At 51.1% G+C, this 142504-nt stretch overlaps 2 protein-coding genes across 6 annotated transcripts; both read left to right on the forward strand.

Moving 5' to 3' along the window:
* Positions 1–781: 781 nt before the first annotated feature.
* On the forward strand, positions 782–82767 carry TBL1X (transducin beta like 1 X-linked). Of its 5 annotated transcripts, XM_075538524.1 has the most exons (18): positions 782–1139; positions 30676–30755; positions 57363–57439; positions 58841–58948; positions 60323–60430; positions 64716–64861; positions 65256–65496; positions 66624–66756; positions 67441–67582; positions 69045–69108; positions 69190–69287; positions 71619–71679; positions 73896–74017; positions 76746–76820; positions 77387–77514; positions 77744–77909; positions 79009–79110; positions 79871–82767. In XM_075538524.1, the coding sequence occupies exons 4-18, from the start codon at positions 58858–58860 to the stop codon at positions 79895–79897; spliced, it is 1704 nt and encodes a 567-aa protein (XP_075394639.1). In that variant the 5' UTR covers positions 782–1139; positions 30676–30755; positions 57363–57439; positions 58841–58857; the 3' UTR covers positions 79898–82767. The 5 variants fall into 5 exon arrangements, with proteins under 5 accessions (XP_075394639.1, XP_075394641.1, XP_075394640.1 ...); XM_075538526.1 differs by lacking the exon at positions 58841–58948; XM_075538525.1 differs by lacking the exon at positions 30676–30755.
* A 10601-nt stretch (positions 82768–93368) lies between these two features.
* LOC142433148 (PRAME family member 12-like) lies at positions 93369–94781 on the forward strand. Its single transcript, XM_075538279.1, has one exon. The coding sequence runs from the start codon at positions 93369–93371 to the stop codon at positions 94779–94781; it is 1413 nt and encodes a 470-aa protein (XP_075394394.1).
* Positions 94782–142504: the final 47723 nt, after the last annotated feature.

Genomic DNA, 142504 nt, shown 5'->3' on the forward strand with positions numbered 1-142504 from the left:
CCCACTGCATACCAGAGGACATGCAAACGACTTCAGAACGCCCACCTGGGTAGACACAGGGGGGTGCACTGCCACCAGCTAAGCAGTAGGGTGTGCCGGGGAAGGGTGAGGAGACAAGGAAGGGAAGGGCGCTAGGCACACAGGCGCACCAGGACTGGGCCTAAGCAGCCATTGCCACAGCCCACACTCTGCACTTGCCCTGGAACCTGCTGACTGGGTGGAAGTCCGCTGCCCCGGTTCCCGGCTCCCACCCGCTGTGCCCCAGTTGCTCCCCAAGCATTCTGGGGTATTTTGCAAAAGACCGCCCCGTGAGTCCTCCCTTTTGGGGAAGGGTCAGGCACAATTTGGGTGTCCAGGAGCCGCAGGTTGCAGAGGGTTCTCCTGGGAGCACTGTGGGTGGGGGAGGGGACCCTCCAGCTTTGGCTGGCCCCTTACCCCTCTTTTGCGGGCAGCAGAGACTGGTGGGGCTGGGGACCGTTTTGCTGTAGGCCTGGACTTCCCTCCTTGGCCACGAGGCTCGCACTGGCCTCCGGAGAGGCCAGAGTTCGCCACCCAGGCCAAGCAGGGGAGGCCGTGGGGGAGGCCGTGGGGGAGGGGCCGAGCAGGGACGCAGGTCCCCAGCACCGTGGGGGGAGGGGATGGGCCAAGACTTGTCCCTGCACCATGGGGGTGGGGCTGTGAAGGGACGCGACCGTGGGGGGAGGAGCTTGGTCAGGTCCAGGTCCTCCCCAGAGGCCCTGGGGGAGGGGCTGAGCGGATGGGGGGTGGTGGCCCGCCCTACGGTGGGGGAGGGGCCGGGCCCCCTGTGGTGCCATCAGGACTGGGCGGGCCAGCTGGGGCGTAGGTCATCCCCCAACCCCTCACCCCGGCGGTAGGGCACTGGCGGCGGTGGGCGCTCGCGGGTCCCAGGAGGTCCCCGCCGCCTGCCCGCCCTTCGTCCCCCCGCCCCCCTCGCTCGCTAGCTCTGAGGCCTGAGCCCCCGCCCGCGCCCGCGCCGCAGCAGCGCCTCCGGCCGCCATTCCGCACCCAAACTTTCCTGCGCCGCGCTCCCGGGACTCGCGGCCGGACGGCTCGGTCCTCCTCGGCCGTGCGGGCTGGCGCGAGGACGGCCGCCAGGACAGAGCGGCGCGGCAGCGGAGGTGAGTGTCGGTTCCCAGGCCGGGGGCACAAACTTGAGTGCCAGGCAGCTTCTCGGGAGCTGGCTGGAGGCTGTGCTGGCAGTGGCGACCTCTAGGTTCTTGCGCACCTCGGAGAGGGAGCCTTTGTTTTGGGGAGGGCGGCGGCCCTCAAGTTTGGGGATGCGCCTGCCCCTCCCGCCGCCCCTTTGTCTTCTGGTCCCGGGGCGCAAAGACGCCTAGGGGAGGAGGTCTGGAGAAGGGCGCGCAGGGCGAAGGCTGGGCTCCTGGGGGTGCGGAGGGGGCCCCCGCTGCGCTCATGTTGGGAGGCGCAGAAACTGTCATCCTGGTCGGCCCCTTCTTCCCCCTGCGCCAGGGGACCGAGCTGGTGGGCACCTGGCTCCCTGGCGGGGACGCAGACTCGGCCCGGACCTGTTGCTGCTGCCTGCCCACGCGTGGGTCCTGGGGCCGGGCTCAGTCAGATAGGGATGCAGCGTGGGTGACAACTTTGAGGTTGGGGCTTGCAAGCCGCCCTCACGTGTGTCGGCGGCCAGGCCACACATGCCCCAGAATCGTCGGATTCACAAAGTTCTGTCCTGGGTGCTTCCGTCCGAGTTGGCGAGGTGGTTGAGCTACGTCCACCACCACCACCACCACCACCTCCCCCAGCCCCGAAAGAACTCTCCCCACCCCCAAAGTGCTTTGGAAAGGGCTCTGCTCTCAGCTCGGCCACGTGTGGCCTGACCTGACTCCAGAGGCGTGGTCTCCGCATCGCAGGCCCTCACCCTCACTCCGAGGGGGAGGGGGGCGCCCTCCCCTGCTCGCGGTCCAGAGCGGTGGGGTCTGTTCCAGAAAAGTCCCCAAGTGGTCGCGCTGAGAAGAACTGCAGTTGAGGCAGCAGGAGTGGGGATGGGGGAGAGCTTGTTTTAGACTCAGTCTTCCTGTCACACGTGCAGTTGGGTAAAAGGTGAGTCCCTTCCTATGTCCCGCTCGTTGTTATGGCCCCTCCGGGATCGCATCTGAGGCAGGCTGGCTCTCTCAGTGTCTCTGTCACACACACACCTGTGGGACAGGCATGGTCTGGGGTTGGTGTTTCTGGTCCCCCTGGGAGCCTAGAGTAGTCAGCTTGGCTGGGGCGTGTGTGGGGAGGGGCCCAAACCCACTAGACTGCCATGAAGTCCATGGAGTGCCTTGGTGGCCCTACTGGATGGGGGACAACCGCCCCCGTGGGCTTCCAAGACTGTAACTCTTATTGGGATTAGAAAGCTTTGTCTTCCTCCAGCTTCCTCCCTTCCGGTGAAGAGAGATGTTGAAGGTGACTGATCTTACTGACCACGTGAAAGTTTCCAAACTCCCCACCCCCACGGATCATCGCTCTAAAGCTGATTCTGTGCACCAGCGCCTGGATCAGGAGGTGTTCTCCAAGCAGACCTAGCTCTCTGTGGGACCGAGCAGCTGACCGAAGACCACATTGAGCTGGTCCCAGGAGTCAGGCAGGGACACCAAGGGCAGGCGTGACCACGTGCCCTCTCTCTACTGCCCTGGCCTTGACGCGTCCAGGAATGATGACCAGGGTGGGCACCTCTTTCAAAAACCTGAGGACACCCACATCATCTTCCTGGCTGAGTCAGGTGCTACCGAGGGTGAACATGCCAGAAACAGGTGCCTCACAAGAAAGGTGTGGCCACCAAGAAGCTACAGGGGCGCTGTGTGTGGGTGTGGGTGTGGGTGTCTCAGAGTGGGAACCTGCAAAAGGCAACTTCAGGTGTCCTTTGTAGCTGTGGCTGCTAGTATACTGCACGTGGAGTTAAAACTCTGTACCATCTTTAGTTTCCTTATCTGTAAAAGGCTCTTAAACTCCCGTTTGGTTGGGCAGAAATAGGCTCAGTGACCAACTCACCAAGTGCCTTTTGTGTGGTGGTAGACTGGTTTCATGGCACCTCCTGGGTGGTAATGTTTATTGGAAGCTGGCGGCTGGCCTTTCTCCCTGCGGGGTGGATTCAAACCGATGACCTTGCAGCTAGCAGCCAGGTGGTACCAACCATGTGTGTGGCTGGGTGGAGCAACTCGGCCTGGCCAGTGCTCAGGGGCCAGCTCCCACGATGCTGTGGCTTTCTGGGGGGCCTGCCCTGTGTCTCTGATGCTAAGGGGGCCAGAAAATTGGAGCTCACAGAGGAGTGAGTGAGTTTGGGTACCAGAAGGGAGGGGTGGTGTGTAAGGTTTTAGAAAAATGTAAAGGCGCCTGTAAGCTTCACTTGTTATTGTACGAGTAGAATAATCGATTCTTGAAGGCCACATGCCAAGGGATTCACAGACCCTGACACCCTGGCGGTAGGTGGCTGCATATTGGGCTGCAATCTCTGAGTTAGCAGTTCGAAACCACCAGCCACTTCTTGGGAGACAGATGAGGCTTACTGGTGCTCCCATAAACAACTACAGCCTTGAAGACCGACAAGGACCATTCCACTCTGCCTATTACGGTTGCCAGGAGCTGGCATTGACTTGATAGCAGTGAGTTTCTGGGTCCATACCCTGTATCACTGGTTCAAACCCACCAGCCCTTCCTGGCTAGAAAGATGAGGCTGTTTGCTCCAGGAGAGACAGACAATCTGGGAAACCCCATCTGGGGTGACTCGTGGTGGGTGTAGCTTGCTGTGGTGTGCTGCTTTGTAAACCAGTCCCACTCACTTGTCCTAGCTCATAGAGACCCTGTGGTGCTTCCTACACCCCTTTTGTTTGTGCTGACCTTTACAGTAGCAGACTGACTAGGGGGATTGAACTGCTGCACTTTTGATTCCCAACTGAACGTTGTGACCACTGTGCCAGCAGGGCGGTGTCCCGCCCCAGAGGCCAGGGCCAGAGGACTTGGAGGCCCAGAGATGCACTGTTGCTATTCGCCGGGGTGCAGCAGGCCTGCCTCAGGGGGAGGGGAGAAGCCCACGGATGGTGACCTGTGCCTGGATGTGCCAGGCCCGTGGTTGGTCCGTGAAGCAGGTGAGGGTTTTTAACAATTGTTTTTGTCAGTTCTGTTTCATGGTTCAGAACACCCCCTGTAGGAATGGACATCCGGAGGGTTTGTGCTGCTGGTTGGGTACGGATGGCCAGCCTTTCCTCCTTGCTCGGCTCCATCTGTTTGGCCTCACAGTACAGTACCTCTGCAGCTGCCTTGGACCCATGGTGACAGCAGTAGCGTGTGCGCAAGGTGTTGAGTGGGCCTTGCACACCCTGACCTCCAGCGGTGTGGCAAGTGCGTGTCCTCCGCCTGCCACTACACCCCCACCGTGGGGCTCAGGCGGTTGCTTATTTGTAGTGCAGACCTAGGACTTGAATTGGAGATTGCCTGACTTCTGAAGAGGTGTGGCGCAGTCAGCTTGGGCAGTTTGCTCTCCTGCTGACCCAGGTGGGCCTTCCCTGCCGGAGATAGAAAGTCTTATCCATCTGTCTCTCTTTTATCTCTCTCTCTCCTTGGAATCCCAGGAGGCCATCTCAACCCCAGTGGTGTGGGCTTGGTCCCTGGGCATTCCCCCTCCCACAAGGCACCCCCTCGACTCTGCTCCCCATGTGTCCACTGACCTTTCAGTGAACAAAAAGGAAGTTGAGCGTTTCCGCCAAGTGAGCTCAGGGTCCAACTTAACCTCATCTGTCCTCCGTAGTGGACGGCACTGAGCAAGGGGTCTCTGGAATCCGGCTGCTGGGCCCTGGCACTGCCATGAAGGGAGCAGAAGGCCAGCAAGAGGAGAGAGGGCCTGCTTTTGACTGAGGGGGGGTGGAGGCGGTGGGGGGAGCGGCTCAGGAGGAGGGGCGGTGGAGGTTTGAAGAACCATTTTCTGGGTTGTTTGGGGCAGGGGTGTGTGTATCAGTCTGCATGCCAGCAGGCAGCCCCTACAGGTAAGTGAGCTTCTGTTAGCTAGTTGCTAGCTGGGGTCCCTGGCAGTGGTGGTTCTTAGACGTGCTTTGAAGTAGGGAAGGGCAGTCTCCCAGATCCAGGGAAGGCCTCTCCTCAGGGAGGACCAGGTGTCACAGCTGCTCACTGCCATCTTTCCCCGTCTGAGAGCATGACACCTTGTGCCTGGGAAGTGCCCATTTGGCCCCTTAGAGGCAGGGCTCTGGGGTAGGGAACCGAGCAGTTATGGGTGTTTCCCAAACCTGGCTTGCTCTGGGTGCCAAACATTGAGGTCGTAAGCATGAAGGTCTGGCTTGCTTTTGTGTTGAACAAAACAAAACTCACTGCCATCAAGTCAGTTCTGGCTCGTAGTGATCCTTAGGACAGGGTGGGACTTGCCCCCGTGGGTGTCCAAGATGGCAACTCTTTACAGGAGTAGAAAGTCTCATCTTTCTCATGTGGAGTAGCTGGTGGTTTTGAACCGCCAACTACCAGGGCTCCCGGTCTTTTCCATGCTGGAAGGCAGATACTCCTACAGACGGAGGCTAAGTTCAGGGCGCCCCACTCCCAGCCCCAAGTTGGTTCTGCCTCTCTGTGTGATCCTAGTGGTGATGGCTGGACATCTTATGGGTCACACCCATCCCCCTCGTCTCCCAGGTCCTTCCGAGTTCTGCCCCTTGTCCCAGCTCACCCCTACCCCCTGCCAGGGCTCCCTGAGGCAGGAAAGGCCTGGAAACAGGCTTCCCATGTAGAAAGAGGGTCCCGAACAGGGGTGCCAGCTTATGGAGGGTGTCTCGGGCCGTGCCTGCCAGGGGGGCCTCAGCTTCCCGTTTGAGAGTCCCACTCCTGAGTGGGAGGCCCTGATGAAATCCCGACCACTGCAGGCCTCTCTCACCCGTCAGAGGGGTGTCGCTGGGGTGTGAGCAGCCTTCCGTGGAGCGTGTAGACCGAGAAGAAAGACCTGGCTGTTTCTTGAAAAGAAGCCCTGGTGGCTGCTGTCCACAGGTTGACAGTTCAAAACCACCCGAACGATGGGGTACACAGTCCCACAGTCCCACTCTTGGAAACTCACAAAGTGGTTCTTCCCTGTGCTGCAGGGTCGCTGCCTGTCAGCATCGACTCCTCCACAGCAGTGAGTTTGGTTTTTCAGTTCCTCTTTTGGAAACCCTGTGGATCACTGTGACCCTATCTGCTGCTGGCCACAGGGGTGATGCGGGACTGGGCAGCAGGTCAGTCTCTGCACAGGGTCACCACAGGTCAGGGCTGACCAAGACATGTCTGAGACCCGCCAAGGAGAACACCACCTGGGGGGTGGGGGTGTGTGTGCCCATGTGTGCTGGTGAAGACTGGGCTTCAGGCAGCTGGGACCATATCCTCACTGCAGTGGTATCCTCATGCCCGGAGTTGCTTACAGATCACTAGTTCAGCAGGGTGAACCCACCAGCCACTCTTTAGGAGAAAGATGAGGCTGTCTGTTCCCATAGAGATGGCAGCCTGAGAGACCCCATGGGCTCTTCTGCCCTATTCTTGGGGTCGCAGTGGAGGAGTGAACCTGCCACTGCCAAGAATGTTGAAAACTCCTTTCAATCCAAAGCAAGACCCAGATCACCATTCTAGAAACACATCTCTATTTTTAAGCTGGAAAGATAAACTTTTTTCCATCACTATTTTTAGTGTGAAGGAAGTAGGTCCTGTTTGGAGATCCCGGCTCCCTCCTCAACGTCTTGCCCCGAGTGCCCTCCCCACATCTTACTCCGAGTACCCTCCCCTCCTGTTGTTTCCACAGGGTCCCGTCCGACCAGAAGCCCCTACAAACGAGACCCCACAAAACCAAGGCACGAGCTGAGCAAGGGCTGGGGTTCATTAAAACATAGCAGTGCTATTGGTTTTGTGGGAGATGTTGCAGTGGAGAATGTCATACTGTCTAGAGTTTCACACCAGAAATGCCAGAACAGAGACAGAACCAAAGCACCCAAGAACAGAGGAGAGGCAGGCGCATGAAGAACAGTCACCCAGTCTGGTGTGGACAGGGGAGCTTGACCGCTCAAGGGACACTGGCTGGTAGTTAGGAGTGCCCTCCTTGGGTCACAGCTGGCCAGTGAGTGGGACAGGGGACACGGGACTGGTTGGTTGCATTTACTGCAGGGCCAACCTGGTGTGTGCACGTGGCAGTCGCTCTCTCTCTGTGTCTCTCTCTCTGGTATTCATGGGCCCCCAGTGGCACGCTGTAGCATTCAGAGGGGCTTGGGGTTTTTTTGAAGGCTGGGCTGGAGTGAGTTGAGGTGAGCACATAGGACACAGTTCTCTGTGGTAGCATGGTGGGGGGGGGGTGCTCCCTTTGCCATCTTGTCCCTTGGTGGCAGATACTGAGGGGCAGAGCAGGAGGGTCTCTGGAAATGGGGAGGGACGGAGAAGGTGCATGTTTACCTGGAGCTGCATCCCTCCCAGGTCAGCCAGTAAGTGGTTTTCTACCAGGGAGGGTTCTGGACACAGGTCTGTTCAGGAGGCACTGCAGGCGGAAGAGAGGTGGGGGCACTGCAGTGGGAGGAGGGGTGGGGACCAAGGAGCTGCTCAGTGTGGGCTTCGGTCCGGTGCCCGTGCTGGCTGCCGCTGCACTGGCACTAACAAAGAGTGCTGCCCTGCAGGCTGCCAGAGGCTCAGAGGCAGGGACCCTGGAGGAGGAAGGTGTCACCTTCCTTCCATGTTGGCTGAGGTCTTCTTGGGATGAGCAAGCCAAAGAAGGCAAAATCCACTATGTTCCGCACCCCCCCTTATAGTTCTTACTGGACATATGTGTGCGGGTCAGAAGCACTGTTAATGAGTGGACATGTGCTCCTGGTCACCCATGGGTGTCAGAGGAGAACAGGGCTCTGCTGGGTTTGTAGTGACATGTTTTAAGGAGAAGCAGATCACCTGGCCTTGCTTCTGAGGCGTCTTAGGGGGTATTTGACCATCCAGGCCTCTGGTGAGCAGCCTGGCGGGGTAGTCCGTGCCTGCTCGAGCTTGGCTTTCCTGCACCAGTTCATCCTGGCCTCCAAACTCTCTGGGACAAGGACGTTTGCAATGTAACACTTTGTCACAGTGTTTCCTCTGCCTTTCCAGAGAGTCCTGGCAAGGGCTGTTTGCGATGTTCAATGTTGCAGAGGGTGGGAAGACAGCTTGGCATCACAGACACCACCCTGTATCCACAGAGCCTGTGTGTCTCTCCATGGGGTAGCTGACAGCACCATCCGTGCTGGGCAGGTCGGGGTCGCTTCCAGGACTTGGGTGCACCTGACCCCCACCGTAATGGTACATGGGCCTGATAAAACTGGGCCTACAAAAATGGGGCCGTCAACATGGGAGACCAGAGGAGAAGCAGTGACGCCTCTGACTGGTGGTGCTTGGGAAGAGTCTGGAGAGGAGCGTGGGCGTGGATGGCAAAGGGAACTGCCTGTCTGGAAGGAAGGTCAACTGGGACGCTCCTTAGAAACGAGGGTGGAGGGGAAGGCTTTGGTGGACTTTGGGGGTGTGGTTGGCCACAGTGGGCGCAAAGATAACGATTGTAAGGATGACGGGGGCCCACCAGGGTGGGGTGACCCTGTACCACATGCACAGAGTGACCCTCTGTGAGCCGGAACCGCTCACCAGCACATGACAGCAGCAGCAGTGACAGCCACACCGGTGAGAGTGTTTCACTGCGGGGACAATGGTGGTAAATAACTGTCGCCTCCCCTCACCCAAGCTTCCAGTCGCTTTCCTCACAGTCAGAATAAACCGTCGGCTTCAGGTTTACAAGTGGGTTGCAAGTTTTATTTAAGGAACCCAAGTTCCCGAAGGTATTTTGAGGGGTCTTGGGATTCTGAGCAGTTCACACGAGAGGTAAGCATTTCCCGTCTGCTTCGAACTCTGGACAGGAAGCTGTCGTCCTCATCAGAATGGACAGTGTCCGCCCCCCACCAGAGTTGACCCTGTGGGCTTTGGATTCTTGACATTTTTCTCAGCGGGGGTGGGGTGGGTGTCGGTGGGTGGGTGGTGCTGGAATGCTTCCTTCCCGTGAGTCTGAACCCTAGAACACAGCCAGAGAGAGAGAGAGAGAGAGAGAGAGAGAGAGAGAGAGAGAGAGAGAGAAACGAGAGAGAGAGAGAGAAACGAGAGAGAGAGAGAAACAAGAGAGAGAGAAACGAGAGAGAGAGAGAGAGAGAGAGAAAAGAGAGAGAGAAAAGAGAGAGAGAGAGAAACAAGAGAGAGAGAAACGAGAGAGAGAAACGAGAGAGAGAGAAACGAGAGAGGGAGAAACAAGAGAGAGAGAGAGAATCAAGAGAGAGAGAGAGAAACAGAGAGAGAGAGAAACGAGAGAGCGCGCGCGAGAGAGACTGATGATTCCTGCCACCAGCCCAGCAAGACACAGAGACTAATGGGAAAGCAGACCCTGCTGCCGTCCCAGCTTCCGCCCAGCCCTCCTCGAGGCCCCACTCTACAAGTGCCCAGAAAACCTACACTTCTTTCCATCCCTGTTGGATGAGGGGAAGCAAAAGCCACCTGCCTCTTCAGAGGAGAACGCGTCTGGGCCGCATCCATGCTGGATGCTGCTTCCTGTTGCATCGAGGCAGTCCAGGCTGCCCAGGGAGGCCTTTTCGATCCTCGAAACCTCGGGGTGATTTGGTCATTGTTGACCCCTTCGCCGGCCAGCACCAGGGCTTCTGTCACCGCCCAGCATTGGTGCTGACTTGGTCAGCTACACCCACTAGTTATCTTTCCGACATTGGCGTCCACTGACACTCCTTACCAAACCACTGATCTAAAACTCTGTTGTTCCCATGAGCCAATGGGGCCCCCCAACCCAGCACTCCAAACCCACTGCCACCCAACACCGTGACCCTGCAGGACAGCACAGAGCTGCCCCTGTGGGTTTCTGAGACTGTCACTCTTTACGGGAGCAGATAGCTTTGTAGATATGCAGATAGATAGATAGATGATAGATAGATAGATAGATAGATAGATAGATAGATAGATAGATAGATAGATAGATACTGCCAACAAGTTGAGGCCAACTAATGGAGACCCTGCAGGACAGGGCACAGAGTTGCCCCTATGGGTTTGCAAGATGGTCCCTCTTGACGGGCCTAGAGGCCCATCTTTCTTGCACAGAGCGGCAGGTGCTTTTGAACTGTTGATCTTCCGGTGTGCAGCCCAATGGGTAACCACTGTACCACCAGTACTCCCAATGGGCCCCTAGTGTCTTAAAATCTGGGGGCCCCAATATGGTCAAACCCAAAGGTGGGAGGATCTGACCCACCCCGGGGCCCCTATGAAGAAAGACATAGAGCTCTCCTTTGGAAAGAGCCTGCCCTCGGAGGAGCCTTGGGCCAGCGTGGCCACCCTGATAGCCAGGTTGCCATAGGGCTCAACTGACTGGGCAGTCAGTCCTCGGTGCTTGTCTGAGCACCCAGGTGCCACGGTTGTGAGGGCGTATCGGGTACGCTTACTGCAAGGTTGGCACTGGAAATACCAGCCAAGATGCCCCAGAGATCGCGGGGTTTTCCACTTCCGCAAAGAGTGACCCATCTTGCAAAAACCCGTAGGGACAGTTCTGGCCTGTCCTTTGGGGTCGCTGTGAGTCGGCATCGACGTGATGGCAGGGAGTCTGGTTTTCTCTGAAGAGTAGCGGGGTGATGTTTAATCCTGCTGCCATGGGGAACTCCATGCAGGGTGGCGGATTGGATTCTGACTCAGGGACCCCCAAGGACATGGTGGAACGGCCTTATGGGGTTCCCAAGGCTGTACATCCTCTGGAGGCAGATTGCTCTGGGTTTCTCTTGTGGATGGGCAGCCGGGGTGGGGTGTGTGTGCAGAGTGCTGAACCGTTGGCTTTTTGGTCAGCATCTTGTAAACCGCTGCTTATTCATACCAGTTGTCCCGAAATTGGGGTTGACAAGGAGGGGGAGTAAGGAATGTTAGTGTCAAGTGTTAATTTCCCAGGTGGTCTGCTAAAGTGCCCTCCCCCCATCTTCCTGGGCAGGTGCATGGTGAGACGGCGTATTAGAAGGAACAAGTACGATGCCCACCCTATCTCTCTGCCCTGAAAACACACAAATGTCTAGTTCTCTGGACCCAGGGTGCTAGTTGAGTAGTGTGGAGGGAGGGCCTCATCACGTCTGTAGGTAGATGGAGGAGGGGGCATTTGCCTGGGGAGCTCTGGATGGCCCCTGGGATGTGGTTCAGGAAAAAGTGTGGGTGCTGGGAATCTGTTCATCCCAGCCACATGAGTGCTCTAGTAGGACCTGTGCTCCACAGGGCTTCCAGTGCTGACTGTGGGCTCAGGTCACCTGGCTTCACTGTCCAGGCACCGGTGGGTGTTGGCTTGCACTGCCAACCTGTTGGTTCACAGCCAAGCTGAGGGTTTAGCAGCCTTTGGAGACCCCTGGTCTGGGCCTCCAGAAAGTGGGTCCAAACACCCACCGCTCTGGAGATGAACCCAAGACTCCCGAGACCCTGCGGGACAGTTGAAGTGTCCCACTGCTGTTTGCAAGGCCGCAATTCTACAGACCTGACTGCCTCACCATTTGGGGGTGGGAGTGGGCAGGGAGTGAAGATGAAAGCCCAGAGTGGGAGGGGGGCGACTCCAGCATCTGGCTGGGAAGGCGGTGTGCGCACGCACACTTATGTGTTTACACATATCTCTGTGTGTGTGCCTGTCTGGAGGTGTGTGCATGCACATGCATGGGTGTTAGTTTATGCATATCAGTGTGTGTACCTGTCGGAATATGGACATGCACACGTGGTAGTTTATGCACACCGTTGTGTGTGTGTGAGACCCTGCCTCAATGTGTGTACATAGGCATGCATATGTTTGTTAGGTGCTCTTGCCTGCGACCAGCACAGAGGCTGGCCATCTCTCTGGGGGTGGGGGGCACTGTTACTGTTGGCAAGCAGCACAGGAGGGACCTGACCCGGGCCACGGCACACAAGCAGACCTTGGACAAAGCTGTGGTTTCCGCTCTCGCTATACTGCTTATACTTCAGCTCAAATGTGCCCTCAGCCCCTCAGTGCCAGCTTGATGGGGAGGCTGGGAATTCCAGAGATTGCCAGCCGGGCTGGCAGTGGTGGGCGGTGGGGGTGGGAGCACACCCAGGGCCCCCGCGGTGGCCTAGGTGGCCCGTTTGTCTGTTTATTGTTACTTCAGGGTCATCTTCCTTCCGTCATGCTGCTTGGTGGGTAAGCCACCGCTGAGTCCCAGAATTGCTGTGGTGGGGTTGTCCTCTCTGAGTGATGGTGGTGGTGACAATCCTGCTAATTATCTTCCGTCATCTGCCCGCCTGAGTTACTGCTGCTGTGACCCAGCGAGGCTCCCACTGATGCTCCTCAGGGTTTCAGCAGCTAACATTTTGCAAGTGCATAGCTGGGCCTTTCTTCCTAGGTGTCTCTGGGTAGGTGGGTAGATGGGGTTCAGATTCACACCCCACCTTGTGGTGAGTCACCCACTCCCAACTCAGCCCTGTAGAACAGACAGGGTGGGACGGCTCCCGAGGTTTTCCAGCCTGTGCTGGACAGGGAGCTGACTGCCCAGCTCTCCCGCTTGAAGCATCTGGGGGACTGGAGTGGGCCCCCTTAGCAGCCCCTCACCTGATCCTCTGTGCCACTAGGGTTTCCTCTGCAGAAGTGCCAATTCACCAAACGAAATTCAGTGCCTTCACAGCGACCCCCTAGGAAAGGGAGAACTACTCCTGTGGGGTTCCCAGACTCACTCTTTGCTGGAGCAGAAAGCCCCATCTTTCTCCCTTATAGTGGGTGCTGGCTTTGAACTGCTGGCAGAGGGGTTAGCAGGTCCCGTCCAGTGCACAACCACTGGGAAGGGTGAAGGCTGAGGTCCGATTCCTCGGGTCTTGAAAGGGCAGTGGCTGTAGTGCTGCAGGAAGCAGGCGGGGCTGAGGCCCGTGGGTCTAGCCTCTGGGAGGTGGTGTCTCTCAGTTCAAAGACCACTGACCTTGGGGAGAGAATGTGACCACACTGGGAGCCCTGGTGAAAGCCTTTGGTGTTATTTCTGTGGCGGAGAGAACGAGTTATTAAACAGTCACCTCCCTTCCCACCAAAGTGACAGCCACACCCGACTCTCTGCAGCTGTTCCATTGTATCTGCGGTTTTCTGACGAGAAGCTTGAAGTTCACCAAATCGTACCACATTGCTCCGTCCTGCCTGAGGTACGCTCTAAGACAGGGGAGGCCAAGTTCCTGGGACCCTGTGCAGCTCCTCCAGCCCACTGATATTTCTCCGCAATGCCTGGCGACGGGTACGACCCATCCCCGCCATGTTCTCAGAAAAGAGGGTCAAGCTCCAGGCTTTGTGAGCTGATTCCTAGTCGGAGCCCCTGGGTCCCAGGGTGGCCGACCTCTTCGTGGTCCTCTCTGACCCAGGTCCTCTGGGGTGTGCCGTGCATGTCCTGAAGCCCTGGTGACGGTCCCTCTGTGGAGGCGTTTGCTTGGAGGTCAGCTCTGGTCACTGCTGCTTATATAGGATTAAACACTTGGCCCGCTCCAATTTCTGCTTGTGTGTTTGTGTATTTCTCGTATGTGGTGGACAAACACACTCCCCCTCCGGGTGGGTTTCTGATGGCCCACATGTGGGTGGCAATGGGGTTTCTGCATTCATGCCGCTGGCCCCATGGCCGGCGGCCCCATGGCCGGGGTGGGGGATGGTGTTTGCTGTTAGCCTCACCCTGTGGCGCCTAGAACACAGTGATTTATGGCGAGGAGGGAGGCTGGGCAGCAGTGTGTGTGTGTGTGTGTGTGTGTGTGTGTGTGTGTACACGTGTCTCGCCACTGTGGCCTTTGGGTTTGTGGGTTTGCTATGTGGGGCTGGTTAGTGGTGGTGGTGTTAGGTGCCATCCACTTGCTTCTGTTTATCTTGACCCTGTGCACACCAGAAGGGCACACAGCCCAGTCCTGCACCGTCCTCACTATGGTTCCTCTGCCCGAGCTGATCGCTGGAGCCACTGTGTCCATCCATCCACTTTCCTTGTTTTCTCTCACTGTCCACTCTTACCAAGCACAGTGTCCTTCTGCATGGACTGGTTTCCCCTGACAACACGTCCAAAGTACGTGAGACCACAAGACGAAGACTTGCCATCCTTGCTGCCAAGTACTCTGGCCGTACTTCTTCCAACTCACTGGTTTCTCCTTTTGGCAGGCATCTGTGTCCCTTGAACGGTCTTCTCCAGCACCACCCTTCAGGTGCATGGCTTAATCTAGGGTCCAACTTCTGCGTTTGGCCCTCAAAGTAACACCCTTGCTTTCCAAGGCGCAGAAGAAGAGGTCTCTCGCGGCAAATGGACCCAGAGCAAGCGACTCTGTGGTCTCGGTGGTTTGTGCTGGTGTTTCATTTACCATAGAACTCGGTGGGGGTGGGGGGAGTGGCAACAGCAGATCCTGCCACGTTGTCGTTAAAGTTGTTAGGTGCAGCAGCAACGGCAGAGTTGGTTCCTACGCACGGTGACCCAACACTGCCCAGGCGTGCGTCCCCCTCACAGTCCTCGCCGCTCCGTGTGAGCTCGGTCTTAACCTGCTGTGATGATGTCCTGCTTCTGCTTCTTGTGCTGTTGGCTTAGAGATGCCAGGAAGGGTGGCCTTGGGGAACGGAGAACCATTTTTCCCAGCGTTTGAGGAGGCTGGTGGCCTGGGTTAGGCGGGCCAGTGGCAGGGCAGGAAGACATTCTGTGGCCCTGGGCTCTGGAGAAAGTCTTTGTTGCTTGCTCACCTTCATGTGATGTGACACTGGTCCCACTTGCTCTGCTGCTTAATCTCCTTTGATATCTCAGAAGAGATTGGTATGAGACACACCCCACTTGTGGTGTATTTGCATAACAGAGACCCCCTCCCATCACAGGTAAAAACTAAACCAATTGTCCCTGTGGAAGTGTTTCAGCTCCCAAGTCCACGTTCATGGAGTCCATTCCAACTCCTGGCAGCCCTATAGGACAGGGGAGCCCTCCCTCCACCCCCGCTGGGTTTCTGAGGCTGTCACTCTTTAGGGGAATAGAAAGCCTTGTTTTTCTCCTCCACCGTGGCTGGTGGTCTCAAACTGCTGGCCTCAAAGCCCAACCATAACCACTTTGCCACCAGCGCTCCTTTGATTTCCATCAGCTTGTTTAGTTCCTTTTATGCTTCTAGATTAGTAGCCTAATTGTGTGGATGTCCCCTGCCTCTCTAACCTTTTGGCCCTCATCCTGCCGCACTCACATCTTAGGAGAGGTGAGGAAGGCGATTACGTCATATCACGATGTGCAAGATGCTCACACTAAACTGGAACCGCCATCCCTGAGGTAATGTTCCTGCAGTGCCTGCCAAGTCCCTGAAGCATGCGTGTGCATGTGTGCATGCGTGTATGTACTGGGGTGGGGCTCGTCTCAACGGCCTCTGGGGCCTCGGTTCTCAGCAGCCCATTGTCAGGCCTTTATTTGGAGGTGGCTCTGTGGGGACTTGAACTTCCTGCCCTGCAGTTCCAAGTCGGGTGCACCAACAGAGTGCAGCTGTGCACTGCCCAGTGCCTGCGCAGGGAAGGATGCAGAGCTGATGGAGAAGACTGGATAGATGGGGGAGTGGGGGTGCGGGCGGGGGCAGTGGGGTGGGGTGGCAGTGACGGGCCATGAGTTATTGGCCAATGCCCTGCATTCTCCTCCTGTTTCATAAGATGACAGCTTTGTTGACGCTAGACCCCTCAGACCACACACTTGGTCCACACGTTTGAAGTGTGCTCTTCCCTGGTGCCGCCAGGGCTGCAGTCTAACCCTACAACGTGTCCATCACCCGGGTCGGAAACCCCCATGCCAAAAACCTTGCCCCCCCGCCCCTGGAAGGCCCCATGCGCCTCTGTGTTCCACCTCTGGATTTGCATGCACAGAGCGTTTCCTGTGAGTCTGTCTGTCAGGGGACTCATCTGTTCATGCCCCTTGCGGTGTCTCCACCCCCGCAGTGTTCCTGCCCCAGGTATCCCTGCTTATTCATCACCGTAAATAAATTAACTAAACCAAGTGGGGTGTCCTGGTGGCCTAGTGGTTACAAATCATGCCAGTGACAAACATTCTGGGGTCCTTGGTCATGCGTGGTTGAATGCTCACCTGAAAACATAAGGGTGGGTGGTTCAAACACCCTCACCCCCGCCCCCCACACGACCACCCCTCTCCCACTGCACAGAGAGAAGACAGCGGCCCTGCTCCCTCAGAGAGGGTAGCCGGAACGTGACAGCCTGGGAGTCGGGTGGGAGGAGGCTTCCCTGGCCTGAAGATGCCCTGCACAGTGGGGGTGGCTGGACACACAACATGGAGTTACAGAAACCCCGCTGCTGTCCTCACTGGCCATTCCATCAGGATTTTCGCTGAATCCTCAAGAGGGTGGGATGCGAGGAGGCCTTGCGTAGAGAAATGGCTAATGTGCCTGGCTGTTACTCCAGAGGTGGGAGGTTCCGTCCACCCACAGTTTCCGTCCACGAAAGGCCTGGTGATCGCTTATTAAGAAGCCACCCTTGGCAATGGGGGGCTGGAAATAGGTGGTATGTGTGTGTGTGTGTTGTGTGTGTGATGTGTAAGGATGATGGTCAGGTCCCAGGGGCTGGTCCCTGTCAAAGAATGGGTCCTCAGGTGACCCATGCAGGTGACCATTTTGCCCCAACAGCACCTCTGGAGGAAACCAGGAAACAGTGATATTGAGCCAGCCCTAGACATTGGCCCTGAGTGGAGATGGCCACTCCTAGCGACGTGCAACCCAGGATGGTGCTGCCCCTGCGGGTTTCCCGGATGGCCATTCTTCAGAGGGGCAGAAAGCCTCTTGTTTCTTCCTCAGACTGGCTGGTGGCTTCAAACCGCCGACCAGTCAGCAGCCAACTCTGCACCCAGGACGCCACCAAGGTGCCTGCCTGCATGTCCGACTCGACTTAGGACCGAGTCGATCCTGAGTCATTGCTGAAGAGGGCCTCCAACAAGTTCCAAAGACGGTGGCAACTCGATCACAGACTCTGCCTCTGAGGCTTCTACGCTGGGGACTACACATTGCCGTGGAAACAGGGCCAGGACCGTGTTTGCATCATGCCTCCTCGCCGTGCAACATTGTTTAGAAGATAGCAACAGGTTCACCATAAAACATAGCTGTGCTCCTCTGACCGTGTGGGGAGCATCTGTTGTCAAAACTGCAAAGCCCAAACACAACTCTTTAACCCGTACACAGATTGTCCTGCCGTGCTGATGGGCCCTGGAGCAGCTAGCCCATGGTTGCGTGTGCGTGTGTGTACATGCATGTGTGCAGTAAACAGCAGACATGAAGCTGTCTTTCCACATGAAGATACGGACGGACTAGACCAGCGGTTATCAACCTGTGAGTCGCGACCCCTTTGGGGGTGTCAAACGACCCTTTCACAGGGGCCGCCCGATTCATCATAGTAGCAAAATGACAGTGATGCAGTAGCAACGAAGTAGTTTTATGGTTGGGGGTCACCACCACATGAGGAACTGGATTACAGGGTTGCGGCCTGAGGGAGGTGGAGAACCACTGCTCTAGGCATGATGCAGATGGTGAAGAGTAGCCCAGTGGGATCCTGCGGGGTCGTGCATGCAGCAGTGAGCAAGTTACACCTGAGGCTGGGCCCGCCTACCACCCCTCCTTAAGAACCCAAAACAACAAACTCCTGAGTTCCCAGAAGAGGGTAGACTTGCCCTTGTGAGTTAGAGACCATAACTCTTTCTGGGAGTGGAGAGTCTCACCTTTCTGCCTGGGAGGGGCTGGTGGTTTAGAACCGGTGACCTTGTGGGTCTCAGACCAAATCAGAACCTCCGTGCCACCAGGGCTCTGCCCAGACCTTCCCAGGACAGGGCAGGAGAGTTCAATGCCGGAGACAGACTGGAAGAGCAGACTCCAGTCGTCATATCGCATCAGTTTGTGCGCTCTCCTTCTCTCCGTCTCCTTTCTCTTCTCTGCCTGGTTTGCTTTCGTTTTCCATTGACTGACGGACTGACTGATGCACTGATTGGTGAGCTTCAGGAGTCCCATCTTCTAAGATCAAGCAGCTTCCATGTGCCCATGGCCCTGTGGTTCTTCCCGAAGAGAGACTCTGTCTTCCTGGGCTTTCCTAGGTCAGTGCGCTGCTGTATCGCGCCAGGCTGGAGCGAGTGCCGGCACTGAGCACACTTCTCTGGTCCTCTGGCTGTGGGTCTCGCTGTGCTTGGATTCCTGCCTCTGGGGCTTCCTGCACTCCTTTTCGGCATGGGCACTTTAAAGCAGACTGGGCAGATAGCTTCCTGGAGGTTACACGGATGGGTGTTTGGAGCAATTATTTTGAGTGGGTAGTGGTCAGACTTGCCCCTTTGCCACAGCGAGGGAGGCGGGGAGGGTTGCCGTCTTAGCCTTGAGCCCTGGTAGTGGGTGTTGGGCTTTCAACCTCAGGGTCAGGGGTTCAAACTCACTGGAGAACGATGTGGCTGGGTGCTCCTGGAATGACTGACGGGTGTGCACACCCTGCACGGGGCGACCGTGGACAGGTCCTCCAGAGGGTGAGAGATGTGACCCCTGTCCCATTAGTGCTGGCTGCACACAGTGCCCCCCACCCCCGCGGCTCCCCTCTAAGCAGAGGCGCCGCACTCTCGCCAGCGTGGTGCACTGTGCCTCACACAGGTCTCTTGCCCGCCCCTGCCAGCTGGCTCCTTCCACACATGACGCCGTCCCCTCCGGGGATCGATTGCTAAAATCTGGTGCCCTGTCCAGAAACTGCCACCTGTTCTGGTTACCACCTTCGAGCTAAGGCGCGCTGTGAAAGTTTATTGGATGGTTGTGGGGGAGTGAGGGTGGGGTGGAAGAAATCAGGAGGCCATTTTTTTTACTTAGGCTGCTGCCAGCCACCTTGATCACTAAGGCCCCGTTTTCTTGTGTAGATTTGCCTAACAATGTGCATGTTTTGGTCACATGAGGGGTGTGTGTTGTTGACTTAAGTGCCCTTGGTTCTGCTCTGACATAGAGACCCGGACAGTGGCAACAGAAGGAAACCCCACTCGGTCCTGCTCCGTCCTCACAACTGTCCCCATGCCTGAGCCCACGGCTGCAGCCACTGTGTCCGTCCATCTCTTGGAGGGCCTTTTAACCGCTGACCCTCCACTTTACGAAGCATGATGCCCTTCTTCAGGGACTTGGCTCTCTTGATAGCACCAAGCCTCATCATTCTTGCTTCTCCGGCACCTGGCTGTCCTCCTGAGACAGGCGTGTTTGACCTTGGGCAGTCCATGGCTCCTGCCCTACTCTTGGCCAGCCCTGGCGTTCAGATGCGGGGATTCTCTTACTGTCTTTCTTGTTTAGTGCCGAACTTTCACCTGCATGTAAGGCGATGGAATCCACCTTGGCTGGGGCTAGGTGCACCTTTGTCCTCAGTAACTTACTCCTTGATTTTCAGTGCTGGGTGTAGCAGGTATGAAGGGCCCCAAAGCACAGTGCAGAAATTACCACTTGTTTTAAGATGTATGTTCTTTTCAAAGACCACCAGTCTGAGGGCAAACTGTCGTCACCCAGCCAAGGAGGTGTTTCTAGTTCTCAGGCCCGGGTGCACTCTGCAGACTCTGCTCTCAGGTGGGCCCATTGTGTGGGTGCTGGAGAGGCCAGAGCTAGCTCCTCTGGGGGCCAACCAGAGGGTGTTTTCTAGTCTCAAGGTCTCGGTGAATTTCCCCAAACCTGATTCCCAGCCAGCCAGGACGACTTAGCAGACCTGCCTCCTTCGTGGGGTTTTAGGGCCCTGACTGTCCATGGGAGCAGGCAACTCTAGCTTTCTCCCTCCGAGCAGCTGCTGGGATTGAACTACCAACCTTGGACTTAGTGGCCTGGTGCTTGACCAGAGGCATCACTGCCCTGGTTTTCATGTGGCTGGTGGTGGTACTGTCTTGCTGCTTCGGTGGCCAAGACATTTGGGGCAAAGACACAGGCCAAGGGGTTGAATGGTTTACTGCAGGCATAAGAGCCCCGGCTCTTCTGGCCAGACCCTGCGCAGTCCATTCTGACAGCTTGAAACATGTGTGCCGGGCAGGGGAGGGGTGGGTGTAGGCTGTTTCCCAGTGTCCAGCTTCTCGTCCCCTCAGTCGACAGATACCCTCCTGTTTTCCCTCAACACCCCTTGCGCAGGGAGCTTACCTGTGGGTGCATTCAAGAGGAGCTTGGTGCAGAGGGGTGTGTGACTCGACAGAGCGACCAGCTAGGCTGACAGAGGAGGACCGTGGCTCAGCAGGGCACCCGGAGAACCCTGGATGGATAGAAGGATGGACAGACACACAGACATCTGCGGTCACAGTGAACCAGCTTCTCCCTGAGTGTGTGCGTGCTCTCTGAACCTGCCAAGGAAGTATGCCACTCAGTTTGCAGAGAGGCTGGATGCTGGTGGCTCTTTCCCATTGCTCCCAGGTGCCAGGTCTGTCCCTGTGTCTCTATGGCCTAATGTGCCTAGGGGGTTTCCGCACACCAGTAGGTGCCAGTGGGCATTAACACACAGCACTGAAGGTAGGAACTTTTTGACCTCTATGTTGGTGCTGCTGCTGTGGGTGCGGGTGCGTCCTCCTGGGAGCAGATGGCCACGCCTTGCTCCCTTAACACCATGGTGGGTTTGAGCCTCACTCTGGTGAGTAGCTGGGTGCTTCGCCGCGGCGGCCCTGGGCTGGCCTTTTGACTTGCTGACTTGTAGGTGATTCTTGCTATCTTGGACATTCTCTCTCAAGAGTTACTTTTCTTCTTTTTTTTTTTTTCAACATGGAGTCTGTGACTTTGGAAGTCGGTATAACATGATGATTGACCCACAACACTGCCGTTTTTATCACTCAGGTGCGCAATTCACGGGCATCTGGTGACCGTGTGGTTCCGTCCTGCTGTCTGTTGCCAGCCTGAGTGGTGCCCATCGTCCACGCTGCTCCACAGAGAAGCAGAGCTGCCCGTCTACTCCTGGGAGACCGAGGGGGCTGCTTGTCCTTGCTCAACCGTGGGGCAGCAAAGGTTGGGCAGGCCCTGAGGGCATGCAGTGACAGCAACTGCAAGCACGTGGCCCCGAGGACACGCCACTCTGCTAACCAGAGCAAGATGACTGCGGCGGTGCTTGAGCGAGCTCAGTGCCTGTGAGACAGCCTCGCCAGGCGCTGTGCGACTGCCGTGGTGGTTGGTGGGGGCCATCGAGGCGTCCCTGACCTGTAGACTCCATGCGCAACAGAACAAAATGCCGTGCCACTCTCAGAGCTGCCCCTGAGCCATTGATTGGGTTGCAGTTTTGTGTGGGGTCATGGCTCAATGTGAAGAAGACCAGGACCCCCCACAGCCGGACCCACGAGGCACCGCACAACGCAGGATGAGTGGTTACCATTGGAAGCGGTGTTGTGCACATGCTGTGGTTGCCGGCAGGGAATCGTGTTTACAGTCTACTGCCAAGTGTGTCTGTCGCCAGCGCTCACAGGTGACAGCCCCCAGAGGTAGCTGGAGAGTGGTTACAATGTATCACGAGTCACCAGGCTGGAGATCGGCTGCCGCACCTCTTCCTGGACAACCTTGTTTACCCTCCACCAGGCCAGTTATCTGCTCGGTGTTGGCGTGACTTTGCCGGGTTCGGTGTCCACACCGTGAGCCAAGCTGGAGGGTGGTTTAGAGAAATGTCCTCCTCAGAGTTCACCTCCAACGTCACGTGATTCTTGAGGACTGCGTGGCTCGGAGACCACCATTTCCTCTCCCTAGGGACCCATGGGAGAAGTGCCGCTCCAATGTCACACTCATGGAATTGGGGTTTTATTGGTTTTTGTTTTTAAATGCTCGCATCTGTACGTCTCGGTGCCTGGGAATCGAGCACTGGATTGCAGTCTTGTTTGAGCTGACGTGTATTCCCTGGACATGGGGTTGGACTTGCTGCTCCCTGGAGCCAGTTCTAACGCTGTGAGTGACACTGATTCTACCCCACCCACTCAGTTTGCAGGCATTGGTGGACTCTCGCCTTCTGTCCAGGAGGCCTGGCCATCTTGCTTGTGCTGTACCACGATGCTGGACTGGTCTCAGCAGGGTTTCCAGACTGAGACCAGGAAGAAAGGCCTGACCATCTCCTGACAATCAGCAGGGAGAGTCCTATGGATTAGAGTAGTCCCATCAGTGACGGCTTATGGAACGGCACTGGCTGGCCAGCATGTTGTGCTGTGGGTCTCGGGAATGGGGCCTCACTGGGCACCGGATAGTCCTAGGCCCTGAGCTTACGTGGACTTTTGTTTCTGTCTGTGTGTCTTTGGGGAGCAGCCTATAATGGTTTCCTTGATTTTGAGTGATCGGAGTGCCAGGGGGGCATTTCAGGGAGATTAGAGTCTATTGGCATCTTAGCATGGTGGGATGATGATGCCTGGCTCTCTGGATTCAGACGCTCAGGATTTTGTTAGTGACTGCTCATTTCCGTCTCCCCACTGCCAGTTGAGAAGTAGCAGAGTACACCGTGAGTCCTGCAGTGTCAGTGGCTGGTGGGCAGACCCCTGGCCCGCTCCCCAGGGCTAAACACGGCCAGGTAAAGTCCTTATGGTTCTTTGATAAAAGAAGGGTTCCTGGTGATGGACAGTTCCTGTGTCGCTGAAAGCTACAGGAGGAAAAATTTGAAAATCAGTTCTTGGGCTTGAAAATTAGAGTACATAGAATGTGTGCAAGCTTATGCCACAGCCCCTGGAGACGCTGGGGAACTTGACCTTTTGGTGTTGGGTGTTTTGACACTGACCAAAAGCAAGCCTTGGAAATAGAGGGTGTTGGGGTCTCCTGGGAGAAAGAAGAGGCCATAGGCGTCTGGAAAGAGTTATAGCTCGGGAAGTCCAGGGGCAGCTCTGCCCCATGCAAGTTGGTCCTTGCAAGTTGGGTCGGCAACCCCCCTATGTAGTGCATGTGGTGGGGAGGGAAGTGTTTTCCTCTGCTCTGCCCTGTCCTGTGGGTCCCTGCGAGTAGGGTTGGCACCCCCTCCATGCAGTGCGTGAGGTGTTTTCCCTAAACTTGTGGAGAGGGTCCTCAGGGATGAACCTCTGTTGCATATTGGTGTTCGGGGAAATGTCAGCTCTTGTGAAAGTCTGATTATTGGGTTCCCTTCAGCTCCTTAGATGATCCCTCTTCAGAACATCACCAGTTGCCGTGGAGTCTGTCCCCACTCTTTCTGAAAGCTAGGGCCAGGACACCGTGCGGAGCCAGCAGCACGCTGTCCAGCTCCAGCACGAGGACCCCTGGTCCAAGCAGCCTGCGGCTGCAGGGGGACGTGGGAGTAGCGTGGTGGTGGCCTGGCACTGAGCCACAGCATGAGCGGCATGTGACTGAGAGGGACTTGTTGTACAGGGAGTTGCGCTCTGGGGTCTGCGTAGCCTCAACCACACTCTCTGTAGACTAACGGAAGCCGGGATGGGAGGGCCGTTGGACGGGCCCACCCTGTTCTGCTGTCTATTCCAGCTCAGGGACCCAGCTCAGGGACAGGGTGGCAGGCCCAGTGGTTTTCCAAGGCTGCCAGCCATTCAGAAAGCAGCAGATGGTGGTTTTGAGGGGCTGGCCTGCAGTTAGCAGCCCAGTGCCCCCCTACCCCAACCCCCGGGCTCTGTTGAGGGTCAGGATAAAAGAAGGCCACTCCAATTAGAATGACCCAAGTCTTTGGGAACCTCTCTCCAGACTGCAGCCCCCTTTTCCCTGGCCGATTTTCTTTTACATTATCCAAGGAGGTTAGAATACAGAAAGCAGAAGAAAGAGCAAGTTAAAATACACAGATCAGTAAGCAGTATTGACAGAAGTCAAACAAAAGTCTATTTCGGTACAGTTTCAGGCACCTTGGTTTATGAACCCATTCCTGGATTTCGTCTCTAGCCTTGTCCTCCTTGCAAGGGAGGGAAATGGACACTCCTTACTGATAAGGAGAGAGGGGTAGTTTAAACAGGATTCGCTCCAAGGCCACTTACAGACCTGCATTCCATTGTGATGTTAACACAGATTACCTCTGGCCTAGCCAAGGCTGATTGAAGGGGCCAGAAAATGCCCTCAGGGAAAAGTGTTCTCTAGGCAGTGCTGCTTAAGTTTGGAGCTGTGAGCTCGTCTGTTTCAGCTCCACCAGCCCTTCCGGTGTGGAGTGAAGCTCACCTGCAATAACGTTTGGTGTGAAGTGCGGCCATGGAGAGAGTCTAATGGCTGCTGGTTGGCAGTTTGGCAGAATCAGAAAATGCGCACGGTGGTTACCTTTTCATAGCGCGTGCTTCCTCATTGCAGGTCTCTATGTAGGGAAGGCCGGCTGGGTAGGTGGCTGAGTGCGAGACAGGCGGCGGGGAGTCACGTTTTCCCCCACTGGGGCCGGGCATCCACGTGGACACAGCGCGTGATGATCGGCCCTTCCTGTGTTGGCTGCCTGTGCTGTGCGTGGCACAGTCCCATGGGGTCCACGGTTCACTCCTGCGTGGGTGCGTGGTGGACTGTTTGTGAAGGATGCGTGCATGTATCACACGTCCTTCTACATCAGCACAAGCGGATGAGTGTTGATCTCTGGCAGCTCTGCAGGCAGGAGGGGTTGGCCAGTGATCCCACAACATGTTGCAGAGGAAATCCTGGTCGTGGTCACCCTTTGCCTGGTTTCAGGCTGTACTTGTAAAACCCACCAGCTGCCGGCACAGTCTCCTCACGAGCAGGCGCCAGTGGGCGTGCAGTGGGGGCCAGGAAAAGGTGCTTCTACGAAGATCCTTAGGAAATGCACAGTCCCCTTGCGTATCTGTCTCCTGAGGAGCGGCTGGTGGTTTTGAACCCCCGACCTCAGAGTCAGCAATCCAGTGCATAAACACTACCCCACCAGGGCACCCTCGTGTCATCGGACCCTGCTTTGCTGACATGTGCTGTTGTTTTGTCATCGGCAGTACGGTTGTGCCTCCAGTGAGCCCGGCAGTAGCCTCGTGTTACCGTGTGAGCATTCGTTCATTCCGATGCAGTGCAGCTAGAAGCCATGCCTTCCATCTGTCTGTCCGTCATGCGAGGACACTGCTGCCCCTGTGAGCACAGCTGCAGTTGTCTGCTGCAGGCGGGGCCAGTGTTCACGGCCTGGGACAGGTGAGCTGGGGTTGGGTTAGTCAGACAGCTGCCTCACAGGGATCCCAGGGCTAGAGAGGGATTTTGCACCCAGTGTGCGGAACGGTGAGTGCAAACTCACTGCCTTGCCCCCACAAGGACACTCTCGGTGCTCATAGGACATTCGAGGGGTCAAGAGGAAAGTAATCACTCCCCGAATTCAAAAGCAGTAACAAAAACAAGTGTCTGTGAAGGAGGACGGAGGGAGCTGGTGGATTCCTTAACCGCATCACCAGAAGAGTGAAACTGATCCCAAACTCACTCTGGATGTTGAAGACACTGGCTGCTTCCCTAATTCTCAGCGATGGAATGAAGCCCAGGAAATGGGCCCGCACACTGGGGGGCAGACCTACACGGAGGATGCTTCCGGGTGGTAGACAGAGGCCAGCAGGATTCCCCTGGCGTTGGTATTGTGCAAGATCAGACACTTCAGCAGCCTGCTGCTGGGTGGAACAGGAAGCCAGAAAGAAGTTTTCTGAAGGTTTGGGAGGGGCAGAGTGCTGTGTAGAGGGAGGGTATGGAGTACAGAATGTTCCAGGAGAAACACATATTCCTGGTTGAAAAAAAAACAGTAACATTGTTGGAGAGCTCTGGAAGAATGAACACAGGGGAAAGTGAAACTACAGGGGAAATGAAAATGGAGCGGACTGATGATACCTCCAGGACCCCCCCAGACAACTGCAGGAAACCCCAAGCAACGGCAAACAACAATAGACAACTCCAGGAAACCCCAGACAACTGCAGACAATTTCAGACAATTCCAGGAAACCCCAGACAACTGCAGGACACCCCAGACAACTGCAGGACACCCCAGACAACTGCAGGACACCCCAGACAACTGCAGAAAACCCCAGACAACTGCAGACAATTCCAGACAACTCCAGACAATTCTAGGAAACCCCAGACAACTGCAGGAAACACCAGACAACTGCAGGACACCCCCAGACAACTGCAGGACACCCCAGAAAGCTGCAGACAACTGCAGGAAACCGCAGACAACTGCAGGAAACCCAGACAACTGCAGGACACCCCAGAAAGCTGCAGGCAACTGCAGGAAACCCCAGATAACTGTACACAATTCCAGGAAACCCCAGACCTCTTCAGACAACTCCAGGAAACTCCAGACAAATGCAGGCAATTCCAGGAAACCCCAGACAACTGCAGACAACTCTAGGAAACCACAGAGAACTGCAGACAATTCCAGGAAACCCCAGACAACTGCAGACAATTCCAGGAAACCCCAGACAACTGCAGGACACCCCAGACAACTGCAGGAAACCCCAGAAAACTGCAGACAACTGCAGGAAACCGCAGACAGCTGCAGACAATTCCAGGAAACCCCTGACAACTGCAGACAACTCCAGACAACTGCAGGCAATTCCAGGACACCCCAGAAAACTGCAGGACACCCCAGACAACTGCAGACAACTCCAGACAACTGTAGGCAATTCCAGCACACCCCAGAAAACTGCAGACAACTGCAGGAAACCGCAGACAACTGCAGGAAACCCCAGACAACTGTACACAATTCCAGGAAACACCAGACCTCTTCAGACAACTCCAGGAAACTTCAGACAACTGCAGGCAATTCCAGGAAACCCCAGACAACTGCAGACAACTCTAGGAAACCACAGACAACTGCAGAAAATTCCAAGAAACCCCAGACAACTGCACATAACTCTAGGAAACCCCAGACAACTGCAGACAATTCCAGGAAACCCCAGGCAACTGCAGGAAACCCCAGACAACTGCAGACAACTCCAGGAAATCCCAGCAGTTGTGTGACAAGGCATCTTCGTTGTCATAGTGAACTGCTCTCCTGGCTGAGCCAACTCCCCTGTTGAAATAAGGTGGGGGGGGGCTCAAAACCAGACCCCAACTGCCAACTGTCACTTGGTCCCGGCTCACGGTGACCCCATGTGGAATAACAGGACTGGGCCTTGGGCCATGCTTTCTGGGCTCATCTCTAGGAAGTGATCACCCAGCCTTTCATAGGCACTCCCTTGAGGGTGGTGGTGGTGGTGGTATAGGTATGTCCGGCTGTCCTTCAGGGTGGCTTTTGATGTGAAGTTCATTTGACAAAAGTTCGTGAGGTATTCCCTGAAATGGCTTCATGGGGGCTTGTTTAATAAGCAGACTGTTCCCGCAGAGGACGCGTCACAAGCGAGCACTGACGAGTTCAGAGTAATTTCCTCTTCAGGAAGCGGGTGGGGGCTGCGGGGGTGGTCAGGGGGCAGTTACTTGTCCTTGAGTGTGTGCCAGTCAGGGCGATGTAATGTGTGCAGAGGGGCTCTGCTTCAGGGCCTGGGGCCTCAGGGCTCTGGCCTCTCAGAAGTAGACCGCCAGCCCTGTCTTGTCTTTCCAAGGCTCTCTGGGTGGGCTCAGGTTACCCACCTCTCAGGCTAGTGGTCGAGTACTTAATTATTGATGCCACCTGGGCATTGGGCATGTTGTCTGTCAGAGGCTGTCAAGTAGGTTCCAACCCATTGCTACCCCGTGCGCATCAGACCGAAACCCTGCCGGTCCTGCGCCGTCCTCGCCGTTGTTCCTGTGCCTGAACCCATGCTTGCAGCCACGGTGTCCGTCTATCTTGTCTAGGCTCTGCATTTGTTTCATTGCCGCCCCCTGCTGTATCAAGCATGGTGTTCTTATCTGTGGTGTGGTCTCTGCTGACATGTCCCAAGCACAGGAGGCCTACAGAGACAAATCCAGAGACACATGTGTAAGAGCTCTATATCAAGATCTAGTCCTATATCTAGGAAAAAATCCCAGCTTGGTCCAACGCAAGTCCCTGAGTAATGATAGTAGTCACTTACGCACACCTGCGTGGCTCACCTGCAGCGCAGGGGGTGTGTCTGGGGCCTGGTGTTCTTTGCTGGGGTGGGGACAGGGGCGCTGTGCAGTGCATCTCAGGCCATTACACAGCACCCCTCACCTTCACCGCCTGGATGCCAACCGTGCTCCTGCCTCCATGGGGACAGCCACCCTCATACGTCGGCCCTGCCCAGGGCCCCTTCCTAGGGGAGCGAAGGAGTGGGGTGCAAATTGGCCCCTGCTGTGGGAATCGGGGCAGTGCACCAACATGGCTGTGGGTGTCCAGGGTGTGTGTGGGGGGAGGGGGTGTGGGGGACCGGCATGGGAGGCTGCATCTGTTGCACCCTAAGAGTGTGCCTTGTGGTATGTGGGTGTGGAGTTCCCTGGTCCTGGACCAGGGTCCTGGCTCTGCCAGCAGTGACTTAGCTCCTGGCTCTGGCCCCATCCTCCCTTCATTGCTTGCTGTGGTGCCCAGGCTCCAGGGTGGCTTCCACGTCTCGCTCGCTGGGTGCCTTAGTGCCTCCCTCAGGTCCTGTGTAGTGTGCGTGCACGTGCATGTTTGTGTGCACATCCCCATCGCCACCTCTGGCTGTTCGCGAGCCCAGTGGCTACAGGCCTCCCTGTCCATCCACACATCCCTGGTCCTGGTCCCTTCCTCGGGGCAGCATTGGCATGGGGATCGCATTGACATTGAGGAACCTGGCTCTGCTGGCGTTAGTTGTGTAATTATTTATTTATTATTTGGATGTGGCTCAGACCCATACATAATTCAGTACCCTCATTTCACAGCCCACGAAACAAACTCCGGCCCAGAAAGAGCATTTCATAAATGATTAGGACAACAGAGGCACCCAGGGCTCTGTTTTTTTCTTAATCCCGCGATTTCGCTCGGTTCTTTTTGTACCCACCAAGTGTGTGCACCCACAGGCTGTGGGACTGGGGACTGATGAGGCCCCTGCGCCAGCCCAGTGGGGTGGGTGGGTGGGGGTTGTGTGTTGGGTTTCTCTCAGATGCATATCTCCCCACTCCGTGTGACCTTGGAAGCTGCACAGAGAGAGGGAGGGAGGCAGGAGAGGGGTAGCTGCTTGTTTCTGTAGGGTGCTCCCTCACCCTGGCGCCTCAATTTGGAAAGTGTCTGGGTGCATGTGGGAGGGCAACTGAGACCTCCCCACCTCCTCCAAACCTGCTGTGTTTCTACCTAACCAGCACTCCACCTCACCCTGAGGTCAGCGGTTCAAACCCAGCAGCCGCTCCAAGGGAGGAAGCGGAGACTGTGTGTTCCCGTAAACAGTTACATTCTCGGACATCCACAGGGGCAGTTGTCACTTGCCTTATAGGGTCACTGAGCTCCTGAGGGGAAAGGGCACAGAGTGGGGTGGAGGATTGACAGGTACCTAGGGTCTCCTGTGTACATGAGCAGATCATCAAGTTGTTCTCTGGAGTCATTGGGTGGCCATGAACCAACCTGCCTGATATCGCTGAGCACTTAACCACTGTGCCCCTAGGGACACCAGTCAGGCCAAACTCTTTCCCTAGGGTCCAGATTCCCTCACTACCAGGCACAATGCCACCCTGCATGCCATGGGCCTCCTCCCACCCCCCGCCGTACAGAAGGAAGCCTCAGTGCTGTGGACCATGAGCTCTAAGCAGATGAGGACCGTGAGCTCTGATCAGACATGATCTGTGAGCTCTGATCGGACATAGACTGTGAGTTCTGATCAGACATGATCTGTGAGCTCTAATCAGATGAGGACCGTGAGTTCTGATCAGACATGAACTGTGAGCTCTGATCGGACGTGGACCGTGAGTTCTGATCAGACATGATCTGTGAGATCTGACTGACGAGGCTGCACGTGACTCCGATGTGATATTTCTTAGAGCGTGGGAAGAAATACCAACAGCACTGTGCCAGACTCTTTCCGTGCTGAATGGCAGCCTAATGAGTTGCAGCGGCATTCTCGACAGAGGGGACACATCTTTATTTCTCTCCTTCTTTCATCACCACATTCTCAAAGGAGTCAGATGTAGGACAAAGCTGCCACGTACCACAGGGTTGTAGTTAAGGCACCAGAAACTGACAGAATCAGAGCTGATAGAACCAGCTTGTGCCTGAGTGTGCGTGCGCAAGTGTGCGCGCCTGTGGCATGTACCCCTGCCACTGTGAGTCACAGGTCATTGTGATTGACCATTGTGAAGGTCACCGTGTCAGCTCTGACTAGAGTGCATTGGCATGCACTTACTCACTCACTCCCCGCCATTTGCCCATCACGGTGACCTTATAGGACCGTGTAGAACTGCCCCCTGTGAGTTTTCGAGAGACTCGCTGTCTATGGGGCAGAGAGCCTCCTGTTTCTTTCTTGAAAGACTGACTGTGCTCTGTTGCCTGGTCATTGTTGCCCCTTGGCCCCCTGTAGTTTTTCTAGCTGTTGAACACCCCTGAGTCTGTGTGGGGTCATGGTCCATTGAAGTTAGGAACAGGGTTGGGGAACAGTCTATGTGTGCTTTGCAAGGCACTGAAGGGTGGCTTTCATCACAGATAGCCGCCAGCCTGACTGCCAGGTAATGGAGGCTCAATGAGCTCTGGCTACATTGGGCAGGCCTGGACTGGGCTGTAGAATGTGTTCCTGTTGATGCTTTTGTTTCACTGTTGGGGGTGGGTTAGGGTTAGGGTGCATGCCCCCCTGCAGGATGTTACCGTTGATGCTTTTCGCTCCCTCTGGAGGGCCAGGGCTCAACTGCTGGGCATGTTCCAGTTGATGCTTTTGCCTCACTCTGGGTCTCCTTCATTGACAGGTAACTGAAGGGGCAGCTCTGCAGGCCTCCACGTCAGCGCTGGAAATTACGAGGGCTAGACGCTGCGTACTTTGTTCTGAGTAAGTGACGTCATAACACGTGGGCTTCTTACTGAGTAACGAGTGGCCTGGTAGCCAACCCTCCTCTCTGTGCTTGGATCATGAGCGCGGCGGCAGCTGCGTTGGCTGCGTGGACATGCCTGTGGTGAGGAGGACAAGAGGCACGTGCAGGGAGACACACATGTCCATCTCTGCCGGCTCTCCCTGCACCCTGGGAGCTGCGAGCTCACTCCTTGAAGCAAGGGGAGGTGGCATTCAGACGCCCAGCTGCAGGCGTAAGTCAGTTTTCCGCGCTCGCTCACCAGTAACCCCGAGAACTCTGCTTTTCCTCAGAAAAGGGATGTATTGTAAAAACCCATTAGCCAGTAATCTGAGGGCCATCTTGGCCAGGGGCCTGGAGCCCTGCAGTTGTGTGGTTGCTGGTTGTGGTCGCTGTGCTGTGGTTTTTGATCTGCTGTAGGGTCCCATTGTTTTGTTTGTTCTGAGAAGGGATTTGGGACTTGAAGGATGATGCCCTGAGGCTGACGTGTGAGTTGGCCACAATGTTCCCGGTATTGTCGGCATGGAGGCACAGTGCAGAGCTGTGGAGGGCCTGCGCCTGTGCCCTGAGCATGATGGGGGGTGCATGGGGAGGGGAGGCTTGCTGCCTATGTTCTTGCTGTGGGAGTTCCTCGGCTGGGTTTTGGTGGCCTGATCACAGGACACAGAGAGGAAGAGGTGGGTTCCCCACTGGGGTTTCCAAGAGTGACACCAGGAGGATAGGAAACAAGAACAGATTTGCTCGTTTCTCCCACGAAGGCAAGCACAGGTGAATCTGCCCCCGGTGGTGACCTGCTTGAATGATTGCAGGTTCCAGTCTCCCTGAAGAGCCTAGGGAGACAGGCCCCAGCACCAATTTGGGAAACTCAGTCAGTTTGACTGACAGCCTTGCCGTCCTGATTGAGCCAGGCAGCTCAGTGTTTACCTTCTGCTCCCTCCCTGCTAACTGCCTAGAAGTGACGTCAGCTTTCTTCCGGGCTCGTCTCACTGCCAGAGCTGTAGGACAGGGTAGAACAGCCTCATGGGTCTCAGACATGGGTAACTCGGTAGGTGGGAGTAGAAAGCCTTGCCTTTCTCCCTCGGAGTGGCTAGCGGTTTTGAACTGCTGATGCTGTAGTTGGCAGCCGAATGTGTAGCCTTTATGCCACCAGGGCTGTAGAAGCCCCCAGCATATGTGTGTGTGTGTGTTTGGGGGGGAGGAGGGGTTGATTTGAGGCTACCTCTTTTTTGTGTTGGGCGTGGCATGTATGCGTATTTCTGAGGGCTGCTTTTTAAAAATAAAAAAGAGAAAAATTAGCAAAACAAAAACAAGAAACCAAGAGAAAAAAAAGAACAACCACAGAATTCCAGATCTGTCAAGGGTGTCTCTCCTTTTTCTAAATCGTGTTATCAGTATGTCATTCACCTGTCATGCAGGGTCCTCATACAGTCATGTGCGGACATTATCTCCACATTCAGTTCCAGAACATTCCCTTCTTTCTCTTCCTCATTGGTGTTAGCTCCCCATATCCCGCCATTCCTGCTTGCCCCTCCAAACCAAGCCAGGCCAAGCCCAGCTCGCCGCCACAAAGTTAGTGCCCCCTCACAGCAGCCCTGTTGGACAGGGTAGCCCTACCCTGTGGGTTTCTCAGCCCCTCACTCTTTACAGGACTGGAAAGCCTCAGCTCTCTCCCAGGGAGGGGAGCGGCAGGTGGTTTTGACCCGTGGACCTTGCAGATCACAACCACACATGTGACCACTCTGCCACCATGATCACCACTCTGGTTGTTGTCTCTCCAGATTTTGCTCCCCTCCCCTGGACTTCACACAAGGTGTCCCCCTACTCTGCTGTGGACCAGAATGCCCCTTCCCTCCATACATGGCCCACCGGTTATCTTTGGCCACTGCCGTCGCAGGCTCAAAGGATGCCTGCGGGTGTGAGGGTGGTGCCGGCCGATTGGTCTGCATTCCATGCTGCTGTGAGTCAGGGCCCGTGCTGTGGGCGTGGGGTGCATCAGGAGAGCCTGGAGCTGCGTGGGGTGCCAGACCCAGGAGGACAGAACTCTGTGGGCCCCACATAGGCGAGGGCAGCTAATGTGCACAGGCTGCAGCATGCTGGTCAAGGTGGTTGGCGGGAAGGGCAGCGGTACCTGGGTGGAAGCGCCGAGTTTCTGTGCTGCTGGGAGACAGTCTGCAGAGGGAGGGACCGGTGGACGGTGGGGCCGCTTGGTAGCCGTCACTGGTGTCCTGATATGTATTCATGATAACTCTCATTGGCAGATGTGTTGTACGGTGTTACACACACGCCCACTGAGGCATTCCAGACTCCATGCCTCTGTCTGTGGATATGGGGGCCGCAGGTGCTGAGGGCTGTCCACTGAGGGCCCTCCTCTGTGGACCATCCACTGAGGGCCATCCATCCACTGAGGGCTATCCATCCACTGTGGACTGTCTATTGAGGACCGTCCACTGATGGCAGTCCATCCACCGAGGGCTGTCCACTGTGGACCGTCCATCCATGCAGACCATACACAGAAGGTCATATGTCCACTGTTTACCATCCACTGAGGACAGCGACTCTGCATGGCCCCCGCCGAAGAATGGTCCTGGTGACCTACTGTGTGATCGATCAGTTTGCTCGGCGCCTTCCTCCCTCCCTTCCACTCTGCACCTGGAACTCATCCCTGCTCTCCTGGCACCGCCCACAACACACACCACACCCACAATGTGTGGGGGTTCCACAGCAGCGCTCTCCAGCGCCTGTGGGCCATGCTCCTTGTCTGGACCAGCTTCGGGCAGTGGACTCCTCTCTAGCCATGAAGGTGCCAATCCTGCAGCAGCTCAGAGCTGCTCAACAGTCCCCCTGAGGCAGGTGGTACAAATGTAGCCCTGGCCCATCGCAGGACCTACACCAGCCCAGGTGCTGGCCCTGGCCTGGTCCGCTGGGTTTCGTTGGGCCAGCAGCTGTGCAGGTACAAAACACGATCTTTGGTCCTCTCTCATGCTGGTTCAGCGCATGTCTGCGTTGGAGCTGAAGCATCGCTGCACCTGTGCTCACCGCAAGGCCCACGGTTTCAAGCCCACCAGCTGCTCTGCTGGAGAAAGCAGAGGCCGTTGGCTCCCATAAAGACGGACTGTCTCAGAAGGTCCGATAATAGGAGGCTTGTGAGTTGGAATTGACGGGGTGGCAGGGGGGTTGTTACCCTTGATACAACTCTGAATTTGGAAGAAGACGGGGAGTCAGGCTTGTCTCTTGTCTTCTTACTTTGTGGTTTTCCACACAAGCTTTATTAGGAAATACATTTTGGACTCTACGTGGGCAGTAGGTGGGCTTCCTTAGGCACCAGGTTTGGTTAACCTTCTCCTACACAATGTCTTGTACATTGAAAAGGAGGCTTACTTGTGCTGTTCTTCAAAAACTGTCCCCTGAGGAAAGATGACCGCTGGAACGTGCTGGCTCCCTGCTTAAACCAAGCTTTATTTACTGTGGTGGATGCCGGTTGGCTGAGTTTGACCCCTGGCTTTATGTCGGGTCGGCTGAGTTTGATCCCTGGCTTCCTGAGTGAGGACAGAGCTGTCCACAGGGGTGCTTGCCTCTCAGTAGGTTACCAGGTGTTTCTGTTTGAGAGCTGAACTCCCCCACCCAAACTTTCTGTTAGCAGTCGAGTGCTAAACTGTTGGACTATTAGAATGCCCGCTCTCCCCGATTAGGATCTGGTGCCTAGCAACCCCATGTAGGGTGCCCAAGGCTGTCAAGACGGGACCAGATCTTCTCTTTCTCTGGCGGAGAGGCTGGTGGGTTTGAACCGCTGGCCTTGCAGTTAGTAGTGCAGTGCTCATGAGACACCATCATCAGGGCTCCTTCTCGGCGTCCCTAGGCCAAAGCAAACCAAACTCGCCGCCCATGAGTCCAGCCAAACTCAAAGTGATCTGATACGGGGTTCCAGGGTTTCCTATATCTCGATGGGGGCAGGCAGCCTCCTCTTTCTTCCTCTGGGCAGCTGGTGGGTTCAAACTGCTGTCCAATGCTTCTTCAGGGACGTCTTTTAAAGTATATATGGTAGCGTGACTCATCTATGGTGCTGTGGCTACAACAGTGGGCCCAAGCATAGGGACAGCTGTGAGGCTGGTACTGGAGTAGGCGGTGTTTCCTTGTGTGGTGCGTGGGGCCGCGATGGCTCAGAACTCACAACCACACAGCTTGTTTGTTATTAGCATGTGCCTGTGTCTGCCTACCCGGCAACTAAGGAGATCTTTCACAAGCTCAACCCAGGACGTGGGCCACGGAACGTCTCCTCCTCCACAAGAAGTAACCCCAGACGGCCTAGATGGTGAGGCCGCACCCCACCCTTAACTGGGTGACAAGATTATTCTAACACAGGGGTGAGCTCAGTTCTAGATCTGACAAGGGCGAGTAAAGGTCATGGTCCTGGGAGTCCCCCCAGAGCAGTCTCTGTAGATGTTAATAAGCCTGGTCTCTTGTGTGGCTGGGTGTTCTGTTCCACATCTCTCTCCCACCCTGCCCAGGACCCTCTGGGGTGGTCCCTTTCAGAGCCGTGGGGGGTGGCAGCTGGGCACCATCTAGTTCTTCTGGTCTCAGGGCTATGGAGACTTGTTTGTGTGTCCCATCAGTCTGTTGGACGGCTTTCCATTTTCCCCATCTTCCCCACGTTCCCTTACTCCAGACAGGGAGCCACCCACAGCTGCCGCCCCTTCAGTGGCCCCTCATGTCTGCGTCTGCATTTACCATGGGCGTCCACGTCCACTGTCTTTTGTTCACCTCGGGATGTCCACCTGCAGACGCCACTTGGTGTCTGCTCACTTACCATTGTCAAGTGCTCCTCTCTGTCATCCCATCCCTGGGCGGGAAGGGAGGGGTTGTGCCCAGGGTCAGGGGCCTGGGAGTCGGCACTGCAGCCGAGCAGCCCCATGCCTGCCTGGCTTCATGGCCCAGAAGTTGGCCCAGGTTTGCTGTCTGAACTGGTGAGAAATCCTCATTGGCCTGAACTCTGGGAAACAGAAACTGCGGAACGACCTCTGGGTTTCCACAAGCCTGTTCATCTCATCCTTGGTATTTATTTAAGAAAAACGAAAGGCTCATCAAGAGACAACACCCAAGTGCACCCTGGTTCCTTAAGGCCTGGCGTATATTTTTAAACTTTAATAAACAATGTCTTAAGTGTATTTATTTAAATATGTGAAACTAGGCCATCTTCTCAGTTGAACATGTCCTGCCTAGAACATCTGACATATTTGGCCTGGGGCTGAGGCTGGGGTGGGGGCTGAGGGTGGGTGGTGGGGAGACCCATGTTCCTCTCCCATTGATTGGAGGTTGCCGATTCAGCTGGGTTAGGATCCCTGCACCTGCCTGGTGGTTCTGGAATGTGTGTGCTCCTCACTTCAGGTCATGGGTCGTTCCCTTGTGGTCACCACTCGATGTTCATGTGTTCGTTGGCCAGGAACCCAACACAGACTTATTTCTATTTGCAGGATGATGTTGAAATCCCCGCCGGGAACGGGTCTGCAGGTTACCACACACATTGTCCAGGTCCGCTGTCAGCGGGGCTCAGCTCACTGGCAGCGGGCTCATGTCTGGCTTTCTGTCTGAGCGTATTTTAAGACCCTGGCCGTGCTCTCCTTCGTCATGGAGAGGAGGGGACCCATGACAATGTGCGTGGCAGCCGGTGCCCTGGACAATGTGGGTAGTAACCTGCACACTGGACAGTGTGTGTGTGAGCTACAATCTACATTGGCATATTGGCATTTGTTCTGGCTGCTCCCCCCTCTCCCTGGTCATCCCTGCAAGCCCCTCCTCCCTTGCAGCCTGGCCCTTTGTGCAACCCTCTTTGAGGTCTCCACTCCCCCCCCCCCAGTCTCAGCTACGAGGCTGTCAGCAGGGCCCCTGAGCTTCCCACCCAGGGCGACAGTGAAGACATCTGGCCAACAGCACCGAGGGGCCGGGTTCCTGGTGCTGGGGTTTAAAATGTACACACAGCCAAGTACAGAACCGCCCCAGAGGGGCAGTGGTGGGCCCCTTCCTTGTGGTCTCTGCCCGGCAACACCTGCCCCTTGTCTGTCACCTGTTTGTCCAGCCGCGGGGCTCTGTGGGAGGTGCAGAGGACATGGTGTGGTGGGCCAGAGATGTCCCTTCAGAGTGGGGATAGGCAACTTGGGGGTCCTGACCATCCTACATGGGGCCTAGGGACAGCACACAGGGGGTCCTCAGGGGGCAGGTGGGGCGGGCTTGGCCTCCGTTGTTCAGGGCATGGAGGAGTTCAGGTGCCCAGCAGTGGACGCCCTGCGGCCCTGTGTGTCCTGCTCCTGTGCTGCATGGGGCTGGCTGTCACTGCCCTTTCCCAGGGCCAGGGGACCAGTTGCCAGACCATTCTTCGACAGTGCCTCTGGGCGGACCCAGACTGCTCACCTTGCGGACAGCACCTGTGCTTTTCATGCACAGGCCTGCACAAGCAGGGACTCTTCAACTGAGGCCGCAAACAGGCTTTTGCTCTGTCCTGTTCACGGCCACCCTGCGTGCATGCCGGCTGGGCCCACTCACCGGCTTCTCAATGACTGCCAGGCTTTCTCCTGAGCTGTCTCTGCTGAACCCGAACCTTCCACCTTTCAGGTATTGTTAGAGGAGCAAAGGGGCCCTGGTGATGTGCTAGTTATACGCTGGGCTGCTTACTGCAAGGTCAACAGTTCAAAACCACCAGCCGTTCTGCGGGAGAAAACAGGTCTCTCTACTCCTGTCAAGAGTTACAGTCTGGGAGCTTCCCAGGACAATTCTGCCCTTCCTATAGGGTTTCCATGAACCTATGGGGCTGCTATGCGCCTGTGGGGTTGCTGTGAGCCTGTGGCCTTGCTATGAGTTGGCATCAACTGGGTGGCGAGTTTGGATAAGTTTTCTGGTGAGGGTCCGACCAGGATCCAGAGAGGACAGTGACAAGCCGTAGTTCTCCTGAGGCCGCAGGCAGCATCTGGGGGTGGATGTTGTCACGGGGCCCACAGCTGCCATGGGTGACTTCAGAGCCTCACAGCCAGGGAATGGCTGCACTTGACATGTAAATACTTCTTTGCTCAAAGGTTTCCCCTGTTCCCCCTTTTCCCTTTGGAGGGTGCCTGTAACAAGCAGTTTCCTTTCTCAGTGGATCCGGGGGGATTGCCCCATCCACCCGCCTGCCCACAGAACGTGGGTGCCTCAGAGGTGTGCTTGGCCACGGCTCGCCCATCTCTAGGATGAAATGGAACCCTTAACCAGGGCTTCACGCGGAGATACTGTGGCAGCAAGCCCATAGGACGGCTTAAGAAGCAAAAGCCCTTCATGAAGGTGAAGGCACTCAGCATTGGGCTGCTAGCCGCACGGTCGGCAGTTCAAGCCCACCAGGAAAACAATGAGGCGTTCTCCTCTAGTGAAGACATGTAGCCTCAGGAACCCATCGGGGCTGGTCTGCTCTGTGCGACAAGGGGTGCTCAGGGCCAGAATCAGCTGGGTTGTGGTTTGTTGTTGTTGTTTTTTTTTACATTTTATTAGGGGCTCATACAACTCTTATCACAGTCCATACATATACATACATCAATTGTATAAAGCACATGTGTACAGTCTTTGCCCTAATCATTTTCTTTTTTTTCTCCTCTTTTCTTTTTTTACATTTTACTAGGGACTCATACAACTCTTATCACAATCCATACATACACATACATCAATTGTATAAAGCACATCCATACATTCCCTGCCCCAATCATTCTCAAAGCCTTTGCTCTCCACTTAAGCCCTTTGCATCAGGTCCTCTCCCCCCCCCTCCCCGCTCCCCCCTCCCTCATGTGCCCTTGGTAATTTATACATTGTTACTTTGTCTTATCTTGCCCTATCCGGAGTCTCCCTCCCCGCCTTCTCTGCCGTCCCTCTCCCAGGGAGGAGGTCACATGTGGATCCTTGTAATCAGTTCCCCCTTTCCAACCCACTCACCCTCCACTCTCCCAGCATCGTCCCTCACACCCTTGGTCCTGAAGGTATCATCCACCCTGGATTCCCTGTACCTCCAGCCCTCATATGTACCAGTGTACAACCTCTGCCCTATCCAGCCCTGCAAGGTAGAATTCGGATCATGGTAGTTGGGGGAGGAAGCATCCAGGATCTGGGGGAAAGCTGTGTTCTTCATGGGTACTACCTCGCACCCTAATTGACCCATCTCCTCTCCTAAACACCTCTATGAGGAGATCTCCATTGGCCGACACTTGGGCCTTGGGTCTCCACTCTGCACTTCCCCCTTCATCCAATATGGTATATATATATATACACACACACACATACATACATACATACACACATATATATACATATACACATATATCTTTTTTTTTTGCATGATGCCTTATACCTGGTCCCTCTGGCACCTCGTGATCGCACTGCCTGGTGTGCTTCTTCCATGTGGGCTTTGTTGCTTCTGAGCTAGATGGCCGCTTGTTCACCTTCAAGCCTTTAAGCCCAGGCACTATCTCTTTGGATAGCTGGGCACCATCAGCTTTCTTCACCACATTTGCTTATGCACCCATTTGTCTTCAGCGATCCTATCATGGAGGTGTGCAGCCAATGATATGATTTTTTGTTCTTTGTTTTTTAAGGCAAACCACCACATGTGAGCTGAGGTTGTGGATCTGTTTGGGTCTGAGGTGCACATTGCTACCAGCCTGGCTTTAAAGTTGTGCCAGTTTCTTCAGTGTGGCCCTGGCAGCCGATGCTGCATGCCAAGGGAGGGGTTGAATTGAGCTCTGCTCTGTGACCCATTGAGAAGCCCTGCCTAGGACCCTGCAGTGTCAGAAGCCTTTTCCCGGGTTCAGGCTACGTGATTTCATTTCAAACTGGTATCCCGAGAGCTGAAAGTCACATGCACAGGAACTGTGCATGCGCTCTCTGCTGCGTCATTGTTGCGCTCTGAATGACATTGGACACAAAAGCATGCAGCACTTGTTTACATGGTAACAAAACAGGCTGCTATGCAGCGGACACTGAGTGTCGCAGACCCATAGGTGGTGGCTTCTGCATCAGGGCAAACTTGGCCAGCATCCTCAACAGAGCACACTGGGGTACTGAACTGCGCCATGCGTGTGTGGGCACGCTCCGTTCTTGAGTCTTCCCTGTGTTCGGTGAGACAAATGACCCACAGGGTGCTCGGGTGAGACTCGGCGATGGCCAGAAGGGTGGTGGTGTGAGTCTGTCCAGAGGTGCTTTGTTTGAAGGTTCAAAGGCCCGGCAGAGGACTTCATGTGAGAAACGGCGTGGCATATGATTCTGCCCTGGTACCGACAGGTCCCCAGGAGCTGGGCCCACTTCCATAGGGAGCTTTCCTTTTTCTTAGGGTGCTTATGCTCTGAAGAAGGTTCAGAACCACTGCCAGGAGTCAATGCCAGCTCATAGCGACCCTACAGGACAGTGTAGAACTGCCTTTGTGGGTTTCCAAGACTGTGACTCTTGATTGGGAGTAGAAAGCTTCAGCATTCTCCCAATGAGCAGCTGGTGGTTTTGAACTGCTGATCTTGTGGTTAGCAGCCCACCAGTTCACCACTATGCCGCCAGCACCCTTTGGTACAGTCAGTTAGATTACATTTATAATTAATTGATTACTTCTAGATCACCATAGAAAAGAAAGAAAAACTCGCTGCCTCTGAGTTGTGGCCTGCTCAGAGAGGCTCTGTGGAGGGTAGAAGCAGCCCTGTGAGTTTCCTGTTGACTGGGATCCACAAGGTCAGTGGTTTGAAGCCACCAGCTGCTCTTCGGGAGAGAGGCATGGCCTGTAACACTTTCCTGGAACAGAGGCCTTGCCTCTCTCCCGAAGAGCAGCTGGTGGCTTCAAACCACTGACCTTGTGGGTGGGTCCCAGTCAACTGAGTCACCACTATGCCTCCAGGGATCCTCATAGAAAACAAAGGGCCCTTGAAATCTGCCTATTGCTCCCCAATACCTTGGCTCTGGGGTGGGGATGGGAAAAGGGTGTTTTGCTCACAGGGGCCATGCAGCAGCGTCCAAAGACATTTTCAGTCATCACATTTGGGAGGTAGGGTGTATGCCTGTCATCCGTGTGGACAGACCACAGAGCAGCTGTAAATGCAACAGTGCACAGGGCAGCCCCCAGTATGAGAACGGTGCACCCACACCTGAATAATATGTGTGTGTATGTGTGGGATTTGTGTGTGTGTGTGCGCGCGCGCGCGTGCGCATGTGTTGAGGTGGGGGGGCACCCTTTCAGTGCCAGTTGCACTTCCTGTTTTGTAATAAGCAGAAATGTCCACAGGCTGTGTGAGAACCATGCCCCTATGTTCAGTGAGACAGACAACCCACAGGGTGCTCGGGTGCTTGGGTGAGACTTGGTGACGGCCAAAAGGGTGGAGGGGTGAGTCCACCCAGAGGTGCTTTGTTAGAATGTCCAGAGGCTCAGAAGCGGACTCTGTGACCCCTTCCCATCTGGCCCACTGCATTCTGGCCTGCTCACTGGAAGTGCAAGCACTCTGTGTTGGTGTCCTGAGCTTTCTGGAAGTACACCGGAAGGGCAAGTGTTGGCCCAGCCCCCGTGCACCGCTGGTCTGTATACTGCCAGGAAGTGCCTGTGTTGGCTGGTGGTGGGCCCTGGATATGTACTGGTTGGACACCTGTGGTCAGGAGGGTGTGCACTGGACGTGTATGCAGGCTGGCCAGCGAGGCCAGTTGGATGCTGAGCTGTTTCAGCCATAGTTCGTTTTGCAGACCACTCCACTCCCAGATGTTCCACATCTGAGCCCTCTGAAGGCCCGTGTGCCTTAGAAGCCTGGCAAAGGTGAACACCCGGTTTGGGTCCGTCCTGAACGCTTCCGAAAATGTCGGCATAAGAACAGTGCTATGACAGCCAAAGACACACCTTTCTCCTTAAACTGTGTTTGAGCGCATCTTTGCTTGTAGGGCCCATTTTGTAAAGGAGGTGGGTGTTTGCTTCCCGCACCATCAATTTCATCTCTGATAGTTGAAGCGCCTAATCGGCGCTCTCCTCCCTGGGATTTGCCTTCACCCTGCTCCTGGTTCTAAAACCTGATTACCTGAAATGGCCACCCAGAGGAGAGACTTCATGGCCCACCCAGCATGCCTTTTCTTCCAGTGCATGGGGGGGGGGTGTCTTTCTACTGAGACGTAAGTGGACGGTCACGTGAAGATAGAGGCAGAGGGAGTCATGGTGTGACCACAAGCCCAGGAGTGCCCTGCAGCCAGAGGAGACAGGAAATATGGTCCTCCAGGGGCCTCAGCCCCCAGAGCCCTCAGAAAGTGCACGGGCCTGCAGACCCCCCCCCCCAGCTGGCTGTGGGGGAGCCTCTGGCTTAGGCCCCCTCCCCAGTGTGTCCTGCTCTGTTGGGCAGAGAGAAGGAATGGTGTGCCCTCAGGTTGTCGCCAGCCACCTAAAGATCTCTTCGTGGAGAGCCATCCACATTCCCCTAAGAAGCAGGAAACCTTTCCTGTCATCTGCACGTCCCCCTATGGTGGTGCTGGTTTTGCGGACAGTTTGCTGCTGGTTTTGCTACACTCTTGAGCAGGCCCCAGACGGGACGCAGAATCAGACGGACACTCTGGAAGGCCTCGGCTCTTCCAAGCAGGGGGGTTCAGCAGTGGCCGGTGTGAGGACGTGTTGGCGGGGCTGTGTGAAACCGTGACCCTGAGATGCCCGCCTACCTGGCGCAGGCCTCTAGTGGTAAACAGGAGGTCACCTGAGGGCCATCCCTCAGAGTCTGGCCCCTGGGGACAGGCGGGGCCCCTGGAGCAGCCAGAGCTTCCGGGAGTGAGGCTTCTTTTTGTAATGAGAGCCCGGAAGCAGATCCACCGGCATCAGCATCATTGGAGCCCTCGGGCTGAGTCTGTTTGTCTGGGGAGTCAGTTTGTCAGATGCATAAGCAGGCGGCCTTCTTGGGAGGAAATACCTAGATGCAGCCCTTGAGGTAACAAACTGCGTTCAAACCCCCATGGGGAGGGGAGTCAGGGGGGGATCCTTCTGGGTTAGCGTGCTTTTCTGAGGGGTTGCAGACTGTGTAACGTCCTCACGCCTCTTTATATCAAGAACTTGCTAGAGGGCTTGAGACGTCTCTCGAAACTACCTTATACCCCTCTGTTTCATTGAAAACACCTCTCCCATTTGATCCAGGAGCGTGTAGCTGAGGAGAGCATGTCGTTCTTTGGGGAGGGGGGTGCGGGGAGGGACTGGGGGTGTGGGTGGGGAGCAGTCAGCCTGATTTCTAAGGCTGCACCAATCAGGGAGGGACGTGACTGGCACAGCAGATTTCCAAAACAAGCCAACCCTTCTGTGAAGGCGACTGTGGAATGCCTGCGCCTGTGCCACCTCATTGGTCGTTTCTTGTGCGGTGTATGGATTGTTGTAAGCGCTGTAATAGCCCCCACTAAAATGACTTTTAAAAAAAGTTAGGATCAGGTGTGGGCGCTGTGGATTGCTCTTGAGGGCTCATCTACCCCAAATGCTAGCCTCCTGCTGGCCTTGACTTGTAGACACAGCATAGCTCTGTTTCTGTGGCCACCTGCCCTCCAGTGACCCCTTCCTTCTGTGCCTGTCAAGTCTGTCTCTCTGTTTATCTTCAGTCCGTTTGGACTGGGCCACATGCTCCCCAACCTTGCTCCAGGTCATGACGTAAACTATGCCTTCGAGGGCCCCTTTTTCCAGGACTGAAGTCTGCCCTGGACGACAGAGGCCCACCGCATGGCCAGTTCCACAGGAGGAGTTTGTGGAACTCCAGAGTTATGAAGCATTAGAATGAACCTCCCTGCCCTCGAGTTGATTCATAGCGACCCTGGAGGATGGGGTAGAACCACCCTATGAGGGTCTGGGGCTGCAACTCTTTCCAGGAGTAGAAAGCCTGCTCTTTCTTCCTCAGAGCAGCTGGTGGTTTTGAACGTCTGACCTTGCTGTCTGCTGCCTGGTGCTTCACCCCCACACCACCAGGCCTTGTAACTGAGAGCTGAGCCGTTCCTTGCTTTCAGCTAGTTTGACATCGACTGGTAAGTCCCACAGGCTGGAGTAGACTGGGCCGGTTGCCCTTTTGGGTTCTGCTGACCAGTTCAGGAGGCCCAGGCCTGCATGAGGTGAAGGGGCACACAGTGGGGCTTCAGGAGCCTATGGGCAGCCAGCATCAGGCCCTGGACGGGGGACCCACCTTGGGTAGGTCAGGGAGTCCGTTAAGATCCATGTAATTTTAGAAGCTGCAAATATCACCCATCAATATTTAATGTTCTGTTTATAGACTTTCAGCCTCTTAAAAATGCAAGGCTCGTCTGGGAGGAGGCTGGCCAGTAAAGTCCTAAACCCAAAGCAAACCCACTCACCTGGACCCTGTGGGACAGGGTAGAACTGCTCTGTGGCTCTGTATGGGAGGAGAAAGCCCAGTCTGTCTCACAGGACGGCTGGTGGATTCAAACTGCTGACCTAGAAGGGAGCAGCCAGCATGTAGCCAGTGGGCCACTGGGGCTCTTGGATGGAAATCGCTTCCCCTCCATACCCCAGGGAGTTGGGGCAAACCCGCCAACCTCCCTAGCGCTCCCCAGGTGACGCATCAGCAGCACTTACCTCAAGGCCTCCTCGCACTGCACCGTGCTCTCCTGATAATGGAAACTGTGCGGGTAACCTTTGTATCACAAACTCGGTGTAAAGAGAAAATAGATACCTGCGAGCCATGGGAAGTCCCCACCTGCGCCTGGGCTCCCCTTGTGCATGTGTGTGAATTTCAGCTTACCAGGCTGTGTGGTGGTGGTGGTGTGTGTGCTGTTGTGTGCCAAGGAGAGCACTTCAGCCTTCTGGGGGACCCTGTGTGACAGAGAGCCACCCCTCCCTGCGGTCTCCTGGCCAGCACCCTTGCCCAAGAGGATAGAGGGTTGCCAGGTCTTTGTACCTGGAGTCCCAGCACTGCCCTGTGGTGGGCAGCACAGCACAAGCCACGGGCCTGCAGACACTGGGGTGGGTGCCCGTGGCTCACCCCCTCAGGTACCTAGGCCTAGTATTTACACAGTGGACTGCCAACCACTAGGCTAGCAGTCAAAAACCACCAGCTGCTCTGCGGACAGAAGACAAGGCCTTCTCCTCCCAGGACGAGTGACAGTCCCGGGAAACCCACAGGGGCAGTTCTACCCTCTGCACAGGGTCACGATGAGGCAGAATTGACTCGATGGCAGGGAGCAGGTATTGTTTCTCTCTCTCTCTCTCTCTCTCTCTCTCTCTCTCTCTCTCTCTCTCTCTCTCCCCCCTTGCTGGATGGCAGGGAGCTGGTGTTTCTCTCTCTCTCTCTCTCTCTCGATGGCAGGGAGCTGGTGTTTCTCTCTCTCTCTCTCTCTCACACACACACACCTTGCTGGATAGCAATGAGCTGGTGTTTTTCACACATACACACACACATATACACACCTTGCTGGATAGCAGGGAGCTGGTGCGGTTTCACGCGCACACACCCCCGCCTTATAGTAGTAGGCAGCTTCCCACGTGGCTGTGCAGGGTAGGCGTTTGATAAGGTGGCACCAGTTGTGGAAAAAATGTTTATGCATCTTACCCATCAAGTGCACATAAGGAAATATATTTCAGACGCAGTGTCAGCGGTGTAAATTGCTTCCAGTTTGGGCTGTAGGATGGGCTGCTAAGAATAGACTTGTGGGTCTCTGGAGACTGATTACCAACCTGCTTTCCTGACGGTGTGTACCATCTGTATGGGGGCTGCAGGAGGTACATTCTCTCTAACAGCTTGGAGACGTTCCGTGGTGAACAGAGCCCACAGAGCAACCGTTGGGTTGTGTCTTCCACCATTTGTCTTTCAGTTTAAAGGGCTGTAGCTCAGGGCAGGAGCCCTGGTGGCATTGAGGTGAGGTATTGGCTGCGATCTGCAAGGTTGGCAGTTCTAAACCACCACCAGTTCTGAGGGAGAAGCATGGACTTTCTACTCCCGTAAAGAGTTACAGTCTCTGCAATTGGACATACCCTCATAGAAGGGTCATAAGAAAGGGACAAATCAGCCAGGGTGCAGTATAGCATTGATGGAACACACAACATTCCTCCAGTTCCCCCCCATCCCCCGCTCCCACTATCATGACCCCAGTTCTACCTTATAAATCTGGTTAGACCAGAGCACGTACACTGGTTCAGATATGAGTTCTTGACACATGGAATCCAGGACAGGTAAACCCTCAGGAACAGTAATGGGAAGAGTGCTACCAGGAAGGTAGGGGGAGGGTGGGGGCGAAAGAGGGAGAAAGGGGGAACTGGTTACAATGATCAACATATAATCACCACCACCCCTCCCCCAGGAGACAAACAACAGAAACGTGGGTGAAGGGAGACAGCAGGTGTCAGATATGAAAATAATAATAATTTATAATTTATTAGGGGTCCACAGGAAGGAGGGAAAAAAGAGGAGCCATTACAAGGGATCAAGTAGAAAGACAATGTTTTGGAAATGATGGCCACCAACATATGTACAAGTGTGCTTGACACAATTGATGTCTATGGATTGTCTTGGAAACTGAGAAGGGCAGTTCTACACTGTGCAGGAAGGGGGGACTGGGCTCAGAACTCTTTGGAGGTTTTCCCACCCCACAGAAAGGGTGAGGGGCTCCCGGGGTTTGCCTAACAGCAGTATCCGAGCTATACTTTAAACTGTCCCTCCCTGCCCCTGTGCTCTGAGAGGCCTCTGGAGAGGGCCAGCTTGGACCTGCTTACTCAGCCACCACCTTGCTCAGCAGTGCAGATTCTGAGAGGACTGCAGTTGAATCACTTCGAACCTTCTGCCAGTAAGGTGCATCTCTTGGGTCTAAGAAGGGGCATGAAGGCCAGAACCTGCCACGCGCGACCCGGTGAGCCGGCTGTAGGGACGTGGCGTGACTCTGAGCAACATGAGCCAGGCACAGGAGGATCCAGGTCATAGCAACCACTCCACTGGGTTGGAACAAGTGTGAATCCTCTGGGGGGCTGGCACTCCCTTTTCCATACGAGATCCCTGCTTATCACGCCTGGACTGGCCCCTGCCTCCTGCCTGCATATCAGATGCTGTCCTTCTGGGCTCACTCAGCTGCCTGTGCCCAGGAGCCTGCATCCCTCCAGGCCTGCCAGTGTCTAGGAGCCCTGGGACACAGTGGGTATGTGTTGGGCTACAAAGTCAGCAGTTCGAAACCACCACAGGCTCCAAGAGAGAACAGTGAGGCTATTGGTTCCCATAGACACAGCCTTGGAAACCCACAAGAGCAGTCCTACTCTGCCCTGGCGGGTCACTGTGAGTCGGAATGGACTTGATGGCAGTGAGTTTGGCCCATTGTCTGGCTGGACGTGGTGTGTAAGCATGGCAGCAGGTCCAGGTGGAAAGGACGCCCTAAAGTGGCCTTCCTCTCTGCGGTTCTTCCACGTTCCATCTGTGAGAATGAAGGCACAAAGTGATTCCAGGGCACCAGCGCTGGGCAGGGCAGTGGGAGGGTTGACAGTTTGATCATTGTCATGGCTGTCATTGTGTCTCCCAAAGACATGTCAGCTTGGCTGGGTCATGGACTCCCATAGTCTGACAGTTCCGCCCTGGTGTCATATGACAATTCTGATATGCCACTTGGCAGTTCTGACATGATGTCCACTGGCCGCTCTGATGTGATGCCACTTGGCAGTTCCAGTGTGATGCCATTGAGCAGTTCTGGTATGATATCATGTGGCAGTTCTTGCATAGTGGCAGTTGGCCCTGATGTCATTGGGCATTTTGGTAACGGTATCTTGAACCTCACTTTGTGGTTTGCTGTGCTGTAATGGGAATCAGGTGAGCTGCCCCCTCACTCAGGTGGCAACCTTGTTCTGAAGTGAGGGGAGTTTCTCCGGGCTGCTGCCTGCAGCACCTTTTTCTCTTTCATGCTGAGAGCGTGCCCCCAGCCTGAGAACAAGGGGGATCGCTGTGAGTGCTGTGCACACGTCTCAGGCTGGGCTCGGCCCTTTCCAGAGAAAAATAAAAGAAGCAATAGGACACTGTATGTATCTCCATGCCTCTGCTTGTGGGAGAACTCGGTACAAATGCGGATGTGTCCATCAGAGCGTGTGTGACGTGCTTCTCCCCCAGACGAAAACCCCTGATGTCGATTTGATGTTGGCTCACAGCGACCCTGGAGGGCAGGGTACAACTGCCCCCGTGGGTTTCCCAGACTATCCCTCTGTACAGCTGTAGGAAACGTTCTATCTCTCTCTCTCTCTCTCTCTCTCTCTCTCTCTCTCTCTCTCTCTCTCTCTCTCTCTCTCTCTCTCTCAGAGACTGTTGGTTTCTAACTGCTGGTCTTTAGGGTGTGTTATGTCATAGAATGCAGTAATAATAATGAAGTGTTGTATATGCAAACTTTAAAATGTTGTTATTCTAGCCCCTTTGAATTTCTTTATATCCTTTTGAATCATGTCTTTCGGAAGCTAAATTTCTTTTAAATTCCAGTTATTCCCCCCCCCCATTTGCTTTTGAGCACCCTGCAAAGCACGGCTTCCTGCTGTGTGCTGCCACATGGCTGACAGGGAAACACTCACCTCCGAGGGTGCCCTTGCTTGGAGAACAGTGCGTGCCAGAAAGAAGAGGATTCTTGGTGGGGATGGCACACAGGATGCTTTCCCCACGTGGGGTGTGGTGGGGGCACTCTTCCTTGCAGTTGTGGGGAAGGCTGAGTGCAGGCTTGGAGAGAATTGGGTTCGAGGGTGAGCAGCTCCTGATGGTGTTTTAATCATGTGTCCTACTCAGTGAAGAAAACCAAGACTATGTTGCCCGAAAGCGTTGGCTGTTGGGTGTGTATGCAAATGCGGGGCTTTCCCCGCCATCCAGTGGGATTTTGTCTCCCTGAGTGAGTTTGAGAAGCTGTCCTGCTTCTCTCCCTCGGTGTGGGTCTGCACGCACCTGTGAGCCTGTGGTTTGGGGAGAGCCAGGGTGCAGGCGATAGTGTTACAATGTGGCAGTATGGCCCAGGGCTGGTTTGTAGAAGAAGCAGGTAGCCTGCCCTTTCTTCCTACATACCAACAGTAAAACAATGTCTTGGCCTGCTTCAGAAGTGCCCCACCCCCCTGCCCCCCGCCACCAAGTTCAACAGGCCAAGGTCCACACCCAGCCTCAGCAGTCCTGTCCCTCCCGTAGGTCTTCCCTGGGGCACCTCGTCCCATGGCTGCAGACAGGCCTCATCTGTGCTTGTGATTTCCCAGCGAAGGCTGACCGGACGTCATTAGATCCCCAAGCAGCCCAGCTTGGCTAGGATGCAGTGTGATGAATTCAGTGCTGGAAACCGGAGGGGAACAGGGGAAGAAGCCCAGCGTGTACTTAGCTGGCACTGGTGGTGGATTGGAAGCCGGAGGACCTGGGCAGCGAGGGGAGCTTATAGGATTCTGAAGGTGGACGTGCTGAAATGCGCTCACTGCAATGGTGCTGGGGTTACTTTGTTGGCAGCTGCAACCAGGACCCGCAGGCACTTATGCTGGGTCAGACCACCCAGGTGCAGAGTCAGGTGTCTGCAGGCAGGGCCATACTTTCTCCAGACGGACAGACAGACGGATGCTCTGCAGGAGGCGCCTTCCCAGGCTTGGGGCAGCTTCTGCTGCTTCAGGAATTCCTGGGCTTGGAGTAGCGTTGCTTCGCTCTCTGCTGTCCTCACCGTGTGGCTGCCTTCCCTGTGTCTCTGTAGCCAGACTTCCTTCTTCTCTGGGGCCGTGGCCACTTTCCCTCTGAGTCTTGGCTTGTCTCCCTCGAAATCCTTCACTAAGATTAACGCGTTCCAGGACGTGAGTGTTGGGCACATATTTTTTTGGTGGGGGGTGGAGAGCCTTGGGAAATGCTAGCTGTGGTCATTACATAATCTGTTGTCAACTCGATACTCTTGAGAGTGAAGGGGTGGAGCATAACCTGTCAGTCAGGTGGCAGCTTGATGACCTCGTGTGGAGGTGCAACAGAGATAAATAGCTCACTGGAGGTGGGACCCACACTCCCTGCGAGACACATTTGCCCTGCGCCAGAGGAGCCACATGGAGACCCCTGCCAGCGCTCAGATGCTTCCAATACCACTGGATCCACAAGACTTTCCACCCACTGGCCTGGGATCTTCCGACAATCTGTGTCATTGCATGTGTTTAGTGAGGCTGAAGAGGAATTTATAGATTGCTATCGGACATATGGGCTAATAGCAGACTTAAGGACTTGATCTGGATTGGGCTGGGGTGTTTTCTTAATGTACAGTTAACCTTGTATATAAGGCTCTGTCTTACACACGTGAGTCTCCCTGGATTTGCTTCTGTAGTCAATTTCCTACCAGTGTGAATATGCACGTAATTTGGGGGGCACTGCCAGAGCCGGAACAGCAGGAAAGCGTACATCCCAGTAAGAACTCTGACAGCAGAACAGGCAAAGTTCCCAAGGGCACAGGGTTTTCAGCCTCGGCACGGCTGGATTCTCTGCCAGCTCCTTCCTTGTGTCTGGGACATCCTGCCCATCCCGCCCATGCCCGTTCTCTGGCTTCTCGATAATGGTAAGATACCCTCACTGTTGTAACAGCACAGCGTGTCCCCTGCCTCTCGGGGGCCGAATTCCCTATCCGGCTCCTCTGGAATGGAGAGGTTCAGCACGCATAGGTTGGTCAGGGCTGTCCCTGTCGCCTTTGGACGTGGGAGTCGGGCGACATCCCAACCCTGGCGAGGACGGACAGACAGACAGACAGACAGGTGCCCGAGAAGACGCGGACGCAGCACGTTGTTCTGGGGAGTCAGAGCAGCTGGACTTCTTCCTGCAGACCTGAGCAGGACACGCCGTCCCCTGAGTGGGAGGCGAGAAACGACAGGGTGTGTAACAGTGGGGTCAGCGTTCGAGGCTTAAATTCCCTCCTCTCGGGGGTGGCTCAGTTCACACAGAGCTGCGCTCAGAGGGAAAGGGAAGATGGCTCGCTGCACTGTGAAGTTTCACCGGCACGCCGTGTCGGCGATGCTGTGGAAAGCGTGTGTGTTTCAGAATTAGGTCCCCGCTCGCCGTCCTTTCCTAACTGTCTGCAGATGGTGATTTCCCCTAAGTGCTGACTGCGGACCCAAGCAAGACAAAACCCTTGTACAACGTCAGTCTTCCTTTCTCCATTTGCCGTGGTGTTACCTCTAGGTCCGGTTGTGAGCGTTGTGGTCTTCGTTGCCTTGAGCCGTGACCCAGGCTGAAGGCTGCGATCCTTGACCGGTACCAGCAAGTGCTCCCCGTCCTCCTCATGCCCAGCCAGCAAGGAAGGTTGTGTCAGGTGCACATTGCAGGGTGTTTGCGAGCCTCCTTCGGTGCTGAGGCTGCATTCTTGGCCACCCCAGTTCCCTGACGATGTGCCCGGCACGCAGATGGACTAAGTATGGTGAGGAGATGCGAGCTTGGCCCACGCTGCCCCAGATTTGAAACCATGCAGCAAGGAGCCACACAGCGGGCAGTTCCGGCACAGGCAAGGCGACACAAGCAGACATCTTTCTGCCATTCCCTGCTTTCAGCCAAGACCCCTCTGACATCCACAAAGACATCCCTTGTTCCACGTCCTCTTGTGAACCCGGCTTGAATATTTTGTCAGCTTTGTGACATTTTTTCCCCAATGTAATCTTTAGAAAAATTTCATTTGCATATGATATTACTTTGTGTCTCCAAGTTGAATCAACTGTCCTTGGAATGGGCACAGATGTGGATCGCTGTCTGTCGGCTGGCCGAGGAACTGTCTTCCTAAGTTCTTGGCATAGAGTTCTTTTTGGTGGCTCTCCATATTTCATCGCTTTGCCCCAAAAATGCAGCCTGAGGCTTGATTTTCACCGCCCCCCCCAAACGTGTCTTTCCTACACACTTCATTCTCACACCTACTTTCTCTTGCTAGCGGGCGGTGGTGGAGGGGTGGTCTTCTCTCAGCACTTTTACGCTATTCCTTTGGTCAGTCCTGGGCCATCTCCATCCGTAAGGCATTCGACCTGGTGTCCGTTTCACACAGCAGAGGAACAGCAGTGCTCTGTGCTCCAGTAGAGGGCGACGGCTTGGACTCTAGCCCAGTGGTTCTCAACCTTCCTCATGCCGCGGCCCTTTAATACAGTTCCTCCTGTTGTGGTGACCCCCACCAAACCATAATTTTTTTTCATTGCTACCTCATAACTGTCATTTTGCCATTCTTATGAATTGGGCAATCCCTGTGAAAGGGTCGGGGGTCGAACGACCTACAGGTTGAGAACCGTGGCGTTTAGCCAGTCAGTCTGTGGGAACTACAGCCCATCTGATAGCACGGAGATTGGCAGCCCTGCAAACACATGCTCCGCAGCAGCAGGGCTCCCTTCTACCTGCAGGGGTGCTGTGAGCTGGAACCATGCGGAGCAGCCTTTCTCCGTGGCGCACACGGAGGGGTCACCCTAGGCTGGGGTCAGCGCACACCTGTGACAGGGACAGCTGGCTGTGGCAGCCGCCTTGGTGAAGTCCGGAGAGAGCTGTGGGAGACGACGCATGTGTGCCTGCCCTAGCTGGGGAAGCGAGGGGCCTTTCCTCCGCAGCGCTGCAGGGTGAGTTCCAGTCTCCAGAGGCCTTTCCTTCTCTGTTGTCAGTGCTGCCGAGTCGGCATTGAGAACTGCTGGGCCTGCGCCGTCGTACACCCGGCTGTATTGGGCCTGGTTCTGTTTCGTCCATACACCCCTGCTGTGTTGGGTCCAATCCCGCTCCGTCTGTATACCCCCGTTGTTGGGTCCCGTTGTTGCAGCCCCTCTATGGGTGCATCTTAGGGAAGCTGTTCTTGCTCAGACGATGGGGAACACGTACTCCTGTGGTGGGGGCAGAACTCAGGAACATTGGCATGGCGGGTAGGTCATTTCACCAGGGTTTGTAAACCCCACTCAGGAATATGCAGCTTTTCATTCCACCTGATGAGTCAGGATCTAGTTAGGTAGCTGTGACCACACATGCCGTGCACCATGGTCTCACAGGAGACACGTGGATTTAACCTGGGAGGGACCAGGGACCATGACTGGGTGGCAGCAAGCTTCTGGAGCTCTGCCAGAGGTCCTGTCCCCTTGTTCTTATTTCTCTGAAATAAGAGCTGGCTCTCAGTGTGGAATCCACTCCATCTTTAAAGGATTGCTGACCAACCAGGCCCATGCTGTGCAGGGGTTAAGGATTTGAACTGCTGTCTCATTGGCCATCGATCAGGGAGGGCCATCTGGGTACAGCAGGATGAAACCCTGCCCCACCCTGCCCATGATAGATGATAGGTCCAGATCCGAAGTGCTCCATCAGGTCTTGTCTCACCTGATTCGGGCATGGCTAGGCCTTTCTTCCTGGTCTCTGAGTCTGAAATCTCTGCTAGAGGGTTGCATGTCCCATTAACCTTCCAGCCTCCACTGACAGGTGGGGTCCACTGGCCGATGAGAGGACCGTGCTCTTGCACATGAACAAAGAGGGCCCTGCCCCAAGTCACGGTGCACCAGTTGCACCCTTTTGGTTGGGTGACAACATTCAGTTCAGCGTCCCTGGCACTGCAGGCTGTCTTCAAACACACCTGAGGAAACGCAGGTGTGTGCCCTGTGCGGGGTGTCACCGCCGACGCGTTTTTATTCAGCCTGCTGAGCGGAAGGTCGGCCTGGACGCAGGCGCGCCTCGCTGTACATGACGTGCCTAAGTCAACCATTAACCAGAAACCTCGAGTCACTACTTACTTGCCAAGTGTCAGCATTTTGAGAGGGAGGGATAGAGATGAAAGCCTGGCTTTGGTGAAAAGCACTTTGCAGTGCACACAAGTGCTTTGGGAAGATGTACAATTTCTTGTCCCCCCCCCTTCTTTATCACCAGTAGTTCTGTTCTGGTTCTAATAGTGGGGCCCAAGCACTGGCCAGTTATTGGCTCGGGCTGTCCGAGTCTGATATCTGTTCATGGTGCTTGCAGAAGGTGTCCTGGTGCCCAGTGCTTCTGCGCTGGGCTGTGATCTTCAAGGTCAGCAGTTTGAAACCACCAGCTGCTCCGGGGAACAAAGCTAGGACTTACTTTATGCTCTTGTGAAGAGGGACCATCTTGGACCCCCATAGGGCACTTCTCCCTGTCCCGTAGGGTCGCTGACAGTTGGTATTGCCCAATGGCACCTAGTTCAGTTTTGGCTTTTGGTTATCAGCAGTACATGGATGCTCTGTCTAGCATGCTTTTGTCCATCCAGCATGGTCTTACCCTTTCTCGGAATTTTCAGTGCAACATGCACGCGTGCACACACGCACGGCATACACAACCTACCACTCGGCGCGCAGAGAAAAGGCATTGCTGCCTTTCAGGGCTGTAGTCTGTGACTTTCCACTGTGTAAGAGCAGAAACTCGGGCATGGGTTTTGAGGTTTCTGCTCAAACTGCATTCAACACAGCTGTCTGCATGTAACACAGCTCTCTGTATGTATGTAACATAGCTGCTTGTATGTACTGTCCGTATGTATGTAACAGAGCTCTCTGGATATAACAGCTGTCTACATGTTACAGAGCTGTCTGCATGTAACAGAGCTCTCTGTATGTAACAGAGCTGTCTGTATGTAATAGAGCTGTCTGTGTGTATGTAACCGAGCTATCTGTAACAGACCTGTCTGCATGTAACAGAGCTGTCAGTATGTAATAGAGCTGTCTGTGTGTATGTAACAGAACTGTCTGTAACAGACCTGTCTACATGTAACAGAGCTGTCTGCATGTAACTGAACTCTCTGTATGCAACACAGCTATCTGCATGTAACAGAGCTGTCTGTCTGTATGTACCAGAGCTGTCTCCATGTAACAGAGCTGTCTGTATGTATGTAAAAGAGCTGTCTGTCTGTATGTAATAGAGCTGTCTGTGTGTATGTAACAGACCTGTGCATGTAACAGAGCTGTCTGTCTGTCTATAACAGAGCTGTCTCAGTGTGTGTAACAGAGCTGCCTTTCTGTAACGGAGCTGTCTGCGTGTTCAATCTACACAGAGTTATTACACATGTGACTGCTGTCACTGGCAGACCATTGGTTCGGGGATTACTGTTCATATGGGACATCTGTGCAAAGTCTGACACTGGATGATGGTATTTACCAATGTCATCTTAAGGCTGTCCCCACCCCCACCCCTTGTAGTAATTTACTGCCTAATCCCCAGAACAGCAACTGGCTTTGAGTGTGGAGTGTTTCCCGAGTCCTTTTCCTCTGCAGAGGTTGTGTTTCTGCTTTAGAAATGATGTGCTTTCTCATTGATCAGGACTCACAATCTCCCCCGCCCTTCAGTTCTGTCAGCAGAGCTGTGGGTGAGCTTTGGTTCCATCCCAGTACTATTCTCTCTTCTCTATCCCTGTGGGTTTTTAAAAAATCCATTCTACAGTGAAACGCAGGGGCTTGGCTCTGGAAACCCGTTTATTCTCCTTTTCCAGCAGCCCCATGAGAATATGAGCTGGGGTCTTCTCTGCACACCTCATTGGGTTCACACATGCTCACACATGGGGAGACCTCCCACCACCTCGCGTCTGGCCTGTGAGTCACAGTCTGCCAACTGAGGAAGGCTCAGGGAGGCACTGGGGAGAGGGGAGGGGGCCTTTTTTGTTTCTGTTTGTAGTTGAGAGTGCATGGCGCAGGCCCTCTGGGAAGTGTGGGGTTCAGTGGAATGGAAGGTAAATGTTGCACACCAACTGCTGCTGGTGTCCCAGTGGTTACACATTGGTCCGCAGTTCAAAACCACCAGCTGCTCCTCAGGAGAAAGATGAGGCTTTGGGCTCCTGTAAAGAGTCACAGTCTCAGAACCCCACAGGGTGGGCAGTTCCACCCTGTCCTGGGGGGTCGCTCTGTGTTGGCATGAACTAGATGGCAGTGAGTTTGGTTTATGGGGGAGAACAAGCAGATCAACCTCAGCCAGAGTGCTTCTTGGAGGCAAGCCTGCCTAAGCTTCCTCTCACACATTCTGGGCATGTCATCAGGAGAGACAGACCCGTCCTTGGATGTGTGAATCTGGGTAGACTAGAGAAACAAATCCAGAGACACTCATCTGTGTATAAGAAAGAGCTTTATAGACAAGAGTAAATGAATATTGAGAAAACAGCCCAGTCCAGATCAAGTTCATAAGTCCAACATTAGCCCATATGCCCAGTACCAGTCCATAACCCCCTCGTTAGACTCACGAAACACATGCAATGATGCCAAGTGCAGGAAAATCACAGGTGGGAAGTCTTGTGGATCCAGTGGCATTGTAAGCATCACAGTGCTGGCACATGGCTCCTTCAGCTCCAGGGCTCTGGCTGCCATCAGCTTGTCTCCGTGTGGCTTGTCAACAAGAATATCTCGCAGGGATTGAGTGTGTGTCCCGCCTCCAGCGGGCTATTTATTTCCTTAGAGCCTCCAAATGAGGTCATGAAGCTGCAACCTGATTGACAGGCTAAACTCCACTCCTTCCCTCTTACTACTCAAATTGACACCAGATGATGTCACCACCACATTGGAGAAGGACTTTGTGCTTGGTAAAGTAGCTGGGCAGCGGGAGAGAGGAAGGCCCTCAGGGAGATGGATAGACACCGTGCCTACAGGCAGGGGCTCAGATATAACGATCGTTTGGGTGGCGCTCAGTGCCCCTTAGCAACAAGAAAACAACAACCCCAAAACATCGCTCATATACAAGGGTGTCTTAGTGTGTTTTTACCATTTGAAAAACAACTTTTAATCATCTAAACCTAGACCCTTCCAGAAGCAGTGCAAACAGAGCCCCAGTGAAGCGGGGGATGTGAGGGCGTGCCTGTTGCTGCTGCTCCTGCTTCTGCTGCTGCTGCTGCTGCCTCTGCTGCCGGGTACCGTTGAGCCAGTTCCGACTCCCAGGGGAACACTGCACACAGTGCAGTACTGCTGATTGGAACAATGAGCTGTGTTAGGCTGGTTTTTGGGGGAAGTGCCCGAGCCAGAAAGACTGGACAGCTGCTGTCAGTGTTTAGGAGCAAGGTGACAAATGGGTCCCTGTCATTGTGGATGCTGTGGCTTTGGGAACCTTGGCTCACACAGTGGGACAGCGTCTGGGAGCTCCGCACAGGAGGTCACTCGTCAGCAGAGGATCTGTGCTGACAGATGTGCTGTCATTTTGGCTGACATGTTTTGTTCCATCCCGCGGATGGCAGTGGCCTGGGTGCCCCAGCATATACCCACTTCCTCCCCTGCTCCCCCTTTCCTCCACCTTCCTCCCTCACCATTTGACCTTTGCCCTCAGGCCAGCGCTGCCCCATGGTCTGAGACTGCCTGGCAGATGGTAGGTTTGGCTGCATGTCTTGGAAGTGGTTTGGGGTATCCTCGCTCGAGAGAGCAGTAAACCCTGAGCTCCTGTCAATTTCACCTGTTTGGAGGCGGTTCCTTTCAGAGTTCCCACGTCTGTCCATCCATCCATCCACTGTGAGGCCCGGCCAGCTGTTTCCACTTCCCTTCTCTCTACTCCGCACACCAAGCCACCCTCACCCTGATGCCTACTGGGGCGGGGGCAGGAAGCAGGGAGGCGGTGATGGGGGCGGGGCCTGGGCTGAGAGAGACATAAGGCCCTCCAACTCAACGGGGGGGCGTGTGCCCAAGACAAAGAACAGGAGGGTGAGAGGGGAAGACCTCACCGAAACACACCCGTCTCCCTGTTTCTCACCAGGACGCTGCTCTGCGCCTGCGGGATCCCGTGCTGGAGAATTCTCGGGGCCCAGGAGTACCCATGACGTCCCCGTAAAGGTAAGGCCTCACCTGGAGTCCCCTTGCATAGCACACCTTCGTCCGACCAGACCCCCAGCGCTTTTGCAGGAAGCTCACCGGCTGTCTCAGGAAGAGGCTACAGCTCGCACCCCTGGCTGAATGGAGATGCAGTGGATGGGCTAGCGCAGCCCTGGTGGCCTGGTGGTTATGCATTGGACTGCCAACCACAGGGTCGGCAGTTCCAAACACCAGTCGCTCTGCAGGAGAAAGACAGGGCAGGGCTTTCCACTCCCATAGGGAATGACAGTCTTGGAAACCCACGGGGGCAGTTCTACCCTGTTCTGTGGGGTTGCTGCGAGTCGGCATCAACTCGACGGCAGTGAGAGAGGGCAGGTGTGGAGATCCCGGTGCTGAGGAGGGGAACCTGGCCGTCTTCTCCCGTGAACGGTGACAGCCTGGCAGCCCCATGGGGCAGTTGGACACTGCCCTGCAGAGTCACCGTGAGTCGAAATCAGCTCCACGGTGGCAGGTTGGGTTCCTTCCTGGTGGCTGTGCCCTCACCTCTGAATTAGGAGACTGGCTTTTACCAGCCTCTGAAGGATCGGGACCCTGGACACCCTGTTGGTCGCCTCTCTGGGCCTCACCGAAAAGCAAAATCCGCAGTCTCAGTGTCTCTACAGGCCAGGCTGGCGCTGCCCTGGTGATTTTTCTAGACTATGGCCCTTCCTGGGAGCAGAGAGCCCTGTCTTTCTCCCTCAGGGTGCCTAGAGGTTTTGAACTGCTGGCCTTACCATGAACAGCTAGTGTATGTCCACTGCAGCATTGGGCTCCCAGTCCTTTCTAGGAGACGCCATACTCACCTGGGAAGCTGACTCTACTTGAGATCCCGAGTGTAGCTTTTGCCTGGCTCCCATCCCTTAACTCAAGGAGCCTGCTGGCTCGGTGGTTCAGCGTGGAGCTGCTAACTGGACACCAGGTGTCTGAGCCCAGCAGATGCAAGGAGAGGCCATTTGCTCCTGGCAAGGTCTGGTGGCTTTGGAAACCTAGTGGGCCATTTCCAGTCTATTTGGTCCCATAGGGATCCCTGGGTCTCCCTGCTGGCGGGGGCGGGTTTGGGTTGTGCTCTCTGTTGCCTGGCGCTGTCGGTGTGGGTGTCTGACTGCAGATGTATGCGGTGGCTGTTCGTGAGCCAGGTGTGAGACAGTGTGCGTGGTTGCAGATTGTGTGTCTGATGGGGTGAACGGACGATAGCCCACTGGACTACACTACACAGGTGGACGGACACACAAGGGAGCTGTACCACACTGTGCGGGAAACACCTTCATCTTTCCATTTCCCTTCCCTGCAAATGTGTGGGAGCCCCGTCATGTGTGCACGCGTGCCAGAGTCGAAGCCCCCCTAACTGGAGCTGATGCGTCATCCACTCCTCACCCCCAAAAGGTCGGGTCTGCATACGTATGACCTCAGACTCCTCACTCCGGAAGAGTGATCGTCTCAGGAGCCCACGGGGACAGCTCTGCCCAGTCCTGCCCTGCAGGGATAACAGGGGTAAGCACTGACTCAACGGCAGGGAGTTTTGTGAAAAGAAACGATACAAGGACACGGACCCAAGGGATGTTTTGGGTTTTTAAAAAAAAATTTAAATGTATTTTATTTTTAAAATTCATTTTATTAGGGACTCTTACAGCTCTTATGATCCTCCGTCCATCAATTGTGACAAGCATATTTGTAAGTATGCTGCCATCTTCATTTCCAAACGGACTCGGGCTTTGAATGATCTTCTCCTGAGGCTTCAAAGTTAGGTCTAGACCAGGGGTCCACAAGCTTTCAAGATGGAAGAGCCAATCCTGTCTCTCGCAGCCAATCATAAATCATTGGAGAGCTGTTAGTATGTTTTTACAAACAGGCGGAATTGCCGTGATCTGAACAAGATCCTGGAAGTGCCACCAGTGTGGTCTTGTTTTCATTTCCAATGTTATGTCGGAACCACACGTACGCGCTGAAAGAGATGCACAGGCTCAGGGGCCACCGTTTGCGGACTGCTGGTCTCCACCAAAAGAGTCCGCCAGCACAATCTTTCCCAAGAATCAAATGCATTTCCCGCGATTTAAACTCTGTCTCATCTCCTTTGGATGGGTTGTCAGGAGAGACCAGTCCCTGGAGAAGGCCGTCCAGCTTGGTAAAGTGGAGGGGTGGCGACGGAAAGGGAGGACACCATGGCTGTTCCCGGGGGCTCCTGCATGGGAACAGTTGAGAGGGCGGGAGGGGGACCGGGGCTGCTTGGTTGTGTTTTGCACAGCGTTGCTATGCGTCGGAGCGTACTGGAGGGAGCCTTCAGCAGGGACTGGTCGGGTCTGACAGCATGTCTGGGTCAAAGGGTCGTTCAGACCCAGAGCCCCCAGTATTATCCCCCCTCCCTCCTTCCTGCACCCTCTGGCTGGCCTTCCAGGGTAGCTGCAGGACGTTTCAGCTACAGATGCAGAGTGTCCTGCTGGCAAATACAAATGAGGGAATTCTCTCAGCCTCCGCACGTCATGCTCTGCCTCCACGCACGCGTGTGGGTGTCATTATAAAAGTTGCATATCATTTCAAAGTGTGTAGTGAAATGTGCGTGCGTGCATGTGTGCTTCAGAAAGGACATGGGGAAACGGAGTACCAGGAACCCCCAGGACTCCTGGAAGCCCCTGGTCTGCAAAAACAGAGCAGCCACCTGGCAGTTGCCTTCTTGATTTCAATTTGGGCTGTGGCCGCATGAGATGCACGGGGCGTCTTGTCTAGGAAACGAGGGAGTCTGTGTGTGTGTGTGTGTGTGTGTGTATGTGTGTTCATGCACACGTGCTCCTATACAGGGTCCTTTATGCACCTCCCCCTGCACGCCCACACCGACGCCTCACGCTGTCTGCCCTTCCCCCTGTCCCGCAGAGGGCGGCTCCCGTGGCGCAGAGTCCTCATCGCCAGGAGGTGAGGCTAAGATGAGCATAACCAGTGACGAGGTGAACTTCCTGGTGTACCGCTATCTCCAGGAGTCAGGTAAGGCTGCCTGTGGTCAAAGGGAGACTCGTCTGCACCGTGTGCAGCGGGCACGTGCGGGCGCCCAGGGGTTGGCCAGCGGGAGTAAAATGCCCGCTGTTCTTATCTGTTCTTCGTCATTGGAAAGCCACACTGAATGCACACCGGCTCACCAGGCTCCACACAGTGACTCGAGACAAGGAGTCACACGACCCCCACGGTCCCCGTGTACACTCTCGAGCTGTGGTGGCCCCTCTGATCCCATTAGACAGCTCTGAAGAGAACACAAGGCCTAAAGGCAGGTGTTTGTTCCTCTTTTCAAAGATCATTTTATTGGGGCTCTTACAGCTCTTATAACAATGCTTACATCAGTTGTACCAAGCGTATCTATACATATGTTGCCATCATCATTTTCTAAAAATTTACTTTCTATTTGAGCCCTTGGTATCAGCTCCTCTTTTCACCCTCCCTCCCCCCCACATCCATGTGACCTCTGGATAAGTTAAGAATTATTCTTATTTTCATATCTTACACCGACCGCTGTCTCCCTTCCCCTACAGTTTCTTACCCCTTCCTCTCCCCACCTGCCCCCTACCCTCCTGGTATCGCTACTTCCATTGCTGTTCCTGAGGGGCTCATCTGACCTGGATTCCGCGTATTGTGAGCACTAATCTGTACCAGTGTACATGCTCCAGTCTAGCCAAAAGTGAAAGGCAGGACTGGGGCCATGACAGCGGGGGGTGAGGAAGCCTCAAGGAACCAGGGGAATATAGTGTGTTTCATCGGTGCTTCACTGTGCCCTGACTGACTCATCCCTTTCTTGTGACCCTTCTGTGAGGGGATGTTCCATTGTCTACAGATGGGTTTTGGGTCTCTGCCCTAGCCCCCTTCGTTCTCAACAATATACTTTTTTGTTTGCTTGGGGTCTTCTGATGCCACAGGCAGGCATTCCTAGCTAAGTCAGCTGAACTGTGGTTTGATTTAAAGAAAACTTCAGGAGGTCTTTTGATTTATGGTTTAAAGATGATCTGAGGTTTATCCAGCACCCAGTGCTCCAGAAAGCTTAGCATCCGTAAGAATAAAAAATTTCTGCCTCTCCAGCAATTTGATTTCAATTCTGTCTTCACTACCCCTCTCTCAGCTACCCTGTAGTTTTTGTCAGACTGGTTATTATTCTGGAAGGCTCCCAGTTTGCAAGTACAGATCTGTTTTGATGTCGCCGTGTTAGCTCTGGCAGAGCCAGCTCAATCCAATCCAATGACCGGATCAAATGTGCACTGGCGGGGCCCTTTCTGCTTCCCCTGGTCTCATGACAAGAACAGACTGTTCAGAGGGCGGAGAGACAGTTTCTGGCCGTCCCATCTTGGGGGCAGGTCTTTCACTCTAGAGCTCCCTTGGTTCAGATGAATTTTGATGGAAGGTAGCCAGCCTCATAGCATGCAGGTGGGAAGAGGAGGGTGTGCTCCTGGCTGGGGCAGGCATGTGTGTACATGTGAACCTGCTGGACTTAGCGCCTGAGGGAGGGTTCTTGGGCCTGAACCAATGGAGCTCTTGGCTCCCAGCGCTGCTGACCAAATGGATTGGGAGAGTCGTCATTAAAGGGCCAGGCTAGCACGCGTGTATCTTGTCCACAGTGTAGACATTGCATGAGGCTGCCATCATTCTTGGGGTGCCAGAGCTTGGCTTTGATGCCGAGCCGCGGGTCCTCTGTTATGTGGGTGCACGGCCGTCCTGAGCAGTGGGCCCTAAATGCAGTACCGGGGGGTACTTTTCAGAAATTTGATATCTGGATAACAGGGGTTCCATTTCCAGGCAGTTGGGCACATTTACCACCCATTTGAAGCCTTAAAAGAGACTGCTGAGCTGCCCCTATTAGATCCAGTCTCTTCACACATTTACTGCTCCTTGCTGCCCCTGAAACTCTGCAGTTCCCAGACCGAGGCCAGTACTAAACCTCACACCAGGTCCTGCTGCCACTGATAGGATTCTGACTCACAGCAGCCCTGTAGGACAGATTGGATCTGCCCCACAAGCTTCCCAGGGCTGGCGTCCTGACAGAAGCAGACGGTCAGTCCTTTTTTCCGAACCACTGGCCTTTCCATCAAGGCATCACTGCCTCTGCTTGTTCAAATGTGTTCAGCCCCGGCTCATAGCAACCACGTGGACAGCATGCTAGCTGTTTCCTCCTGGCCTGACCCTCAGGTGCACCTTAGGCTGTTGTCCGTTGCCTGCCGCTCACCTCTAGCCCAGACGTGCCCAGAATGCAGCATTGCGGGCCCTGTGGATTCCTTGCACTGTTTCCGTGTCCAGGCCCAGGGCTGCGGCCACTGGTGGCCAGCTCGTTCATAGTCTTCCTCCTTTTTGATGGCCCCTCTGCTTTGCCAAGCCTGATGTCCTTTTGCCAGGATGGGTTCTGCCCGACAGCACGCCCACTGCATATATGTGAGAGGAAGTCTCCCCCATCCCTGCCTCTCAGGAGCACTCTGGCTTGACCTCCTTGGGGACAGACATGTTAGATCTCCCATCGGCCATGGGATGTCAGCCCTCTCACCAACAGCACCATTCAAATTCACCACGTCGTCTGGGGGGGGGCCAGGTCCCACCTGGGTCTGGCACACATAGGAGGCTAGTGCTGGTGTGGTTCCTAGCAGACTCAAAGTCGTTCCAGCAAGGTGAGTGTCACAGAGAATTCAGCGAGGGGAGGCAGGGCCATCCCCGCTGCGGAGACAGTGGGTGGAAAGGGAGCCACGTCCAGCAGAGGGGCTTCACGGTGCCAGGTGGGTATAGGGCATGGAGCCAGGTGACACGTGTGTGGGGCAGGCTGCTCTCAGTATTACCAGGTGGTGACACGTGCATGGAGCAAGGTGCTCGCAGCATCACCAGGGAGGTGCAGTTGGCAAGATCCCAACAGATGGCTGCCTCAACAGCCTGCCATTGGCGCTGCATTGGCCGGCAGGGCCTACTGGGGCAGGCAGAGATGGCCTAGTGGGGTCCCTGTTATGCACCGCTGTAGATAGAAAGCAGAAGAGGTGGGAAGTGTGGGGCCAAGTGCCCCACAGTAGTAATGGCCGTGACTCCTCAGCCTGACACCCAATGGGCGGTCTCGGAGGTGGCCAGCCTCCCTCTCCTGGTCCCCACCAGCTGACATTGCTCTTTCTGCCTGTCTGTCTCTGGTCTCTCTGCCTGTGTGTCTCCGAACCATCTTATGAAAGCAGGGCCATCCTACGATCCCTGTCCTCACACGGTCCTCATGTCACTGTGCTCTGGGACCTGCAGGCAGCTGGCCTGACTTTGGGGCTCTTGTCTGCACGTTTGGCTTGTCAACTGTCTGCGTGTGTGGGGATACCACCTGGTGACGCTTTTCTCATACACAATCCTGGCTGCTCAGCGAAAGGCAGCCATCATGTGGCTCTGTGAAACAGTTCTGGTTCATCCCCTGTCCCAGCCCAGCGGTGGCTTCAGTCTATGGAGGTCAGCGCCCTCTGCTGTGCGATCCGATTGTTGCAGGTTTGCTGGTTTTCAGGGCTGCTGGTGGAGGGGCGTCCCCCACAGTGGGTGCGTGATCAAAGGGCCCTTGATAACTAACACGGTGGGTGTAGCACTGGGCTGTGGCCCCTGGTCTTGGACGTTTTCAAGTGTGCACCCCGGTGGTGGTCCTTGCCATCATCATGAGTCACTGCAGGGGCACCCTTGGTGACTTATTCTCACCTCGATGGCCGTGTGGGCTGTGTCTGTCCACTTTTGGCTGCTGTGAACAGCAGGCTGTGGGCATGGGCAGCGGTGTTCAGGATGGTCCTGTTGACTGAAGGTCCTGTGGAACCGCCCCACAGGGTGTTCTGGGCTGACTCCCTTGATGGCGCAGGACCTGGCTATGTTCCTGGTGCACAATTTCACCACTCTGGGTTGGAAGGAAGCAGCTAACAGCGGCTGTCTTCCTGACAGCAGGTCACTCAGTCTTCCCTCCTGAGTGTGAGGTGAGGCCGCCGGCTGTGTCAGCTGGGCTCAGCGTGGCTGCTCCTCGTGCAGCGTCGGGCTGCATTGGTGCCTCGGTCTGAGCCTGGGCACTGCTCCTTGCCCTCGCTGCAGACGGGTCCAGCACGTGTGGCACCTGTGCTGTTTGCTCCCCAGTGTCCAAGAGGCAGGCTGAGGCCTATGGCTCCAAGAAAGAGTCTTCAAGCCTGGAGCCGCCCATGCTTCCTGGGTCCTGCAGCCGGGCACTCCCACCCACGGAGTGCGTTTGCAGTGGCCGTTCCCTTCAGGGCTCCAGCCCCCCATGACACCACCTGGCCTGTCTCCCACGGTGCAGGTTTCTCGCACTCGGCCTTCACCTTCGGAATCGAGAGCCACATCAGCCAGTCCAACATCAACGGGACGCTTGTGCCCCCTGCTGCGCTCATCTCCATCCTGCAGAAGGGGCTGCAGTATGTGGAGGCCGAGATCAGCATCAACGAGGTATGCCCACCAGGGGCCTGGGCCCTCTCCTATGGCCCTGACCCGCCTGCCCCCGCCACACAGTGCACGTGCGCTATTTTGATGGCACTGTGGTTGCGAAACGTCTAGTGGGGGCATGGGGGTAGGGTGGCATTCTGGGCGTGCTGCGGAGGAGGCCCTGCCATTGCCGCCGCACCTCCCTCCCTGCCCCTGTGCCTCTTGTGGCCGCGGAGGGGTAGGGGTGCTCTGTGGGTAGCAGGTCCCTGGGGTGTGGGGAACAACGAGGTGAATGCATTGTGGGAGGGGACAGAGTGTGTGTGTACGTGTATGTGTACCCGTACGTGTGCAAGCGTGCGCACACAGCTTCTGGCCTGCCTGCGCGGGTGGTCACTGAGGACGAGCCATCTCCCTCCAGGACGGCACAGTGTTCGATGGGCGGCCCATCGAGTCACTGTCGCTTATCGACGCGGTGATGCCGGACGTGGTGCAGACACGGCAGCAGGCCTTCCGAGAGAAACTGGCGCAGCAGCAGCAAGTGGCAGCGGCGACAGCAGCAGCGTCGGCCACGGCCCCCCCTACAACCGTGTCACAGCAAAACACAGCCAAGAATGGCGAGGCCGCAGTGAACGGCGAGGAGAGTGGGGCACATGCCATTAGTAAGTCTAAGCGAATGCACACGCCCTAGCTGCAGGCGGCCTTAGGCTGGATTTGGGGTCCTTGTCCACATTTGCCTGCCCCTACGCCCCTGCCCGTGCCCTGCTTCCAGTGTTTGCACGCTCTCTGATCACAGCCGGTCACCTTTTACCATCAATTCCAAACCTAGCGCTGGGCAGCCTCTGCTGACACAGCCTCAGAGTCAGGCACGCCTGTGAATAACCTGACCACCTTCAACAACCAAGTCTGGACTTGGATGCAGTTACTGGGGGCTGGTGCGTTGATCCGACTCACAGCCATCTGTGGACAGAGAACTGTCCATGAGGCTTTCCAAGGTGGTCATCTTTACAGAAAGAAGCTCAGCGCCTCCTCTCCCAGGAGTAGCTGCTGGGTTAGAACCACTTTGTTAGCACCTCGGTTAGCAGCCATGCATTCAACCGCTGTGTCAGCAGATCCCCGTCTGGTTAGTGTAGCGGCAAGCATCTGGGCTACTTAATCAAGCCACCACCTCAAGGTGCTTCAGAGAGGAACACCATCCCAGGAGCTCCCCGTGTGTCGGCGGAGACTTCCCGATGGTGCCAGCTGAGAACTGCTCACCCTCTGCTAATCACAGGGACACCGATTTGCAGGCACCTAGAGGCAACTGGGAAGAAGAGCCATGTGGCTCCCCAAACCAAACTTGTTACCTTGGAGTCGATGCCTGACTCAGTGCCCCCTAGGATGGGGTAGAACAGCCTGTGAGTTTCTGAGACTGGAAAATCCCGGAGTAGAAAGCCTAGTCTTTCTCCAGAGGAGCGGCTGCAGGTTTCTAACTTCAGACCTTGTGGTTAGCAGCCCAACATGTAGCCGCTATGCCACCAGGGGTCCTTAGGGGCCCACAAGAGGCCTTCAAAAAGCTTGAGGGAACATGGAATGAAAAGATAGTGAGATTTTTTCCATGAACCTTTGGAAACCCCCTGGGACTTGTGATAAAATCAGCCTTCGGGGCTCAGTTCTAAGCAGACACCACTGGGTGGACTGGGAGCATGTTCACCCCACCCAGTCAGGTGGGTTGCATAAGACGTTAAACCCACGGCCCAGTTTCTCTGTAATATGCAAGCCACAAGTCTTTCCTTGCTTCCACCGCCAGATAACCATTCGAAACCAATGGAGATCGATGGGGAAGTCGAGATCCCAGCCAACAAGGCCACCGTGCTGCGGGGCCACGAGTCCGAGGTGTTCATCTGTGCCTGGAACCCTGTGAGCGACCTCCTTGCATCTGGGTAAGGGCTTCTGGTCCGGTAACGGCTCTAGGTGTGCTTCTGACTGTGCTTGCTGAGGGGCAGCTCCGTGTAGCTCAAACTTGTCTTGCTTAAGCTTGGTCTGAAACACTTTCGGGGGCGCTGTGCCAGAAACGTGTCACCGTATATCTGCTGTCTCAGCAGCTGCCGCAGTGCACTCAGTAGGGACCACTGCACAGAGCTGGAACCGACTTGACGGTGCCTGGCAGCAGCAGTTTGCTGCATCCGCTTTCAGGAGAGGACCACAGGGCAGGGTGGGGTGGGAGGTGGCTTTAAGGAGCAGGAGTTGATTTTCTTCGTCCTGGAGGCTAGAAGTCCACACTCAGGGCACCTGTACTAGGGGACCTGAGTTCCTCATGTGGCTGGTGCCTGTTTCATCCATCTGCGCCTAACACAACAAAGAAACCAGATTCCCACATGGAACCTGGGGTCAGGCGTCGATTTCCATCGCTCGTTTTGGGGAGGGCATAGTCCTGTCTGTAGCGAGGACATGATCTCATCAGCGAGGAGCAGGGGAGATGTGTGAGGCAGGGTGATACATGTGAGGAGCAGCAGGTGGAGACGCGGGGCTCACAGGGAGGGTACCCCGGGTGAGCAGCCCAGCCAGCCTGCAATAGCTTGTTCCCTTGGCAACGCTGAGTGGCCTCGTGCTCTTGTCTTGTGCAGGTCTGGGGACTCCACGGCGAGGATCTGGAATCTCAATGAGAATAGCAGCGGGGGCTCCACCCAGCTTGTGCTGAGACATTGTATCCGGGAAGGGGGCCACGATGTGCCCAGTAACAAGGATGTCACCTCGCTGGACTGGAATGTAAGCCCTTTCCCCTGCCGGCTGGATGCTGGACCGTCTGGCCCTCCACAAGCAGGTCCTCTGCTGCCGAGGATGCTGGCGAGGACGCTCTCGGGCCGTCCCCGGTGGCGCTCGGCATATGCATCTGGAAGAGAGGCTCATGGAGAGCTGGCTGTGACACGGGCACTGGGTTCCCCTTCAGGCGCTCCATCCCTGACAGCTCGCCTTCTACTGAGCTCCGGTCTCCCTGCCGAATGGTGGCACCACATGCCGGGTTTTCTCCTTGTTCTCTTGCCGGCCCCCAGCACCACGTCACCTGGTAGCACGGGTTACGGCTGACTGACGCTCCCTGATGGAGCCCTGAGGCTCAGTGGTTACGCACCTGGCTCTTAACCAGAAGGTTGGTGGCTGCAACCTCCTCAGGAGAAAGACCCAGGTCTGCTCCCGTGAAGGTGGGAGACCCCTTACAGCATTTCTCTGTGGGTTCACGGTGGCCCAGCTGCATGTGGCTGTGATACCCCACTGTGTTGACAGCCAGATCTGCCTGGGTGGACTCTCAGGCCTCGAGGCTTCACCCGCCCCTTTGGCTGTCGGGTCGTGCTGCAGTGGGCATGGGCACAGGGTCCCTAGCTGTCTAATCTTGCTGCAGTGGGCATGGGTACAGGGTCCCTGGCTGTCAAGGCGTGCTGCTTTGGGCACGGGTGCAGGGTCTCTGGCTGTCCAGTTGTCCTGCAGTGGGCATGGGTGCAGGATCCCTGGCTGTTGAGTCTTGTGTAGTGGGCATGGGTGCAGGGACCCTGGCTGTCCGGTTGTCCTGCAGTGAGCATGGGTGCAGGGTCCCTGGCTGTTGAGTCTTGTGCAGTGGGTATGGGCAGATGGTCCCTGGCTGTCGAGTCGTCCTGCAGTGGGCATGGGCGCAGGTTCGCTGGCTGTCCAGTCCTGTCTCTGAGGTTGACCATGTGGTTGGCATCGCTGACTCACACAGTAACTGGCAGCTTTTAAGGCACAGTCCTCCTGTCTCCCAACCCACCCCTCTCCCGTGGTCAGCTTGGGTTTGTAGAAGAGCCAGGCTGAGGGAGCCAGGAGCAGGGGAGCCCCCACCTTGTTCTGGGGATGCTTTGAGTGACCTGCGATACTTCAGCAGCAGATGCCTGTGGGTCGCGTCCCCTGTGCTCTTGGTCATTTCTGTACTCACCAGACCTGTGCCCCTCTGTGTGTGCAAACTCTTTCTGCAATTCTCGCCCGTGTCGATGAGAGTCCGGCAGTGACTTCCACTGCAGGGTCTGCCTGGGGCACCGGTTATGGTGTGCTTGCTGGTGCCTCCCTTGTAGCCATAGTGAGTCTTGTGTCCCAGGAATGGCCAGCCGGCCAGCGGAACCTTCTGTGCCGGCTCATGAGACCAGGACTCTCGGGAGGATGGGAGCTGTGGGCTGCACCCAATGGGGCACCCGCTGAGCAACAGTGATCTCTCTCTGTTCCCTAGAGCGACGGCACACTCCTGGCCACGGGTTCCTACGACGGCTTTGCCAGGATATGGACAGACGACGGTGAGTCCCACGGCCCTCCTGTGTGTGTCGGGGTGCTGGCTGCAACTCGGAAGCTGACGAACCTGTCTTACCCCCTAACAGGCAATCTGGCCAGCACCTTAGGGCAGCATAAAGGCCCCATCTTTGCCTTGAAGTGGAACAAGAAGGGGAATTATATTCTAAGTGCCGGTGTGGACAAAGTGAGTATTGCTGGGTGCAGCCCATCCAGGGGTGTACGTGTTCATGTCCCCTTCCTCTGCAGCAGCTCTGTGATGCCTGGGGGCCCCCTGACTTTCCGTCTTCCTTCAGAAACAGACATGTGTTTTTGAGGTTCATCTGAGTCAGGGGAAATCACAAGAAAGATGCCCGACAGAGCCTTTCCGAGCTTGCCAATTTTCCTGGGGGTGCCATTCATCATGGTGGCAAGTGTTTCCACCACCCATTTCCTGGCCATCCCCCGCCCTCACTGACCTAGTGTCCCCGTATGCAGCCCGCCACACCTGTGTATTAGTAAAGTTTTATTGGCACACCACCTAACCCATTCCCGTGTGGCTGTGTGACGAGAAGAACTGTAAACCTTCGGGATTTTGCCAGAATAGACTGGCTGTCCCTTGTTCTGGAGGACAGCGAGCTAAGCCAACAGCTCTTCCAAGCAACTCCTCTCTCTGAGGCCAGAGACCCTCTGCTCAGAAGCAGCCCCTCAGAATGAAGCAGGAGACCCTCTGCTCAGAAGCAGCCCCCCTCTCTGAAGCCGGAGACCCTCTGCTCAGAAACAGCCCCCCCTCTTAATGAAGCAGGAGACCCTCTGCTCAGAAGCAGCCCCCCTCTCTGAAGCCGGAGACCCTCTGCTCAGAAACAGTCCCCTTAATGAAGCCGGAGACCCTCTGCTCAGAAACAGTCCCCTTAATGAAGCCGGAGACCCTCTGCTCAGAAGCAGCCCCCTCTCTGAAGCAGGAGACCCTCTGCTCTGACATGCCAGCGGGGCCCGTGTGCAGACACAACTGAGCTGCTGCCCTTGGTATGCCAGGCATTGTCACGTCGCTGCAGGCAGGCATTCCAGGTCTCCATCAGGTGTGAGGTACCCACAGCACGCTGCCCTACCCACAGTGGCCCATGAGGTCTCCATAGGGTGTGGGGTACCCACAGCATGCTGACCCACCCACGGTGGCCCCAAGGGACTGCTGGCTGGGAGACTGACCCACACGCTGTGCCCCCGTGGCAGGCAGCTCTGCCTTGAGCAGCTCTGGGAAGGGGCCAGGGGAGGCTCATCGTTTCCCTAGGGACACAGGACAGCTGTGGATGGGAGGCAGGCAGAGCCTGAGACCCTGTCCCCCAGGCTGTGTTCCTGGACTGTGATGCTGGCTGGGGTACACGTGGTGGTAGCTGTCGTCCTCTCCGCTACCCTCCCAGGCGATGGGGCTCTCTTATCCATCAGGGACGTGCACCTCTGGAAACCTGCTGATCTTGTGGGTGGCATCCTCTCGGTGAGCCTCCGCAAGAGGCGGAGCTGCTTTATCAGTCCCAGCCCTACCATCAGGGGGCAAACAGCCATCTGCTGCAGGGTACCTTCCAGCCCACGAGGAGCCCTTGGGGTGGAGGGTTGGTTATGTGTTGGCTGCGATCCACAGTCAGCAGTTCACGAGTCACCATCCTGCTCCCATAAAGAGGGACCGTCTGTCCATCTATGTCGCCCACAGCCCCAGCTCAGCCTGAGTAGGCAACAAGTCAGTGACAGTGAGGTTTCTCTTTGGAGCTTGTTTTTCTTTTTCTGTAGAGTTTGTCTCCAGTTCTTAAAAACTCCCTACACGAGTCATAATCCATAGAAGGCTGAAATATTTGCTCTTCACCTTCAAGGGCCTCAGGTCCTCTTCACCAGCCAGGTGTGTCACCTGCACGTCGCAGGTTGTTCACCAGCCTTTGCTGCATGCTTCTTCATATACTCCTGATGATTTGCTCGACCCGCAGATTGACTAAGTGTCCTGAAGAGGATACGACTGATGCACATGTTCCTTGATTTCAATGGCCTGGGCCGAAAGGGAGCCCCACCTGGTGCAGAGACCTGAGCCCTTGTCTGGCTGAGAACTTGCTGGTCCCTGCCCACTCAGAGGCTCCTTGGGGGAAAGGGCTGGCTATCAGCCTGAGAACGTCCTGGCACTGGGAACCCTGTGGACCATGTTGCTAACCCACACTTGGGCTTCCTGTAAACCATACACTGATCCACCATCACAGGGCTTTCTGGTGTCGGATTCTGTATTGATTACGTGGTGTACAATTCTGTATTGATTACGTGATAGGTCATAAGAGTTGGACAGTTACCTGTTTTGCTTGGGGTGTTTTCCGTGTTTTGATGGCACCTTTTTTAATACTACTATAAAATGTAAAACTGCCCACGCAGGTCCCCTTGTCCCTCTGTTGGAAAACCCTGGCTAAGGAAGGCGAGAAGCTCACTGTGCATGTCTTGGGCTTGTTCTCTCAGAGGAAAAGCTTGGCAGGGAGAGTCACTAACGCTTGCTTTTGTTTCCGGGGCACAGACCACCATCATTTGGGACGCCCACACGGGAGAGGCCAAACAGCAGTTCCCTTTCCACTCAGGTGAGTGCACTTGGTCCTCGAACCTGTGACAGTCTCTTCTGGTGCCCGTCAGATTAGTGACCCCCACCTGGCAAGGAGGGACTGGGGTCACAGGGAGCACAGCTCCTCAACCTTTCCAGATGCAGCAGCCCCAGACTGCCGCCAGCTGGGGGAGAGAGGGGCGGTCTGGAAGCAGAGCCCAGCCTAGCGGAGTGCGACCCAGGAGGGAAGGAGGGGTCCTGCAGCAGCGCCATCCCCACCTCAGCTTCAGTGGTCATGGCTGGGAGGGGCCGCGGGATGCAGCAGAGGGAACAGGCACCAGAAGCCAAGTTTGGGGACAGCCAGGCTCCTGTTCCCAAGGCCGCCTCCCTGCAGACGCGGCCACAGCAAGAAGTCAGATGGGCCCACGGGCAGTGAAGTGTTGTCTGTCCCCTAGTTGTGCCTGCCGGGACTCAGCACCCAGGCTGCTGCTGCGGTCCCAGGTGCACCCCCACTGGGTGCATCCCAGAATCCCAGGCCCTTAGAAGGAAAGCAGGCTTTCTGCACAAACCACATGCTCCTTTCTGAGCTCGCACACGCTTGCCTGCTGTCACTCTGTGCCCATCTGCCTACCTTTATGTGTTGGGGCCCCCCAGGGCCCCAAATGCCCAGAGATCATATCCTCCCACCCTCACTTGCTCCGCTCCACCCAGCTCCCTCCTCGATTACTGTGTTAGGTCTGTCTGGGATAGACCCAGGAGCAGAGGCTCAACAGACTGGCAGGCGGAAGGGCCATGGGGCAGCGGGCTCCACTGCCCATCGTGGGAATATCCCCTCTGTCTTGGAGGACATCCTGTTTCCATACCAGGACGTCAACACTGCACTTGGGGGCATAGCCATGTCCAGCACAGTGCCATGGAGTCTGTTTGCATTGCTGTGGACCCCCGCACTCCCCAGGCCCTCGTCCTGGTCCTGACTGCCAAACCCCATGGCTTCCGCTGGCACTTGCCCTGCCTGTACCTGCAGTCAGTGGACCACAGTCCTAGGGGTTCCCTTTGGTGATGGGTGTAAATGCCCCTCCACCCTGCATGGTGCTGCCCAGGGAGCCACATGGCACAGATGTTCCCCGTATGGATTGACAGGGTAAGCAGGCACTAGTGCCCGTGAGCATGCCCCAGCTTCCACCCCACACATAGTCCTATCCCACGTGCATTGATCCCAAACTCCAGCTCACTGGTGAAGTTCTGACCCACGAGGACCCAGTAAGACCGGGTACAGCTGCCTGCCCTGGTGGTTGCCGAGACTACTGGAGCTCTTTACGGGAGTAGAGAGTCTCATCTTTCTACCTTGAGGAGGCTGGTATTGATCTGCCGGCCTTTCGGTTGATAAGCCAGCACATACCTCACTGTGCCACCCAAATGCAAGCCACCCCTGGATTTCGTCCAGTACTGGGTAGGGGGGTTCCTGCACCCAGCACCACGGGCTCAGCCCAAGAAAGCCTGACCTGCAGTTGAGGATGCTTGACTGCCAGATGCCACGTCCCACAGGCCCCCTGCTCTGGGCTCAGTGGGAAGAGGAAGAGGCCTCCCCTGAGGCTGGCCACTTGGGCAGCTCCAGTTGGCTGCATGGATTGTGCCTGTGGGGAGGAGGGAGGCCCAGTGTACAGGGTGGGGAGGACTTGTCCATTGAGGAGGTCAAGGTGTGGACTGGTTCCTGCAGCCTGGACTGACAGTCCCCTCAGGACCATGGCCCACCCTGGATGGGAGACCTCTCGCCCCGCCTCCTGAACTTTGCCAGCCCCTCCCCTCCATCCTGCCCCACAGGGAGCATCCTGTTGCCCCTCAGAGTTTTCAGAATAAGAGGCCCAACTTGGCCCCAGATCTCCTTCTGCTCATGATGAGCATCTCTGAGTGGCTCATTGGCATTTCCCGGGGCAGCCCCCCACCCCCTGCCCTGACAGATGCAGTGTGCATTGACACCGCCCAGATGTAGCAACTGGTAGCATGTCCTGCTCTGTTAAAGGGGACATGCCTTACCCAGGGCCATGAAGGTAGCCCAGCAGCCTGTCTGTGGGTGTAGACGGGTGCTCCCTGTGGCCTGAAGGACAGAGGCTGTGGGTGCCTGCCAGATCATGGTGGCTGCGTGACCAGATAGGACCAGGTCTCACCTGTGTCTGTGTCCGTGCCCATCGCGACTGGTCTTGGGAGCCATGCGCATGCATAACCAGGGACGAGATGCCCCCGTCCGTGTGTCCGCAGCCCCTGCCCTCGATGTGGACTGGCAGAACAACACGACCTTCGCCTCCTGCAGCACTGACATGTGCATCCACGTGTGCAGGCTCGGCTGCGACCGCCCCGTCAAAACCTTCCAGGGACACACGGTGAGCGTCTGCTGGGCACTGCTCTTGCGGGTGTGGGGGGTTGGCTGGAAGAACGGGGCCCTGGTTCTTGCAACCAGGGACTGGAACAGGTCTTGGGCCTTCAGAGCCGCTAGGCACAGCGGCCTCCACACTGCCCTACTCGCTGCAGTCAGTGGGTCTAGGCCACCAGCCAGCCTGTGGGAGGAAGCCAAGGCTATCTGCTCCCTCCCACAAAGCCTGAACATTTCAGAAGCCCCGCAGGGCAGTTCTGTGTTCCACTCTCCCAGTGCTGTGACTCTGGATCAGCTGGGGTGGTGACCTGGATGGCCCAAGAGCACGTGGGCAGCAGAGGTGAGGGGATATGGGAGCAGGGAGACTGAAGTCCTGGGCACAGAACAGCCTGTGCACCGCCAGAGAGAAGGCTGTGGAAAACGTAAGGAAAGTCACCACTCAGTCCCTGGAGGAACGGCCACACAAGGCTGGGCTCGCCATGGAAACTTCCACTGAGATCATTTGACAGCCGTACAGGGGCTGAGAGGGGAGCAGGGCAGTACAGTCTGTGCTGTGCCAGGGCCATTGGAAGTTCTGCCAAGCCCGAGTGCTGAGACTGAACCTCTCTCAGCCCCAAAAGAACGAGTAAGGACTTGTTCCTTGATGTGTCAGCTTGGGTGGACTAGAGAAACAAATTCATGGACGCTTCTGTGTGTATAAAAAAGAGCTCTATATTAAAGAGCAGTTGCTTACTATGAAAACATTCCAGCCCAGTCCAGATCAAGTCCATAAGTCTGATATTAGCCCATGAATTCCTCTTCAGACATACAGCACATGCAATGATGCTGAGTGCAGGAAGATCACAAGCTGGTTCATGTAGAGTCCTGTGGATCCATTGGCAGTGGACGCATCTCCAATGCTCTGGCTGCCATCAGTGTGGCTCTATGTCAATAGCAATGTGCAGCAGAGAAAGATGACATTTCCAGAATCCTCATAAGGCTACACCCACAAGGAAGTGTCCATCAGAGGCTGTGAGCTGATTGGCAGGCTTGACTCCACCCCTTCACTATTTATCAAGTTGACATGAAACTATATAACTACCACAGTGTACTATAAAAAGAGTAGGCACACAACGAAGCAGGGAGAGAGAAGATGATCCAGGAGGGGGGAGGCAGATCACCTGAAAGGACCCTTGGAGGACTCTGTTTCCTTCAAAAGCAGGAATAAGGGTTCTTGAAATGTACAAGAACATAAAGGGAAACGTGCTCCTCATGAGTGACAGTAAGGCGGCCTCACAATGAAAGGAGAGGGCAGACTCAAAGGGGGGACTCAGCCCGGGACGAAGGCCTGCTCCACAGCTGATTGGGGTTCGCAGTCTGAAGAGCAGTGAGAGGCATGTTGCTGGGTCTGTGGGATGGAGGTGCCCTCCACCTGTGTAACCTGCGTGAGTGATGGAGCAGGTGGAGCAGAGCAGCTATTTAAAGCCGCCACGGCCCCTTTCCCCAAATTCCAGCGCCTCTGCAGGCATCGTGGCTTTTATGCATTGGGCCATAGATCCGCAAGGTCTGCAATTCTAAACCACCGGCCGTTGCAAGGGAGAAAGATGGGGCTTTCTACTCCCTTTCGGACCTCTTAGTGTGCAGACTGTCTCTGCTAGAACTGAGTTTGTGTGTGTGTTGACTTTGTGTTTACCGCCTGTTTGCTCTGGACAATGCTTCAACCCTGTGTGTGTATATCTACACCTGCTTAGCAGTGACCATACCAAAGCCAGGTGTCAGCCTGTCGAGTCCCACTCCTGGTGCCCCTTTGTGGGCCAGCATAAAACAACATCCACAGGCTTCTTCCCGAGGGCTTTGAGCTGGGAGTGGCGGGCAGCCCTTTATTCCCAAAGACCCTCTGGTGGGTTCAAACCTCCAGCCTTTGTCTGGCAGCTCCAACCATTTCTTTAGGCACTCTTTCTGCACTTGCCTTTGATTTCTTATGTCTGTCTGTCTGTGCTCTTGTGAGCTATGACCACTCCGTCTCCTGCCTTGGCAGGACCCTGGCACAGAGTTGTCCGCTCATGGCTGGAGCCTCCGTCTATTTTTGAATGTTATCCCCCTCTTCTTTCTCGTTTTCCACCAAGAGAGAGGGGCAGAGAGCCACTGTTGGGTGGAGAATGGCACATGCACGTGGATGCCAAAAACTCACTGCCATCAAGTTAATCCCAACTCAGTGACCCTGTGGGACAGCAGAACTGTCCAATGAGTTTCTGAGACACGAGCTATACACAGGAGTAGAGAGCCTCATCTTTCTCCCTCGGGGCAGCTGGTGGTTTCAAACTGCTGACTCCAGTCCACCGTGTAACCACTGTGCTACCTCTGAATTTCAAAGTCTGCCCTCAAAGTGGCTGTGGATTTATCGACTGCTCTGTGTAAAAGCCTCCTTCACGTGACTGCCTTCCCAGTTGCGATGATTTAGTGCTGCCATTTTAATCCGGACGCGTTGGCTGGTGCTGTGCCCGGGCCCAGGGCTGGGCTTTAATGTGTATGAGACGGGCAGCAAGCGGTTCCATCAGTGGGCTCATCTTTTGCAAAGCTGGCAGGGCGCTGCCGCCCCCTGCTGGCCAGATTTTGCAGGGTCGCCACACTCTTGGAGCCCAGAGCTGTCCAAGGTTTATACTGCACAATTCAGTGGTGTTGTGACTTCTTTAGGCTATAGCCCCGTTCCCGCTGCCTCACGGCCCCTCCCTCCTAACGCAGCCCTTGCTCTCTTTCAGAATGAGGTCAATGCCATCAAGTGGGATCCCTCTGGGCTGCTGCTGGCTTCCTGCTCTGATGACATGACCCTGAAGGTAAGCTGGTCAGAGCTGTGCCCTTGCCCCCTGTGCCAAGGGACCCTTTCTTGTTCCCACCAGGAACAAGGTCCCTCTCCTTTCGTTTACCCCACCGGGAGCTCGGTGATGGGGTCCTTGGGTACTTCAAAGGGCAACACAGTCAGGAGGCTCTAGTTGCCCCCTGTCACCTTGAAATAAAGGCCTTGCTGCCTGGCTCTGGAAACAGCCGTAGGAAGCCCTAAAGGAGTGCAGTTCCATTCAGACACACTAGGGGCGCCAGGAGTCAGCACAGTCAGAAGGACCAGAGCCCTTGGTGATCAGCCTCTGTCTGATGCAGTTCTGCTTTTCAGCCAAGGGCCCTGGGCATCCCCCTCTGCAGGCACCTCCTGTGCAGCCAGGCCTACTGGGTATCCAGAGCATCCCCAATGATCAGGGTATCCAGGGAGGACCCTGCGCAGGTCATGCCTGTGTGTATCCATAGTCCCCAATACCCAGAGTTGTTTGGGGGTTCCTTGAGCAGCAGCTATGGGGTGAGGGTGCTGGGGAATCCTCTGTGTGCTCAGTATCTTCTCCATCTGCACCAGATCTGGAGCATGAAGCAGGATACATGTGTCCATGACCTGCAGGCGCACAGCAAAGAGATCTACACCATCAAATGGGGCCCTGCCGGGCCAGCCGCCAGCAACCCCAACTCCAGCATCGTGCTTGCCAGGTAGGAAGGCAGAAATGTGCAGTGCGGCTGAGCACCGGTCCCCGGCATGGGAAGGCCCTCAGTGTGGCCCCAAAGGGTCTGGCGGTGAGAGCCAGTAGGAAGGGGCCAGGCCCAGGAACTAGGCGTATCTCCAGGGTTCCTGGAGCCATGTGTCCCGTGGTCACAGTCCCCCCATGGCGGCACCAGGAGCTGCATATCCCCACGTGATGCCACCCCGTTGTCCCCTCAGCGCTTCTTTTGACTCCACGGTCCGCCTCTGGGATGTGGAGCGGGGCGTCTGCGTGCACACGCTCACCAAACACCAGGAGCCTGTCTACAGCGTGGCCTTCAGCCCTGACGGGAAGTACCTGGCCAGTGGGTCCTTCGACAAGTGTGTCCACATCTGGAACACTCAGGTAAGCTGTCCGGTCCCAGGGACTCCAGCCTCCCTGACGGGAGGGTCTTTGCCCACTCCCCAGTGGGCACCCTGAGCAACCCCTCCAAGCTCTTGGCCGTTAAAGGGAGTGTGATACATTGCATTCCGAGGGCTCGGAGCTCGTCTGCCCGCAGAGTGCCTGGCACCCACATCTAGAGCTTCCATGGTTTTCTCCCCGAGCGTTAGCAGTCATCTCAGAACAGCATTGCTCCTTATCACAGAAGCAACCCTCTAGGCCAATGATCTTCAACCTTCCTAATGCCACGACCCTATCATGCAGTTCCTTGTGTTGTGGTGACCTCCATAACATTATTTTCGTCCCTATTTCATAGCTGTCATTTTGCTACTCTTATGAATTGGGCCACCCCTGTGAAAGGGTCGTTCGACCCAAAGGTTGAGAACCACTGCTCTAGATCCTGGGCTGTGTATGTAGTCTGGGGGGTGGGGGCAGGAGGGCTGTCCTCCTGTCCAAGGTGTCTAAGGTGGAACAACCAGCTGGGGAGACTCCAACTCTGATCCACTTAATTCCACCAGCCTGGAGATAGAGGTCATTACGTTACAGCAGGTGATTGCCTTTGATGGCATTGTGGAAAGTGATTATATTACAAAGGCTAAGTGTGTTCTGTAAAGTCATTGCATTACCATGGGTGATTACATTGCATCACAAAGGGCAATGGCATGATTACATGACATTGTGGAACAGCCACTGCTCTGTTGTTTGTCGTTGCCCACCTTGGCCCAGCCACACTGGCACATGGTAAGAGCCTTCACCGGAAGAAAGGCCTGAGGTGAATAATGTTTCAGCAGAGCTGATGGGGAGTCCTTGGATCAGAGTTACCAGTCAGGCGAGCCCTGAGTCTCACGGGAATGGGCTTGTCCCCCAGCCTACTGGCTGCGCCGTGTGACCTCTGCAGGAGGTGGGCAGGGAAGGGTCGACCGTGCTCCACTGCCCATTGCCACGAGCAGTCCTGTGTGTGGTGAAGCTTGCCATGGTGACTGCAGAGGCAGGGTTCACCCACGCTGGCCCGGAAGTGCCCCGAGCCGACGGCTCTCTAAGTGGCTCTTGCTTTGCCTTGCAGAGCGGGAACCTCGTGCACAGCTACCGGGGCACCGGCGGCATCTTCGAAGTGTGCTGGAACGCTCGCGGGGACAAAGTGGGTGCCAGCGCGTCTGACGGCTCTGTAAGCAGCTCTGGGGGCTTGTGGGAAGGGGGTGGGGACAGTGGCTCAACCCTGAGGAGACCCAATGTCCAGGTGTCTGGGGCTGTTGTCATCGGTAGGAGTGGCCTTCATCCCCAAAGGCTCGGGTAGGGCCTGGCGCACAGCAGGCACTGCCCGGTGCGAGTGGAGTGAAGGACACCCCCACCCAAGTCCGAGATGCTGCCCCACACCCCACAGTGCACAGGGCTCTGTACTGAGCTGTGCGGTGCGAGCAGAGCCAGTGTGGCAGCTCTGGCAGCGGCACCCTCTGAGCTGACTCGTCTCCTTTAGGGCACCCACAGTTAAAACAAACACTCCTCCCTCTGCTTGGTGGAGAACTCTGAGAAGTATCTTAGTTCTCCGCTCTCCTGCTTCTCTTTTCCTTGTGGAAGAGGAGACGGGAGTGACACTTCCTTCTAGGAGGGTGGGATTTCATGCTGTGACATGAGTCCATGCTGTGGGGTGCATGAACACTCTGTCACTGGGTTGGCAGTGGGGGGCCTTTTCTGCTAAAGAGCGCCCACTGTGGGCTGCATGTGTGCTCTGCTGCCACCACTGAACCTGGCCGTGGCTTCATGAAACCAGCCACAGGCAGTATGTGAACAAGAAGCATGACTGTGTTTTAATAAAACTTTATTTATAACACCAAGTAAAGGGCCAGCACTGGTTAGTCCGCCCCAGTGCCTGCTCCAGGTGTGTGTGTGTGGCCATGAAGGTCACCGGCTCTGTGTGTTTCTTCCAGGTGTGTGTGTTAGATCTTCGGAAGTGAGCGCCAACGGTGAGCGTGTGGAGGATCTTCGGTGGTGGACCAGCAGTGTGCAGTGGCCGCACCCTTTAAACACAGTTCTGTCTGCTCCAAACCTGACTTGCATTAGAGTGTACTCTGAAAGCAACATGGCCCGGCCACAGGAGTCTCTCTTTTTCTGTAACCTCCATCCAGAAGTTTCAACCGAGCAAACAAAACAAAAGAAACCCCAAGCAGCCTGCAGCTGCCCGATCGGAGGAGTGGGGGTGGGGGTGGGGGAGTGGATGATGCCACTACCTGTATGATCGGTCCCTGGCCACCAGCTTTTGCTCACGTGGTCAGGTTTCCATCATGGGGTCAGGAGGGGTGGGGGGCAAAAAACCCCAGCTGTGCCAAAAAACAAAGCAAAATGCTGTGATAAGCCAAAAAAAGGGAAGAAAGCCAGCCCCTCCTCCCTGGGCGTGGGTGTGGATGTGCATGTTGGGTGGTGTGAGAATGTGAACATGCCTCCCCCCTCCCCTCTGCAATTTGGACACTACAGCTGCTCTCAAAAGGGCATTCCCAAACCAGTTTGTGCTCCCTGCGAGCTTTCTCCTTTCCAGAACTGTGTTTGGTTGGATGGGCTTCTGTTTGCAATCTTGTCGCCCAGGGATGCCATGGCATGGATGATGGGGAAACGGTTTGGGGGGGATCTGTTGCCTCTACCCCATTGTTACCCCTACTCTCCCTCTGTCAGGTTTCCTCTGTGCCCCAGGACACCCTAGAAAGGAACGGTTAGGGGTGGGCAAGAAGGAGGCCTTGCAGGGGCCACCTGCCCCCGTCCTGAGTGACTTGCAGTGTTCTTGGTGTCTCCAGGGTGCATTGCCACGTTACAAGTGCTTTCCCTGATAGTGCAGCGCAGGAGATTTTACAGTAGAGACAACAAGAAGAAAAATTACGAGAAAAAGTCCAGAGTATTTTTTTGGGGGGGGGGGAGAAAATATTTTTATGTTGAAACAATTTAAAAATCCTAAAGTGGTCATCAGGCAGAGCTTTGTGTGGTCCATGTGTTAAGAGGTTTTGCAAAGATGCAGGCAGGGTCTAAGGAGGCCCCCAACCGAAGGTAAGGAAGGGACGCGACCTGGGCGTTTACAGCAGTAGGATGGCTCTGCGTCCTGAGAGGACCGTGTGGCCACTGCTTGGGCTCCAGGAATAGCGTCCTGCTGCTGTGTGGTCACCTTGGTGGTCCTCGGGCGAGAACTGAGAAACCTGAAGTGCATTTCCAAGACCCAGCGAACTGAGGCCTCCGTCGACCCCCGCGGAGTCACTCCCTTCCACCGCCTCCAGGGTCTCCCCAGCTGGCTTATTTCTCCCAGCAGGCTTCAGAAATGGTGGGGAAGCAGCATTCGCCTGGGCGGCCCGGCCTGGCCTTCCCCCACCTCTGTGGGCACTTTGCTGTGATGGGCTCAGAGTGCAGCGGTGATTCCAAAGTCGTGGGCCTACCCTCGCATGGGGAGGAGCATGTGCAACTTGGTGTCCTGAGAGGCCCTGCTTTGCCCGTACCCAGTGACTGGGCCACAGGGCACTGACCTCGTTTTCAAGTGAACGGAGGCGGGAAGCACATTCTGGAAGGAAGGGGGTTTTTCCCTCCTTGGGGTGTCCAGAGGGGAGGGGAGGGGAGAGGGTCAATGGGGGCGTTTGTTCTGTGGAAAGACGGGCAATGCCGTGCTGTTGGAAAGGGTCACCAGAGGGCCGGGGCCAGGACCGGATGGCCGTTGCAGGGGTGGGGGCTTCGAAGGCCAGCAGGGGCTCTTTTCCCACAGCCACCCCAAGAGGGGACTCGCAGGCACCCCCTGAATGGAGAAGCTGGGCCTGGTGCCGGATTCCGTGGGCACTGCAGGCTGCAAGGGGAGCAGCTAGGCGCACCCGTCAGCAGGAGGGGTGCCCGGCTGCACAGAGTTGGCTGTGGAGGTCAGGGCGCGTCATGGTGGGTGGGTGTGTGCTCGGTGCGAGCCGCCGGCCATTCCTCAGGTCCATGCAAGCAGTCAGCATGTCCCCCGTGTCCACGAGCTGCTTCATAAGCTTACCACATCCAGGCACCTCACCATGAGACTGCAGGATGCGCACTGGGCTAGAGCCCATCTCTGCACAGCAGTGCACCCCGCTCGCCGAGGACGGCCACAAGGGGACCAAGCATGGGCGCATTGTCAGCAAGTGCACCATGGGTGGAAAGAAAGCCAGGCTGCCCACCCCGTTGACCGAAGCCCCATGTGTGTGCACCCTGCCATGGGTGGATAGATGTGTCTCGGCGGTCCGGGAACGTTCCTTCTGAGATGGCCTTGTCCACAGCCCTGAGGGGGCGTCATGCCTGTGTACCGGTGACCAAGGCTGGCGGCAGAGCCAGCATGATGCTGCTTCAGCAAGTCTCTGTTTTGAAGTGACAACGCCCAGGGACCGTGCCGGAAGGACCTGCCGGCCGCCCATAGGGACCCACGCCTGCCCACTGCCACCAGACTGGACTTGTGTTCAGACCACAGATCCCAGAGCCGGTTGAAGTGCACTTTCATCAGGTGGAAGAGTCTGCTTCTTCGTCCCCTCTGTTCTTTCTCAGCCTTTCTGACTTGTTTTCTTTTTTTACACTTGTGTTTCTCTCGGCCACTCACTGGTGTTCTGAATTCTGGCTTCTGCAGTTTTTATTGTCTGTGTCAGACGTGCAGCCAGGCCTGGTTCTCCTCCGTGTTTGCAGACTCCAGCCCATGCTGACCCCTCTCGCCTCCCCGCTCCTGCTCACCCTCTCCTCACGCTTTTTGACACGAGTCCCCTCGTGTGTCATAGCGCCTTTGTGTGCAGCGAGAATCAGCAGGTCACATTCAGTGTCTTGAATAAATTGCTCTATTTTGATAGGAGAGCTCTCAGCCGTCTGCTTTCTGAGAGTGTTTGGGAACGCATGCGCGCGGATGCCCAGGAGTTTCTTGTTTGCAGGCCTCTAAACTGAACAAGAAAAGTGGGGAACACAGCACCTCAGTTGGCTACGGCCACCCACCCATGAGAACCTTATAGCACGGAGCCCATTCTGATGCACCGTCATCCTGCACAGGGTTTGCAATCGGAGGCTGGGGGTCTTTCCGGAGGAGGACAGCCTCATCTGTCTCCCACGGAGAAGCTGGTGGGTTTGAACTGCTATCCTTGCAGCTGGTGAAAGTCCAGTGCTAATCCATCAGGGCCACTGGACCCTGATGGTAATCGAGGCTTATTGGATTGGGATGCGCTCAGATGCATTTCCTTTCGTGTGTTTAACCTGGCTCTTGGACCAGTGTAAACAGTGTATACATCCTTTTCTCCAACCATGAGGTTGGTTCTGACAGTTTGGCATCCCAGACGTTAAAGTCATTGAAGAACAACCCAAAGTGAATGCAGTTGATTCTCTAGAACAATGCAGACCAGCAACCCACAAACGCCAGCATCAAAGCTGGTCAAACACAGAGGGGCAGGGTCCCCTTGCTCAGGGGTTATCCCAGAAGACAGCCACATTTTCTTGCTTCCCGGTGCTTAGAACAGCTGAGTCCTCAGTGTCCCATGGTCAAGTCAGCACTCGCTAACATGGTGGTGGAGAAGCTGTGGTGGCAACGTGAGTTCCCCATTGGAATAACTGCAAGGTTTGAAACCACCTCCAAGGGAGAAAAACCGGGGCTTTGTACTCCCGAAAGAGTTATAGTCTTGGAAACCCACAGGGCCAGTTCTTCTCTGTCCTATCCGAATGAGTCAGAATCGACTTGGTGGCAGTCAGGAGCAGGATGAAAGCATTCTGAGAACCACGAAAACATGGCCCAGAAACACACAGTGAGCACCTTCTGGTGGGAAATGGCATAGGTAGATCTGCTCAGCGCAGGATGGCCACACACCTTCCATTGAAGAAGAAAAGGTATTTCTGTAGATGGTGGTAAAACAAGGTACTTAGTGCCCGAGTCTGCCTATGTGAATGCCGCTTTTTGGGTTCCCTGAAGTGAGTGAATGGGGGTCCCTGCACACAGTGAATAAGCCTGGCCTCTAACTTTACTTTTGGTGGTGGGAGGCCCCTCGGAATAAGGTGTGGTGATCTGTTTCTGAAAACTCAGACACTAGTGGAAATGGCTCTTGCAGCTGGTATGTTTCCTGTTTGTGTTGTTGCATATTTAATGGATGGGCCTGTCAGTCCTGTTAGATGGCAAGTTCACAGAGGACCCTGGAGTCTGAGTCTCAGAACCTCCCACCTTTCCCCATGAGTCATTCCTGGTTCCCAAGGCTCTGAAGAGAGCCCGGGCAGACGGTAGTTGAGAATGACTCTTACGGGGCTTTAGTGAGTTTCCAAAGGGGGCAGTTTTGGCTCCTGGAGGGCTTCAGGGTCTTGACCTGGTGATAGACGGTGAACCATGACATCAACAGCTGCCCCCTTTAGAATAAGCGTGTCCTGGCTCCCAGCAGCATCTGGACAAGGAGACCCAAGAGACTGGCAAGTTGTGTTTGAAAAGAGTGATTTGGGTGTAACCCAGTTACAGAACCACGGGGAGCCCCTGGGAAGAGCCTGTGGCAGGCCCATGTGTGAGTGCCGGGAGCACAGTGTAAATGCCCTGAGTTTTAGCAGCTGTGGTGGGATGTGCCAGCTGCAGGGGCTTTCTCTATGAAGGCCCCAGAGCTAATGTGCCGCAGCCACTGCCTCCTGTCAACATCTGCCTGTCTACTGAGACTCCTGCTTTGAGTTATTGGGGACGCTGATTTTCAACATGGAGGCTTTGTTCCTAAAAAGATGGCTGTTGCTGTCCGTCCCAACAAACAGTGACTCCTGAAGGACCACTGCCCAGACAGTGCCTTACTCTGTGACACTGCTCCTGGCTGGAGTAGGGCCAGGTGGTTTCCCCTTCTGAGGTGGGGAGAAACCCGTTTTTCAGAGGGCAGCCAAGTGAAAATGGACTTGTGTGACATCTGTGCCACCCAACTGCTATTCACAAGGTTGATGCCGAGAGAACCCTATCCTTAAGATGCCTGAAGAACCCCCATTCATAAAGATGATGCCCATAAAACCCTCAGTTTTAAAGATGGTGCCCAGAGAACACGATTCATAAACATGATGCAGAGTGAACCCTCATTCATAAACATGACGCCCAGAGAACCCCATCCTTAAAGATGATGTCCACAGAACACACATGTAAACATCACACCCAGAGAATGTTCATTCTTAAAGATGATACCCAAAGAAATACAACCTTGAAGATGATGCTCACAGACCCCATTCATAAAGATGATGCCCAGAAAACCCCTTCCCTAATGTCAAGAAAACCCATTCATAAAGACACTCAGAGAACCACCATTCATAAAGACTATTCCAAGAGAACCCCATTCTTAAAGATGATGCCCTGTCCTGAAAGATGATATCCAGAGAACCCCATCCATAAAGATAATGCAAGAGAATCCCCATCCTTAAATATGCCACAGAATCCCCATTCATAAAGATGGTGCAATGATAAAGATGATGTACAGAAAAGCCCATCATTACAGATGATGCTCAGAGAACCCCCTTTCATAAAGATGATGCCCAGAGAATCTTGATTCGTAAATTTGACGCCCATAGAACCCTCATTCTTAAAGATGACACCTAGTGAACCCCATCCTTACAGACGATGTCCAAAGAATGTTGATTCATAAAAAAATATCCAAGGAACCCTATCTTTAAAGATGACACCAGAGAGTCCCCCTTCATAAAGATGATGCCCAGAGAACTTTCATTTGTAAAGATGATGCCCAGAGAACCCCATTCATAAAGATGACACATGAGAATCCCATTCTTAAAAATGTGCAGAGAATACTCATTAATACAGATGGTGCCCAGAGAATCTCTATTTGTAAGGATGGTATTCAGAGAGCCCTCATTTATAAAGCTGACATCCAGAGAATCCTAATTCATAAAGATGATTCCCAGAGAACCCCAATCATAAACATGACACCCAGAAAACCCTCATTCCTAAAAATGCCCAGAAAACCGCCATTTATAAAGATGATGCCTATGGAACCCTATTCATAAAGATTATGCCCAGAGAATCTCCATTCTTAAAGATGATGCCAAAGAACCTTTATTCGTAATGAGGAACCCCAGAGAACCCTCATACATAAAGATGACTTCCTGAGAATCTCCATTCATACAGAGGAATCCCAGAGAACCCCCATCCTGAAAGATGATGCCAGAGAATCCCCATTTATGCAGATGATGCCCAGAGATACTTCATAAAGTTGACACCACAGAATCCTATTCATGAAGATGATGCAAAAGAACCCCCATCCTTAAAGATGATGCCCACAGAACCCTCAACCCTAAATATGACACTCGGAGATGATGAAACCCAGAGAACCCTCATTCATAAAGATTATGCTCAGAGAAACCCCATAGATAAAAATGATATCCAGAGACTCTCTGCTCATAAAGATGAGGCCCAGAGAACCCCATTCATAAGGAAATTACAAGAGAACCCTATCCTTAAAGATGACACCGGAGAACCATGACACCGGAGAACCCCCAGTCTCAAAGGTGACACCAGATAATCCCCATTCATAAAGATTATCTACAGAGACCTACATTCGTAAAGATGACGCCCACAGAGCCCTAATTCATAAAGACGATGCCCAGAGAAACCCAAATCACAAATATGACACCAAGAGGAGCCCATCCAATCTTAAAAATGAAACACAGAGAACCTTCATTTATAAAAATAATGCCCAGAGAAGCCTCATTCATAAAGATGGTTCCCAGAGAACTTCCATTCTTAAAAGATAATACCCAGAGAACCCCAATTCTTAAAGATAATGCCCAGGGAGCCCTCATTCTTCAAGATGATGGTCAGAGAAACCCCATCCTTTAAAATGACGCCCAGAGGACCCTCAGTCATAAAGATGATAAACAAGGAATTCCCATTCATAAAGATGACACCCAGAGAAACTTTATATGTAAAGATGACAATCAGAGAACCTTCATTCATCAAGATGAAGCCCAGGGAACCCTAATTCATAAACATGATGCCCAGAGAACTCACATTCATAAATATTATGTCCAGATAACCCCATCCTTAAAGATGATACCAGAGAATCCTCATTCATAAAAATGATGCCCAGAAAACCCTCGTTCATAAAGATAACCCCCTATTCATAAAGGTTATGCCCAGAGAATCCTGTGGCAGTTACATAATTTCCTGTAAACCTGCAAAGGGATGAAGTGTAACCTGTCAATCAGGGTCCTAGCTAGATTACCTCATTTGGAGGCACCATGGAGATAAATAGCTCACTGGAGACCAGATACACACAAACTCTCTGTTTCATATTCCTGCTGGCAAGACACATGGAGCTACACTAATTTAGCCAGGGCCCTGGAGCTGGAGAAGCCATGTGGAGACCCATGCCAGCACCGAGATGCTTCTATTGCCACTGGATCCACAAGATTTTCCACCCACTGGCCTGTGATCTTCCTGCGTTCAGCATCATTGCATGGTTGTGTGAGTCTAAAGAGGAATTTTTGGAATAGTATCGGCATATGGGCTAATATTAGACTGGGCTGGGATATTTTCTTAATATACAATTACTCTTAATATAAAACTATTTCTTGTACACATGAGTGTGTGTGAATTTGTTTCTGTAGTCTACCTGGACCAACACAAACCCCATCCTTAAGGATGACGCTTAGAGTACCACCATTCATAAAGATGATGCCCAGAGAAACCCCATTCACAATGACGCCCAGAGAATCCTCATTTGTAAAAATGATGCCCAAAGAACCCTCATTCTCAAAGATGATGCCCAGAGACCCCATCTTGGAAAACGATGCCCAGAGAACCCCTATTCATAAATGTGACACGCAGAAAGCCCTATCCTTAAAGATGATGTCCAGAGAATCCTCATTAATAAAGATTATGCCCAGAGAACCACATTCATAAAGCTGATGCAAGAGGACTTCCATCCTTAAATATTACTCCAGAGAATCCCCATTCATAAAGATGATGCCCAGAGAAACCGTTTCATAATAATGAAGCCCAGAGAACCCACATTCATAAAGATGACACCCGGAGAACTTTCATCTGCACAGATGACTCCAGAGAATCCATTCATAAAGATGATGCCCATCCGGGATAAACAATCTGGATGAGAAAACAACGGGACAGATAGTTCTGGGGGGAAATAGGAGAGGGGGAGGCGGAGGAAAGGAAGTGGGTGTTAACCCCAGGGACAATGAAACAACAAGTGATCCAAAATCGATGGCGAGGAGGGTGTAGGAGGCTTGGTAGGGATTGATCAAGGGTAATGTAACCGAGAGGCATTCCTGATACCCAAATGAAGGCTGAGCATGATAGTTGGACAAGAGGAAAGTAAAAGGAAATAGGGGAAAGAACTAGGAGGCAAAGGGTATTTAGAGAGGTCTAAATACAGGCATGCACATATGTAAATGTGGTGAGGAAAGCTGATGGTGCCCGGCTATCAAAAGATATAACATCTGAGGTTTTAAAGACTTGAAGATAAACAAGTGGCCATCTAGCTCAGAAACAACAAAGCCCTCATGGAAGAAGCACACCAGCCTGTGTGACCACGAGGTGTTGATGGGATCAGGTATCAGGCATCAAAGAAAAAAATCCTATCATTGTGAATGAGGGGGAGTGTGGAGTGGAAACCCAAAGCCCATCTGTAGGCAGCTGGACATCATCTTACAGAAGGGTGGCAGGGAGGAGACAAGCCAGTCAGGGTGCAGTGTAGCAACGATGAAACATACAACTTTCCTCTAGTTCCTAAATGCTTCCTCCCCCCCACTATCATGATCACAATTCTACCTTACAAATCCGGCTAGACCAGAGGATGTACACTGGAACAGATAAGAGCTGGAAACACAGGGAATCCAGGACAGATGAACCCCTCAGGATCAATAATGAGAATAGCGATACCAGGAGGGGAAGGGGAAGGGGAAGGTGGGGTAGAAAGGAGGAACAGACCACAGGGATCTACATATAACCTCCTCCCTGGGGGATGGACAACAGAAAAGCGGGTGAAGGATGTCAGACAGTGTAAGACATGACAAAATAGTATATAAATTATCAAGGGTTCATGAGGGAGTGGAGGTGGGGAGGGAGGGGAAAATGAGGAGCTGATACCAAGGGCTCAAGTAGAAAGAAAATGTTTTGAGAATGATAATGGCAACAAATGTACATTGTGCTTGACACAATGGATATATGGATGGATTGTGATAAGAGTTGTACGAGCCCCCAATGAAATGATTAAATAAAAAAAGATGATGCCCAGAGAACCTTCGTTTGTAAAGGTGACACCAGAGAATCCCCCTTCATAAAGGTGATGCCCAGAGAAATTTAATTTGTAAAGTGATATCCAGGGATCCCTCATTCACAAAGATCATGCCCAGAGAACCCCATCCTTAATATGATACCCAGAGAAACTCCATTCATAAAGATGATGCCCAGAGAACCTTCATTTGTAAAGAGGATGCTCAGAGAACCCTCATTCATAATGATGATGCCCAGAGAAACTCCATTATTGATGTCAGATGTATCCTGTTATCTTCACCTCCAAATGGTAACATTATCATAGCAAAGATAAAGTAATGCTCATGAATCAATCAAAAACAATCCATTTTCATAGGAAACATGGACGTTTTACAAATGGCATAGTAAACCAGAAACAGGTTAGGATGGAGAAGACTTGGTAAAGAAAAGGCAATGTTATTTTCTGTCTATCCCAAGAACGTCTGGGAGCAAAACTTACAAAGAGGGGCCTGTGACCTTGTAGGGTGAGGCTCAGCTCCTGCATTACCTGTACAAGAGCACCCTGGTGCCGAAAACCATAGGGATCCACATGACAATGCTGAGGGACAGGGAGCTCCAGAAGTGATACTTTTCACAGTGGGACAGTGTGAAGAAGCAGGCCCTGCAGGACAGCCATGCAGACTAGGTTTCCACACAATAGCAAGTTGCTAAGGTGGGAACAGTGGCCCAGAGCAGGCTGCCAGGAACTGAGCCCAGAGTCCTTCTTCAGACTCATGTACTATATGCAATGATACAGATCACACCCAGTGGGTGCAGAGTAAGTGGATCCAATCGATCCAGTATCAATGGAAAATCATGGGGCTTCAGGAGTTGGCAGAGTAGCCAGCAAGCAGGAAGGTGAAGGCAGAGAGAGGGAACAGCCTCCAGAGAGATGTATTTCAGGCCACCCTCCAAGGGAGTTCTTAGGCTCCAACCTGATTGACAGGCTGAATGCCACTGATGTGTTTATATAGGTGCAATGCTGCAACCCAAAATGCTCAAACTGTCTTATTTCACTAACATGACTCCTTAGGTGCTATCATGACCTCTTGAGATGGGGTTGACATTCATGTGAGATCTATATTTAAGGTTGCACTTGGGTTCTTGGGCATTTGTTTGATTTTCTTCAACTTCAACTTCAATTTACATGTGAGCATATGATTCCCTCTTTGACGTCAGGTTAGCTCCCTTTCTGAACATTGAAAATGAGCTTTCCCAACATTAAAAAGTTAGAGCCTAAAACCAGAAGTTTCCTTTTGTTTGCAACTTTCGGGTACTAACTGCCAGAAATTATCAAGGCCAATGTATGTATGTAGGTAGGTATGCATGTATTTGACGTTGGTCTCCTTTAATGGGGGTGGGGGTGGCGCCTCGTTGAATCACGTAAACAGGATACCAGAGAGGGTGACTCTAAACTGAAGGCCCGGATGTAAGGGCGGAAGATGCGATGTGTGAGGAGAGGAAGCGGGATCCGGGCTCCACGTGGACGTCGGTCTTCTTCCGGTGACGTCTTTCCGCCCTTTCGATGCAGCAGTGCGCCCACTCGCAGTCCTGGTCGTAGCGGTGAGAGGGCGCGCACCTCGAAAGGCCGTCTCTGGAAGCCCGGGTCGTGCTGGTGAAGTAATTCTGGGTTTCATCGTGGGATGCGACGTAACGGGGGGAACGGGGCGCGGGCAGAAGCGCTGGGGTGACTCTAGCGTCTGTGCAGACGCGCCATGTCTGATCCCCGTCCGTGTTCTCTGGGCTCGGGCTCCACAGGTGGCGTTCCTCGTGGACGCCCTTGGTCAGGACGCCCTTTCTGAAGACGAACGGGAAAAGGTAGGACTTGTTCAAGGAAATACCCGCCACCCCAGTCATGTGCTTTACAATATTTCGCCTAATAAGTCTTGTTTTCTTAGCGGGATGGGAAGTAACCCGAGGTATGCGTGGTGGGGAGTCGCGGCGGTGCAGGAAGCAGTGACGTCATTCTAGCGTCTGCGCAGACGCGCCATGTCTGATCCCCGTCTGTGTTCTCTGGGTTCGGGCTCCTCAGGTGGCGTTCCTCGTGGACGCCCTTGGTCAGGACGCCCTTTCTGAAGACGGACGGGAGAAGGGAGGGTTTGTGGGAGGAATTACTCCCCATAGTCAAGTTCGTCACAGTATTTCACATGAAAATTCTTGTTTTCATAGTGGGGTATGAAGTAACGTGAGGGGTGGGGGTGGGGAGTCGCGACGGTGCAGGAAGCAGTGACGTCATTCTAGCGTCTGCGCAGATGCACCGTGTCTGATCCCCGTCTGTGTTCTCTGGGCGCGGGCTCCACAGGTGGCGTTCCTCGTGGACGCCCTTGGTCAGGACGCCCTTTCTGAAGACGGACGGGAAAAGGTAGGACTTGCTGAAGGAAATACCCCCATATTCATGTTCGTCACCATAGTTCACCTGGTGTTTCTCATCGAAAGTGGGTGTTTTCTGAGCACCACACCTTTCCCAGCCTGCCGCCTTCTGCGAAGCAGGTAGTAGAGGTGTTTCCATGATGAGTGCAAGGCAAAAGACAGCTGGGTCATCTCCAGGGACAGGTGCATCATGGGTAATCTCTATGTATGCCTCCTATTAACTGCATGTTTGTTCCATTTCAGACTGAAGAAGCTGGTAAAACCCTTCTGTGTCTCCATCCCCAGTTTTCACAGCTGCTGAGGAAATTAGAGTCACCGTTTAATCAACTGGGTTGTCCTGCACACCCATATGTATTCTGTCACGGAGGGCATTGTCGATCAAGATAGATTTTCAAACTTCCTCTCTGATGATCAATGATAAATTTGTCTTTCCCTACATGCTCTGCCATCAGATTGCATCATTCAAGAGGCCCCTGAGCTTTTAGGTTCTCTTTGACATTTGTGTAATATAGCCCTAAGGTGTGACCCTAAGTGATAAGCCTCCTGGTTGTGAAGGACTGAAGGTGTGACCCCCCAGTAAACAAAGCAACAAAACCAAACTCACCGCCATCCAGGACATGCTCTTTTAGGAGAACCGCAGCCTTTCACACCTTGCTGAGATGGCAAAGAGGGGCAATTTCTCCCTAGTGGCACCTAATCTTATCTCAGGAGAGGGTATAGGAGAAGGGTGGGTCAGCAATCATGGAGTTTGGTAAATAAGTGACATGGCCACAAACAAAATGCATCATCTGAAAGGTAAACCCTCACCCTATTTACAATTTAAAAAATACATTTCAAATGTCAAATGGTAAAAGCATGACTCATTGATAGTATCTATGTAGCTATCTATATATTCTGTGCCTCTACCAAGCTGCCATGAATCTCAGATAAATGTGGAGCCTCTGTCCCTTCCCTCCCCCACCACAAAAATATATGAAAGAAAATGAGGCAAGTAGAGGGCCACCTGCTCAGGGGGAAAAAAAGTGATCACTTGTGAGGGACTTCCGGTTTGAGAAGCTACCACCCAGTTGTGTTGTTTGGAACATTCTCTATAAGTCGTCATTACACAACTGAATAGAGAAGGAGCCCAGGCACAATAGTGGGTTAAGCTTGGGGAGGGTAACCACAAGGTCAGTAAAACTAACCATATCTTGAGGCAAAGCTGAAGCCATCTTCTCTGCTCAGACACCCACAGAGGCAGTTCTAATCCCCTGTGTGTGTTCTCACCAGGAGCCAGAACCTACTCAAGGGCTCAGAATCTGATCTCTAGGGAATGAGTTGGCCAGATACAATCCAAAAAGGTTAAACCATCTGTTGTCAGCAGCCAATAAGCAGAAGGTTGTGGTTCCCCCATTGTGCCCTGACCCACAACAAAGGAGTGCTCCATAGTGTACTATATCTGGGCCTTTCATCAGACCTATGGGACTTGAGACAGCACCACCATATTGCCTAGTTAACTTTGATTCATCTACCTCCCCAGCTGCTGAGCACACTGCCCGCGATTGTACCAGCTCATCTTGGATTCTACAGCCTCTAGACCACGTTGAGTGAGGAGAAGATCCAGTTTGAATCCTAAACCCCACGTGGCCCTTACCATTTTCTACCACAGTAAGTTGTTAAGAGCAGTGGTATGGCCAGACAGCTCCCCTCTGAGAAACTAAGGGGTGCTGAGTGAGATCCAGATTTTGCAGGGCTAGGACAACCAGCTGGGCTCTTCGAGAGGTCAACCAGCAGGTCTGCTGTTTCCATTCCCAGGTCAGGATTCTTTTTGAAGTACTTTGATCAGCATGAGCAGCGGCGACCTTCCCAGGCTCTTGGACCTTGCCATCCAGAGTGTGTTGCAGAATGAGGCCTCAGTCATTGCTGCTCTGGAGTGGCTGCCCTCAGATCTCTTCCCTCCCTTGTTCAAGGCAGCTGTTCTCAGGGGACTCAGAGAGACAGTGAAGGCCATGGTGTTGTCCTGGCCCTTCACCCAGCTCTGTCTGGGGGCTCTGAAGGAAGATTGTCAGTATTCCTATGACATTTTAACAGCTGCACTAGATGGTCTTGAGATGCTGCTTGGCCACAAGGTACGGCCCATGAGATGCAAACTGAAGGAGCTGGATTTACGGCTAAACACTGACACTAAGGTCTGGAACAGGAGGCTTGCAGCCCAATCCATTGACTCTGTGATTTCATCAGAGGAGCCAGAGACAACCCAGTTCCTGCCCCCTGTGAGGGTGCTCATAGACCTGTGCTTTCAGGAAGATATCATGGACGAATTCCTTATCATCCTCAGTGAAAGGGTCAAGCAGGGAAAGGCTCTGCCTCCCCTGTACTGCAGAAGGGTGGAGTTTGTTGGGGATGTGCCCCAATTTCCCATTCTTGAGGAGATCCTAGGACTGGTGCGGCTGGACTCTGTCCGGGAGGTGAGAGTGCATGGCAGATGGGACCTGCACGACCTCAACTGGTTGGCTCCTTACCTGGCCCGGATGGGTCACCTACATACAATCTGTCTCTCTCGAATCACCCTGGGGTGCCTGGTGTCATGCAGGCAGGAAATGGTGGAGAAGCTCCTTGTCCAATTCACCTCTCACTTCCTCCGTCTGCATCAAGTCCAGTGCCTCATCCTGGAAGGTGTCTTCCTCCATGGCCACCTCCACCAGATGCTCAAATGCTTGCAGACCCCCCTGAAGTACCTCACCATCAATGACTGCGTGCTTAAGAATTCTGACATGACATACCTCTCCTGCTGTCCCTGTACCAGCAACCTGAAGTCCCTGGATTTGAGTGGTGTCTTCAGGGAAGGCATATATTATGCCTTCTTCCCAGGTCTGCTAGGGAGGTTGTCAGCCACCTTGACCCACTTGGCCTTAGATTCTTGTGGCATCGAGGACTCTGAGCTCATGGCCTTGCAGCCTGCTCTGGGCTACTGCACCCAGCTCAAGTCCTTGGCGTTGTGCGGGAACCCAGTCTCCATCACCGTCCTGCTGGCCCTGCTGCATTATACCATGCCACGGTGCCAGTTTGCCTTTCTGGAGCTCCCTGTCCCTCCCCATTGCTATGTGGGACCTGACAATATTCTGCATGAAGGAACTTTTCAAGTGGTCCTTCAGGACCTGACACTGACCCTGCCGATGAGCAGGCCCCACTCCATACGTTTGGTTACCTGTCATAGTCGGAATGGGTCTGATGCAATCGTCATTGATATCAAGCCTTGATGTCACAATGGAACAAGATCCAAATAAGATCAAGGCGACAGTAGGAGGGCTTTGGTTGTGAACACCCATAAATTGTAGACGGCTATGGGGGACAGTGGGAGCCCCAAATCTATCTGCCGATTAAGCCTCTTACAGGTGCCCTCTGGCCACAGGAGAGGGATGGGAACAGCTTTTCTGTCAGGTAGAGATAATTGTGAACATGGAGATGGTGAGGGGAACCATGGTAAGAAAGGATAGTGGGTCAGTTGACCTCCTTCCTGACCCAACCTTAATTTGTTCTTGGCTGTTGTATTTCTTCCTGTTCCACGAGAAAAAATTCCCTTCTACCTTTTTAATCTTACTGGTGGTATTTCCTTTCTGTTTACTTAAATTTTTTCCCTTTATGTTTCATTTCATTTTTGTTTTCCATTGTTTGTGTTGGGTCTGCCAGTATATGAAGCACAGATGAGGCAGACTAGCAAAAGAAACTCCGTTTTTTTGTTAACTGCTGAATGACCTTCCTCATACCCCCTCTCCTCTCAGAAAGTTTCACTAGAGATTGATTTTTATGTACGCTCATGTACCCAGGTTCTGAACCGTACAATTAGTTTAGACTATTCTTCCATATATCATTTGTTTTAATATTGTTCATTTTGATGTTGTGATCTGGATGGTGTAGTTAGCCTTGTTATAGTAACCAGGATGTTATTGTCATTTTTGGAATTGTTTGTTTTATGATAAGGAATGTACCTTGTAATGCATGCTTGCTATTTCAGTTATCAGAATGTTATAATCAGTGCTGTACCCTGTAACGCTTCCTAACCCTAAATAGTAACATTAATTTTCCTTTCTCCTTCTGTCCAACTTGAATAAGTCTTAGACAAAGATAAATGAGGGTTTTCGCCTTTAAAGATGGACTAAAATGTCGAGTCGGCATTGAAATAAAAGAATCGCTTTTAGATACTAGCAGTCCGGTTATAACCAAATAAAGACTCGCTTAAATTATCAAGACTTCATAGTGGCCGTCATTTATTTTAATCCATACTATTCTGCCACGTTAACCGGGATGTCACTGTGTGTTGATGCCTCCACTCAGCAGCTGCCTCTGGAAGTGTCGGCCCTTTAGGGGAGGCACCAGGACTCTGGACTCCTACCTTCCCCGTCCAGCGGCTGCCTGGGGACACTGGAACTTTGCAATTCTGTCTGCATATGCGGTTTCTCCAGATGCAAGTTTAACTGTGGGGCTGATCTTCTGCTTTGTCTACTAAAAGGGGACTGGACGCGATCTGAACTCTTCCCAGTCACTTAAGAGAACGCTGCCTACGAATTCCAGTAATTTGCTGAACTGGCGACTTGTCTTTTCAGACCGTCACTTTATAAGTTTGGTGGCTTGTTCAGTCGGTAGACTGTCCTTTCAGACAGTCCCTTAACAAGTTTGGTAATTCGGTTTGGCTAGTCATGGCTATTTGTGTTTCATGGCCAGTCTGAGTATCTGTTTTATTGTGTATGTGTGCGTCCTTTTGTTTCCCCCAACTTGTCTGCCTTTTTATTTTTCTTCTAATCCTCCCTCCCGTGACTGGGTTCCTGGCTGTTAGCCTAGTGGTCACAGACCTGACTGACTGGCTGTCTGGACAAGCAAACAAAAATCACAAACTTCTTTTGGTTATTATTTTTGTGCTTTCTATTGGCAAGTGTAAATTGTTGGATAAAAGTGAATGAATTTTAATCAGGACCAAACATTCTTTGTTTTATAAATTTCAAACCTCTGTGTGGTATATTTTAAAGGACATGGAGTGGTTTTATCGACAAATCTGGCATCTGGACAGACTGCATGAGTATGAATCTAATCTGCCAGGGCACTTAGCCACAGTTTAAGCCTTGGGAGGGAGATTCCTTTGTGTTGGTGCTTTTGTTTGCATTTTGCAAATTAATAACAATTTTAAACGCGTTATACAGAGACAGTCTGGTTTGGTGTTCAGTTCTCCTGGTTTCATGTTGGTACTGTCTTTCTCATGTGGCCCCGAAGAGCTTGTGCCTTTCTGAAGTGTGGTTCTGTTAGGTAGCTTAGCCTAGGGAATTGGGAAGTCCATTTACGCATGCCCAGGAGAGCCAGCAAAGGACAAAGCTGGATTTTCCCGCCAGTGGGCCCAGATGGGCGTTACACCTGGAGCAGCCCACCTTGGCCAGGTGATTGCAATTTAGCCAATGGGATCAACCTGGGGTCGTTTACCACGCCTCCCCCGGGAACCCTTGAATAGGCAGGGACCGAGAGGGAGAGGGGTCTTGGCTTGCTCGTGCGGTCTGGTCGTCTTTGTGGGAGGGGAGAGATCCTTGCGTGTCCCGGAGCAGTCTCTGCCAGGCCGCATGGTCAAAGGAATCCTATGGGTGCCGCGTAAAACCTGAAGCTTCTTTTAACTCTCATTAAATTCATTTGGATCACGAGCCCGGCTTCTTCTCGCATGGAGCCAAGGACTGAGGTTGGAATCTCACCGGAGAGAGAGACCTTACAGTTCTATCTGCTTTGCAGCGCTGTTAAAACAGATTACCTGGGGTCTCTGTGTCTTTGTTGAAAGACTTTTATCAGTTTCACCCAGAGGTTTGGGAACCGGAATGTGTTTTTGAATGGGTAATTAATTTTTGCTTCCTGTGGGGTACCAGCCTCCACAATTGAACGGGTCCCAGGGGCGGTTGTGTAGTGGAGGGGCAAAATTCAAGAGATATGAGACAAGATAAAAGCATTCAATTGCTCACCTCCTGGACAGCCATGACCTCAGCAGCCAGGTCCACAGAGAAAGAGAGAGAGAGAATGTATTTCTAACCAAGGCTTATATACACTCGGGGGGTGTGCAAGCCCCCTAATTCCCTGTCACCATGTGCATAACGGGAGAGGGTTGTTTAATAGGCACGCAGGATGGGTCATAGTAGGGATATACATGCAAATGGAAGGGGAAGCACGAGAGGCACACAAGGGACAGGGAGGCATGCAGGTAAGGAGATGGGTGGACACTAGAGCCAAGATTGCAGTCTACCCTTGGTCCTCCCTGAGCTGACTTGACCTTGGTGTCTTTGGACTCTCCATGGGAACCATCCATTCCCCTTATCAGAAGGGAGTGGGCCCTACTAGGGTGGGACAGACTATAGGTCCCATTGCTCTAGATGGCTGATACCCTTCAGGGAAGTGTGTAACCTTTAAGCACTGGACCTCCAAGTGCATAGTTAGAGACTTAGGTTTGGCATCTATGATGGGGGACAACCTGGGGAGTCACCTTTCTGTTTCCCACAGCTCCCCAGAAACACTTTGTAAGTTCAGCCCATAAAAGCGGTTTTTCTTTACTTTTGTTTATTTTTCCCCCTGGCAACTCTGTTTATGTTTCCTCATCTTCGGGAGGGAATGGATGGTTTTAAATTAATAAAAAACATGTAGGTGTATGTTTGCATCTAATGACAGTGCTAACCTGTGGGTCAGAGGAGCACCGGAACAGTGTCACTGTAAGTGGAACTCCCCTTCCATTTGTCTGCATCAGACGGAGACGGCAAAAAACAATCAGCTCAACTGCGCATCCTTTAAAGTGCCTTTCTCCTCCTTTCCCAGTGGCATGCGGCCTTGTTCGTCTTTGGTTAATTTTCGGGTTATTGCTCAGGTCACACTTTATGGTTGCTCAGTGTCTGTGACTTTCTGTACAAGAGCTTCCTGCCCCTGCAAAGCGTACTCTCAGTGCTTGGCAGCTTAGGGTGTTCTCTGTCACACGCCTGGTTCCACCTGCACTCCGGGATCCCTTTTAAAATGAAAAGTTCTCTGTGGTGACTCCAAGCCTTGCCCATCTACTGTGTCTTCTTGGGCAAAGTCCTCCTGCCTTGCATGAATCTGTCTGCTGTGTTCTCTGTCCCTGATCCCTCTCAGGCAGCAGGAATTCCCACCCTCTCCCTTCCATGGAGAGGAAAGAGTGGTTACAGAAGCTGACTTCCTGCTCTCACCTGGAAAGGGCAGAGAGGGTTAGCGGATGCTGCCCCCTGCTCTGGTGAACTCTGGTCAAATCCCTGCTTTTGTTTTGTTTAAACTCATCGCCCCACTTGAACTGACTACCAACAAATAATGGTTTTGCTTTTCACGTCAAAAGAGCACATTTTGATGTTGTGATCTGGATGGTGTAGTTAGCCACGAGGCCCAAAAAGCTGTGTTGGGCTTCAGCAGGGAGGGGACATGAAAGGAAATAGAAATGAATTAAAGTTTCTTTTTAAAATCAGAATTAATAGAAATTGCTGAAAGGGTTTATAATGTCTGGAGAAACAAGCCAAAGGGCTGTAGCCCGAACTGTAGTGGTGGCCTTAAAAGAAGCAGTCAGACTCTCAGAAACCTATAAAACCAAAGATGGTTAAAGTTCAGATTCAGAACAGGAGACCCCTAGGAAGGAACCAATGTACATTTTATAAAGAAAGAAAGCATTAAAAATAATAGTAATGTGACCATGAGGTGTAGAAGGGACCAGGTATCAAACATCAAAGAACAAAAAATCGTATTGCGTGCCCACCTTCCCAATATGATCGCTGAAGACAAATGTGTGTATAACCAACTGTGGTGAAGAAAGCTGATGGTGTCGGGCTATCAAAAGACATAGTGACTGGGGTCTGAAAGGCTTGAAGATAAACAAGCGGCCATCTAGCCCAGAAGCAACAAAGCCCACATGGAAGAATCACACCATCCTGTGTGACTATGAGGTGTCGAAAGGATCAGGTGTCAGTCATCAAAGAACAAATATATCATAGTAAATGAGGGGGAGTGTAGAGTGGAGAGCCAAAGCGGAGACGAGTCAGTCAGGGTTCAGTGTAGCAAGGATGAAGCATACAACTTTAATTCTTAAATGCTCCCTGCCTCCCCACCACCACCACTACCATGATCTCAAATCTACCTTACAAATCCAGCTAGACCAGAGGATGTACACTGTTACATATAGTACCTGGAAACAGGGAATCCAGGACAGATAAGCCCCTCAGGACCAGTGGTGAAAGTAGCGATACTGGAGGGTGGAAGGAAGGTGGAGTAGAAAGGGAGATCCGTTTATAAGGATCTACATATAACCTCCTCTCTGGGGGATGGGCAAGAAGAAAGTGGGTGAAGGGAGACATCAGACAGTGGAAGACATGACAAAATAATTTATGAATTATCAAGGGTTCATGAGGGAGGACGAGCTGGGAGTGGGGGAGGAAATGAGCTGATACTAAGGGCTTAAGTGGAGAGCAAATATTTTAAGAATGATGAAGGCAATGAATGTAAAATGCCCTTGACACAATTGATGTATGTATGGATTGTAATAAGAGTTGTATGAGCCCTCAATAAAATGATTAAAAATAATAGTAATGAAATATTGAAACCTTTGCTCAATCTAGGGAAAAGTTGTATTTCAATAAAAAAGTACAAGTTTTTCTTTGATGTGTCCAGAGATTCCTACAAGGACAGTGTCAGTCAGAGACCAAATAATTTCTCCCAAGACTCCTGAATGCACGTTTCTGGCCAAGTTGGCAGTGCTTACTATTTCATCTATAGTATGTGTTGATCACTCTCATTGGGCTTACATTCTTCACACAAATTGTTAAATAGCATTTTCCAGGACCTGTGGTTTCCACCAATGACACTCAGTGAACTCCAGGACTGTGAAAGATAGAAAAAAATCGCTTTCTCAATAAGAAAGGACATGCCTTGAACTTTAAGTGGGTTGTAATATTTATTGTGTATGAAAAGTGAAAAAGGTTGTCATAAAGCTAAAATGCAAGTGTAAATGTCTTATCTGTTAATTAAACTGATTATAGATTTTTCTCCTTAGTAGGACTAACTTTACAATACTATATAGCTTAGCAAAGAAAATAATAAGTTTTGTAAAGTTTCACTTAGCGTAAAATTGTACAAAGAGAGTGGCATTAATTATGCTCTCAAAGGCCACATAAATATATATATATATATATATATATAGTTAATCATTTTGTTACTATTGTTAATTGGGGGTTCTCATAAAAATTGTCCTAAAGGTATGAATACAACTATTTGTAATTATGTAAACAAGGCTATGTGGAATTGTACAGAATTTTTTATGGCACTAACACTCCATTTTTTGTGTCCCTGAACAGTGATACTTGTAAAAATGGTGTGCAGCTACACAGCCAGAGGTCAGATAAGGCCACACTGCTTACGTAATTGTGTTCTCGAAAGAACATGGAAAGTTAAAGTTTTAATTCCTTTGATTAATCCTGTCTAAGATGGCTAAATACATAAATAAATGTAAGTTTAAACTAAGGGGGCAAGAAGGCTCTTTAAACCTCTCTGGCAGAAACTGCTACTTGATCCAAGTGGTTGACAGAAAGTCAAGGTGGCTGATAGAGGGCTTAAATCAGTCAACAGCCTGAGACCTTATTTCGTGTCTATACACGTGTTTAAGTAAAAGCTGAAATAAAATAATTAAAAAGGAAATCTGTTTAAAAATTGAGTTTAATATCTGGCTTTTCTAGGTCTATACTGTTTTAACTATTGTTATTAACACAGTAATTGATAAAAGTGATAATTGAAAAGTAAAAGAATAGAACGTTTGCAAGCCTACTTGTTTTCGGCCATCAATTTGAATCTTTAAAATGGGTATTGGCCACGCCTACAAAGAAGGCTCTGAAAAGGTCATCCTCACCTAGTGCTTTGAGTGCTCTGGACATTTGCAGACACTGGTGAAGATTGCTGTTGGTAGAAGAAAATGGCTTTTTTAAAAAAAACTTTAAACTAGTTATTTTTAAAACTTTAAATACTTTTGGCTTTTTTTAAACTTTAGTGGTTTGTGCCTAAAGCGGAAAAATTTTAAAGCCATGCAGAAACACTCTTCTCTAGGTTTAAACATTAAAAGGAGCCTGCAGGCAGCCTGAAATGTTTGCTAGGTGACCATCTAGCTCCACTTGTTGTGTGGAAATGGAAAGAAATGTAGCAATAAGAAAACAGGTTCAGTCTGGTCACTAAGATCTGAGAACTTGGTTCACAGGAACTACAGAAGAAGATGACAGTGGGTTGGCTGAAGCTCATGGCCTGGCCCAAGGGGGCCAAAATTGTCTTAAAAGAAAACAAAGATTGTGACTGGGCCCATAGTCAAAGGCAAGCCGAGCACTGGTGGTGCTCAGTGAGGCAGCCCACATTGAGTTAACCAAAACATGACCAGATGAAAATATTTTTGAGCCTGTGAACTGGGGATTTTGCTGCTGAATTTTATTTTTTTGCAGAGTACTAAATTGTATGAACATAAACTTGTACATAGGTCAAGATGCAATTGTTTGGAGAGAACAAGGGGATAATACTACAAGGTTGGTTTGTTTGTTTTTTAAATCATTTTATTGGGGGCTCATATAGCTCTTATCATTGTGTTAATCACATTTGTACATTCGTTGCCCTCATCATTCTCAAAACATTTGCTCTTCACTTAAGACCTTGGTATCAGCTCCTCATTTTTCCCCTCCCTCTCTCCCCGTCTCATGAACCTTTGATAATTTATTAATTATTATTTTGTCATGTCTTACACTGTCCAACGTCTCTCGCTTAACCCACTTTTATGTTGTCCATCCCGCAGGGAAGAGGTTATATGTAGATCCTTGTAATCATTTACCCCTTTCTACCCCACCTTCCCTCCACCCTCTGGTATCGCCACTCTCACCACTGGCCCTGAAGGGATCATCTGTCCTGGATTTCCTGTGTTTCCAGTTCCTATCTGTACCAGTGTACATCCTCTGGTCTAGCCAGAGTGGTAAGGTAGAATTGGGATCATGATAGTGGGGGGAGGAAGCATTTAAGAATTAGAGGAAAGTTGTATGTTTCGTTGCTACACTGAACCCTGACTGACTTGCCACTTGTTTACATTCAAGCCTTTTTTCCCCTCCAATATTTATTATTTAAAAAATAATTTTATTGGGGGCTCATACAATGCTGCTCACAATCCATACATCCATCCATTGTGTCCAGCACATTTGTTCCCACCATCATTCTGAAAACATTTGCTTTCTACTTGAGCCCTTGGTATCAGCTCATTTTTACCTCTCCCTTCTTGCTCCCCCCTCCCTCAGGAACCCTTGGTAATTTATAAATTATTATTTTGTCATATCTTACACTGCAGACATCTCCCTTCAGCCACTTTTCTGTTGTCCGTCCCCCAGGGAGGAGGTTATATGTAGATCCTTGTAATCGGTTCCCTTTTGTACCTCACCTTTGCTCCACCCTTCCGGTATCACCACTCTCACCATTGGTCCTGAGGAGTTCATCTGTCCTGGTCTAGCGGGATTTGTAAGGTAGAGTTGGGATCATGATAGTGTGTGTGGGGGGGAAGCATTTAAGAATTAGGGGAAAATTGTATGTTTCATCATTGCTATGCTGCACACTGACTGGCTCATCTCCTCCCTGAGACCCTTCTGTGAGGGAATAGCCAATTTCCTACAGATTGGGGTTGTGTCTCCACTCTGCACTTACCCTCTTTTGTTCTTTGATGCCTGATATCTGATCTCTTCGACACCTCGGGGTCACTCCGGCTGGTGTGCTTCTTCCATGTGGGATTTGTTGCTTCGTAGTTATATGGATGCTTGTTTACCTGCAAGCCTCTAAGACAGTCAGATGCTATATCTTTATTTTTTTTTGTTGAGTCGTTTCTTTATTGAGAGGAAATGTCCATTTTAATCTTCCTGGGCTGCTTTTTAAATTTTGTTCTTTTTCTTACTGCTGTTACTCTTGCTGCTAGCAGCCGGATGCTATATCTTTTGATAGCCAGTTACCATCAGCTTTCTTCACCACATTTGCTTATGCCAACATTTTTCTTCAGTGATCATGTCGGGAAGGTGTGCATCATGGAATCCCAATTTAATAGAACAAAGTGTTTTTGTATTGAGGGAGTCCTTGCGTGGAGGCCTAAAGTACATCTGCTATTGATGACGAATTTATGGATGGCCTGTTCTGATTTGACTTTGCTATGGATGCAGACTCAGAAGGTTCCAATGTGAATGAAGATTCTTCACATCAAAGAACATGCTTGTCTCCTCAAGGCACTAGGTTAATATAACTAGGCAGTATAAAAATTGGATGCCCCAAATTGTGGGGATAAATGTATAAGTAAGTGGCTTACAAACTTTCTTAGATAAAAATAAAAAAAATTGTTTTGTTCACTTATAGAATATTATGTTTAAATAAGGCTGGTGCATTTCAAACTTTTAGTTTTATTTTGTTAAAATTATTGTCCTTGTTTTAAAAATTGTATGTGGCTTAAAAGTTCCTTAAGGGTGTCGTGTTAATCCGACACCGACCCTTTGACTGTTCCAAGGGCACCTGCAGGGCAAAGATTCATAATCACAATTTTCTTAAATCCCTGAAACCTAACAAACAGATTGTCCAGCACCAACTCCACAAACTCTTGAGGAAGGCAGAGCCCCAGCCACCAGCAAGCAGCCTGCCCGCGCACCCGTTCCATCCCGGTGACTGTCCTCGTAAAGCAGTTCATGCCCACTGGGCTGAGGCCACGTTGATAAAGGCCTTCACCATCATGCTCACAATTCCGACCACGGTCAAGGTGACCAGACTTGTTGCACTAGTATCACAAGGCTGCCTGCCTGACGCAGAATGAAGGGTTCGTTCTTCTCTAAAAGACTCCTTAAACCAAGACTTTCTCGGGTTCTTAATGCTGTTATCTCAGTCTAGGTTTTCTGCCAATTGTAATTAAACTCTTAAAATGTGTTAAAGGCATTGTAAAGTTTCCCGGAAATGTGGTTTTCTTGCTCCTTTAGCCTTACCCCCTGCTTGTCTCCTTGTCTGTGTAACGACTAGGTGTTGCAGGGTCTGCGGCCAGAGCTGTAGCTGCACTCATCACCCAGAGTCGTGGCTTGAAAGGCCTCTCGGGTATAAGTCATGCAAATAATAAGTGATTAAAAGGCATCATTGTACATTCGTCAGCACAAATTCATTAGGAGGGTTCATCTAAACCGTATAAATCTGTAAAGCTCATGGTACGGAGAACCCGTTATACCAACCTCAGTGCAGAAGAAGACACTGAAGAATCAATGATTTGATCCCAAATAAAAAGAGTAGGGGATGAGGCAGACGAGCAAAAGCAACTCCATTTGCGGTCGCGGCTGAATGACCTGCCTCCTCCCCCTCCCATCTCAGAAAGTCCCATAGAGGTTGCTTTCAGAATGTCCTCTCCAGTTCCCAGCTTCTGGACAGGACAACTAGTTTAGACTATTTCTCCATGTATCCTTTGTTTTAATATTGTTCCTTTTGACGTTGTAATCAGGATGGTGTACTTAATCTTGTTACAGTAACCAGGATGTTATAGTCAACTTTGGTATTGTTTCTTTTATGATAAGGCATGTGCCTGGTAATGCATGCTTGCTCTTCTTCCAGCTACCAGAATGTTATAATCAATGCTGTACCTTGTAATGCTCCTTATCCTTAAAGAATAGTCACATTAATTTTGCTTTCTGATTCTGTCCATGCTTGCTTAAGTCTTAGACAAATGATAAATGAGTTTTTCACCTTTAAAGATAGACTGAAATATGGACTCAGGACTGCAATCAAAGAATTGCTCTTAGAGTCTAGCAGTCCAGTTATAACCAAATAAAGACTCTTCTAAATTATCAAGACATTATAGTGGCTGCCATTTATTTGAACCCATAACACAGATGGAGTGGATGCATAGAGATAATCACTGATGGAATGGTTTATCAGGAATAGCATGTGGGGAGGTTGGGGGGATGGAATTGGGGAGCAAGCAGTGAATAAATGTTGGTCAGAAGCAGCATCTGATATGACTACTCTGACTGAAGTCCATGCTTCTTTGTAACCAGGCAACACAGATGCCAAGATACAAGGAGATCTGCTGGGATGTGCAGGCACCCCAGATTTTATGAAGGGATAACCTCCCCAACCTCCTTCCAAGAGAGAACCCCACTGCCTACCACCCTGCCCTACATTTCTGCTTCCGACCACGTGCACTAGCTGACAATAAATAACTCTTTGTAACACGTGTGGCATTCATTTCTTCTGTAGCGGGGGGACTATAAAACTTTAGACCAGCGGTTTCCAACCTGTGTGTCCTGAACCATTTGGGAGTCGAATGATCCTGTCAGGAGTGTCGCTTGATTCATGAGTAGCAAAATTATAGTAGTGAAGTAGCAACGAAAATATTTTTATGGTTCGCGGCTGTGACAACAACACAAGGAACTGTATTAAAGGGTCACCACATTAGGAAGGTTGAGCACCACTGACCTAGATGGCCATAGAATGAGTACGTTGCTGTGTCTATTCCTGACATGGAGAGTGCTTGTAGGACTCAGCAGAAACTGGCACCTGAATTGGGGATACTGGTCACCCCTCTACATCTGTCCCACCTCACCACCTCTGCAGCAGTTTGAGGCCACCTTCTCCATGTGTGATGCTTCGTTCTCCGGGTCCACTCAGCTGAGCGGTGCTGCTCAGGGACAGTTCAGTTGTCATGAGGTCCTGGTGGAGTCCTGGTGGTGTCCTGACAACTTTGCCCTGGCAGTGGTTGGAAGGAAGTAATTTTAGTCATGTTACATTTGTTGAGTGATAATCCCTCGCTTCTTGGCTTTGCCCAACAAAGAATTCATGTGGAAGGCTGGTTTGTGATTCAAGGGGGTTTTATAAAGGACAGGAGAAGTTTTAGGTTTTCCATTCTACAAAGAGTGCACACTATTTCAAAGTGCACGGGGTCCCACAACTGAATAAAGGCAAGCTCGTGGGACTCAGAGGCCACCCGTGGTGAACTGAGGACAGACACTGCAGCACAGGAGCCCGGTTAAAACAGGAGAGAATCCTCTCAGCCCTGCCACTGACTGGGGGGGGGGGTGTCCAAGAGCAAGTGTAAACAGGGGCTTTAGGCTCAGAATAGGCCCAGAGAGGCCCTTGTACATCCTGAGCTGGCACTGACGGGGTCCACCCAAGTGGGGAGTGAGTGCGTCCTACCTCCACCTGCCTCTGACCAGGAGCAGAGTGAAGAGACCGGCCTTCCCTCTGCCAAGGTGTGTTAAAACTCTAGCTGGGTAGGTGTGGTCGATGATATTGATTGACTCCTTTGGCTGAATCAAGCCCACCTGGGCCTATTGGAGGCCACCAAATTTTAATGCCCACCTGGCTCAGGGGGAGGGGGCCAACCCGAGTTGGAGCATGCCCAGTGAAAGTCTTCATGGGTGGCTAATGCCTGCCTGATTTTTCTTTCCCAAACCCTGTAGGAGACCTTATCAGGCATGGGAGTGACAGATCCCCTGTCCCTGTCTGACTACCTAACATTTCTGCACTGAAGGGGCATGGATCAAAATCTTTGGGGTACTGGGTGACTACGTCTCTGAATGCTTACTGTTAGTCCCAGTGTACCAAGGACCCCCCCTAAGGGTCCCTGAAGTTAAAGCATACTCTAGCCCAGATGTTGGTGTGCGTGAATAGCTGTAAGTCCAGCTTATTCAGTTTCCATCTCCTGGGTTGAACCTTGTGGGCATGAAGCATCTCAACAGCATCTTGTATAGCCTTTAAGGTGGAATGGGGAGACTGATAATCCGTCATCAGAACATCCACATGGAGCTGGGTGAAGGGCCAGAAGCACACCATGCCCTTCATTGTCTCTCCGCGACCCTGTAGAAGGGCTGCCATGAGCAAGGGAGGGAAGAGATCTGAGGGCAGCCACTTGAGAACGTCAACGGCTGAGGCCTTATTCTTTAATACACTCTGGATGGCAAGGTCCAGGAGCCTGGGAAGGTTCCTGCTGCCCATGCTGATCAAAATGCTTCAAAAGGAATCCTGACCTGGGAATAGAAAGAGGGGTCTGCTCAGAACTCTGGGAGAGCCCAGCTGGTTGTCCTAGCCCTCTAAAATCTGGATCCCCCTTCCACACACATATCACCTCAGAGGGGAGCTTTCTGGCTATGCCACTCCTCTTATCCACTCACTGTAGTAGAGGCTGGCAAGGTCCCCATGGGGCTTAGAGTTCAAACTGGATCTTCTCCTCACCCAACGTCGTCTAAAGGCTGTGGAATTCAAGCTGAACCGGTCCAATGGCGGGCAGTGAGCTCAGCAGCTGGGGAGGCGGATGAATAAAAATTAGGTAGGAAATATCATGGTGGCTGTCTCAAGTTCCATAGCCTGTAGGTCTGATGGAAGGCTGAGATATAATCAATAACTAACTAGAACATGATTCTGTGACGGGGAGGAGACCACAACCGTTTGCTCATTGGCTGCTGACAATAGATGGTTTAGCCTTTTTGGCTTTTATCTGTGTAGCTCATTCCCTAGAGCTTAAATTCAGAGCCATTGAGTCGGTTCTGACTCCTGATGAGCCCACAGATGAAAGGGGAACTGCCCCTGCGGTGTGTGAGCAGAGTAGATGGCTTCAGCTTTGCCTCAAGGCATGGTGAGATTGATTGACCCTGTGGGTACCAACCTCCTACTGTGACTAGGTTCCTTCTCTATCCAGCTCCATAATGATGACTCATATAGAATGTTCCAAACATCACAACTGGGTGATTTCTTCTCAAGCTGGAAGTTCTTCCCAAGTGATCTCTTTCTGAACAGGTGGCCCTCTACTGGCCTTTTTCTTTCATCTATTTTTTTGGTTGGGAGTGAGGAGGGAGAGAGACAGGGGCTCCACAGTTATCTGAGATTCATGGCAGATTGGTAGAGGCACAGAGAATATAGATAACGACATAGATACTATCGATGAGTCATGCTTTTACCATTGTACCTTTGAAATGTATTTTTTAAATTGTAAATAGGGTGAGGGTTTACCTTGCAGATGATGCATTTGGTTTTAAGCCATGTCATTTACTTACCAAACTCCATGATTGCTGACCTACCCTTCTCCAGTAATCTCTCCTGGGATGAGATTGGCTGCCACTTTGGAGAAATCGCCCTTCTTATCTAGCTCTTCGAGTTTGTGAAAGGCTGCAGGTTTCCTGTGGCCCTCCTAACTGAGCATGGGCTGTATGGCTGTGAGCTTGGTTTTGTGGTTCTGTTTATTGGGGCGTCACACCTTCAATCCTTTACAACCAGGAGGCTTATCACTTTGGGTCACACCTTAAGGGTGACTTACACAAACCCTCTCCTCCCCCCAAAACTAAAAATAAGTGGCCTCTTGAACCCAGTAAAACTGATGCTTTATGTAGTGCCCCATCCTTATTTATCATCTATGTTCTTGAAGTAACTTGGTGATGTTGAGATTGTGTCTCAATGGGGCTGGGCAAGGATTCTCAGGGGGTTGGAAAGCATGATGATGTCAGCCTAAATGACCAGGTTTCATAGGATGTAAATACTTCCATGAAGAGATTTGCTACCAGCCTCCAATAGGTGAGAGGCAGTTTCCAAATGGGTGTCATTCTCTCCGTTTTAAACAGACTTTCTCTGCAAGCTCTGGAATTTATGCCAGATCTGTGAGGATGCTCTTCCTTCATCTGACCTGCATAGCTTCAGACTGGTAACAGGAAGTTGCCCTGTTTCCTTGTTAGCTCCAATTCATCAATCCTCCCCGTGAACAAGCAGCCTGACATCTGACCTAGCCATTTTGGTTTCAGCTGCCACTGAAACCACCTGAGTCAAGAGAGCCCTACTGTGAGTTGAAAAAGGAATTAATATGAACTCTATAAATGGTTCTTAGTATCAAAGTGGGGGAGGGAGACAAAGTTTGGAGGACTGGGGTCCACAGTGTGGCTTTCCCAGAAGTCTGAGCAGACTCATGCTACCACCCCCAGGTCAGTAATCCTCTGGAAGAAGATTGATCATCATGAAGAGCGGGGATCCACCCAGGCTCCTGGACCTTGCCATCCTGGTGTGTTGCTGAATGAGGCCTAAGCCATTGCCTCTCTGGAATGGCTGCCCACATATCTCTTCCCACCCTTGATCATGTCAGCTATTGTAGGGAGACACAGAGAGACAGTGAAAGCCATGTTGGGGTCCTGCCCCTTTATTAGCTTCCCGTTAGGGGAAATCATGAAGTCTTGGCATTATCACCAGGACAGATTAAAGGCTGTACTTGAGTGTATTGATATCCCCTTTGCCCAGAAGGGTTGTCCCACGTAATGTTAACTGGAAGCCCTGAATTTACGCCTGAACACTGACACCAACTTCTGAAATGTGTGGTTTGGAACCCCATCCATAGCCTCTGTGGCCCCCTCAGAGGATCCAGAGGATCCAGTGGCCACCCAGGCAAGAACTAATACTCAAAAATGGAAGGATTCCAGAGTTTGAGGGTGGTGCCTCAATCCTTGGCCTTCCTGGAGGTGCTCCCAGACTTGAGCTTTCAGGAAACTGTCCCAGATGAATTGCTCACCTTTTTCATTTAAAGTGCCAAGGTGGACAGTACCTGCCACTCCTGTGCTGTAGGACACTGGAATCGGACTAAACATTATTGTTTCCCTAGAACCCTACTCCTGGTACCATAATGTGTTAGTTAGGGTTGACTAGAGAAACTAATTCATAGACACTCATGTGTATAAGAAAGAGCTTTATATAAAAGAGCAATTATATATTGAGAAAACGTCTCAGTCCAGTCCAGACCAAGTCTGTAAGTCTGATATTAGCCCATATGTCTGATACTAGTCCATAAATTCCTCTTTAGACTTACACAGCACATGCAGGAAGATCACAAGCCAGTCGGTGGGAAGTCTTGTGGATTCAGTGGCAGTGAAAGCATCTCAACGCTGGCACAGGTCTCCACGTGTCTCCCTTAGTTCTCTGAGTGTCTCAACAGCAGGAAAGGGAAGGCAGAGAGAATGGGTCTGGCCTCCAGTGGGCGAATCATCGCCATATCACCTCCAAATTAGGTCTTCAAGCTATGACCTGATTGACAGGCTAGACTCCACCCTTTCACTCAAGTTGACAGCAGATTATGTAACTTCCACAGAGATCTATCACAACTTCCCATTATTGAGGAGACTGTGAATGTGGTGCAGCTGATCTCTGTTCAGGAGGTGAGACTGTGGGATGGTTGGGACCTGCAAAGTCTCAACTGGTTTGCTCTGTACCTAGCTCAGATGGTTCACCTGCATACACTTTTTCCCTCTGGATGTACCACATATTTCATAGTCTCTGGGAAAATCTATGAGGATGTTGGAGACAAGCTACTTGTACAATTTGCCTCTCAGCTCCTCAGCCTGGATCAGATCCAAAGTCTCTTGCTGCACTCTACCAAATTTGTCCATTGCTCTCTCCACCAGCTGCTCCATTGCTTACAGATGCCCTTGGAAACTCTCTGATTAGTCATTGCACACTTGTTGGTCATGATTGGACATACTTGTCCTGGTGTACCAGTCACCTAAGGCCCCTCAATTTGAGTGGTGTATGCAGAAAAGACTTGGACTATGAGCTCTTCCCTGCTCTGCTGAACAGAGTCTCAGCCACCCGGGTCTACCTGGACTTAGCCAACTGTGGTATCCATGACTCTGACCTCAATGACTCGCTGCCTGCTCTGAACACCTGCTCTCAGCTCCGAAGCTGGATGCTTTGGGGAAACCCAGTGTTCACATCTGTTCTACAGGACCTGCTGGGTCACACTGTCCCAAGGTGCAGTGGAAATGAAGGCCCGAAGTGAGGAGGCATTTCTAATGAGAGGGAGGAGGTAAGTGCTAGCACTCACAGGGGCAAGCAGGGGGAGGGGGATCCACGGAGACTCACCATGAGACCAAGTCTCAGGCTCTGTGGGGGTAGGGACAGGGAAGGAGAGTTTTATGGTTTGTTTGTTTTTTACAGCAGAAAAGGAAAACTAAAACTGGTTCTTGCACCACTCAGGGTTTGGTTTTTGTGTCTGATTTCTCAGGGTGCATGTCCCTACATGTCAGATGCTGAGTGACATTGGCCCAGTTCGCTAGGGGATTCCATTTGGCAGCCTTTACAAGTCCCAGTCAGAGACAGTCATAGCCCTTGTTAGGGCCTTAGATTTCCATCTGGACTCTTCTCTGGACTCAAATATGCCCTCAGGCCGATGAGCCTATGATAGGCAGATCAGATAGAAGGGCTGTGGAGGATTAAAAAAAAGTCAGAAATAGGACTAGTTGATTTCTCTAGTTCCAAGACCTGCAGGTCACACAGAGGAACCAGATCCAGTTCAAAGCCTGAGAGTTTCATACAATCCGTATCCATGATGAGACCATGGCGATGAGCAAATTACTTATCAACTCATTGGCTTTCACAGTCGAACTCGCCTCAACGTTATGACATGATATCCAACCTCATCACCAAAGGCTGGCTGCATCCAATCTGCCCTACCCCTGGGAACCCTGGATCAGACATGTTGACACATAACCTCAACCCTCCCTCATGACCAAAGCACTACAAAAACATGTGTTTATGACAGTATAGGACATTTTGTAAAGGAATGTAGAGGGTGAGGTGCAAACATTAGCTTCCTTATATGGATAATAACTGATGCAAAGTTATATGGGATGTAGGGGTGGGGGCTGGAGATGGGGTGGGTGAGGGGATTTCAGGTGTAATCAATGAATGCAGGAGTGGGGAGGGAGCATTGAAACTGATTGCTATTACACAACTTATTTTCAAGGCGATTTATACCTGGAAGTGGGGGTTGTTCTTTAAAATTTTAATAAATCATTTTATTGGGGCTCATACAACTCTTACCACAATCCATCCAACCATCCATTGTGTCAAGCAGATTTGTACATATACTGACATCATCATTTTCAAAACATTTTCTTTCCACCTGAGCCCTTGGTATCAGCTCTTCATTTTCTCCTTCCCTCCCTCCCCCATCTTTCCTTCCTCATGAACCCCAGATAATTCCATTTTTCATCTCTTACACTGACTGATGTCTCCCTCCACCCACTTCTGTTTTCCATCCCCCTGGGAGGAGACCATAGGTAGATCATTGTGATCGGTTTCCCCCTCTCCCCCGACCTTACCCTTACCCTCCTGATATGGCTACTCTCAGGAATTTATCTGTCCTTGATTCTCTGTATTTCCAGCTCCTATCTGTACCCACGTACATGCTCTGATCTAGCCAGATTTATAAGGTAAAATTGGGGTCATGATAGTGGTGAGGAGGACAGTAAAGAACTAGAAGAAGAAAGTTGTATGTTTCATCAGTGCTATACTGAACCCTGACTGGCTTGTGTCCTCCCTGTGACCAACTCTTTTATAAGGGATATTCAATTGTCTACAGATGGACTTTGGGTCTCCACTCTGCACTCTCCCTCATTCACAATAATATGATTTTTCGTTCTGGGTCTTTGATGCCTGATACCTGATCTTATCAACACCTCATGATCACACTGTCTGGTGTGCTTCTTCCATGTGGACTTTGTTGCTTCTCAGCTAGATGGCCGCTTGTTTATCTTCAAGGCTTTAAGACCTCAATGCTACATCTTTTGATAGCCGAGCACCACCAGTTTTCTTTACCACATTTGCTATGCACCCATTTTGTCTTTAGCGATTGTGTCAGGAAGGTGACCATCACAGAATGCCAGATTATTAGAATGAAGTGTTCTAGTGTTGAGGGGGTACATGAGTAGAGGTCTGATGTCTACCTGCTACCTTAATACTAAATCTATCAATATATGTACATAGATCTATTTCCCCATCCTCATATATAAATCTATTTACATATGCACCTGCCTGTATTTAGACCTCTATAAATGCCCTTTGCCTCCTAGTTATTTCCTCTACTTCCTTTTACTTTTCTCTTGTCCCACTATCATGTTGAGCCTTCATTTGAGTTTCAGTAATTCCTCCCGGTTACATTGCCTTTGATCAAGCCCTGCTAGGCCTCCTACACCCTCCCCACCATCGATTTTAAATAATTTGTTTTTCCCTTGTTACTAGAGTTGTTAACACCAACTTCCTTTCTCCCATCTCCCCCTCTTGCATGTCGTCCCGGAACCTCCGGTCCCTTTGTTTTCTCCTCCAGATTGTTTGTCCCGCATGTCTTATCTAGATAGGTATGCAGAGATTATAATATGCACAAAACAAGACAGAGAAAAAACACCAAAGCAGCAAAAGAAAATAAAACTGTAATAACACAAAAAATAACCACCAAGAACAACAACAAAAAATGCCTATAAATAATTCAAGGTCTGTTTGTTGACATTTACGACTGTTTTCCAGTCGAGTCTTATGGGGTGCCAGGGCCTGGCCCCACAGTATATTTTTGGTATTCCTCGGGGACTTCATTACTCTACTCTCCTTGCTGTTTGGTTGCATGTCCTTAGTGTTTTGCCTCAGTGTGGTGCGGTCAGATCGTGTGCAATTCCGTCATTGTGTCTCTAGTATTGTCCTCCGTAGTGCTATGGACCAGTGAGAGACATAGTGTCTTGTATTGGGGCCACCCCTGTGGTCCTCTCTGTGCATTGGCTGCTCTGAGCAGGAATATCATCCTCAGGGCTTGGTGGGCCAGGATGTGTTTCACTCTCTCTCCTTCCCTCTTCGTTTGCTCCCATGTGCTCTGATCAGACGCACCCCTCTCCCTGAGCTGTAGCTTCAGTGCTATCTTCTGAAGTGAACTCTTCTGTGGGGAGGAGGGGCTGTCCATGTAGTTGGGATTGGGACCAGCCCTTCAGACCTCTCTATTGGTTCCCGGCTTCATGCCGGTATATTGCATTCACATCTTGGCACGCCTGGTTGAAGTCTGGTCCCTCTCTTCCTCTCCTGTTGAGACATAAACAACACCCTCTCCTTGGGTGGGTGAGTGCCCTGTTCCCCCAGCTACCCATGTCTTTCCTCCCCCACTCCTTTTTAGTTGGCTACCATATGTATCCCTAGATTTAGTCTGGTGCCTGCCATACCACCTGGACCTCACCCCAGGAATGTATGTATACAGTAGCTTTTTCCCTATGCCCCCTTTACATTTTTAAGCTTACATCAGTGGACTCATGCTGTACTTGTCCTTTGTGCTTGGCTTACTTCGCTTAGTATAATTTCCTCCAGTTCTTCCCATGTGGCGATGTGCTTTTTAGGGATGTGCAGTACTCCAGTGTATGTATGTACCACAGTTTTGAATCCATGTGTCTGTTGATGGAAATTTGGGTTGTTTTCAACCCCTTGCAATCGTGAACTGTGCCGCAATAAACGTTGGGGCACAGATGTCTTGTCGTGGTTTGTTTCTTGTCTCTTCTGGGTATATGCCCAGTAGGGGGGTTGCTGAGTCATATGGTAGTTCAATTTCCATCTGCTTTAGATATCACTAAATCAATGTCCATAGTGGCTGTACATACCTACAGGTCCACAAGCAGTGGACCAAAATTCCTATCTCTCCACAGTCCCTCCAACATTTGTTGCTTTCTGATTATTTTGAATTGGGCTATCTTTGTGGGTGTTAGGTTGTTTCTCATAGTTGCTAATTTGTATTTCTCTTATGGCTAGGGATCTGGAATCTTTTCTCACATGTTTATTGGCCATTTGGATTTCTGCCCTTGGGAAACTTCTGTGCATGTCTTTTGCCCACCTCCTCAGTAGACAATTGATTTTTTTTTCTTGTTGTAAGTTAACAGAATATTGTAGATTTTAGCAATAAGGCCTTTGTCTGATGTGTCATTGCTAAAGATGTTTTTCCAGTCTGTGGGCTCTCTTATTACTCTCTTGGCACATTCTTTTGATCTACGCAAGTGTTTTATCTTTAGTATATACTACTTGTCAATTTGTGCCTCTTCTGTGTTTGTGTCCTTCCCTCTTTCCAATGGCCTATGTACTCCCTGAGTCAAAGTTATCAGATTTGTTCTAATTTCCTTGTTGATGGCCTTAATAGTTTGGCGTTTTAGCTCTAGGTCTGTGATCCACCTTGAGTTTATTCTTATGCATGTAGTGAGGTAAGGGTCTTGCTTCATTTTTATGTATATATATATATATATATCTCCATTTTTTCTAGCACCACTTATTGAAGATGGCATCTGCTTCCCATTTAATATCTTCGTGGCCACTGCCTGCTGGCTTTCCTGCCTTTCCATCCGTACTTGATGAATATGGATGGGACGCAATCAAGGGTGGACTTCAGTCAGACTGGTCATATAAGATGCATTCTTATGAAAAGGGATGGAGAGGGAGGAGAGGACATCCTGGCCCAGTAAGCCCTGAGGATGATATTCCTGTTCAGAGCAGACAAAGCACAGAGAATATCATAGGGCCAGCCCCACCATGACACATGACGTTTCTCACTAAGCCATAGCGCTGTGTGGTACAACACTGGAGACACAGTGTGGGAATAGTGCCCAATCTGACCCCATCACACTGGGGCATAACACTAAGGGCACGCAACAGAGCAGAAAGGGGAGAAAAGTGATGAAGTCCCCAGGGAATACCAAAAATAGACTTTGGAGACAGAGTGCAGCACCCCATTAGACTCAACTGGAAAACACTGTAAAGGCCAGCAAACAGACCTTGAACTATTTATAGCCTTTTCCATTTTTGTCAGTGGTTTTCCTTTTGTTATTGTTATTTTGTTTTTTCTTATTGTTGTTATTGTTTCTGTTGATCTTGACTTCCTTTGATGTTTTATTTGGCTTTGCCTGATTTTTGTACTCATTAATGTATGTGCATGTATATCTAGATAAGATCATCAGGATAAATAATTCAGAGATGAAACAAACGGGACCAATGATTCTGGAGGGATATGGGAGAAGTGGAGGTGGGAGAAATCAACCCATGGACAAGGTAACGCCAAGTGAACTAAAATCAATGGAAAGAAGGGTGTAGGATGCCTAGTGGGGCTCAATCAAGGGCAATGTAGCAGTGAGGAATTACTAAACCCAAATGAAGGCCAAATGATGGTGGGACCAGAACAAAATAAAAGGAAATAGAGGAAAGAACCAGGAGGCAAAGGACATTTATAGAGGTCTAAATAGAGGCATATACATATGTAAATATATATGTATATAATGAGAGCGGAATAGATCTATGTACATATGCCTATATGTTAAGAATTAAGGTTGCAGATGGAAATTGGGTCTCGACTCAAGTACACCCTCAAGACAAGAACACTTTGTTCTAACAATCGGATTTCTGTGATGCTCACCTTCCCAACACGATCTCTGAAGACACAATGGGTGTGTAAACAAATGTGGTGAAGAAAACTGATGGTGCCCAGCTATCAAAAGATAGCATCTGGGTCTTGAGGACTTGACGATACACAAGTGGCCATGTAACTGAGAAGCAGCAAAACCCACATGTAAGAAGCACACCACCCTGTAGGATAATGAGGTGTTGATAGGATCAGGTATCAGGCATCTAAGACCAAGAACAAAATCACACCCAATGTGAATGGGGTGGGGGGCATGGAGTGGCGATCCAACGCCCATCTGTAGACAACTGGACATCCTCTCACAGAGGGGTCACAGGGAAGAGATGAGCCAGTCAGGGTGCAGTATAGCATGGATGAAACATACAACTTCCTCTAGTTCTTTGATGCTTCCTTCCCCCCACTATCATGACTTCAGTTCTACCTTGCAAATTGGATTAGTCCAGAACTAATGCACACTGCTACAGATAAGAGGCTGAAACACAGGGGATCTAGGATAGATAACCCCCCAAGGCCAAAAAATGAGAGTAGAGATACCAGGAGAATTAGGGGAGGGTAGGGGGCAGAAAGGGGGAATCAATCACAAGGATCAACTTAGAACCCCCTCCCTGGGGGATGAACAACAGAGAAGTGGGTGAGGGACGATGAAGACAATGTAAGATATGAGAATAATGATCTATAATTTATCAAGGGTTCGTGAGGGAGGGCGGGCAGGGGAGGGAGGGGGAAGAAATGGGGAACTGATAACAGGGACGCCAGTGGGAAGATAATGCTTTGAAATTGATGCTGGCGGCATATGTGCAAATGTGCTTGACACATTGCAGGAATGTATGGATTGTGATAAGAGAGGTAAGAGCCCCCAATAAAAGTAAGAAAAAATGTGCTGTAAAAAAACAAACCAACAACTACCACCAAGAAAAATACAGCTAACCCATTTTTTAAATGGGTATGAAAAAAAAGATGTATCCTTTACACCATACCCTCAACCATCTTCTTCATCATAACAAACATGGCCTAATCTGCATGAAACACATGGAAGCCTCACTAATTTCAGAAGTACTGGTCTTTCAAAAAGCAGGCTTTTAAGATTTTTTGACATAGATAGGGTAAGATATGAAAAAATAACGATGTATAAATTACCAAGGGCACATGAAGGAGGGGGGAGCGGGGAGGGAGGGAAAAAAAAGAGGACCTGATGCAAAGGGCTTAAGTGGAGAGCAAATGCTTTGAGAATGATTGGGGCAGGGAATGTATGATGTGCAATTGTACAATTGAGGTATGTATATGTATGGATTGTGATAAGAGTTGTATGAGTCCCTAATAAAATGCAAAAAAAGAAAAAAAGAATGAATAAAATTCTGATATATAAAAAAAAGAAATTCGGATAGATAGTAATTAGGATTCATAGCCCTGCTGAGATCATTGGGAGGGGTGTTTACCTGGGGTGTGACTGCAGTACTTAGGTCTCAAGCCAGCAGAGAGATGGGGAAACTGATCACAATGATGAGAGTTCACCTGGATAAAAGTGTTTCTGTGCATCTGCAATGCCTACCTGGTGCTAATAAGCTATTCCTAGACCCAGGGTAAATTGATGCAAAGACATGTGGGCCTCTCCAACGAAGGTCAGCTCCATGGATATCGCAAAACTACAAGGGCCATCCCCATACAGAAGGAAAAGCTTTGTATTTGTGTAATATGCTAACTCTTGAAATGTTTGATTGTCTAGTTGTTTTTACACAGCGACTCTGTGTATTCCTTCTATCTTCTTTTGATGGTCCCTCCATCTTTCATCCACCACTTCTCTTCCAGCTTGTGGTCCTATGTTGACTTGTGAGGATGGCACAGGACTGGGCAGTGCGTCCTTCTGCTGGGCAGAAGGCCTTTATGGGTTGGGAAGGGCATAAAGGCTCCTTACAAGAGCAACATCTTTCAAAATTATGTTCGTAGACTTTTCATTGTGTAACTCAAGGCTGGACCTTCCCCTGCATTTCTGTCAGCTTAAGGTCTTCTTCGGTTCCTTCAGCTGATAAATTCTCAGGGAGTTCACCTGCTGTGTCGTTTCACTGTGAGCACCTATATCCCAAGGGATTTTTGACAACCCTACTTTCATCGCGGCTCAAAACAAAACTCACTGCCCCTGCGTCAATGTGGACTCATAACCAGCACCTGTGCGTTTCTGAGCCTATATCTGCTCATGGGGGTACAAATCCCAATGTGAATCCCTCCCTACAACTCCCAGGATCCTTGTTTTCATCTGAAACCATGGAATAAACCCAATGCCATCTTGAGAACCCCACACCAATTTTCTGAACACCAAACTCATAGATGGATTTACAAGGGCACAAGCAGTAGCTCTGAATCTCCCTGGTTGTCCTGGAATCCAGGAGGAGCAGAATTCCTTGGGAAAGACAGATACATGAACATGAAACATAAGGGAAGAATAAGGAGGGTACACTGAGGGCAATTTCCCTTCAGCCTAAGACATGTAAATAAGAGAGAGCTTATTCCTTTGTTGAGGATCAAGAGTCCCTTCTTGACCATCTGCTTATATTTTACTTTCTCCATTGGAAGGAGGAAACCATAAACAAATCTATATAAAGGACCCTGCCTATACTTTTCTGAGGACTAGGTCAGACAAAGCTTCCATGGGGTGTCTGCCCATTCCCACCTCTCTTCCCTACCATAAGTACAGAATGAAATTCCCTTCCTCCTTACTATTATAACTTTGATCATTTTCTTCTTCTGCAGGATGTTTCACTATAATGCTTTAATTTGACTCCTCAAGTTGCACATTGAAAAACTATGTTTAGGTCTTTTCCTTTCTCATTTCTTCCATTTGCTTTAGCTACGTTTCTACCAATGGTAGAAGTCAGAGTCTCTAAATATACTTTAAAAAAAAGAATTCAGAGTCTCTTTGACATTGATCTTGGTCATTTTTCTTTTCTTTCTTGTGGAGAAACTTTGTTTTCTTCATGCAAAATTTTATTAAAGACATCCACAGGTGACCAGTTTTCTGTCCTTAGTGTTCAATTAATCACACCCCTTTTTGACATGGTCTTGACATTCACGTGGGATATAGCTAAGGTAGATTTTGGGGCGCTCATAGATTTGTGTCATTTTAAGCTTCAGAAAATTCTTTGTGATCTTGAACCAATTCAGCAGACAACCTTGCCCTCAGACAGAGTGTACTGGGAGAGAATTGCTTCCATTCCTCTCCAGAGAATCCTTGGAGGACCAGTGTCTTAGGGGCTTCCCTGGGTGTGTCTTTGATCATTGCATGATCAGGAACATACCCTAGTTCTCTTTCCCAGACTGTCTTGGTTGGAAGGACCCACTTGCAAGTTGTATCCAACAAAATGTGTGTGTCTCAATCATGGCCTTGTTCCCACTTCCACACTCCTCCCTTCTCATTGTGCTTAATGATCTGCCAATCAGTTGTGAATGAGACAGTTTCCCATGTTCCATACCTGGGTTAGGCTGGGCTGACTAAAGAAACAGATCCAGTAAAACTCATATGTGTAATAAAACGTTTTAAATATTGCATCTGGGGTCTTAAATGCTTGAAGTTACAAAAGCCGCCATTCAGCAGTGAAGCAAAAAGTCCACATGGAAGAAACACACCACCGGTTTGATCATGAGGAATCATAGGGAATGGGTAATAATCATCAGCAGACACATAAAAAACTGATAGTCTTGGTAGACTAGAGAAACAAATCCATGGACACATATAGGTGTAAGAAAGAGATTTATATATAAGAGCAATTGAACATTGAGAAAACATCCCAGCCCAGTACAGATCAAATCCACAAGTCTGATATTAGCCCATATTTCTGATATCAATCTATAAAGTCCTCTTCGGACTCACGAAATACATGCAGTGATGCCAAATGCGGAAGATCACAGGTCAGTGGGTAGAAAGTCTTTGGAGCCAGTATCACTGGAAATATCTCAGCACTGGAAAAAAACATATTGTTGGGAACAAACGGGGCTGGAGTGGAGATCTAAAGCCCGTCTGTAGATGGTGGAACACTCTCCCCACAGTGGGGCCACAGGGAAGAGATGAGTCACCAGGGTGCAGTAAAGAATCGATGAAACACACTATATTCCTCTGGTGCCTTGAGGCTTCCTCACCCCACCCCACCCCAGCTATGACCTCAGTGCTGCTTCTCAATTCATACTAGACCAGAACATGTACACAAGCAAAGAAAGGATGGGAGCTCATGACACACAGAATCCAGGAGTGGGAATGGTGATGCTGAAAGGATAAGGGGGAAGAGGGGGAGAGGAAGGAAAAAAGGGGTAACTGATTGCAATGATCAACATATAACCATACACCCCTTTATAGGGGGAAGAACAACAGAAAACATGTGGGAAGGGAGGCAGCGGTCGATGTGAGAGATGAAAATAATAACAATGTACAATCTATCGGGGGGTTATGAGGGGGGAGGGGGGAGGAAAAAAAGAGCTGGTGCCGAGGGCTCAATAGAAAGTAAATGTCTAGAAGAGAATCAGGGCAACATATGTACAAACATGCCTGATTCAACTGATGTGTGGATTGTGATAAGAGTTGTATGAGCCCTCTATAAAGCAATTTTTTTAAAGAAAAGCAAAATGTTTTATATCAAGAAGTAATATATTGAGAAAACACCCCAGCCCAGTCCAACTCTGGTCTGTAAGTCTGATAATAATTCATGAGTCCCTCTTCAGACTCATGTAGTCATATGCAATGATGCAGACAGATCACATCTGGTGGGTACACAGTCAATGGGTCCAATGGATCCAATATAATTGGAACCGTCACGGGGCTTCAGCAGCTCTCAGGGTGACCAGCAAACAGGAAGGTGAAGGCAGAGAGAGAGGGGGGGGCCAGCCTCCAGAGAGATGTATTTCAGGTCAACCTCCAAGGGAGGTGTTAGGCTGCAACCTGATCGACAGGCTGAACTTCACAGATATGTTTATGTAAGGGCAATGTCACAACAAAAATTTATCAAACTAGCTAGTTAACTAGCACCTTGTGAATCCTCAGGTCCTATCATGATTTCATGTTTATGGTGTCCCTCATCCTGATCATGTGTATGTGGCTTTGTGTTGTCTTTGTGTGAACAAATATTGAATAAATATCCTCCTTATTTTGTATTTGGGATTGGGGTCTCTTTTGTGTTATAAACCACTTCCCACTGATGTAGTCGATTTGATTTCTGTGAATTATATACACAGAAGTCCTCATGTTCCGCTGCCATTTGTGCTGTTGAAGGAAAGCATGTGTGGTGAAGATATCACTGTCCTTTTAAAATCTATCCTGTGATTTCTCTCATCAAGATCCTATTTTCCAACTGCTTTTCCTTCCTCTTTGATTCCAAATTTCTCACTCCTATTGCCAATAATTACCTATGCCTCTGGACTACATGGTGATCAATTGCAGTCTGAAGTGGTTCCTAGAATCCTTCAGTTTCTTCCATGGCGGGAGATGAGCAAATTTGACACTTCACTGTATTGACCAGACTTTCTTGTACTCCCATCAATATCATCCCATCAGAGAGGGCACGGGAGTTCAAGATAGATCTTGAAATTGCCATTGGCTGAATGCAAGTCATCCCTCTGGGATTTGCCATTCCTTCATAGTAATCCGTATGATTGTCTGAGTCAGCATGCTACTTTTCCATTCAGTTCCCATTCAAGCAATCATAAAGGATTGGGGGTGAGTAACAAAACCTCCATCCTGTCTGAACCTTGGTCACAGAGATGTGAAGGGATTCTTCTTGGTTGTGGTTGTGGTGGTTAGTTAGATGGCACCAAGTAGACCCACACCCATAACCACCCTATTAAAGAAAAAAGGAATCCCTGCACAGTCCTGGGCCATCCTAGGAATTGTTCACATGCTTGTGGTTATTGTTGCCGGCATCGCGTCACTCCGTCTCAATGAGGTCTCTCCTCTTTTGTGCGGCCCCTCCCCTTTACCAAGCTTGATGGTCTTCTCCTGGGACTTGTACCACTTGACAGCAAGTTGAAATCATGTGAGATGAAATCTTGCCAGCCTTGCCTCTAAGGAGCTCTCTGGCAACACATTATATCACCAGAGGGGTTATAGGAGATGGATAGTTACAAACTCTCTTAGGCAGTTTGATAAATTCCTAAAATTGCTGAACACAAAATTGATGATCTGAGATATATATCCCCACCCAATTTACAATAAAAACTTGTTTCATAGCAAAATAAAAACATGACTTATTTCTATTGTCTGTTCTTCCACCAAACTGTCTTAAATCTGAAGAGCAAATTTGACATTTCATCCCCAAACCTTTCCCCTGCTCCCAGACTTGGGAGTACTGGTCACCCTCTTTATCTCTCTCAATTCATCGTGTTTGAAGGTGGAGTTTGCATACCTTGCCCACCTGTAAAGCTTCATTTACTGGGTAACCTTGGTAAAGCAGTGCTTCCTAAGGGCTACTGCAGTTATGTCATGATGTCATTTGGGGGACCCTTTTGGGTAGTATCTTATCCCAACTGGTGTTGGGAAGGAAGTTCTGGACAAGTAAGCACAAGGTTTATGGACCACTCACAGCAGGTGCTCCACAGAGAAGGACAAGTTGATCTGCTCCAGTCAAGATTTATGACCTCAGAAATCATATATGGGTGGCTACCTAAGGTGGACTACGTGGGCTGTTGCCAGTTTATATTGAGATCCAAACCAGAAGATCGGGCCTTAAATCTAAGTCTTCCTATTTGGCTTGGACTGAATGCATTCTAGGGTGTGTTCATCAGAGTTCACTTGGTTGCTTTTCTCAGCACAATCAAGGTATAAAAATTTGGGAGCTGGTCACCCCATGTGTATTTCGGCACTCACGGTCTATGCTGCTGCTCCCTGTCATGTCTTCTGTTATGCGTATCTCATCGGCTTGTGGTGACTCAATCTCTGTGACAACTTGGATGGGCTTGGATATATCTAAGGTTGAATTTGTGGCTTTCGTGAATTCTTGTCCTTTTTGTGTGCTTCTTGAGCCCAACTTCATTTTTGTCTGTTGACAATGAGCTTCTCCAACTTCTCTGTTATGTTTTTACTTAAATTCTGAGCATTTCATTTGTGGGTGGGTAGGGATAACAGTCAAAACCAACAAATCACTAGAGGAGTACCCACACGGATTAAATTTCATTAAATTTCTTGGGATCTTGAACCAATGTAGTAGATAGCATTGCCCTCAGGCAGAGTGCACTGAAAAGAGGATTGCGTCCATCCCTCCCTGTGTTGTAGGGGCTTGCCTGGGTGTGTCACTGAAGGACCACAATGGAGGTTCCATAGTGAGGATCATACCCTAGCCATCTTTCCCACACTATCTTGGTTAGAAGGACCCACTTGTAAGCTCTATGCAACATAATTTATGTGTCTCCATCATGGCCATGTCTGGCTTCCATATTCCACCACCACCACCCCTCATTGTGAAAAGTGACCTGCCAATCAGTCGTAAATTTGAGACTGTTTCCATTGTTCCATGCCTGTGTTAGACTGGGCTGGCTGAAGAAACAAATCCCATGACATGCATATATGTAAGAAAGAGCTTTATATCAAGGAGAAATTATCTATTGAGAAAACAGCCCAGCCCAGTCCAACTCAAGTATTTAAGTCTTATAATAACTCACGAGTCCCTCTTCAGACGCATGTAGTCCCATGCAGTGATGTAGATCACATCCTGTGGGTACATATTCAGTGGATCTAATTGATCAAATATCTATAGAACCATCACAGGACTTTAGCAGCTCTCACGTTGTTAGCAAACAGGAAGGTGAAACGGGAGAGAGAGTGGGGCCAGTTTCCAGACAGATGTATTTCGGGCTAATCTCCAAGGGAAGTCTCAGGCTGCAACCTGATTGGCAGGCTGAACGCCACTGATATGTTTGTATAGGTGCAATGTTGCAACCCAAAATTCTTAACATATATTATTTAACTAACACCATGTGGGACAGTAGGTGCTATCAAGACGTCTTCAGATGGTGTTGACATCCATGTGGGATCTATCTAAGGTTGTATTTGGGTTCTTGTGCATTTGTTTGATTTTCTTCAACTTCAATTTACATGTGAGCAAATGATTCCCTCTTTAACAGTCAGCAGCTTCCTGTTTGAATGCTGAAAATGAGCTTTTCCAACCTCACGAAGTTGGAGCTTTCATTTGTTACCAAGTTTCGGGCAGTGAGGTCAGCAGCTGAGGAGGTGGATGAATCAAAGTTAAATAGGAAAGATGGTGGTGACTGTCTCAATTCCCATGGCCTGCAGGTCTGATGAAAGGCCCAGATATAATCAATAAATAACTAGAAAATAATTCTGGGAGAGGGAGGAGACCACAACCTTCTGCTCATTGGCTGCTGACAACAGATAGTTTAGCCTTTTTGGATTTTATCTGTGTATCTCATTCCCTAGAGCTCAAATTGTGAGCAATTGATTGGTTCTGGCTCCAGGTGAGCCCACAAATGAGAGGAGAACTGCCCTTACGGGTGTCTGAGCAGAGTAGAAGGCTTCAGCTTTGTCCCAAGGCTTGGTGAGATTGATTTACCTTGTGGTTGCCTGCCCAACGCTTCAGCTCAGTAATGATTATTTATATAGAATGTTTCAAACAATACAAGTGGGTGATGTCTTATCAAACTGGAAGTCCCTTCCAAGTGATCACTTTCTGAACAGGTAGTGCTCTACTGGCCTCCATTTCTTTCATCTATTGTTTGGGTGGGAAAAGGAAGGGACAGGGGCTCCACATTTATCTGAGATTCATGGCAGCTTGGTAGAGGCATAGAGAATATAGACAACTACACAGATAATATAGATAACTCATGTTTTTACCAATTTGCCTTTGAAATGTATTTTTAAACTTATAAATAGGGTGTGGGTTTTAGCTTGCAGATCATACATTTTGGTTTCAGCAATGCCATTTATTCATTGAGGTAGTTAGTTTATTGTGCCAACTTGGCCGATAAACACATGTGGAATTAATTGAAGGGCGGAGGGATAAATGGCTCAGTAAGCCTCGCCTTTCTAGTTCTCGGGTCTCTTGCTTTCTGATGGTCAGACCAGGGAGCAGCTGCCTTAGCAGTTCCCTACTTCAGCTAGCAAAGCTCACTTCCTGTGAGACGTCCCCAAGGAGAAGCCACATGGGTCTACCCCATTGAAGCCCTGGGTGCTGTAGCAGCCATGTGGAGACCCCTGTCAATGCTGAGATGCTTACATGTTCACTGATTCGGCTTTCCTCCTGCAGTCGGCATCAGAGTGTGTGTCTTGTGAGAGGGAGGAGGACTTTGTGGATTGGTGTTGAACATATGGGTTAATGTTGAATTTGTGGACTTGGACAGCACTGGGTTGGGATGTGTTCTTGATGTGCACTTAACCTTTATACAAAGCTCTCTCTTATACATGAGTTTCTGTGGATTTGTTTCTATAAAGTTCCCAGACTAACACACGTATAAAGCTCCTTGATTGTTTACCTACCCTTCTCCTATAATCTCTCTTGGGATAAGTTTGGCTATCACTTGGGAAAAATCTCCCCTCTTACCTATCTCAGCAAGTTGTGAAAGGCTGCAGGTTTCCTGATGTCCTCATAATTGAGCATGGGCTGGATGGCTGTGAGTTTGGTTTTGTGGTTCTGTTTATTGGGGTCACACCTTGAATCCTTTACAACCAGGAGGCATATCACTTAGGGTCATACAAAAGTTAAAAAAGAAACAAAACCTAAAAATAAGTAGCCTCTTGAACCCGGTAACCTGATGGGAGAGCATACATGGAAGGACACATTCAGCATTCATTATCAGAAAGGAAGTTTCAAGATCTATCTTGAATGACAATGCCCTCCGAGACAGAACACATATGGATATCCAGGACAGCCTAGTGGATACAATGATGCCTCAGTTTTCCTCAGCAGCCATGAAAGCTGTCAATGGAGAAACAAAAGAGTTTTACCAACTTCTTCAGTCTGAAATGGACCAAACATGCAGTTAATAGGATGCATACATAGAGATTACCCATGATGCACCTGTCCCTGGAGATGACCCAGGTGTCTTTTCCCTTGCACTCATCATGGAAACACCTCTACTAGCTGCATCTCAGAAGGCGGCGGGCTGGGAAAACTGTGGCGCTTGGTAACATCCAGTTTCGATGAGAAACACCGGGTGAACTACTGTGATGAACATGAATATGGGGGTATTTCTTTCAACAAGACCTCCCTTTGTTCCTCCACCTTCAGAAAGGGGGTCCTGACCAAGTGCGTCCACAGGAACACCACCTCTGGTGCCTGAGTGCAGAGAACATGGATGAGGATCAGAAATGGCACATTTGTGCAGACGCTGGAATGACCTCACTGGTTTCTGCCCAAACCCTGTTCCCCCCTTTATTTCCAATCCAACTAAGAAAACCAGAATTAATTCACCTGCACGACCAGAGGATCAAGTGATGGCCTTTTGTGATGTATGCCCTCTCACCACTATGACCAGGATGATAAGTGAGTGCTCTGTTGAAAAGAAGGGGTGGAAAGACATCATGGGAAGAAGACTTCCACGTGGAAGCAGGATCCCCTCTTCCTCTTTACATACATCGCATCTTCTGCCCTTAAATCCAGGCCTGTAGTTTAGAGCAGTGGTTCTCAACCTTCCTAATGCCGTGACCCTTTAATACAGTTCCTCATGATGTGGTGGCCCCCAAGCATAACATTATTTTTGTTGCTACTTTGTAACTGTAATTTTGCTACTGTTATAAATTGTTATGTAAATATCTGATACGCAGGATGTATTTTCATGATTACAAATTGAACATAATCAAAGCATAGTGATTAATCACAAAACAAGATGTAATTATATATTGTGAAATATTTATTTCTAATGACGCGTAAATGAAATTTTGTCTTGAAGCATGGTGTAGCATGGGCAACAGTCTTAATATAACAGCAGTAACCTACATTGCTACATTTTGTGACAGTATGTGTAAAAAACCAATGTCAGTGGGAAGGTTGAGATAGCTTCTTCACCAGATCAGAAATTCTCAGGGAAGTCTTTGCAAGAGCACAACGTAGATCATCTTCCACAACAAGTCTACTTCTGTATTTATACTTGATAATCAACAAGCTGGAAAGTCCTATTTCACAAAGATATGCTGTTGGAAATGGAAGAAGGCACAGCACAGTCTCAGACAGAACAGGATATGACTGCAAACACTTGAGGCAGAATTTTGTAACTGACCCTGTAGAGAAATCAGTTCTCACTGCATCGCTGTTAATGTTCAATGAAATCCTCGTGTGCTGTCTCAGAAACATCTTCAACTTTGACTGTCTGGCAAGGGCAAATGGAGTGTCAGGTAGATTTGGAAAGTATGGTGAAATTTCGTCTACAAGCAAGTGAAAGTGCTCTGTCACAGAAATTATCATTGTAATCCTTTTGTCTGGTTCAATGTCATGTTCCTCAAAGAAAGCAGGTAAGATAGGCAACATGTAAATTTTATTTTCATCCAATTTTTTTCCAAAGCTGAAGTTTCATTTGGAATGATTAGATCATTTCAGTCCTAGCAGTAATAAATTTTACTCATTCAAGATGGCAAAGATGTCAACCAAGTAAGCTATTTTCTGCAGTTCACTTTTGTCGTTGAAAAGTGCTTCACACTGTGGTCTGGCTTTCTGATTAAAAAAACGTTTTTAGTTCATCACGAAGCTCAAAAACACATTTTAAAACTTTTTCTCTCAACAACCATCACACTTTAGTGTGAAATAGCAGATCATTATTCGGTACATCCAACTCGTTGCACAGTTGCTAAAACAGTTGACTGTTTAAAGTGCTCACCTTTACAAAATTGACATAACTTATGACGCTTTTAATTACTTCTTGAAACTTTTGTGGCAGCATCTTGGTTGCTAATATTTGCCGATGAATCATACAGTGAGTTCCAATGACTTTTTGGCGATTTCAGTACCAAATTTTGAAATCCAGATTGACAATCTAGCATAGCTGGAGCACCATCTTTGCAAATGCCACAAACCTTTTCCCAAGAGATCTTATGCTCTTTCAGAAATGAACCAGCTGTGTCAAATACATCATGTAATTATCAATTCAAGAGGTCTGCAAAAGAGAAATTTATCTTTAAAGTCGCCATCATTAATATACCTCACGTAAACTAGTAACTGTGAACAGTTTGCAACGTCTGTAGATTCTTCAAGCTGGTTACTAAATATTTGAGGTGGAGCAGATTTAATTTCATGGATTACCTGACCAAGGATATCAGCAGACCTGTCATCTATTCTTCTTCAGAGAGTTTCGTTAGATAAGGGAATTGTACTCAATTTAGTAACAAACTTGCCTCTGATTATAAATCGAACAATGTCTTTGGCCGCTGGCGACAGTAAATCCTCAGTAATGGTGTGAAGTTTCGTAGCTCCGGTGATTCTGAGTGCCACCAAATAAGAAGCTTCAACGGCTGCTACGTTTTGTTTGTGGTACTTGTCACCAGAGTCAAGTCTGGCTTTCTTGAGTCCATCAGCTTTGCTTCTAAAATAGTTGGTATCCTTGCCAACAAAGCTTCGATGCTTGCTATCAAAATGACCTTTGGGTTTGTTCGGCTTCATAGATTTGGCTGATAGAACTTCACAACAAATAACATATTGCAGTTTCACAATTACTGTTGTACGTACTGAGGTAAAACCACACTGTAAAAATCCTTGCTATATTTTCTTAATGTTCTTCTCTACACCATCCATTGTCATGGGATGGTTTGCTAATGAAAATAATATATAACAATAGCTTTAATAATACAAAAGATGATACATGGCATAATTCAGTCAATACAGTTCATTAAAGTTTCCAATGCTGTGTTTTTTTAGTTACATACCTGTTACTATCAAAAGGGGGCAGTATGCACATCAACCACACCTGAATATAAAAAGACTAATCAGCATCCAGATTAAGTTCACATGGTGTTTGTGTGTGTGTGTGTGTATATATATATATTTGATGATTTTACATTTACCCAGTAATCATAATACATGAAGTGTCGTTTTACCTCCAATACTTCTGCTTTCAACACAGTAGTTGCTTTTAACATAGTAACTGCTTTCAACACAGTAGCTGCTCTTTATATATGTGTAACTGGTCCGCATAGTACATTATGGTGCCAACCATGTCACACACATCTGTATTTGTCAGGGTGTTTGTGATGGAGTTGGCGCAATGATGCCATCATGCCAGGTACTTGTATGTGAGCATATCAGCCTGTGGTCAAACCTGCCTGGAGATGGATAGAGGGGTGGTGTCTTGGTTACTAAGATAATCTTAAATATATGTTTTTTGATGGTCTTAGGCAACTCCTGTGAAATGGACGTTCGAGCACCAAAGGGGTGGTGGCCCACAGGTTGAGAACCTGTGGTTTAGAGTCACCCTCTCCACCATCTTGTTTATGCATGCAAATACATGTGGTGTCACCCCTCCCCCCTCACACAATAAAGGAGTCTAAAAAAAATAGGCATCAATAATTTCTGGAATTTAGAACCCGAGAGTTGCAAAGAAAAGAAAAGTTCAGATTTTAAGCTCTAACTTTGAGATGTTGGAGAAGCTCATTTTCAGCATTCAGAAAGAAAGCTGGGCTGACTGTCAAAGAGGGAATCATTTGCTCAGATGTAAATCCAGGTTGAAGTTAAAGAAAATTAAAGCAATGCCCAAGAACCCAAAGGCAACCTTAGATATATCCCACATGAATGTCAACACCATCTCAAGAAGTTCTGATAGCCCCCAAGTATTCATATGATGTTAGTTAAAACATTACACCTAGAAAAACAAATTAAAAATATAGCATTACACCTATATAAATGTATCAGTGGGCTTCAGCCTGTCAATCAGGTTGCAGTCTAAGACCTCCCCAGGAAGTTGGCCTGAAAAACATCTCTCTGGAGGCTGGCCCCCCTCTCTCTCTCTGCATTCACCTTCCTGCTTGCTGGCTACCCTGAGAAATGCTAAAGTCTTGTGATGTTTCCACAGACATTGCATTGATTGTATTCACTGACTCTGTACCCACCGGATGTGATCTGCATCATTGCACATGCTTACGTGAGTCTGAAGAGAGACTCGGGAATTATTATCAGACTTATGGACCAGAGTTGAACTGTATTGTGCTGTGCTATTTCCTCCGTATACAATTACTTCTTGATATAAAGCTCTTCCTTACATATATGCGTGTCACTGGATTTGTTTCTTTAGTCGGCCCAACCTAACAGAAGCATAGAACATGGGAAACTGTCTCCAATTCACGACTGATTGAGGCATTCATTTCTACCTGTACCAGGACTATAAAGCCTTAGACTGTGATAGAATGAATTAATTGCTCTGTCTACCTATATCATGGAGAATGGTTCTGGACTCAACAGAAACTGGCACACAGAACTGGGGATACTGGTCACCCTTCTGCATCTTTCCCCTCTCCACCTTTGCAGCAGTTTTAGGCTACCTTCTCAATGTGTGATGCTTCCTTTTCCATGTCTACTTGCTGCTCAGTGCTAATCAAGTTACGTCATGATGTTCTTGTTGGAGGCCTGGTGGTGTCATCATGAATTATCCATGGTGAGGTTGGAAGGAAATACTTCCAGTAAAACAGCTATGTACAGGTCTGAGGACCACTGCCACCAGTTACTTACTGAACACAAGAAAAACAGAAGACTGTCTGCTCCAGTAAAGGTCTACAGCCTTCTCTCAGACACATCTTACTTATGTGGAATGTTTCCTTTTCTGCGTCTACTTGATGGGGTCATGGTTCTGAGTAGTTTGGCAGGTGTGTAATGTCTTCAGCTTTGGCATTCTGGAGGACAAGCTGGGCTATGTCTTGGCCTGTTACCTGGGGGCTGGGGTCTTCAAACCCACCACTTCTTCAATAGAGAGAGATCAAGCAGGCTCTCCTACAAACATACACAATGGTGTTTCCCCTAGTGGGTGATATCGTACCTCCTGAGGGGGCACTGGGATGATCCACAGGGCTACAAAAGCACATGCCTATACTTCATCCTGTATGATGGGCCGTTGTGCAAACATTTCACTTGTCCTGGGGGTGCTGAGGGAGTATATTCTGAAGAGAGGCCGGTGGAGGACACAAGTTGAGCAACCTGTGCTTTGCCTCCCAGGCACACCTAGGGAAGAGCTCTTCTGTCTCCCACATGCTCGCTCAGAGCAGCAATACACTTCATGGTCAGTAGGTTTGGTTTCTTGCATTTTCTAAAGGTAGAATTTGGCATCTGATGATCTTTCACGTGGTGAGTCAGGTGATAAGTGGTAAGTGAGCCAAGTGTCACAGCATTCGTGTTGGCATCCCCAAGTCTCTATCCTCTCATAGCACCGATGAGATCCTCAGAGGGCTGTTTCCCTGGGTTAAGCCTGTTGCACTTGTTGTATCACAAGGGATTATCTTGGATAAAGCAGCAGAGGAGGAAACTGACTACAACCATGAGAGTTGAGCAGGACAAACGTGCTTATGTGGACCTGCAATCCAAGACCCAGTTCCAAGCCACAAGGTAAAGTTGATGGGAAGACACTCAGGGCTCTCCAAGGAAGGTCAGGTCCATGGATGTTGCAATGTGGCCAGGGCCCGTCCTTCCCCAGACTCAACAGAGGGAAGCATCTTGTCCTACTGCCATTGTTTCCTGTTTATTTGCTACCTCTTGAAATGGTGGAGTGTGTAGTTCTCTTTGGGAAAGCATCTCTGTGTTCCTTCCATTTTGTGATGGTCCCTCTTCTTTCAAGCATCATTTGTCTGCAAGCTTGTGGTACCCTGGTGTCTGGTGGGGATGTCAGAAGATGAGGCATCGTTCCCTTTGATGTGCATATTAGGGTCGCTTGGGTCAGGACAGGCATGAGGGCACCAAACAGCAAAAATGTCTTTAAAAATTTTGGCCATAGGTTATCTAAATTCCCACGGAAGGCTTTATTCTTTTTCTCCAGTATTTGCATCTAAAGATATTCGTGAGTTCTTCTAGCTTTGGGTATTCTCAGTGTGCTCTTCAGCTCTGTCTTTGCACCATGGAAGTGTCTACACTCAAAGGCCTTTCTCACCCAGCTCTCCTTTCCTCCTCTCATCACAAATGGGGCAGTAGTCGTTCGATGCAGCAGAAAGGTGCTTCCAGACTTGGGGGTACAGGTTACCCTCTTCATCTTTTCCAATTCACCATGTTGGAAGGTGGGCTTTTCATACCTTTCCCACCTCTAAAGCTTCCTGTGCTGGGACACCTTGGTAGAGCAGTGTTTCTAAGGATTACTGCAGGTATGTCATGATGTCATTTGGGGAGTCCTTTTGCATAGTACCTTATCCCATGTGCTGCTGGAAAGGGAGTGCTGGGCAGCTAAGCACTAGATCGATGGACCATCCACACCTGGATCTACAGAGAAGGACACGTTGATCTCCTCCAGTCAAGAATTAAGACATCAGGAATCATAGATGAGTGGCTACACTTCATGGACTAAGAAGCCTGTTGCCAGCTTATATTGAGATCCAAACCAGAAGATTGGGGCTTGATTCTAAGTCTCTCTATTTGGCGTGAGCTAAATTAATTCTAGGGTGCATTCATCAGAGTTCACTTGGTTGCTATTCTCAGCATCAACAAAGTATAAAGACTTGGGAGCAGGTCACCCATGTATAATTCTGCACTCACTCTCTCTGCAGCTGCTCTCTGTCATGTGTTCTCTTATGGAGAGCTCATTTACTTGCTGTGGGTCATTCTCTGTGACAACTCAGATGGGCTTGGATATATCTATTGTGGAATTTGTGGCTCTCGTGGCTTTGTGTCCTTTTTAATAGCTTCTTGGCTCCAGCTTCTTTTTTGTCTGCTGATAATGAGCTTCTTCAACCTCTCTGTTATGTGTGTGCTTAAAATCTGAGAATTTCATCTGTTGGTGGGTAAGATAACAGTCAAAAACCCAAAAACCACTAGAGGAGATCCCACACACATTACGCCTCATTAAATTCCTTGGGATCTTGAACTAACGCAGTAGAAAACGTTGCCCTCAGGCAAAGTGCATTGGAAAGAGGATTGCCTGCATCCCTCTCCAGACAATCCAGGAAGAACCAGTGTCCTAGGGGATTGCCTGGGTGCATCCTTGGTGGACAGTACTGGAGATTCCACAGCCAGGGTCATGCCCTGGTCCTCTTTCCAAGACTGTCTTGGTTGGAAGGACCCACTTGTAAGCTCTATCCAATATACTGCTTGTGTCTCAATCATGGCCTTGTTCTGGCTTCCATATTCCCCCCTCTCATTGTGATAAATGATCTGATAATCAGTCGTGAGGTTGAGACAGTTTCCTTTGTTCCATGTCTGTGTTAGGCAGGGCTGACTAAAGAAACAGTCCCGTGACATGCATAGCTGTAAGAAAGAGCTTTGTATCAAGGAGCAATTATTTATTGAAAAACAAACAAACAAACAGCACAGCCCAGTCCAACTCAGGTCTGTAAGTCTGATAATAATTCTTAAACCCCTCTTCAGACTCATGTAGTCATATACAATGATGTAGGTCACATCCAGTGAGTAGAGTCAGTGGATCCAACGGATCCAACATCAATGGAACCATCATGGGGCTTCAGCAGCTCTCAGGGTGGCCAGATATCAGGAAGGTGAAGACAGAGAAAGGGGGACAGCCTCTAGAGAGATGTACCTATTTCGGGCTAAACTCCAAGAGAGGTCTTATGCTGCAACCCAATGGACAGGGTGAATGCCACTGATATGTTTATATAGGTGCAATGTTGCAACAAAAAAATCTCAAAATGTCTTATTTCACTAACATCAGATGACTCGTTAGGTGCTACCAGAACTTCTTGAGATGGTGTTGACATTCATGTCGGATATATATAAGGTTGCATTTGGGTTCTTAGGCATTTATTTGGTTTTCTTCAACTTCAACTTGAATTTACATGTGAACAAATGATTCCGTCATTCACAGCCAGATTCCTTTTTGAATGGTGAAAGCGAATTTCTCCAACATCACAAAGTTAGAGCTTAAAATCTGAACTGTCTCCCATCCAAGTACTAACCAGGCCCGACCCTGCTATCAAAAAAAGATATAGCGTCTGGGGTCTTAAAGGCTTGAAGGCAAATAAGCGGCCATCTAGCTCAGAAGCAACAAAGCCCACAGAGAAGAAGCACACGGCCTAAGCAAATACAAGGTGTTGAATGGACCATGTAGCAGATACAAAGGAACAAAAACAATCATTGTGTGATCACCTTCCTCACATAATGGCTGAAGACGAAAGTGTGCATAAGCAAGTGTGGTGAAGAAGGCGAATGGTGCCCGGCTACTGAGAGATATAGCGTCTGGGGACTTAAAGGCTTGAAAGCAAACAAGCGGCCATCTAGCCCAGAAGCAACCCAGCCCACACGGAAGCAGCACACCAACATAGGTGACCATGAAGGACAGAGGAGACCAGGTCTCCAACTTCAAAGGTGGGGTGGTGGTGAGAATCACATCACCGTGAAAGAGGGGGAGTGCATGATGGGGACCCAATGCCCACCAGTAGACAGCTGGACACCCCTTCCAGAGGGGTAGTGAGGAGGAGATGGGCCACTCAGGGTTCAGTTTAGCAACAATGAAACTCAAAACCTTCCTCTAGTTCCTGAACGCTTCCTCCCCTCCCAATCATCATGACCCCAATCCTACCTTGCCTTGCGGACCTGGTTATACAGTGGACCTGGTTGTACAGCGGTGCAGTGGGGATCTGGAGGCACAGGGAATCTAGGACAGACGAACCCCTCAACTCCAGCGGTGGGAGTGGTGACACCAGGAGGGAAGGGCATGTAGAAAGGAAGAGCCGATCACGGAGATCTATGTGTAACCTCCTCTCTGGGAGATTGGCAAGGGGGAGGAGGGTGAGGGGAGACGCCGGGGAGTGTAAGATAAGATATAATAATTATTTATAAACTATCAAGGGACCAGGGGTGGGATCGGGGAGGGAGGGAGATGGGGGAAAAAATGGAAACCGAGCTGATTCCAGGAACGCAATTGGAAGGTGAATTATGAGAGTGATGAGTGCAACGAATGTATAAGGGTGCTTTGCTCAATTGATGTATGTACAGATTGTGATAAGAGCCTTATGAGCCCCAATAAAAAGATTTTTAAAATGTTAAAAATAAATAAATAAATAAATATTTTCCTAGTAAAAAAAAAAAAGAAAGAAAATGAAGATGACAGCATATGTGCTAATGTTCATGGCACACTGGATGAATTTATGGATTGTGATGAGATGTAAGAGCCCCCAATAAAGGTATTAAAAATCTGAACTCTTGTTTATTACTAACTTTCGGATTCTAACTACCAGAAATTATTGATGCCCCTTTTTAAATGTTGAACTCATTTATTTGGGGTGGGGGTGGCACCACATTTAATCGAGTGAATAAACAAAATAGTGGAGAAGGTGACTGTAAACCAGCGGTTCTCAACCTGTGAGTTGCAACCCACATGGGGATCAAATGACCGTTTCACAGGGGTTGCCTAAGACCGTTGGAAAACACATATTTCTGATGGTTTTAGGATCCAAGATGATACTCCTCTATCCGTCTCCAGGCAGCTCCACCCACTTGCAGATACACACACATACAGGTTCTCGGTGTCCCTGGTGTGAAGACTGGTATCCATGCTACACCATGCTTCAAGACAAAATTTCATCTCTTTATAATTAGAAATAAATAGTTCACAATATATAATTACATATTGTTTTGTGATTAATCATTATGATTTAATTATGTTCTATTTTTAACCATGAAAATACATCGTGCATATCCGATATTTACATTACGATTTTTAAGAGTATCGAAGTTACAGTAATGAAGTAGCAACAAAAATAATTTCTCGGCTGGGGTTCACCACATCATGAGGAACTATACCAAAGGGTCGCTGCATTAGAAAGGTTGCGAACCAGTGCTCTAAACTAAAGGCCCGGGTTTAAGAGTGGAAGATGAGATGTGTTAAAAGAAGAAGCTGGGTCCTGCCTCCACGTGGAAGCCTTCTGGTGACATCTTTCTGCCACTTCTTTTCAGCAGCACACCCACTTGTCGTCCAGGTCATAGAGGTGAGAGTGTGCACACTGCAAAAGGCTGTCACTTGATCCCCTGGTCTTGCTGGTGACATAATTGTGTATTTCATAGTGGGATGGGAAGTAACGGGGGGAATGGGGAGCAGGCAAGAACCAGTGAGGTCACTCTAACGTCTCACAGATATGCCATATCCCTAATCCTCGTCTATGTTCTCTGGGCTTGGGCACCACAGGTGGTGTTTGTCATGAATGCACCTGGTCAGGATGCCCTTTCTGAAGATGGAGGGGAAAAGGAAGGACTTGTTGAAGGAATGCACCCCCACAGTCATGTTCTTCATAGTATTTCGCCTGGTGTTTCTCATTGAAACTGGATGTTACCAAGTGCTGAAGCTTTCCAGGCAGCTGCCTTCTGTGATGCAACTAGTGGAAGTGTTTCCATGATGGGTGCAAGGGAAAAGACAGCCTGGGTCATCTGTAGGGACAGATGCATCATGGGTAATCTCTATGTATGCCTCCTATTGACTGCATGTTTGGTCCATTTCAGACTGAAGAAGCTGGTAAAATGTTTTAGTTTTTCCATCGACAGCTTTCGTGGCTGGTAAAGAAATGTGAGTCATCATTGTATCCACTAGGCTTGCGTGGAAACCCATATATATTTCCTGTCATGGAGGGCATTGCCATTCAAGATGGATCTTGAAACGTCCTTTCTGATGATGAATGCACAGTTTGTCATTCCCTACATACTCTGCCATCAGATTACCTGTTTCCAGAGGCTACTTAGTTTTTAGGTTTTCTTAGAGTTTTCTGTAAGTCAACCTTAGGATGTGATCATAAGTGATAAGTCTCCTGGTTGTAAAGAATTAAAGATGTGACCTGAAAGGTTGGAGACAGAGGCCCAGAACAGAGATAGAACTTAGCCAGGAATGTGAAGTTTAAAAATATTTTTTTGAGGCAGAAGAACTCCCGGGAGGGAAGGAAGAGCAGGGAAAGGGACAGGGGCATCTTGAGCCCCTGTGAGGGTTCCGAGACCCACTCATTAGGTCAGGAAAGTCACGTCTGGCATTGAGGCAATGGGACTTATATAGAGTATGAGATTACAGGCACAGGAGCAGGTAAGGGGAAGGGAGATTCCATGTGCTGTGGTTGCAAGTTTCAGGCCAGGTGATGTCCTGTCAGTACATCATGTTGTTCCTAGTAGGAAACAATGCTAGGGAGAGGGGGGCTTTGTCTATCCGGGGAGCGAAGCTCTGTGAAACGCTGAAGGCAGGTGCTTTGAAGTTCAGGTGCTCTGAAATTCGGCCTGGTCATTTGTCTTCTCGAGAAGCTGGTACAAGGGGCTTCCTTGGTCCAGACCTGGCCCCAAAATCCCAAACCCTTAATAGTAGTGTTGATGGGCATTGTGATCTATCATTAATGACCAACTGCTGAGGATGAGCAATGAGGTGGGGGCCAGTTAAGAGCAGGGAAGTCTGGGGCATGGGCCGGTCAGCAAAGGACTGTAGGGGTGAAGCAATAGCTGGTTGAAGGTCAGGTTGGAGATGGCTTACATCTGTTCCTGCAGAAATTTAATCACACACGGAGCTAAAGTACTAGTACACAGATAATACTCAGAGACCCAACGAGGGGCATAATCCAGCCCATGACAGGATTTTGAAACCATGAGGAACTGGTGGTACTCCAGTGACGTTTTCTCATTTAATTTGTAATGATGCAGAGTGCTATAACATTTGATTTAACCACTTCTGACTTATTTCTATAGTGTATGTATGCTTTTGTTAGCTGTTAACAGATTTAATGCACGATGGTTTTGAAGGGTTACCTGTGCCAGGGATGTAAGTTGTTGGTGCAAGGAGATGAGAGACTTCAAGGTGTAGTTCATGACCAGCTGGAGTTTTTTGTTAAAGTTTTATGTTTGGAGTATGCTGTGCCCTAATGGGTGAGTGTACCGATGTGGGCATGTGGATGCATGAACCTAAGTGAGCGAAATTGTATTACTGAATGTGAGGAGGCATATAGGCATGTGAGTGTGTGCTGACATCTGTACAGAATGTGAGTGACTGTTGTATGAATAGTAAATATAGGAGTGTAAGAATGAGCTGGTATAATATCAGTTACATGATGTCTGCAAACTTTATGTAGAGAAAAGCCACTACCAGGCTGATTTGTGAAGTAGCAGACTAGTTGTGGTTGGACATTGGGCAGTAACAAGGAGGAGATGGTGAAGTGGAGAATTGGAGTTGGGTTGGCGCTGAGGTTTCTGGCAATGGTGTCGGACGTCCTATTGCCCTGTGCGACAAGAGAGTTATTAGTTTGATGTTCTTTGCCGTGGATGAGAGCTATTTTTTGTTGGTAGTTGAAGGGCCTGTAAGAGATTGGCTTTTAATGTACCCTTTACAATGGGGGACACCTTAGTGGTGAGAATTCCCTGCTACTTCCAGATGGTGGCCTGACAGGGAGCTATAAGGAATGCTTTCTTAAATTATATACTGGCTGTTTTTCCTGTAGCTAAATGAAGAGCTCGAGTGAGAGCAATAAGATCCACCTTCTGAGTTGTTCCAACTGGGAGGCAAGCAGCTTCCCAGACCCCATTCAATGAGATGAGAGCATAGGCCGCTTTTTCCAGTTCCTGGGTGTTTACAATGGGACTGCCATCAACAAACAAAATTAGGTGTGGATTAGGATACAGTTGGTCAGAGAGTTTGGGTCGGGCCAGTGTCAGCTCCTCAACTGCCTCGGTTCAAGAGTGACTGCTCGGCTCTTGTGAGTCTAGAAGTTGGGGCAAGAGAGTTGTCGGGTTTAAAGAGGGATCCGGAAGGAGGGTTATGTCAGGGTTTGGAATAAAGATGAGGTATACTTCTTGGAGGCGGCTTGGGGACAGTAGAGACAGAACCCGATCCAACAGGAGGTCTTGAAGTTTGTGGGTGGATAACGTCTGGATGGGCTCTCCCAGCAATAACTCTAAGGCTTCTTTGGTGAGGATGGCAGGTGCCTCCAGGGCCCGGAGGTGTGGTGGACAGCCCTTGAGCATCATGTCCCATTTCTTGAAAATATCAGCCACGGGGATAGAGCAGGCCTCAGGGGCTGAATTAGGACACCAACCGCTATACCTTGCTTTTCATCCATGTAAAGTTAAAAAACGGTTTGGCGGGGTTTCTTAAATGCAAGTTTGGGCAGTGGAGGAGAACATGTTGGAGTTTCTTTAAGGCTGCCTTGACTTGCTGGGGAGACTTAAAGGGGTCAACAGGAGTGTTCTTAACAGCTTCATGACGGGTTTACTAGAGGTTTTGAAGGCTTGCCATGTATACCTACAACCGTGACAGGGGAAGGAGAAGTGGGTTCCGAGAAGGAAGGGAAAACAAAGAAGGGAGCCCCCATGTTTACTAAAATAGAGACTGGCTTGTCCGCTACCTTGAGTGTCACCCGAAGCTCAGCAAGTGTTACCGGGATCATTGAGTTTGGGCATCTTCAATCGTTGTCGGTTTTCCAAGCTCAGCCGTGCCCATGGGAGTCAGTGTTTGGAAGAACCGTCCCTCCGTGGCTAGACACCGAGGGGCTGTCGTTTCCCCATTGGCCCTGCTGACTGCACAGAAGGCAAAGATTTCTGGGCAGTTGGGGCTTCGGGCAGTGCCCTTCCTGGCTACACTTAAAGCAAGGTCCATGGGGCGTATGGTTAGAAGCATGGTTAGGAGCGTTGTTTCCTGATGTCTTCAGATCCCTTCCTCCAGCCAGCCTCAGAGCGTCAATCCAAGCCTGGGCCTGCCAGCGAGACTTCTGGCATGCTTGGGACTCACAAACTGTCTGAGCGCCTTCCTCTCGTGGCTTAAAAACTTTAGATGCCATGATTACCAAATCACAGATGGGGGTCTGAGGGCCACCCTCGGCCTTTTTGGTTTTGTTTTGTTTTAGGTATTAGGTATCAATACCGGACTGAGTTATAAAATAAGTGGCTGAAACAGTAGCTCCTGCTGGAGAGGTGGGTTCTAACCTAGTGTATTGGGCTAAGGGCTCAGTCAAGTGTGAAAGAAAAGCCGCAGTTTTTTAATCTGGCTGCTAAGTAACCTCTTGTGGCTTGTCTAAGTTAATTGCTTTATGAGAGATGGCTAGCCATTCGGCCAGCAAACGTCGTATTATGCAGTTTTGCCTAGCCCTGCCTTTTCATGGAGCTTGGGTATCTCTTTGATAAGTCCAAGGTGACTGCTCCCTAGGAGCTGCCTGATGGCCTGTGGACATGGCGGCATCTGTGAGATGGACCTGGTCTCCATGCTGCTTGGCAGCTGTAGAGTCCTGCTCCCGCTCATCAGGGGTAAGGGTAGAAGTGAATACGACATAAAGATTATGCCACTTTAAGTCATAGGCTTGGGTTAGGAACCAGATCATCTTACTATAGGTGGTAGGGTCCTGTGAGAACATACCTAGCTGCTTCTTACAAAGGCTGTGACTGAGGGGCTTGGGAGCCTGTGAGTGTTGCTTCAGCAGAGGCTGAGTAGGGAGGGAGCCGGGAAGGAGAGAGAGAGAGAGAGAGAGAGAGAGAGAGAGAGAGAGAGAGAGAGAGAGATTCTGGGTAATCCAAAGGTTTGCCTCTGGGGAGGGGACAGGAATAGGAGGCACAGTCTCCTTGGGGAGAGAGCAGGTCTCAGTGGTGCACTTGCCTCAGGGAGGGGATGGATGTTGGAGGCACAGTCGCCTAGGTCTTTGGGAGTGCCTGTCCCTGGAATTGAGCCAAAAGTACTTGTGCGGGTTGGCCAGAGAGACAAAAGAGAGGATTGGGAGTGGAGAAAGAAAAAGAAAAGGTTGAACGTACAGAATCTTAGACCATTTTGTGGTTTGGTGACAGAAGTTGTTGAGGTTGCCTAAATATTTAAAGTACCGTTTCTGGTGAGTGCAACCTGTTGTCTAATTGGTATTGTGGACACACTTGGTTACAGAAGAAGACCAGACACTTAAAGCAAATGTCTGGAGACAGGCCCAGCTCAGTGAGATTGGTCAGGAGCCATCCCAAGGGACTGTCCCTGGGAAGCTTAGAGAGTGAGTTTTTCAAGGTGTATCAAACTGCAAGGGCAGAGAAGAAGGACGTCTCCTGGTCCCCATCCGCACCCTAAAGTCAGGGGGTGGCCCGATAACCCAGTGAGAGCTAGGGGTCCAGTGGGAGAGTCCTGGACACCCCAGAACTCAGCGACAGTGAAAGACACCTCCGGAAGCTAGGGAGGGGGAGTGGCCTGGCTTTGTGGCAAGCTGAATGGAGGGTGACCAAAGGCCTTTTTTCAGGAGGGAGTGATATTTAGATAAGGTCTGAGAGCAAGCACCACAGAACTTCTAGGGAGAAGGAGGAAGTGGATCTTAGAGTAAACTTGAGAGCAGGCACCGCAGAACTGCCAGCATGAAACACACACACATGTAGACTTCTTTGCATTCCAGACTTCTTTACATTCCAGCTCAGTCAGAAGGTGCACTGACTGCCAGGCCCAGCGTCAGCAGCCCCGCCATTGGTAGTAATCCCAGGAAGTAAATGCAGAGACCAAAGGCTGTAAGCCACATGAGAGGGAAGATTGATACAGGGAGAAGATGGACAGGAGAAACTGGCCCTATCGTCACACCCCTCACAGGGAAAGGCAGTTATTTCCATCTCCTCTTGGTACTAGGGTGGCAGGATAACCTTCTGCCTACAGCCGTATGGCCCCTATGTTCCCATATGAGTTTGCTAGTCCTCAGTGTCCAGAAAAACAAAC

This window comes from Tenrec ecaudatus, chromosome X (assembly GCF_050624435.1).
Source record: "Tenrec ecaudatus isolate mTenEca1 chromosome X, mTenEca1.hap1, whole genome shotgun sequence".
Classification (NCBI taxonomy): domain Eukaryota; kingdom Metazoa; phylum Chordata; class Mammalia; order Afrosoricida; family Tenrecidae; genus Tenrec; species Tenrec ecaudatus.

What these genes read in the sequence shown, in the direction of transcription:
- TBL1X (XM_075538524.1), top strand. Translation starts at nt 58,858, where the DNA reads ATGACCTCAGACTCCTCACTCCGGAAGAGTGATCGTCTCAGGAGCCCA. An exon ending in TCCAGCATCGTGCTTGCCAG is followed by an intron (nt 77,515 to 77,743) that starts GTAGGAAGGCAG and finishes TTGTCCCCTCAG; the next exon opens with CGCTTCTTTTGACTCCACGG. An exon ending in CCAGCGCGTCTGACGGCTCT is followed by an intron (nt 79,111 to 79,870) that starts GTAAGCAGCTCT and finishes TGTTTCTTCCAG; the next exon opens with GTGTGTGTGTTAGATCTTCG.
- LOC142433148 (XM_075538279.1), top strand. Translation starts at nt 93,369, where the DNA reads ATGAGCAGCGGCGACCTTCCCAGGCTCTTGGACCTTGCCATCCAGAGT.